Source organism: Gossypium arboreum, chromosome 11 (assembly GCF_025698485.1).
Source record: "Gossypium arboreum isolate Shixiya-1 chromosome 11, ASM2569848v2, whole genome shotgun sequence".
NCBI classification, from domain to species: domain Eukaryota; kingdom Viridiplantae; phylum Streptophyta; class Magnoliopsida; order Malvales; family Malvaceae; genus Gossypium; species Gossypium arboreum.
Genome location: NC_069080.1, coordinates 92,373,340 through 92,517,518, shown reverse-complemented (window position 1 = coordinate 92,517,518; position 144,179 = coordinate 92,373,340).

Genomic DNA, 144,179 nt, shown 5'->3' with positions numbered 1-144,179 from the left:
ACTCGTTCCCTTTGTGGAGCTATCAATACCCTGAGGCTATCTCTTAGTCCATCCTCAAACCTAATGTAATGCTCATAGTCCATAGCCACCATAACTCTGGCATACCTACTAAGGTGCAGGAATTCCGCCTCATACTCTGCTACAGATCTGTTTCCCGGGGTCAAGTTTAGGAACTCCTTCCTTCTAGCATCCACATAGCTTGCACCCACATACTTCCATTGGAATGCAACTTTGAAGAACTCCTAAGTGACCTGCTCAGGTTGAGTGCCCTCTATCACTGTCAGCCACCACTGGTAAGCTTCTTCCCTTAGCAGTGACACTGCCCCTTTCAACTTTTGTTCAGGTGAATAGTCCAGATCCTCCATTATCCTTTCTGTGGCCTCCAACCAATATTCAGCCACGTTAGGAGCCACACCAGTCACGCCCTTAAAAATCTCAGCCCCATTTGATCCAAGTAGCTCCGGAATGGACCCCCCGATTTCCCGTGCCATTATTGGGCCCAGTGACCCTCTCCAAAATCCTTAGCATTGCCTGTAACAATGCATCTTCTCCCACGGCCCGATCATACGGCCCAGTCCTAGCTACGGGTGAAGCTGGAGCCTCTTCTACTCCAACATTAAGAACATGGCCCGATGCTGACAATTCAGCCCTCACACTTTTGCGGCCTCGGCCACGGCCTCTCGCACCTCTTCTAGTAGTCATCGCCGGTTCACATATTTTCTAGATTAAAAATTTTATGAAGTTTTAGTTAGTTTCAATAATTAACCTGATGTTTTATGAAAGCATTTAAAGAGAGAGTTGTTTTCGTAAATCCTCTATAGTTTCAAGATCCTACGGGCTTCAGTTCCATTCTAACATAATCGTCTAAAGTAGCCCTCTAACTATCTATTGTCTAACAATTTAAACATGTTTAAGAATAGAAGAACTTACTTGGTTCGATGTCGGAGACTCAGTGTGCCGCTCAGCAGGACTACCCATTTTTCAAAACATTGTAATTTAATCAAATATATATATTAAAAAGAAATCAAGTAATAAGGCCCACTTCACAGCCCGCGTTTTGCAACCTGGGTTCTAATACCATTAAATGTAACACCCTAAACCCGGTCTGGACGTTATGGTCGAATCTGGCGTGTCACATTAAAGTGTTTTAGTGAAAATCGTGTTTTCATTGAAAACCCTTCTTATAATAAAAGAAAATCTTAATTATAAAAAAAAAAAAAACCTCATTCCAATCACTTGTTCAAAACATATGATTTGATGAAAATAAGTCACTTTAAAAATTTTGTTGCGGAAACGTAGAAAAGACATACTATAGTTTAAGAAACCATGTTCAACTTCTTATAATTACATTACATAAAAATAATAATCCAAATAATAACAAAATGGAAGGCCTTATTACAATCTAGTCTAGAATCACTTAATAATAAGAAATTTATATGCTTTAAAATGAAAAAAAGTCTAAATTGTCTTGCTAGCTGGCCACTCAGAGTCCCTCGAAACATCGAACTTCCTACTGAGCATCACCTAAAAATAAAATAAAAGAGGTGGTGAGTTTTTGCAAACTCAGTGTGTACAACCCTCGACGAAAATCAAGTATTCAAAAATCATCATACATCACACATGCAATGCAATCCCAGCCCAATAATCCATCCGCTACACACCAGCTCCGTCCCCCGTCACATCATATGGGGATATAAATATCGACCCACTCAACCGACACATCGATGGTAGCCCGGTTGCGGAACTACTTTCATTTACATACTGGGCTTAAAAGCCGTCGGTGGATCCACGATTATCAAGCAACCATGCGATCTTCATATACTTCCTCCGTTCCATAATTCCCAACCCATATGCAACCTAAGCAGAATATCATATGTATGCAGCAGATATACGTGTCACATCCATGAAATTTAAATTCAACACCTAGGGGTATTTTGGTTATTTTTGCCCTAAGGGGCATTTCGGTAATTTTCTCTTTAATACGATTTCCACTTACCTTGGCCCGTTAACAAATCCCGTGAGCTAAGATGAACGAATACTATGCACCAGGTAGGATTCCAGAGAAGAGGAGGTGAGTCATTAAGACAGCTTAAGTACTAAGCTTTCCCTAGATTCAATCCTAGACATGCATATACCCGTTGCCACACCTTAACCCTATGACTTGATCACGGTCGCAATATATTAATTTAGTTTTATGTAGTTATCATTTACTAGGCCCAAAACCCCTACATACAGGCATATGGCCCACTTGGTCAAATCTGATTTATATGGCCTATCAGGCCCAATTCACATTCATATGGTCCATTAGGGCCAATTAATATGCATATGCACCATTAGGCCCAAATCACCTTTATATTCATGCTCACACACAAATTTTCTATCACATAGCATCAATTATCAAAATTTTCCTATTATGGGCCCAACAGCCCATTGGGTCCATTAAGCCCATTCTGGCCTGGTTAGCTAGATCACGGCCCAAGCCCATGGAATTTCCCATGGGCCTTAGACAACCTATCAGTTTCCTCCTCCTGAGTGTTCACGCACTCGCAAGACTACCGCAGCCAAACTTTCAGCTTTTCGGTATTTCGGGTTTTTGGCATTTCGGCTTTTGTCGATCTACTTGTGTGTGCAGTGTATGTACACACTCGGTAAGCAAGCGTGCTGCGATTCCCCTTAGTCACCTACCTGCAAACGATATCACCCTTCAATTAATCGCATGCTTAATACATATCTTTATTAAAACCGAAACCTCACCTTAACCTTACCTTGCACGATAAGCATAACAGCCCCTTCTTAAATTACTAACCGCGGTCAACTCCTAGATCTGCAACAATCTTAACTATTAAAACCAGAATAATAGGTGACTCGTATCCAGCACAAGTCCCCTTACCTTAACTATGAACATTCGGCCACCTTAGCCAATAGGAGAGGAATACTTACCAAAACCGCAAACACCTAAAGAGCAATTTTGGCAGAGAGCTAAGAATTGAGATCCGATACTAATTCCCTACCATAGTTGATTAGGAAGAATGAGTAAAGAACAACGTAATAGATTCTTAGCAAAACGGATTGGAAGAACAAACATTTACACTAGATTCGGTTGAAGAGTATTTGGCCCTTAGAAGATTCGGCTTTTTGGCTTTTAAACTTAGTATGGTTAATAAGGTTTATTTGGTACAGATTAAAGAAGAAGAGTAGAAGAAGGAATCGCTAAGTTAAACAAAGGAAATTGTGTAGAGAAAGAATAGAAATCGGCACAAAGAAAAGAGAGTAAAACAACAGGGTTTTCGACTTTTAGGGAAAAGGTTTTTCGGCAACAGGGTGAAGGAAATTCGGCATTAGCCTGGCAACCCTGCATTCGGCACTTATTTATAGCCCCTATAGCTGAATTGCCTGGCCCTCAACTCCCCATTCAGCTCCATCACTTCTCCTTTCTTATCTCCTCGTTTTTCTCCCTAATAACCCATTGATCTTTTCCTTAATTTTCTTTTCTGAACACTCCCCTTGGAGTCCATCTTTACGCCACTTCCAACCTTCTAGAAGGCCAAAATTAAACTTCTAAAAGCACTAAGCTAGGATTCAAACCTTGGATCTCCTTACTAGCTACTAACGCCACCTCCTTACACTCTAAGTGGCGTCACTTAGTCACTCTTCCAAAAGGCTTTTTGATACCATTTTCCCTTATCTTCATTCAAAAGCCCAACTACTTGCCAACAAGGCCCTTTTAATTATTAAACTATAATTTCTTCTACCCCTAGATTCGAACTCAAATCTTGACCAAGACCTACTATCGCGTAATTAACACTTAACCGAAATTGCTAAGCACAAAAAGAAAAAAAAATTCAAGATTTCGAGATTTTTCGATTTCGGGATTTTTGGGGCATTACATATATCGAGTTTATTTCATACAACCTTACTAAGCTTTGTAGCTTACATCATTTATTTTTCTTTGGTTTATAGTGAATTCAAAGCTAGCTCAGATTCGGGGATCGTCGGAGATTTCATCACACTATCCTACAAACAATTTGGTACATTTAAGCTTATGTTTTAAGTATATGGCATGTATAGGGACTTTGGTCATGCTGGTTATGTTTTGGTAAATATTTTTTCCATTTGAAATGGCTTGTAAATGCATATGTCTTGGTTTGTATATAATAGCCATGAGAGTTGGCTTGTTTTGAGTTAATTTGCTTATGTATATGTGTATGTGCATATAGTTTATGATATGTAAGTTGGGGTTGGTTTTGGTGATGCTTATTAATAGTTGGTATTATGGAAGTTGAATGCTGATATTGATGATGTTATTTGTTTATGAATCAAGGTAAAGAATGTATGTTTTAAGTAGCCATATTGATGATCTAAGTTTATGAGATTTTGGGTATAAATAGATTGGTCTATTTTGCAACTTATGTGTATTGAGAAATGTGGTATAGAATATGCATAAATCAGGTTTGAATTGGCTGGTTTAAATGCCTATCTATGCTATATAATGGTGCAAATTGATGTGTTGTAGGTACATTCAAAATTCGGTAGCAAATTGGCTTGGTAAATAGCCTATTTTTGTCCAAACAGCCAAAGACACGGGTGTCTGTCTTAGCTGTGTGTCACACACAGCTATGTTACACGGCCGTGTTTCCCCTAGTATTGAAAGTGAAATCAAGTCAATATGCTCCACACGGCCTCACACACGGGCGTGTGACTTGGCCGTGTGGCGTAAGTCAGTATACCCTACAGGATTGGCACGGCCTAGCACACAGCTTGGCACACGGGCATGTATGGCCATATTTAGGGCACACAGGCTAGCCATACGGGCTTGTGTGTTGGCTGTGTGTCCCAAGTCAGAGAGTAATACAGGGTCAGACACGGGCTGGGGCACAACCATGTGCTCCCATGTCAAATGTCCACATAGCCTGTGACATGGGCGTGTCTTTGGCCGTGTGAGGGACACGGCCGGGCCACACTGGCGTGTGTCACTTGTTTTGAGAAAAATTTTCTAACTATTCAAAAAGTTTCCAAAGTTATCATTTTAGTCCCGAACCACTCCCAAAACATGTTTAGAGCCTCGTAAGCTCGTATTAGGGATATTATGATTGAGATTGAATGGTGATTGCTTGAATTGTGAAAATGCAAACGAATTGTATAATTTTTTTATAAGTCCAATAATGCTCGTAGCCCTATTCTGGTGTTGAATACGGGTGAGGGGTGTTACATCTTATTCTCAATTATATGTGCTCCACTCTTGGTTTAAAATTTCTAGATTATTGATCCATGTTTGATGTACTTAAATCAGAGGAGGAATACACACTTTTTAGGAGTATCTCTTGTTTAATTGAGTGGAGTTGCATGCAATCCTAGAAATAGGATGACATAAATGAACCAGATTAGAGTCAAATCTAATAGGAGAATCCATAGCACAAGTTAATGCGATAATAGAGGTTTTAATTAGAAAGAAATTTCAATTAATCAACCTAGAGTCAATTGCTCTTACTCTTGAAAGAGATATTAACATAATTTAGAGATTTCTGCGGATCAAGATACTAAGTAAAGAAATTGCATAATTTAGATTGATTGTGACAAATTAAATCTAGGTGAATTCTTTCTTAGGTATTGTTTTGCTTCTTGGTTATTACTCGATTATTTTTGTGATTTATTCTTTATCTTGTTCGTTAATTAATTAAATTAGTTAATTTTAGTTTTTAACTAATCACTCTAATTATTTGGTTAAATAATAGAAAGAAAATAATTACTAGTATTTTTAGTCTTTGTGGGAATGATATCTTTATTCACGATAGCTATACTATTAATTGATAGGTACACTTGCCTTAATTAGGTTTTTAATTAGTTTAAGACATATTAGTGCTATAAAGGGAAGGCTTGAAAAGTGGAAGGGTTGGAATGACTTTGTGATAGAGTTTAGGGTCTAATATTTCAATTATTTTAATCAGCTTTGGGAGTTTATTTAGGCAAGGGCTGGGCACTTTTGGGTTGCTTCGTCAGCTCGTCCTTCTTCCTTCCTCAATTGGACCTTTTAAGCCCTTCTTTCCGCATTCAGCTGTTCGAATTTATCGACCCAATTTTACATTGGATTAAGTTTATTTTTGGAGAGTCTGAGAATATTAATTTGGGACATCCATAACTATTAAATTATCAACTAATTCTTCAAATATGCTTCAACAATTAAATCCTCCCACGATGACTTCAAGGCTGATTTTGCTTCCATTGCAAAAACTTGCTTGAAATTGGTAGAATTGTATAAATTTAATATAAAAATAGCTAAAAATTAATATGTGTATTAAATCATGTCCAATTTAGTTATCTTATAATGAAAGCACAAAATCCGATAGAAAATATTTAGAATTTGAATGAATTAATGATTAGAAGGTGCTGAAAATGTCTATATATTTCAGTGTTTCCAGAGGTCCATCGCCAAGTTAAGAGATCTAAACCAGCATTCCTTGATAGTACTTTACAAGCCAAAATACGGTCCACAATTCCTCAAGGAAGAACCGAATATAGCCACTAAACTTTTCATGATCCATCCGTGTTCACTATGTCACAAACATAGATCGAATCATCAAGTGAGTTGTGGATGACATAATGTTGTTTTAAAGGGCCCAAATCATTTAACTAGTCATCATTCCAGAAATTAACTAGGCTTCCATCACGAACATAAAAAATGAGACCCTTTTTTACATCGTCCCAAATAGTCGCTTTTTAGTCCTTAAAATGTAAGAGTAGTTACTTCGGTGAATGTCAAACGGTAGCAACCCATGTATGTTGTACTTATTTTGCAACACCTGAACCCATAATGCCTCAGTATTAGAAACCAAATTGTAACCCAATTTCATAAGAAAAAGCTTGTTTTTATCTTGCAATCACCTGGTCCCTAGCCCCCTTTTAACCATGGGCATGCAACAGTCCTCCTAGTTAACAAGGAACAACTTCTTCCCTGATGAAGATGACCCCCACAAGAACATGCGGCCATCTTCTAAATTTCATTACAAATTGATATAAGGATGTGGGATGTCACCATAAAGTAGTTTGGAATAGTTAACAACACTAACTTAACCAGTGTCAGGCGACCAACTAGAGATAGTTTCTGTGCATCTAAACCATTAAGCCGACTACGTACTCTACCTAACAAGAATTGAAAAGTGTTGTCCCAACTCTACTGTGAAATAAAGGTACTCCAAGGTACCTTCCCAGATCACTTACTTTAATAAATCCCATTTTGTTGCACAGTCCAGATGCTGCCTCTTTAAACATGTTGCGAGAGAAGAAAACCTAAGTCTTCTGTTTTTCACTCGATGGCCAGAAAAATGATAGGAAGTATTTAAGACTTGCTTTAGACAATATGCTCCCTTCACATCCTTTTTACAAAAGAGAACTAGACCATCAGCAAAGAGCAGACGAGAAATGGCTAGTCCTCTGCGAGAGAGCATTAATGGTTCCCATGATCCCTCTTCAATAGCAGCTTCAATCAGATGACCCAATTGTTCCATACCCAGTAAGAAATGATAAATAGAAAAGGGATCCCCTCGTCTTACACCTCTGGTCGAAATAAAAATTCAGAGAGAGACCCGTTCCATAAAACATTCATTGACGAAGACGATGCATAGTTCATGATAGTGTGAATAAGAGATTTTGGAAACCGGTATCATACAAGGTATCATGTAAAAAAATCCTAGCAAACCTGGTCATAAGCTTTTTTTAAGTCCACCTTTATTGCCATCCAACCCTTTTTGCTTTTCATTTGATTCATTATATGTATCACCTCTTAAGAAGTTATAATGTTATAAAAAATGTTACATGTGGCTATAAAGCTAGACTAATTTTTGTTTAACCAAAGTCAGCATCACGTGTCGAAGCTGGATAACAATCGTTTTAGTGGTGATCTTATATAAAACAGTACATAAGTTGATGGGTCTAAATTGTTGGATGGAATCTACATTGATGCTTTTAGGAATAATAACCAGGATCATCTTGTTAAGACTTGGATCTAAATGCCCTTCCATGTAGATATGTCGAACCAACTTGTAAACACTATTCTCCATAATGTCCTAGTTTGTTTGATAAAATTTTGCATGGAATCCATCAACTCCATCCATCGTGATCTAGACATTTAGTGCCCTAAGAAAAGAGTCCCACAATTTCGGGAAACGTCCCTTGATAGGCAAATTTCCAATCGCGTAAGGTTCTACAGTATACAGATTTGAGAAATACTCAATGACATGCCTTTTTACAGTTTCCTCATCATAGAACCATTCATTTTCATTTATTCTCAACGCCTCAATTTTGTTTTGTTTGCACCTCTTTAAAGTAAAACTATGGAAAAATCTCATATTCTTGTCACCATTAGAAAGTCGTTCACTTCTTGACTTTCGAAACCACAACAATTATTCTTAAGAGTATTTTCAATTTCATCGTTCCAACGCCTTTTGAATGCGCTCCAACTCCCGCATGGCTCTCCGTTTCTAAATGAAAATGTTTCTAAAAACGGTATGTTCCATTCTTGGATTGTTTGGGACAAATTCTCCAGATTCATAGCAATATCAACTTTTGATTTTCGAGTCTATTTAACATCCCTAAACTTAGGATGCGCTAACCAACTAGCTAAAAAGCGAAAAGGTCTCTCCTCTCCCTTTGTTCTAGATAAATTAGTTGAAGCTAGAATAGGGAAATGGTCAGACTTCAATTTATGTAAATGGCAAAACTGTGGTGTTTTGTGTGAATGATTGACAAATATCGTTGTACAGGGATCGATCAAGTCTTTAGAAAAGACTGCGCCTACTCGATGTGAACAACAACCCCTGAAAACCCAAAGCATGAATGTCATTGACAACCTTTTCGCCGCCCTCGGGACCGACGAAAGGAAATCAATAAAAAAGGTAGCAAACAAATAATTAGAATATACTAACACACGATGTTTGCAAGTGTGACAGGTCAGTTGTAATACAATTGTACAGTAGAGTACAGAGTACTCCGAGGATTGAACACAAGAAAGTCGGTGATTGAGCAACTTATAGCTACGAGCATGCAAAATAAAGAGTCTAACTAACTAATCACTAGACACTTTAGTACGACAAGCCATAAAATCAAGAATAATTACACTAATTTTGTAACACCCTTACTCGTATTCGACCCGGAACAGGGTACGAGGCATTCTCGGACTTAAACACAAGCAAGCATACAATTCCAAGTCATAAATTTGTGTCCAAATTAAAACCATTTGCATTTAATCATAAAGTCCCTAATATGAGCCTACGAGGCCCAAAACGTGCTTTGGAAGCAATTCGGGACTAAACTGATAACATTAGAAAATTTTACAACACTTAGAAAATTTTTGCCTAAACAGGGGTCACACGCCCGTGTGGCTTGGGACACACCCTTGTGGGCAGGCCGTGTGGTCACACACGCCCTTGTCCCTAACCCATGTAACTCTCTATTTGTCACCTAAGAACAAATTGAAGTCACACGGCCAAGACATACGCCCGTGTCCTAAGGCCGTGTCCATCACACTACTGAGACACACGGCCGTGTCTCATACCTATGTGCTCGGTACTGAGCATTCTGTTTTGCAACAATTTAGGTGCAAGGGACACACGGCCGGATCACACGCCTATGGGGCTAACTGTGTGTCACACACGGCCTAGACACACGCCCGTGTGTCTACCCGTGCAGACAAGAACAAGGCTATTTACCAAGCCATTTTGCCACCCTCTCTTATACACATCTACACAACATCTCATGACACAAATTCAAGCATGTAAGAGCAACCAAACCATTGAAAATTATGACCATCACATACCAGTACCATATCAACATCTATCATACACACAACATTTATCATGCCCTAAATCATTCATGTCAATTTCATCGTTGTCGAAACCATTTTTGAAAACGAGAATTGACTTTACTTAAAAATGAAAATTAAAATGGGAGTCGCCACCGATCTTTATTAGGTGTGATCGGACCACTTTTGTTTTAATAAAATGTTTTAGTTTATGAAAACGGTGTTTTTGGTCCACGAAACTCGAGAGAATGGGTTCGAGAGTCGGTTATGTGCGAGGAAGGATTAGCACCCTCGTCACGCCCAAAATTAGTACCGAATTAATTTGTTATTGTCCTAGAGTAGAAAGTTAAAAATCAAGAATGGATTTAAAATACGATCCCTTTTTATTGACGTCGATTAAAAAACACTTGAATTAGCTCAAAACGATCGTTAAAGACTTCCTCGTCTCGAGATATCGGAGTATCACATCCCATAAGTTAGGACACAATATCATGAATTCCCGAGCGTAAGTTTGTCTTTAATTTAAATTGGAATTCCGTGTATTTTAAAACTCAAAAGGATATTTAGCTATTTAGAACCAACGAGAAAACCGAAACCCCGTAAGTTAGGGCACAATTTCTCGATGTTCCAAAACGCAAAACATTGCCTCATTTAGAAAATTTTCTTTTTGAAATATAGCAAGTATAATGTTTAATAAAGTGCGTTATTCATTTGGATTACAACAATTTATTGGATGAATGTAACGAGACTTCATTCATGGGCGATGATATGAAAATATAGTAATGAATATAAGACAAATATACATGGACACTACATTATACAAATGAATAACAGTAATGCAAACTTACGAAATAAACAAATCAAAATTCACATAATGGCAATAATCACACAAGGTACATCATTTAGATATTAACATTAACAATTAAAGACAAACGAATTTAATAATAATTTAAAAAGTGTAAAACAAATAAAAATGAATAAGATGTAAAACAATTTTAAAATGATAATGAGGTTAAAATAATGTGAAAAGGAGATTTAAAATTGACAATATGTAAAACAATTTAAAATAGAGGATATATATATGTTAGAATTAAGTGACCCAAATTCTTATTTAAATAAAATACGATGGAAAATAAAATAAAAGTAAAATCCATATAGAACTAGACTTCTTTTATTTTATTTTAGAATAAGGTTTTTAAACCTTATTAAACTCCATCTATTTTATATTGATTAGGATAAGGTGTTTCAATCCTACTAGAATATGGCTTTGCAAGCCTATAAATAGACATAGTCTATTCCTCTTGTATTTGAGTAAAAAAATTTTTCGACATAGTGAATTTTCTTCTCCTCTGCCCGTGGTTTTTTTTCGAAAGGGTTTCACGTAAAATTTATGTGTTCTTTATTTTATTTATTTTATTCTATTTTATTTTTCACAAATTGGTATCTGAGCTTAGGGTTATTCATCTCGATCACGGTAATGGCGTCTTTGAAGTATGAAATTCATTGTTGGATCGCAACACCAGATTTGCGTTGTGGCAAATTAAGATGCAAGCGATTCTTGCAGATGGATCTAGAGGATGCCCCGCTAGGATAGATAAGATGCCTTGACATTAACGAGATGAAGAGAAGAAGCGTAAGGATCGAAAGGCATTAACACAATTACATCGCATTTGTCCAACGAAATTTTGCAGGATGTGATGAAAGAGAAAAGCGCCATTGCATTATGGAAGAGGCTAGAACAAATATGTATGTCGAAAACTCTAACAAGCAAGTTGCATATGAAGCGGCGTCTTTATGCTCATCGTTTGGAGGAAGGTGCGTCGTATACGAACACTTAACAAGTGTTTAAAGAAATTCTCTCAAACTTGGAGGCCATGGAGGTTCAAGATGATAAGGAAGATCTAGGGTTGATTCTACTTTGTTCGTTGCCCGTCTTATTCAACCTTTAGAGACACGATTTTATATAGCCGCGAGTCTCTCACAGTTGATGAGGTTTATGATTCTTTAACCTCGTATGATAAGATGAAGCATCTTGTGGTTAAACCCAACTCTCGGGAGAGGGTCTCATTGTTCGTGGGAGACAAGATGGAATGTTGATGATGATCGTGGTAGAACACGAGAACGGAATCCTCGTGGTAAATCTAAGGGTAGATCGAAATCTTCAAGCAGAGGTAAAACTTGCAACTTCGCAAGAAGAAAGGGCACATTAAATCTGAGTGCTATAAGCTACAAAATAAGATTAAAAGGGAGGCTGCGAATCAAAAGGAAAACAAACGGAAAATTCGGTGAAGGCGATGTTGTAGAAGACTACAGCGATGGTGAACTTCTAGTTGCTTCATCAATGATTCTAAAGTGGCGAGAGTGGATACTTGATTCAAGCTGCACCTTCCACATGAGTCCCAATCGGGATTGGTTTACAACTTATGAAACGATGTCTGAAGGTGTTGTTTTGATGGGAAATAATGCTTCATGTAAAATCGCGGTGTTGGAACAATTAAAGTTAAGATGTTTGATGGAGTTGTCGAACACTTAGTGACGTGCGGCATGTTCGAATTGAAAAGAAATTTAATTTCGTTGAGTACTCTTGATTCAAAAAGTGCAGATACACATTTGAAAGTGGGGTTTTAAAGATTTCAAAGGGTCCTTGTTGTGATGAAAGGGCAAAGAAAGATTGCCAAGTTATATGTTTCTGAGGTTCTATTATTCTTGGTGATGCATTGTCGCTTCCTCTTCCTTGTCGATGATGATATTACTAAACTTTGGCATATCGCCTAGGGCATATGAGTGAGAATGGCATGGCGAATTAAGCAAAGAGGACTTCTTAATGGGCAAGGAATTTGCAAACTGAATTTCGTGAGCCTTTGTGTTTTGGGAAGCAAAGAGAGTTCGATTCACTAGAGGAATCCATAACACGAAGGAAGCGTTGGAGTATATCCATTACGATCTGTGGGGGCCGTCGAGTGCCTTGAGAGGTGGAGCTAATTATATGCTAACCTTTATTGATGATTTTTCCGAGAAAAGTTTGGGCGTTCTTCCGAAGCGAAGCGATGTGTTTTCCACATTTAAGTCTTGGAAAATTATGATTGAAAAGCAGAGCGGAAAAGCAGATAAAATACCTCCGCATGAGACAATGGCTTAGAGTTACATTACGATGAGTTTAATAGATTGTGCAAGTCGAAGGATCATGAGACACTTGACGATTCGTCATACTCCACAACAAAAGCGGCGTTGCGAGCGAATGAACGAGCGATCATGGAGAAGGTTCGATGTATGTTGTCAAATGCCAACTTACCGAAGTCATTTTGGCGAAGCGACCTCTCTCGCATGTTTTTGATCAACCGATCTCCATCCGTTGCCATTGAGAAAAGACTCCACAAGAGGTATGGTGCCGTAATCCCGCTAATTATTACGATTTAAAGATTTTTGGGTGTCTGCGTATGCTCATGTTGATAATGGAAAATTGGAACCGAGATCCATTAAATGCGTTTTCTTGGTTATAAAGTGGTGTAAAAGGCTATAAGTTATGGTGTCCGAAAATAAAAAGTTGTGATTAGCAGAGATGTTGTTTTTGATGAAGCGCTATGCTACCTAACTTATCTCTTAAAGACTCTTCCAATAAAGAAAACCAAAAGTAGGTGGAGCATCGATTAATACGAATCAACTCCTCAAGCCGGTACAAAAATTGAGAATAGAGTTGCTTCTTCACCGCAATACTCTATCGCCAAAAAAGGACAAGAAGAGAAATTAAACCTCCAAAGAAGTATGCCGAGGTTGATCTAGTTGCTTATGCTTTAAATGTGGCTGAAGATATAGATGTGAATCAAGAGCCATTTAATTATTCGAGGCGATTAGTGTGAAGACTCGAGAAAAGTGGATGTTTGCTATGCAAGAGGAGATGGAATCACTCCACAAAAAAGAACATGGGATCTTGTAAAACTTCCTAAAGGTAAAAAGGCTGTTCATTGTAAATGGGTGTTTAAAAAGAAAGAAGGGACTCGGAGTTGAAGAACCGGATATAAAGCAAGGCTTGTTGCAAAGGGTTCTGATCAAATTCGAGTGGACTTCACAGATGTGTTCTCTCCGGTTGTTAAGCATAGTTCGATTCGAGCTTTGCTTGGTATTGTGGCCATGCATGATTTGGAGCTTGAGCGGTTAGATGTAAAAACGCATTTTGCATGGAGAACTTGAGGAAGATATTTACATGCAACAACAGAGGGTTTTATAGTCTCGAAAAAGAGGACTATGTTTGCTTCTGAAAAAGTCCCTTTACGGTTTGAAACAGATCACCAAGACAAATGGTACAAGAGGTTTGATTCCTTTATGACTTCTCATGATTTCAAAAGAAGTAGTTTTGACAGTTGTGTCTACTTTAAGAAAAATAGTGATGGTTCTTTTGTGTATCTACTTCTTTATGTTGATGACATGTTGATAGCGACAAAAGATAAAGAGAGATAAGAAAGGTTAAAGCCCAACTAAGTGAAGAATTTGAGATGAAAGATTTAGGACCAGCAAAGAAGATACTTGGTATGGAGATTCTCGAGATAGAAAAGCAAGTAAATTGTACCTAAGTCGGAAGGGGTACATTGAGAAAGTTCTTTGCGGAGTTCAATATGCGAGTGCTAAGCTGTTAGTACTCCTTTAGCGACCATTTCGGACTTTCATCGGCCTTATCTCCTCAATCGATAATGAGATTGAGTACATGTCACATGTTCCATACTCTAGTGCGAGAGGATCTCTCATGTATGCTATGGTTTGTTCACGTCGGATTTATCATATGCGATCGGTCGATTAGCGAGATACATGGCGAATCTGGTAAAGAACAACGGAAAGCGATTCGATGGATTTTAAGATACTTACGAGGCACTACTAATGTTTGCTTACAGTTTGGAAGAACTAAAGATGGAGTTATAGGGTATGTTGATGCTGATTTTCTTGGAGACCTTGATAGAAGAAGATCTCTCACGAGTTACGTCTTTACAATCGGAGGTTGTGCAATTAGTTGGAAAGCCACTTTGCAAACTACGATCGCTTTGTCTACCACTGAAGCCGAGTACATGGCGATTCATGAGGCTTGTAAAGAAGCTATTTGGTTGAAGGGACTATTTAGTGAACTCAATGAAGACCTTCAAATCAGCACAAGATTTTGTGACGATCAGAGTGCCATCTTTCTTACAAAAGATCAAATGTTTCATGAGAGAACAAAACACATTGATATTCGGTATCATTTTGTTCGTGATATTATTGCTCGTGGTGATATTGTTGTGAGCAAAATTAGCACTCATGAAAATCCTGCAGATATGATGACTAAGTCACTTCCTATAACCAAGTTTGAGCATTGCTTAGACTTGGTTGGTGTTCATTGTTGAAGTTAAACCCTTAAGGGTTTTTGGAAGAGGTGAAGAACTTGTTTATTGAAAGTTCGCGATGAAGAACTTGTTCATTGAGAATTTGTGTCAAGGTGGAGATTGTTAGAATTAAGTGACCCAAATTCTTATTTAAATAAAATACGATGGAAAATAAAATAAAAGTAAAATCCATATAGAACTAGACTTCTTTTATTTTATTTTAGAATAAGGTTTTAAACCTTATTAAACTCCATCTATTTTATATTGATTAGGATAAGGTGTTTCAATCCTACTAGAATATGGCTTTGCAAGCCTATAAATAGACATAGTCTATTCCTCTTGTATTTGAGTAAAAAAATTTTCGACATAGTGAATTTTCTTCTCCTCTCCCGTGGTTTTTTTCGAAAGGGTTTCACGTAAAATTTATGTGTTCTTTATTTTTATTTATTTTATTCTATTTTATTTTTCACATATATATATATATATATATATAATAAATACTATATGAAAAAACACTGAAATGAACAATAATAAAACAATTTAAAACAAATAAGGAGTTTAAAATAAGTTGTACAAGACAAATTTAAATAAGAGCAAGACAAGTTTAAAATAATATATATAAAGAAATTTAAAATAAATATTAAGAGGCTCAAAGTAACAATATGTAAAAGAAATTTAAAATAAATAATGTATAAGAAATTTTTAAAGTAAATAACATATAAAATAATTTAAACCAAGTAATGCATATAAAACTTTAAAATGGATAGTACACAAAGATTTAAAATAAATCATATCTGGAAAAAATTTTAAAATAATTAATATGTAAAAATAATTTTAAAATACATAATATATATATATATATATATATATATATATATATATATAAGAAGTGTGTAAAACAGTTTAATATAAGTAATATATACGAAATCTTAAGGTAAATAATGATAAAAAGTTTTGCAATGAATAATAAAAGAATTTAAAATCGTTCACATATAAAATAGCATAACAAAGTAACATATAAAATTTAAAGTATATAAGATGGTTTAACATAAATAATGTATAAAATATTTAGAAATGAGGTGAAAAGAGGAATTTGAGATAAAACAATGTATAAAAATCGTTTCAATAAAAGTATGTGCATATATATATATATATATATATATATATATATATATAGATATTAATTTAGGGTACAAAGATACATATATAGAAAAATTTAAAATGAATACTACATATGACGATTTAGAAGAGATAATATATGTGAGATATTTAAAATAGATGATAGTTTAAAGCACATGATATGTTCAAAAATAGTGACAATAATAATAGTAATAATAAAATAAATAATATAACATTTGAAGGTATAGAAGATATACACAAACATATGATAAAAAGATAATAATGAGGGTAGAAATAAAAATAAATCCAATCCATAAAAATAATAATGAGTAAATGAATAAACAAACAAATAGATATTAAATATTAACTAAATTAGATTAATAGTATAATCATAATAACATTAATAAAATAAATAATCGACCACCAACAATAATGAAAAATATAAATAGAACGAGTAATTCATGAAATAAAATGATATAGAATATAAAATAATAAAATAAAATAAAAATAAAAGAATGATGAATGAATAAATAAATTAGGACTTAAGTTGAAATTTAAATAAATTTAAGATGCAAATTATAAAATATAAAATATAGGTCACTAAGGACTGAGGCGAAACGCGCATAAAGAACGAGGGGCTGATTGGGAAAATATTCCCAGCCCTCTTTGCGCAGTGTTTCGTCAATCTAGGCCAAGGACCAAATCAAAAATAAAATAAAACAAAAGGGTTAAATTTAAAAAAAAAGATATAAAGCTATATAGGATTAAAATGAAGAGGACAGTAAATGCGGAGGGACTAAAGCAAGTATTCCCCTTTTTAAAGAAACGCACGGACCCCCTTTGGAGCGGGTCGGGTCGTGCACAGGCGTGGTCCAAACGACGCCGTTTGGGCGTTGGTACTCCAGGTGCAAAACGACACCGTTTCGCTTTATTACTTAAGTAAAAAAAATTCATTTTTGCTTCATTTTCTTTCAAAAATTTTAGAACACCCCCTTTGTCTCCCCATATTCCTTCTCTGCTAGGGTTACAAAATAACCCATCATTACCGCCGTTTGACCACCGCGCCACCATCACATTCGGTGGCTGGCGATGCACCATAATGGGCTCTTTTAGCCCTCTTTTTTATACTTGTTGGAGGCTTGCTCCCAAAAGCTGAAAGACAAGGATTTAACCCCCCTTTTTTGAACTCAACGACGTCGAATGGAGAGGAAAAGCTCTGACAATGCGGCCACGGAGTGGATCTGGTAAGATTCCTTTCTCCTCTTTTCTCTTATTCGTCTTATGCCCCCTTTGTTTAACAGATTCGTATTGAAATAAAGAGAAAAATTAAAGAAATAAAAATGAAATGAAAAATAAAGAAAATAAAATCGGAGATTAACCTTTTTTTATGTTTTCTTTGCCTTTTTGATTGCTATTGTTCTGTGTGTACCAAAAAAATTATTTGTTCGAGGCTTTCTTATAGCCTAATACAAAGATTTTTTTGTCTACTATTTGTTACTATTTTATTTTGCTTCTATTGCTTTGTTCTCTTATTGCTTCTGTTGTGCAGGTCTAGAGGGTCAACGGGGCAAAGGCTTGCCATTTTGGTGCAAGCGGTGTCAGGGGAACCGAGCCTCAGGCGTTGGACGTGCCGACGAGGCACATGGGGTGCGCGACGCTGGAAAAAAACTAGGGTTTCTTGGTCTACTGAAATTGGCTTGGGTTTTGGGCCTATTGGGCTACCTGGGTTTTGGGCTAGGGGTTTAAAATTTTTGTTTAGGTCATTTGTAGATTGGGTTTTTTGTTGTTATTGGTTTCTAATGGGCCGGGAAAAACAGGGCTCTTACAGCTACCCCTCTTTGCTCATTGTCATGCAACGAGAATAGACCAAAGACCATAAAAGGGCTAATTTTTTTCGAACCAGCTGAGTCCCGACTTCTCTTGACGCTTCTTTTCTTCGAATATCCTTAATGTACTCCACTGCAACTCCAAAGAGTTAAGAATCGTAATCTCAACTTGCCCCACTGCAACTTCAGGAGGATAAGGTTTGTGACTTCAACCTACTCCACTGCAACTTCAGTGAGATAAGGCTGATGGCTCCAATCTGCTTCGCTACAACTTCAAGATGATAAGATTCACCATGGTAAATTTGATCCGACCTGCTGCAACTTCAGAGGTATAGGGTTTATAGCTTTAGTCTACTTTACTGCAACTTCAGAGAGATAAGATCTATTGCAACTTCAAGGAGATAAGACTTGTTTTGATCTATTCTACTGCAACTTCAGAGAAATAAGATCGGCTATTTTTGACCTGCTCCATTGCAACTTCAAGGAGATAAGACTTGTTTTGATCTATTTTGCTGCAACTTCAGAGAAATAAGATCTATAATTTATAGCTTCAATCTGTTCCAGTACTCCACTACGACCTTAGGAAGATAAGATTGATGGCTTTAATCTACTTCACTGCAACTTCAGGAAGATAAAATTCGTCATCTTCAATTTGATCCACTACTCCACTGCGACCTTAGGGAGATAAGATTGATGGCTTTAATCTACTTCACTGCAACTTCAGGAAGATAAAATTCGCCATCTTCAATCTGCTCCACTGCAACTTCAAAGAGGTAAGACTTGTAACTTCAACCTACTCCACTGCATCTTCAGGGAGATAAGGATAGTGATTTGTAGCTTCAATCTGCCCCATTGCAACTTCAGAGAAATAAGATTAGCTATCTTCGACCTACTCTACTGCATCTTCAGGGAGATAAGGTTAGTGGCTTTGATCCACCTCACTGCAACTTCAGGAAGATAAGATTCGCCATCTTCGTAGTTATAATCGATCTTGTCACATCGTCCTCTGAGGGACATGACCTGTATAATCGATTTCTTGAGCCTATGCATATGCCAAATGATCGGAATGAATCAGATGCTCCTGACTAGATGTGTATGGATGATGTTAGCATGAATGCAAAATGTTATTTTTCTTTTAATGCATAATTTGAAAATTACTCGTTGTTCATCGAGGTTTTATCATTGATGTATTATTCAATCCTTCTCTTCGGTTGGTATCTCTTAAAGAATAATCAATATTTGGGCTATACTTTTCCAATGTTTCATTAAATTTAGGTGATTCAAACTGATTAGTCCTGTTTCAGGTCCTTGTATCATTCAAAATCATCTCAGAGTAATATGCAGAACTCTTTTTTTGAATGTTATTAGTCCATTAATTGTTATTTCAATGGAAAATGCTTGAAAAAGATTATCACAATAGACAAGATGAAATTTTATTGAGAGTAATGCTTGAAATGAATGTAGTAATCAAAATAGCAAATTTTGCTAAGATACAAAATGAATAAGATGAAAATAGGTGCCCCAGGTATCGTAGCATGAGCTTCTCTGCACAAAACTTCTTGAGGGCCCTTTGAACTCGGTATGTGTTTGGAAAACCAAGAACTTTGTTGATGCCCCAAGATGTAGCATCTCTCCTTCTTTTTAATTCAAAGAAGACAAGACCACCGTATGCCCCAATTTTGATTAAAATTTGAATCACCCATTCTTGGGATTTCAACTCAAAACCCCTTTGGTCTTAAAGAGCCCTTTTGCGGGTTTTCGCTTTGGCCTTTTTTTTTTAAGGTCAAGTACCTCTTAACCGAATCTGAATTCACTGGGTTAGGTAAGCTTTTGCCATCCATCTCTGTTAAGACCAGAGCTCCTCCAGAGAAAGCTTTCTTCACCACATAAGGTCCCTCCCAATTTGGCATCCATTTTCCTCTGAAGTCTTTTTGTATGGGGAGAATCTTTTTCAAAACAAGGTCTCCTTCATAAAATTCTCTAAGACAAACCTTCTTGTTATAAGCCCACATCATTCGCTTTTGGTACATTTGACCATGGCGAATAGCTTTCATCCTCTTTTCTTCAATTAAATTCAGCTAATCATATCGAGACTGGATCCATTCTGCTTCATCTAACTTTAGCTTTGATAATACTCGAAGGGACGGGATCTCAACTTCGATTGGCAAAACTGCTTCCATTCCAGAGACTAAAGAGAAAGGCGTTGCCCCAATAGAGGTTCTGACTGACGTTCGGTAGGCATAAAGGGCAAACGGTAATTTCTCATGGCAATCTTTATAAGTCTCAGTCATTTTTTCCATGATTTTCTTCATATTCTTATTGGCTGCTTCCACCGCACCATTCATCTTTAGGTGATACAGTGATGAGTTATGGTGTTTGATCTTGAATTGGCTACAGACCTCTACTATCGTGCTATTGTTCAAGTTCAGTGCATTGTTGGTTATGATCCTCTCAGGCATCCCATATTGACATATAATCTCCTTTTTTAAGAACTTGCTGACTGTCGATTTCGTGACGTTGGCATAAGAAGTGGCCTCTACCCACTTGGTGAAGTAATCGATGACCACAAAGATGAACCGATGCCCATTAGATGCTTTCGGTGAGATTGGCCCGATGACGTCCATGCCCCACATGGAGAAAGGCCATGGAGAAGTCATGACATGAAGAGGTGAAGGAGGTACATGAATCTTATCTTCGTATATTTGGCACTTATGGCACTTTTTTGCATAGTTGATACAATCCCCTTCCATAGTGGACCAATAATATCTGAATCTCATGATTTGTCTGGCCATTGTGAAACCATTGGCGTGTGTTCTGTAGACACCCTCATGGACCTCTTCCAAGATCTGCTTAGCCTCGACCGCGTCCACGCATCTTAAGAGCACCTGATCCTTTCTCCTTTTATATAGGATCTCCCCGTCCAAGACATAGTCACTGGCTAGCCTTCTCAATGTCCTCTTATCATTTTCTGTTGCTTGGTCAGGGTATTCACGATTTCTCACATACCGCAATATATCCTGATACCAAGGGTGATCGTCTTTTTCCTCTTCTTCGTTAATGTTGTAGCAATGAGCCGGAGCCTCGTAGATACTCATCTGGATAGGCTTCGCATCCTCTTGCTTGTTTACTTTGATCATAGAAGCTAAAGTTGCCAAGGCGTCAGCCATCTGGTTTTCATCTCGTAGGAGATAGCAAAAAGTGATATCGTCAAATTCCTCAATTAACTCCAGAATCAGCTTTTGGTAATTGATTAATTTAGGGTCGACTCTCGTCTCCCATTCACCTTTGAGCTGATAGATTACTAATGCAGAATCTCCATATACTTCTAGCACCTTGATTTTGCGTTCAATAGCCGCATGGATACCCATAATGCATGCTTCATACTCCGCCATGTTATTCGTGTAATCAAAATCCAATTTACTAGTAAAGTGCTAATGGTCTCGATTTGGGGATACCAGAACTGCCCCGATTCCATTACCCACAACATTTGAGGCTCCGTCAAAATTCAGTCTCCAAGGATGATCTTCTTGAGAGTCTTCTTCCGTGGTCACAACGTACATTAAGTCTTCATTTGGGAAATCAAAACTCAAAGGTTCTTAATCTTCTAGAGCCCTACTGGCCAAAAAATTTGATATTACACTCCCTTTTATAGCCTTCTGGTTCACGTAGACTATGTCAAATTTAGAAAGCAGAATTTGCCAACGAGCCATTCTTCCGTTCAAAGCATTTGACTCCATCATGTACTTCAGAGGGTCTAGTTTTGAGATGAGCCAAGTTGTATGGCACAACATGTACTGTCTCAGTCTTCGGGTTGTCCAAATCAAAGCACAACACAATTTCTCGATCGACAAATATCTTGTCTCACACTCAGTGAATTTCTTGCTAAGATAGTATATCGCCTTTTTTTTTCTTCCTGACTCATCATGTTGGCCTAACACACATCCCATGGAGTTCTTGAACACTGCCAAATACAGTATCACTAGTTTATCTGGGCAAGGTGGCATTAGCACCCGGGCATTAGACAGGTAATGCTTGACTTTATCGAAAGTTCTTTGGCACTCCTTATCTCATACACCTGGGTTGTGTTTCCTAAGAATACGAAATATCGGGTCACATTTCTCCGTTAGCTGCGAAATGAACCGAGCGATGTAATTTAGCCTTTCTAAGAAACCTCGAACTTCTTTTTGAGTGCGTGGCGGAGGTAATTCTTGTATGGCTTTGACTTTATCTGGGTCGATTTTGATCCCCTTTTCACTGACTACGAATCCTAATAGCTTTCCTGACCTGGCGACAAAGGTACATTTTGTGGGATTGAGCTTTAGCTGGAACTTTCTTAATCTTAAGAATAGTTTCCTCAAGACTTGTACGTACTACTTTTCTGTCTTGGATTTCGTGATCATATCATCGACGTAAACTTTGATCTCCTTATGCATCATACCATGGAACAAAGTTACCATGGCTCTCTGATATGTTGCTCTTGCGTTCTTTAGTCCAAATGGCATCACCTTATAATAGAACGTTCCCCACATGGTCACAAATATGGTCTTTCCATATCTACAGAATGCATCTTTATCTGGTTGTATCCCGAGAATCCATCCATAAAGGAGAAAAGTGAGTAACCTGCCGTGTTATCCACTAATGTATCAATGTGAGGCAATGGGAAATTGTCTTTCGGGCTGGCTTTGTTAGGATCTCGATAGTCCACGCACATTTGTACTTTTCCATCTTTTTTAGGAGCTGAGACTATATTGGCTACCCATTCTGAGTATTTAACCACTTGTAAGAAGCCGGCATTGCTTCTTGACCTCTTCTTTTATCTTCAACAAAACACCAGGTCTCATTCTTCGAAGTTTCTGTTGAACTGGCTTGCACTCTTCCTTTATGGGGAGTCGGTGTACCACGATGTCAGTATTCAAATCGGGCATGTCTTGATATGACCATGCAAAGACATCCTTGAATACTTGTAGTAACTTAATGAGGTCTCGCCTTGTTTCTGTGGCGATACAAACTCCAATCTTCACCTCTTTTCCTTCTCCTAAGCTCACAATTTCCACTGACTCCTTGTGAGGTAGGATTTGTTTCTCATCTTGTTCTACCATCCTTAACAAATACAGAGATAGGTTACAGCTTTGGTCATCTTCAAAATACTGAGAATCCTCCGTACAAATATCTTGCTCAAAAGGAGACTCTGAGTCAGTAGCAGCGTTACTCATATCATTGATATCTGGATACCTGTTATAGAGATGAAGAAAAATCCAAAGAACAAAAGAATCTAAGAATATTTATTGGTGGTATGATTATGAATGAAATGGAAAAATAAAAGAATATTTGCTCAAGATGATACGTAAAGATGCATTTTTATTGAAATAACGATATTGGATAAGAGCCTATTTCACAAAAGGATACTTATTGCCCCTAGGCTTAGAGCAATAAGCTTGTTTTGGACATTACTCTGAATTATTTTTAAAGGTTACAAGTGTGACACCCCGAATGTGACCCTAGTCGGAGAGTGGTTTCGGGACCACGAAACCGAGTCACAAGAATAATTAAGTGTTATATTCCGTACTTATTGTATGTGGAATTGGTATGCGTAAATATTTTGTGTCTCGATTTTTATTAATTAGGTGCTAATTTATAAGAAAGGACTTAGTAGTGAACTTTGAAAGTACGATAGGGAAATAGGTGATGACTAATTAAAGCATGCATGCAAAATAATGGACTTGCATGTCAAATTCCCCTTTTACAAGTAATGGCCGCCATGACAAAGAAATATGGGTTAAACATGTCATGAAACATGTTTTGTTGGGCATTAGGGAGAAATAGTAAACAAATAAGCATGGGTAAGAAAAGAATGAAAAAAAAATGTGTGTGAGAGAGTGGCATACCCCATTCTTGGTGCAACCAAGAAGAGAAAAACAAAAAATTTGTTCATGCTTGCTCTCTCCTTTTGGCCGAAAATACTAAGAGGAAGAAGGGATTTTTGCTTCATTTCCTTTGTTTAGAAGAGATCTAGAAGGTGATTTGGCTAAATTTGCATCAAGATTAAGGTATGTATGAGGTTGTGTTGGGAGTTTCATGCATGTTTTGGTTGCTAACTTGATGTGCATGTTAGCCATGGCTCAAATCTTTGGTATGCCATGGAAATGGTATTTGGCCAAAGTTGTTATAGTGATAAAGCCATTGCATGCTAAGTGTGAAGCTTGATGATGATGCATGCAATGATGGATTTTCTACTCATGAGTAAGATTTTGAGTTATCTCTTTGTTTTATCATGATTAAAGTTGAAAAGGAGCATGATTGTCATACTTGGCCATGATGCATTCTTGAGCATGATTCATGCTTCTTGCATGTTAGTTAAAAGTTTGTGTTTTGGATGGCTATGGACACCTTGAAAATTCGGCCATGCTCATATATGCATATATATGATTGCACATTATGTTTGGTTATGAACTAAGTGATGAATATATTGATTTAAAGAAGAAAATGTGGAAGAATGCTTGTGAAATTGCAAGCACAATTCGCCTAACACACATATAAGTGCTTGATGCTATATTATAAGTTTTGGGCCACAATGTGCAAAGCATAAATTAGTAGATTGCATGCTGTTTTGTGAGGTATTAAGTGCAAAATTGACCTCAACATGTACATGAATATTGGCCTTGGGTAGCCTATTGAAGGCCTTAGCATTTCCTTGATGCTCAAATAAATTGTATTGAATTGCTTGATGTAGTATAAAATGTGCATGACCATTGTGTATTCAAGCTAAAGAGTGGCCATATGACCATTTAAAATCCTTGTCATATTCGGCCATAAGCAAGCACAATGAGGTTTTAATAAATTGAATTTGTTTGAATTAGCTCAAGAGCTAAGAGGGCCACAATTGGACAAGGGAAGGAAAAGGTGATCGAATAGCCGAAAAAGCCGTTCGACAACATCCGAGGTAAGTCCTCAAGAAGTGACCTTACTTGAATTATGTGAGATGAAATATGGATGTGTATGATTATTGATTATGTGTGTATGAGTATTTGAATTCCACCGGGCTAAGTCCCGGCGAATATGCTAATGATATTAATTGTGTTTGAGCCTTAGTAACGAAAATGAAATATGTATGTCCAATGATTATTGATGTATGTGTGCATGAGAAATTGAATGATATCGGGCTAAGCCGAAGACAATTATGCTGGAAATTATATCCGGGTTAAGACCGAAGGCAATTGTGCTAGCGGCTATATCAGGGCTAAGGCCAAGGCATTCGTATGAGTTATTCTATCGGGCTAAGACCGAAGGCATTTGTGCACGTGATTATATCCGGTTATATTCGAAGAATCTTGGGCTGGAGGTGAGTGTTGGTTGCTGAAATGAATTTAATTAGTACACTCGGACAGCCCAAAGGATAAGGTATGTTATATGTGCATTGGAAAGTCGGCGTGTTTGAGCAACATTCGCTCAATCGACTAATGAATTTCAGTTATTGAATTGATTGATGCTTTGCGAACTTATATAATGATGAAGTATGAAGTAAGAATGTGTATTAATGAAATGATGCATTTGGCTATGTGAATGTATTGCTGTAAATTATAGTTCATTATATTCCTTGAGACTTACTAAGCATAAAAATGCTTACCCGTTGCTTTGGCTCTTAGTTTTCTAGATTTCGCTCGAGGCAATCGGTTTGGGATCGTTGAAGTCGAAGTCATCCACACTATCAAGCCTCCATTTTGGTATAAATTTTGGTTGAACTTGAGATGGCATGTATAGGACTACCCTTGTTTGTTAAATATGTTGTAATGTAAGTATATACTACGTGCGAAAATGGCTCAAAAGGAAGCATGAACTTAGACTAATTGTGGGTTGTATGTATATATTTTGTGTCATGATGTGGCTATGGCTTGGAAATGGGAATGTTGGTCATATGATCAGCCATTGGCATGGTTAAAATGATCATACATGAACCTATGTATGGTAAGGCTAGTTGAATCATGGAGACCACCAAATAGGTAAGTCCTATCTTAAAACAGATGCTGCCAGCTGCAGTGGCATGAATGTGAAAAATCACCAAAATTCATAGGAATGGAATTAGATAGTGAATAAGCTATGTAAATGAACCTTGATGAGTCTATTTTCATATGGAAGAAACGAAACGGTCATAGGAGTTACAGGTTAAGAGATATTAAAGCTATTGTGAGACAGGGCCAGAATGGTTTCTGGGTTCCCTGTCGCAACTTTAAAAATTCACTATAAATTATCCAAAAGAATTAGGAGATATACCTTATATGTACAGATTCCATTTTGAGTCTAGTTTCATTAGAAACAAACGACACCAGCATTAAAGCCCTGTGGAGAGAGATATTCAAGTTATACCGAGCGAAGGTCAGAGCAGTCGATCCCTGTAACAGGGGTAACTTTAACTAATAAACTGTACCAATTGGCCCGACCAAAATCCTAGAAATAAATCCATGGATGTATATATGAGACTAAATTCAGGAAAATTTACGAAACCAGTTTCGAGTTTTGAAACTCGAGATATGATTTTTAAGGCGACAGTGACGCAGTTTTCCAGCCTGACTGGAAATGTCAAATTGGTGGGCAAAAACATGTGAACTTGGTTTGTTAACCCTCGGGTCCGACACCGCGATGGTCTCGGGTTTGGGGTGTTACAATTTTATTGGTATCGAGCCACGGTTTAGTCGATTCTAGGACTACCGTGATGTGTTTGGGGTCTAGCTATACATGCCATTAAATGATGAATCGATAGTGTGATGAATTCGACAATTTGACTTCATGTTTGTTTATAGTAATGGATCCGATCCCAACCGAAGCGATAGCTGATGATGTGGAGAGTGTGGCGCTGCTCGCGCAAGGGACAGCCGGCCGTGGACTCTCAACCTATGGCCAGTAATCCTAATGATGAGGCTAGGCAAGCCTTTTATAGTGTGATGAGCGAATGGTTTAATCAATACATTCGAACCAACACTACTGTTCCACCACCTCCATTCCCGGCGAATGCAACCCCGCACCTACAATATCTCCGTTGGTGACCCAATAAGGTCGGGTAAGCCCCAGTCGATAGGATTCGAAAACATGGGGCCCTTGAATTTAAGGCTACGGATGATGATGATGCCGAAAGCGAGCTGAATTATGGTTAGATAACACTATCCGGTGCTTGATGAGCTATCTGTACACCGATGAGTGCTTAAAGTGTACCATCTCCTTGCTGCGAGTCCGCCTACTATTGGTGGAGTACTCGACTTGTGGTGCCTAGAGAGCAAGTGACTTGGGAATTCTTTCTAACCGAGTTCAAAAAGTATATCGATCGAGATTCATCGACCAAAAGCGGAGGGAGTTCCTTGATCTTAAGCAAGGTTCTATGTCCGATTCTGATCACTGAACGAAAGTTTGTGAGGCTTAGCCGATGCTGCGAGAATGCATTTCGTCCGAAGCTATTATGTGCAAGCGCTTCGAGGATGGGCTGAATGATGATATAAGGATGTTTGTTGGCATTCTCGAGATCGAGAGTTCGTAGTACTTGTTGAGCGAGCTTGTAAAGTAGAAGAGCTTAGAAAGGAGAAACAAAAGCGATGTGGGATTGGAGAATTCGAAAGAGGTCCTCGGAAAGTCTCTTCAACAAGCATCGAAGAGATTTCGAGATGATGCGAGCCGGTCTAGAGGCGTTTGGGCTTTTCTAGACGAGGACGCGATCGACCCCTGTGACCACACGAGTCACCTCGATCGCGGTGGCGGAAATGATCGCCGAGAGAGGCGGAGTGTCCACATTGTGGCAAATGGCATTCGGGAGCTGTTGGTTTCGTGATCGCTCTGCTATAAGTGTGGATCGGCCGACCACTTTATGAAGGATTGCCCGAGGATGCATGAGCAGAATGCAAGTCGAGTGCAAACCGGGTGCTACCATCGCTCGAGGTAGACCACCTAGAAATATGGGCAATGTCGATGGCGGTCGAGAGGATCTAGAGATGCTACCATCGGATCGAGGCTCGTGCTCTGCTAGGACTTATGCCATACGCGCACGCCGAGGATCTTGCCTCTCCGGATGTTATTACAGGTACTTTCACTCTTTTCAATACAAATGTAATTGCTTTGATTGACCCCTGGTTCTACTCATTCATATATATGTGAAACCTTAGCATCGATAAGACTTTGCCCATTGAGTCTCTCGAGTTTGTAATTCGGTGTCAAACCCTTGGGTCATTACGTGCTTGTTAACAAAGTGTGCAAGAAAAGTCCCCTAGTGTTCGAGGTTCTTGTTTTCCGGCGGACTTGATGCTTTTGCCGTTCGATGAGTTCGATGTTATTCTTGGTTTGGATTGGTTGACCATGCGATGCGGTTGTAAATTGCAAGAGCAAGACTATCGATTTGAGGTCGCGAATAATGAAATAATTGGGTTGAGTCCACGGACTTAAAGGGTTGCCGGTGTAATATCGGCGATGTTGGCCCGAAATATGTAAGAAAAGGGTGCGGCGTACCTTGCGTCGTGCTTTCGATGACAAGGAATCGAGAAGAAACCCGAATCTGTGCCGTGGTTTGTGAATACCGGATGTTTTCCCAGAAGAATTGCGGGTTTACCACTGTTCGGAAATAGAATTTGGCATCGAATTGGTGCTGGTACCACTCAATTTCGATAGCTCCGTATCGTATGGCACCAACGGAATTAAAGGAGTTGAAAGCTTCGTTGCAAGAATTGGTGGATAGAGGTTTTGCTCGCTCGAGTTTTTCTCCTTGGGGTGCGCGGTGTTGTTCGTGAAGAAGAAGGATGGAACCATGCGATTGTGCATCGACTATCGTCGACTTAACAAAGCGACGATAAAGAACAAATATCCGTTGCCACGTATTGATGACTTGTTCGATCAAGCTGAAGGGAGCCTCGGTGTTCTCGAAAATAGATTTGAGATCGGGCTACTATCAATTGCGAATCCGAGATTGAGACGTGCCCAAGGCGCCTTGAGCGAGATATGGTCACTATGAGTTCCTAGTGATGCCGTTTGGGCTCACTAATGCCCTACGGTATTTATGGATTTAATGAATCGGATCTTTAGACCATATTTGGATCGATTAGTAGTCGTGTTCATTGATGACATCTTGGTCTATTCAAGAAATGAGACCGAACATCTTTGAACACTGCGGTTAGTCTTTGCAAATTTTACGGGACAAGCAATTATATGCTAAGTTCACAAGTGTGAGTTACGGTTAGAGAGGTTAGCTTCTTGGGTCATGTGGTATCTGCATCGGGTATTCGAGTCGACCGAATAAAATCTCAACCATACTTAATTGGAAGCCTCAGAAATATTCGAGGTTCGAGCTTTTTGGGGCTTCTTAGGTTATTACCGACGATTTGTAAAGGCTTCTCAACGATAGCCACGCCGATGATGGCTTCTCCAAAAGGATGTTAAGTTGAATGGACGGAGAAATGCCAAAAAGCTTCGATCAACTGAAAACTTATTTGATGAAGCCCCAATTCTAGTGCAACCCGAGTCCGCAAGGAGTTTGTTATCTATAGCGACGCCTCTCTACTTGGGTTAGGTTGCGTATTAATGCAAGAAGGTCGAGTTGTGGCCTATCGTCGAGGCAATTAAAGCCACATGAGAAAAATTATCCGACTCATGATCTCGAGTTGGCCGCCATCTTATTCGCCTTAAAGATTTGGCGACATTACTTATTTGGTGAAAGGTGCCATGTGTACTCGGATCACAAAAGTCTCAAATATTTGATGACCCAAAGAGACTTAAATCTGCGACAAAGGCGTTGGCTTGAGTGTTAAAGGATTATGAGTGATCATTGACTATCACCGGGAAAGGCGAATGTGGTTGCGGATGCCTTGAGTCGTAAATCGTTATTCACTTCTGAGCGATGAATGTGCACTGTCTGTCCGATCCGAGCGGTGTGTTAGTGGCTGAATTGAAAGCCAAACCACTATTGACACACCAAATTCGAGAAGCTCGAGAAAGTCGACGACGAGTTGGTTGCAAAGCGGCTGCGTGTGTTCGAACAAGGACTCGGAGTTTCAAATCGACGATGACGATTGTTTGAGGTTCAAAAGTCGTCTGTGTGTCCCAAGGAATTGAACTCATTTCGATAATTCGAATGAAGCCCATTGTAGCCAAATGGCAATCCACCGAAGTCGAAGATGTACAATGATTTGAAACGTCGATTTTGGTGGCATGGTATGAAGCGAGCCATCTCGACTTTGTTTCAAGATGTTTAATATGTCAACAAGTGAAAGCGGAACATCGGTGCCTTGAGATTACTTGACCAATCACGATACCGAGTGGAAATGGGATCGAGTCACAATGGACTTTGTATCCGGACCGCCATTGTCGACAAGTAAGAAGGATGCGGTTTGGGTCGTGGTAGATCGATTGACTAAGTCGGCCCACTTTGTCCCCGTCGACGCACGGATTTTCAATGGACAAATTAGCGGAATTGTCGTTTCTCAGTTGTGAAATTACACGGGTGCCTATTTCTATCGTGTGGGATAGAGATCCGAGATTTACCTCGCGGTTTTGGAAAAAGTTGCAAGAAGCTTTGGGTACCAAGTTGCATTTCAAGACCGCCTTTCACCCCCAAACCGATGGTCAATCCGGCGGGTAATTCGAGATACTTGAGGATATGTTAAGATGTTGCGTCCTCGAGTTTAGTGGTTCATGGGAGCGGTATTTGCCGTTGATTGAATTAAACACAACAACGACTTTCAATCGAGTATTAAGATGGCACCCTACGAGGCTTTGTGCAGGCGTAAATGCCGTACACCATTGTTTTGGTGAGCTTGGTGAAAGCAAGATTTTGGGTGGATTTGATTAGGGATCTTTGAGCAGAAAGTGAAAGTAATCCGTGAAAGTTTGAAGATAGCCTTCGATCGTCGGAAGTAAATGCAGCGGATATGAAGCGTAAGGATATCGAGTATTAGGTGGGTGATAAAGTGTTCCTCAAGGTATCGCCTTGGAAAAAGATACTCGAGTTGGCCGTAAGGGCAAGTTGAGCCCGAGGTTCATTGGGCCATATGAGATATCGAGCGAGTCGGTCGGTGGCATATCATTTGATTTTGCCCCCGAACTCAAAAAGGTTCACGATGTCTTCCACGTTCGATGCTTGACGTTATAGATCCGATCCATCGCACGTGATTAGTCCATCGAAATTGAAATTCAAGCTAATATGAGTTATGAGGAAGAACCAATTCGTATCCTATCACGAAGTGAAAGAGTTGCGAAACAAGCGGGTTCCGCTAGTGAAAGTGTTATGGCTCAAGCACGGGATAGAAGAAGCTACTTGGGAGACCGAGAACTCTATGAGAGAGCGATATCCGAACCTATTTACCGGTAAGCTTTTGGGGACGAAAATCTCTTGAGTGGGGAGAGTTGTGACACCCGAATGTGACCCTAGTCGGAGAGTGGTTTGGGACCACGAAACCGAGTCACAAGAATAATTAAGTGTTATATTCCGTACTTATTGTATGTGGAATTGGTATGCGTAAATATTTCGTGTCTCGATTTTTATTAATTAGGTGCTAATTTATAAGAAAGGACTTAGTAGTGAACTTTGAAAGTACGATAGGGAAATAGGTGATGACTAATTAAAACATGCATGCAAAATAATGGACTTGCATGTCAAATTCCCCTTTTACAAGTAATGGCCGCCATGACAAAGAATATGGGTTAAACATGTCATGAAACATGTTTTGTTGGGCATTAGGGAGAAATAGTAAACAAATAAGCATGGGTAAGAAAAGAATGAAAAAAAATGTGTGTGAGAGAGTGGCATACCCCATTGCAGTGCAACCAAGAAGAGAAAAACAAAAAATTTGTTCATGCTTGCTCTCTCCTTTTGGCCGAAAATACTAAGAGGAAGAAGGATTTTGCTTCATTTCCTTTGTTTAGAAGAGATCTAGAAGGTGATTTGGCTAAATTTGCATCAAGATTAAGGTATGTATGAGGTTGTGTTGGGAGTTTCATGCATGTTTTGGTTGCTAACTTGATGTGCATGTTAGCCATGGCTCAAATCTTTGGTATGCCATGGAAATGGTATTTGGCCAAAGTTGTTATAGTGATAAAGCCATTGCATGCTAAGTGTGAAGCTTGATGATGATGCATGCAATGATGGATTTTCTACTCATGAGTAAGATTTTGAGTTATCTCTTTGTTTTATCATGATTAAAGTTGAAAAGGAGCATGATTGTCATACTTGGCCATGATGCATTCTTGAGCATGATTCATGCTTCTTGCATGTTAGTTAAAAGTTTGTGTTTTGGATGGCTATGGACACCTTGAAAATTCGCCATGCTCATATATGCATATATATGATTGCACATTATGTTTGGTTATGAACTAAGTGATGAATATATTGATTTAAAGAAGAAAATGTGGAAGAATGCTTGTGAAATTGCAAGCACAATTCGCCTAGCACACATATAAGTGCTTGATGCTATATTATAAGTTTTGGGCCACAATGTGCAAAGCATAAATTAGTAGATTGCATGCTGTTTTTGTGAGGTATTAAGTGCAAAATTGACCTCAACATGTACATGAATATTCGGCCTTGGGTAGCCTATTGAAGGCCTTAGCATTTCCTTGATGCTCAAATAAATTGTATTGAATTGCTTGATGTAGTATAAAATGTGCATGACCATTGTGTATTCAAGCTAAAGAGTGGCCATATGACCATTTAAAATCCTTGTCATATTCGCCATAAGCAAGCACAATGAGGTTTTAATAAATTGAATTTGTTTGAATTAGCTCAAGAGCTAAGAGGGCCACAATTGGACAAGGGAAGGAAAAGGTGATCGAATAGCCGAAAAAGCCGTTCGACAACATCCGAGGTAAGTCCTCAAGAAGTGACCTTACTTGAATTATGTGAGATGAAATATGGATGTGTATGATTATTGATTATGTGTGTATGAGTATTTGAATTCCACGGGCTAAGTCCCGAAGGCGAATATGCTAATGATATTAATTGTGTTTGAGCCTTAGTAACGAAAATGAAATATGTATGTCCAATGATTATTGATGTATGTGTGCATGAGAAATTGAATGATATCGGGCTAAGCCGAAGACAATTATGCTGGAAATTATATCCGGTTAAGACCGAAGGCAATTGTGCTAGCGGCTATATCAGGGCTAAGGCAGAAGGCATTCGTATGAAGTTATTCTATCCGGGCTAAGACCGAAGGCATTTGTGCGTGATTATATCCAGTTATATTCGAAGAATCTTGGGCTGGAGGTGAGTGTTGGTTGCTGAAATGAATTTAATTAGTACACTCGGACAGCCCAAAGGATAAGGTACGTTATATGTGCATTGGAAAGTCGGCGTGTTTGAGCAACATTCGCTCAATCGACTAATGAATTTCAGTTATTGAATTGATTGATGCTTTGCGAACTTATATAATGATGAAGTATGAAGTAAGAATGTGTATTAATGAAATGATGCATTTGGCTATGTGAATGTATTGCTGTAAATTATAGTTCATTATATTCCTTGAGACTTACTAAGCATAAAAATGCTTACCCGTTGCTTTGGCTCTTAGTTTTCTAGATTTCGCTCGAGGCAATCGGATTTGGGATCGTTGAAGTCGAAGTCATCCACACTATCAAGCCTCCATTTTGGTATAAATTTTGGTTGAACTTGAGATGGCATGTATAGGACTACCCTTGTTTGTTAAATATGTTGTAATGTAAGTATGTACGGCCGTGCGAAAATGGCTCAAAAGGGAAGCATGAACTTAGACTAATTGTGGGTTGTATGTATATATTTTGTGTCATGATGTGGCTATGGCTTGGAAATGGGAATGTTGGTCATATGATCAGCCATTGGCATGGTTAAAATGATCATACATGAACCTATGTATGGTAAGGCTAGTTGAATCATGGAGACCACCAAATAGGTAAGTCCTATCTTAAAACAGATGCTGCCAGCTGCAGTGGCATGAATGTGAAAAATCACCAAAATTCATAGGAATGGAATTAGATAGTGAATAAGCTATGTAAATGAACCTTGATGAGTCTATTTTCATATGGAAGAAACGAAACGGTCATAGGAGTTACAGGTTAAGAGATATTAAAGCTATTGTGAGACAGGGCCAGAATGGTTTCTGGGTTCCCTGTCGCAACTTTAAAATTCACTATAAATTATCCAAAAAGAATTAGGAGATATACCTTATATGTACAGATTCCATTTTGAGTCTAGTTTCATTAGAAACAAACGACACCAGTATTAAAGCCCTGTGCAGAGAGATATTCAAGTTATACCGCGCGAAGGTCAGAGCAGTCGATCCCTGTAACAGGGGTAACTTTAACTAATAAACTGTACCAATTGGCCCGACCAAAAATCCTAGAAATAAATACATGGATGTATATATGAGACTAAATTCAGGTAAAATTTACGAAACCAGTTTCCGAGTTTTGAAACTCGAGATATGATTTTTAAGGCGACAGTGACGCAGTTTTCCAGCCTGACTGGAAATGTCAAATTGGTGGGCAAAAACATGTGAACTTGGTTTGTTAACCCTCGGGTCCGACACCGGCGATGGTCTCGGGTTTGGGGTGTTACAACAAGGATCTCCTCCACGGTCCAATTGTTTAAAATGCTCCCAGGCGCGTACGGGCATATGCCTACTTGATCCTTTTCTCTTGTTTTTCATCAGATATGGCGTTAATGCTCAAAGCAGCCCCTTTCCTTGTCAATTTTCCTTCAGAGCAAATAGTCCCTCCTGACACGAATGTTCTAGATATGTGGGGAAACGTCATTGGCTCCCATTTGACCTCTTCTCCATTTAAACGTGCTATTCTCCTCTCTTGTTTCTTCTCTATCTCCCATTTCTTCTGCTTGCATCTGGCTTGTACCCTAAACCAAAATGGTCTCATTTGTCTTTGAGCATGGGTGCCTCGATCCTTCCTTGTAAGCTCCTTCCAAGCCCCTTTCTGGGCAAAGCTCCTTTCCCAACTATCAATCGCAAGCCCATCTTGGTAGTTTTGGAGATTTTGGGCACCGAGACCTTGTTCCCTTCAACAATAAAGGTTGCGTTCACAAATTCTAATGATCGGAAAGAGCATTCTATTGCTTCATCATCTGTCCCCACATATGGTGCCTCGCTGGTAACAGACGCAATGATATCCTCTTTTGCGTTTACGATCACCAATCGACCCTCCGTTATAAATTTGAGCTTTTGATGTAGCGATGGCGGCACTGCCCCTACTAAGTGAATCTATGGCCTCCCCAATAAGCAATTGTAAGATGGCTTAATATCCATTACTAAGAAATCTATCTTGTATGTGCTTGGACCAGTTAAAAGGGGTATTTCGATCCTCCCCATTACCTTCCTTTCAGTGCCATCAAATGCCCTTACTATATTTTGGCATGTCTTCATGTGGGAACTGTCCACTGGCAACCTATTCAACATAGATAGGGGTAGGACATTTAGCGCAGACCCATTGTCAATCAACACTCCCGGTAGTGTATATCCTTTACAACGGGTGGTAATGTGTAGCGCTTTTGTTGACCCCATTTCCCTCGGCGGTGTTTCATCGTCATTGAAAAATATGAAATTATCGGCGTTTATATTATTGACGAGACGGTCCAACTTGTTGACAGAGATATCATCCGCGACGTACGTTTCATTTAGTACCTTCATTAACGTACTTCGATGTGTCTTCGAACTCAAGAGCAAAGCTAGCACTGAGATGCAAGCCGGTTGCTTGTGTAACTATTCAACCACACTGTACTCACTATGCTTTAAGAATTTCAAGAATTCTCTAGCTTCATTCTCAGTTACTGGCTTGTTGATTGGCGACTCGAGCTTGACCATCTTTTCTTTCCTTTACTCGACTATTGGGGTCTTTCCTTTAATAGTTTCAGTTTCTGTACTCGCAGGATCATAACGTCTTCCGCTGTGTGTATAGAAACCTATATCTTGGCTCTCCTTTGAAGCACTAGTCGGGTTCTCTTCGCCCGGGATCGTCACGTTGCAGTCGTAATTATAGGGAACCCTTTTACTATCCTTGTAAGGAAAGGATATCGGCTTCTGAATTATGACTCTCGGCGCCATTTGTGCTCCTGCTTCATTGTTCTTTGGTCGCGGAATTATCACTAAAGGATGATTAACTCTTTGGACCCCTTTTGTTGTTCCTTCCTCTGAGGCGTAAACCTCTCCTTCTTCTGATCCCTCGCTTTCCTCGTAAAATTCCATCTCCTTATTGTCCATTAGATTTTATACTATGGATCTGAACTTATTACACTCTTGGATGTTATGGCCTTCATCGGCATGAAACTCATAGTATCTTCATGCTTCTCTAGGCCTTTCCCTTGAATCTTGTGTGATTAAACCTCCTTCCACCATCTTCTTCCAAAACCATTTCAACGGGGTTTTTACCTCTGATACATCCATCTTGGTTCTTCCCTTTCCATTTTCAATTATCGCACTTTACTCCTTTGTCTAAATGACTAGGTAACGGATTCCCTGCCACATTAGGTCCTGTGGGCTCATCGAATTTCACAACGCCCATGCCTATGAGCCTCTCGACTACCTTTTTGAAGGCAATGCAGTTCTCAATCGTATGTCCCGAGATCCCTGCATAGTATTTACATTGAGCGTTTGTGTCATACCATTTAGGGAATGGAGGCTGCAAGGGTTTCAAGTAGTAAGGTGACATGATATGGGCATTGAATAAACTCTGATACAACTCCCTGTATGACATTAGGATAGGTGTAAACTGGACTTTTTCTGTGTTAGGCCTCGGGTTTGAATCTTGTCTTGCAGAGCCCTGATGGCTGGTAGTCACTGTCTTCGGTTGGCTCACAGTGACTGGCTTGGAATAACTCTTATTGTATACACTCGCATTGTTCACTTCATTTTCTTTCCTTCTTGGAGCTGATTTCTTGGCATTTTCCCCTGTTTCGATCTTCCCACATCTTATCACGTTGTCTATCATCTCTCCTAACATTACTATGTCTAAGAAGCTCTTAGTAGTGCTTCCCAAAATGTGGTTGATAAATGGAGCTTTCAGAGTGTTGACAAAGAGCATAGTCGTTTCTTTCTCCAGTAGAGGTGGTTGGACTTGTGCCGCCACCTCTTTCCATCTTTGGGCATACTGCCTGAAGCCCTCAGTTTGATTCTTTTCCATGTTTTGTAACATGATTTGATCAGGTGCTATGTCTGTCACATGGCCGTATTGCTTCATGAAAGCTTGTGCCAAGTCTTTCCATGAATGGATTTGCGCGCGACTTAGTTGGTTGTACCATTTGGTACAGACCCGACCAAACTGTCTTGGAAGCAATGGATCAATATTTGATCGTTATGGACATACCCTGCCATTTTTCGACAAAACATAGTGATGTGAGCCTCTGGACAACTGGTTCCATTGTATTTCTCAAAGTCTGGAATTTTGAACTTAGGAGGGAGGACTAGGTCTGGGGCCAAGCTCAAATCTTTGGCGTCGATCCCACAATGATAGTCAGCACTTTCCATCACTCTAAACTTTTCCTTTAACCACTTGCATCCGTTTTCCAATTCTTTCGAGAGCCCCATTCTCACCCTTTCTTCTTCTACTATATTATCCAAGTCAGGGATTGTAGGATTAATAGGGTTATCTCTGGGATTAGAACCTGAACCCATTTGATAATTGATTGGCATTGAGGTATCAGCCTGAAATTGCTGAGGCCTAATCATAACGGATGGTCTTCGCATGTGTAGCTCGGGTTGCATTTAAGCATTCGTCAGGGTGAATCCAGGGGGTAGAGGGGATCTTCAGTAATGGATGGCCTCTGCGTGTGTGTCTCATGTTACGCTTGAGCATTTGCTGGGGTAAAGCTAGGGGGTAAAGGGGATCTACGTTGTTATTGCCCATATCGGCTATAGGGCCCTTTCCTTTGTCCGACCTACTAGTCAGTAGTCGGGTTAGCTCATCGATCATATTTCTTTGGGATTCCAGCATCTGGTCCTTCATTTCCTGCTGGATTTTTGCTAACTATTCTTGCACTTGTGTTTGCATCTACTCTTGTATCTCTTTCTGCATTTGCTCCAGTCTCTCTAGTTTTTTATCCATTACTTCAATTTTCCTTCTTGTACCATAGTGTGACAGCCCAAAATTGACCCTAGTTGGGAAGTGGTTTCGGGACCGCTAAACCGAGTCACCGAAATGTTTGAATGTAATATTTATTGTCTAGAATATGTAATAATGAATGTCTGAAAATTTGAAGCTTCGATTTAGTCGATTGCATGTGAATTCAGTTAGTAGGACTTGTGTGACACTTTTGAAATGTGATAGGCTAATCTATAAGGACCTAATAGTGCATGTAATCAAAAGGGAGGACTTGCATGTCAAATTTCCCCCCCTAATTGCTAGTGGCCGGCCATGACAAAGAGTGATGGGCAAAACATGTCATAAAACATGTTGTGACAATGGTGTATGTTAGGAAAAAAATAAAATAAGGAGTATGGGTAATAAAGAAATGGGAAAAAAAAAGAATGGTGTGAGTGTTCCCCTCCATTGCCGTGAGTTGAAGAAAAGAGAAAAAAAAATTTGTTCATCCTTTTTCATTTCTTTTGGCCAAAAATTCTAAGGAAGAAGGAAGGAGTTCTTGCTCATGTTTGGTTTGGAAGAGGATTAGGAAGAGGTTTGGCCATACTTGTATCTAGATTAAGGTATGTTTGAGGTTGTGCCATGAGATTCATGCATGTTTTTAGTTGCTAGCTTGAGTTCTAATTAGCCCATGGTTCAAATCTTTGCTATGTCATAGGGATGATATTCGGCCAAGGTGGATTTTGTATTAATGCCATTGCATGCTAAATATGAAGCTTGATAATGATACATGTGATGGTGGATTGATGACTCTTGGATTTTCTTTTTAGCATTTTTGAGTGAGACATTAAGTTCTTTGTTTAACCATGACCAAAATTGAAGTGGTATGGTGTTGTGATGTATTCGACCATGGTATATCCATAAGTATGATTTATGTTTTGGATTTATGTTCATGTTTAGTTATAATCAACTTTGAGATTCGGCTCTTGCACATATATATATATATATGTTTGCACATGACGTATTGGTATGACATATACAATATCTCAAGGTATATACTTACATATGATGGTGTTTCGGTTATGGAGTATATGATGGATGCGTATTGAGTTATAATATGTAATGCATTAGTTAGTAAAAGGTATGCCATTTGTGTGTGGTATTGAGTATATAATTGGCCTCAACATAGACATGCATAATCGGCCACATGAATGAGTACATAGGTTGATGTGTTGTTGACCATAGGTAAGCATGTTGAAGGCTTTATCTTGACTTAGAAAATTTGCTAAGGAGAGTACTAACTAATGTGTTGAGTTTGATTCATGATTCCGTACATATGTGACTTTAATGTCTAATGAATATATGTGGGCTAAGTACCTTGAGTTCCTCTTTTCGATGCTCAAATGATTAAATCAATTTATTTGTTAAATTAAGCTCAAGAGTAAAGGGGAACTAAATCCAATAAAGGGAAGGAAAAAGTGGTCGAATAGCCATCGGAATCGTTCGACAACATCCGAGGTAAGTTTTGAGTAATGGAACTTAAATTATGATTCGATTAGATTATGTCTTAAGTAAATCAAAATCATGCTCTTTGTATGTGGCTATTGAGCGAAATTGTAAATATGATAAGTGTCTTGTGTTGAGCTTTGGTAATGAAAATGAAATATGGAAGTGTCGTGATTTATTGATATATGTGTGCATCGTTCTTCGAATGATGTCCGGGCTAAGTCCCGAAGGCTTTGTGCTAAGTGACTATATCCGGACTAAGATCCGAAGGCATTTGTGCGAGTTACTAAATCCGGACTAAGATTCAAGGCATTTGTGCGAGTTACTAAATCCGGGTTAAGTCCGAAGGCATTTGTGCGAGCTACTATAACCGGGCTATGTCCGAAGGTATTTGAACGAGTAGCTATATCCGGTTAAACTCAGAAGATGCGTGATTAGGGAATGAATGAACTTGCTGTAAAAATTTCAGTTAATACGCTTGTGAAATCCTAACAATGAGGTATGTTTCAGATTTGCTTTGAATTAGTTGAGCCCTTACAAATAAGTATTCGCTCGGTTGATAAGCGAGCTACTAGGCCTTTAGCTAAGTTGATCTTTTGTGTATGAACATAAGGGTTGGTAATGCGAAGTAAGTATGATATTGAGAATTTGTCCATATGAAATTATCCGTTTAGCTATATGAATGCTATGCTTTTGTTGTCTGGAATCCTTGCTCAAAACTTACTAAGCATAAATTTTCTTACTCCGTTTCTTTGTTTCTCTATTTTATAGATTTTGGCTCGTCACCATCGGACTCGGGATTTTTGGAAGTCGAAGTCTCCCACACTATCAAAGCCCCTTTTGGTACAATTTTGGTTGAACTTTGAAATGGCATGTATAGGACTACCCTTTTTGTTGTTGGTCATGTACCCATGGATTTTGTGTAAATTTGGATAGCCATGCGAAAATGGCTTATATCGTTTTAGCATAGTACTATAATCGTTTTGTATGTTGATCACTAAGAGGTATGGAAATGTTTGGAAACGATTAGCCATTGGAATGGTTAATCATGATTATACTTTGTGCTATGTATGCAAAAAGGGCTAATTGAATCATGGAAGCTATGAAATAGGTAAAGTCTACCTTAAAGGCGGAATCTTGACAGACAGCGATGTGGATGTGAAAAATCACTAAAAATAGTAAGAATGGAATTAAATAGTGAATAAATTATGTAAATGAACCTTGATGAATATACTTTCATATGGAAGAAACGAAAGCGGTCATATGAGTTGTATGTTAAGAGATATTTAGGTTTTAAGTGAAGCAGGGCGAACAGTTTCTAGATTCCCTGTTCCGACTTTGGAAATTCATTATAAATTAACCAGAGATAATTAAGAGTCATTCCATATATGTATAGATTTCTCTTTGAGTCTAGTTTCTATAGAAACAAACGGAATCAGCATTGAAGCCCTGTACAGGGAGATATCCAAGTCGTAATGCGTGAAGGTCAGTGTAGTCAATCCCTGTAACATGGGAGACTTTAACTAATAAACTGTACTAATTGGCCAAACCAAAAATTCTAGAAAACAATTTGTAGATGCATATATGAGTCTAGTTTCAGGGAACACGAAACTGATTTTCGAGTTGTGGAACTCAAGATATGATTTTTAAGGTGGCGGTGACACGATTAGCACCGTCTGGAATTTTTAAATGGATTGTGAAAATAAATATATTATGTACATTAGCACCTCGTGTTCGACTCCGCCACGGTCTCGAGTGCGGGTGTTACAATTAAATTGGTATCGAGCTACGGTTTAGTCGATTCTAGGTCTACCGTAAAGCGTTGGGTTTAGCTATACATGCCATTTTATGTGATTATTTGATAGTGTGGTGATTTCGACATTAAGTAAATGTGCTTATTTATAGTAATGGATCCGATCCCGACCGAAGCGGTAGTGATGATCTTGAGAGTGTAGCACTCGCGTACACAAGGACAGCTCCGCGGACTCTCAACCTATTGCTAGTAATCCGAATGATGAAGCTAGACAAGCTTTCTATAAGCGTAATGAATGATTGGTTCAACCAATACATTCGAACTAATCTGGTTGTTCCACAACCTCCATTCCCAACTAATACCACCCAAGCACCTACAATACCTCCGATGGCGACCAAATAAGATCAAATAAGCCCCAGTTGATGAATCCGAAAACACGGACTCTGAATTTAAAGCTACGGACAGCGATGATGCCGAGCAAGCTGAATTTTGGTTGGACAACACTATCCGAGTACTCGACGAGCTATCTTGCACACCGATGAGTGCCTAAAGTGTACTATCTCCTTGCTACGTGATTACGCCTACTATTGGTGGAATCGTTGACTTCTGTTGTGCCTAGAGAGCAAGTAACTTGGGAGTTTTTCCAAACCGAGTTTGAAAAAGTATATCGATCAGAGATTCATTGACCAAAATGGAAGGAATTTCTTGAACTCAAACAAGGTTCCATGTCGGTTCTGACTATGAACAAAAATTTGTGAGGCTTAGCGATGCAGCGAGAATGCATTTCTTGAAGGCTGTGATGTGTAAACGCGAAGATGGACTGAATGATGATATAAAGTTGTATGTTGGCATTTTAGAAATCCAGAATTTGTGGTGCTTGTCGGCGAGCTTGCAAAGTCGAGGAGCTCGAAGGAGAAAAGGAAAGGCGATGTGGGGGCAAAGGAGTTTCAGAAGAGATCATCGGAAAGCCCTTTCAACAGTCATCGAAGAAATTTAGAGATGATCTAGGCCGATCTAGAGACACTTGGGCTTTTCTAGACGAGATCGTGATCGACCCCTGTGAGCACACGAGTCACTTCGATCGCTAGTGTTGGAAATGATCGTCGAGACAGGCGGAGTGCCGTATTGTGGTAAGTGGCATTCGGGAGTTGTAGATTCCATGACCGTTCTGTTACAAGTGCGGATCGGTTGACCACTTCATTAAAGATTGCCCGAGGTTATGCGAGCAGAATGTAAATCGAGTGGGAAACCGGGTGCTACCACCGCCGAGGTAGACCATCTAGAAATACGGGCAATGCTAGTGGTGGTTAGAGAGGATCTAGAGATGCTACGACCAGATCCGAGGCTCGGCGCTCTGCTAGGGCTTATGCCATATCGCGCGCGAGGATGCTTCCTCGCCAGATGTTATTACCGGTACTTTCACTCTCTTTGATACTAATGTGATTGCTTTGATTGACCCTGGTTCTACTCATTCTTATATATGCGAAACCTTAACATCCAGTAAGACTCTACCTATTGAGTCTACTGAGTTTGTAATTCGGGTGTCAAGTCCCTTGGGTCGTTACGTGCTTGTCGACAAAGTGTGTAAGAAATGTCCCCTAGTAATTCGAGGTTCCTATTTTCCGGCGGACTTGATGCTTTTGCCGTTTGATGAATTTGATGTTATTCTTGGTTTGGATTGGTTGACCGTGCATGATGCGGTTGTGAATTGCAAAAGCAAGACTATTGATTTGAAGTGCGTAAATAACGAGATAATCCGAGTTGAGTCTACGGACTTAAAGAGGTTGCCAGGTCTAATATCAGCAATGTTGGCCCAGAAATATGTAAGAAAGAGGTGCGAAGCATACCTTGCGTATGTACTTGATGATAAAGAATTAGAAAAGAAACCGAATCATGCGGTGGTTTGTGAATACCGGATGTTTTTCTGAAGAATTGCGGGTTTACCACTGTTCGGGAAGTAGAGTTTGGTATTGAGCTTGTACCTGGGACTACGCCAATTTCGATTGCTCCGTATCGTATGGCACCAACCGAGTTAAAAGAGTTGAAAGCTCAATTGCAAGAGTTGACAGATAGAGGTTTCACTCGACCAAGTTTCTCACCTTGGGGTGCACCAGTATTGTTTGTGAAAAAGAAGGACGGAACCATGAGGTTGTGCATTGACTATCGTCAGCTGAATAAAGTGACGATAAAGAATAAATATCCGTTACTGCGTATTGATGATTTGTTTGATCAACTAAAGGGAGCCTCAGTGTTTTCAAAGATAGAATTGAGATCGGGTTATTATCGCCATGGATTCGAGATTCGGATGTACCCAAAAGCGCTTTCGAATGAGGTACGGTCACTACGAGTTCTTAGTGATGCCGTTCGGGCTCACTAATGCCCTACGGTATTTATGGATTTGATGAATCGGATCTTCGACGATATTTGGACCGGTTCGTAGTTGTGTTCATTGATGACATCTTGGTCTATTCAAGAGATGAGACCGAACATCTTGAACACCGAGATTAGTGTTGCAAATTTTACGGGATAAGCGGTTATATGCTAAGTTCAGCAAGTGTGAGTTACGGTTAGAGAGGTTAGCTTCTTGGGTCATGTAGTATCGCGACGGTATTCGAGTCGACCGAGCAAAATTTCAACCATACTTAGCTGGAAGCCTCAGAAATATTCGAGGTTCGGAGCTTGTTGGGACTTGCCGATTACTCTTGACGGTTTGTAAAAGGTTTCTCGATGATAGCCACACCCATGACGAAGCTACTTCAAAAGGTGTTAAGTTCGAATGGACGGAAAAATGTCGAAAAGTTTTGATCAATCGAAAACTTATTTGTGAAGCTCAATTTTAATGCACGAATCGGGCAAAGAGTTTGTCATCTATAGTGACGCCTCCCTACTTGGGTTAGGTTGCGTATTGATGCAAGAAGGTCGAGTTGTGGCCTATCGTCGAGACAATTAAAGCCACATGAGAAAAATTATCCGACCCATGATCTCGAATTAGTCGCCATCGTATTTGCCTTGAAAATATGGCGACATTACTTATTTGGTGAGAAGTGCCATGTATTTTCGGATCACAAAAGTCTCAAATATTTGATGACTCAAAGAGACTTGAATCTGCGACAAAGGCGTTGGCTCGAGTTGTTAAAAGATTATGAGCTTGTCATTGATTATCACGGGAAAGGCTAATGTGGTTGCGGACGCCTTAAGCGAAATCCTTTGTTTGCTTTACGAGCGATGAATGTACACTTGTCTATTCTACCCGACAATGTGTTAGTAGCCGAATTAAAGGCCAAACCATTATTGATTCATCAAATTCGTGAAGCTCAGAAGGTCGACGATGAGTTGGTTGCAAGACGAGCTGAATGTGTTCTGAATGTGGAATCGGAGTTTCAAATTGATGATGACGATTGTTTGAGGTACAGAAATCAGTTGTGTGTTCCAAGAAATTTAGAACTCATTTCTATGATTCTGAACGAAGCTTATTGTAGTCGAATGTCAATTCACCCGGGGAGTACGAAAATGTGCAACGATCTGAGACGTCAGTTTTGGTGGCATGGTATGAAACGAGATATTTCTGATTTTGTTTCGAAGTGTTTAATATGTCAGCAAGTAAAGGCGGAACATCAAGTGCCTCTGAGCTTACTTGACCGATCATGATACCGAATGGAAATGGGAGCGAGTCACGATGGATTTTGTATCCGGGTTGCCGATTGTCGGCAAGTAAGAAAGATGCGATTTGGGTCGTTGTTGATAGGCCGACTAAGTCGGCTCACTTTATCCCGTCGCACGGATTTTTCATTGGATAAACTAGCTGAATTGTATGTTTCTCAGTTGTGAGATTACACGGGTACCTATTTCTATTGTGTCGGATAGAGATCCGAGATTCACCTCACGATTTTGGAAGAGATTGCAAGAAGCTTTGGGCACCAAGTTGCATTTTAACACCGCTTTTCACCCCCAAACCGATGGTCAATCCGAGCGGATAATTCAAATACTTGAGGATATGTTGAGATGTTGCATCCTCGAGTTCAGCGGTTCGTGGGAGTGGTATTTACCTTTGATTGAATTCACTTACAACAATAGTTTTCAATCAAGTATTAAGATGGCACTTTACGAGGCCTTGTACGGGCGTAAATGCCGTACACCATTGTTTTGGACCTAGCTCGGTGAAAGTAAAATTTTCGAGTTGTTTTGATTAAAGATCTTTGAACGGAAAGTAAAAGTAATCCGTGAGAGTCGAAGGCGACCACAGATCGCCAGAAGTCATACGCGGATTTGAAACGAAAAGACATTGAGTATCGTGGGAGACAAAGTGTTTCTTAAAGTTTCACCTTGGAAAAAGATACTCGATTTGGGCGTAAGGGCAAATTGAGTCCGAGGTTCATCGGGCCATATGAAATATCCGAACAAGTCGGTCCGATTCGCGATCGATTGATTTTGCCCCGAACTTGAAAAGATTCACGACGTCTTTCATGTTTCGATGCTTGACGCTATAGATCGATCCATCGCACATAATTAGTCCATCGAGGTCGAAATTCAAGCCGATATGAGTTATGAAGAAGAACCGATTCGTATCCTAGCTCGTGAAGTGAAGGAGTTGCGAAACAAAAGGGTTCTGTTAGTAAAAGTGTTATGGCTCAAACACGGGATGGAAAAAGCTACTTGGGAACCCGAGAACTCTATGAAAGAGCGATACCCAAACCTATTTACCGGTAAGATTTTCGGGGACGAAAATTTCTTAAGAGGGGGAGAGTTGTGACAGCCCAAAATTGACCCTAGTCGGGAAGTGGTTTCGGGACCGCTAAACCAAGTCACCGAAATGTTTGAACGTAATATTTATTGTCTAGAATATGTAATTATGAATGTGTGAAAATTTTAAGCTTCGATTTAGTCGATTGCATGTGAATTCAGTTAGTAGGACTTGTGTGACACTTTTGAAATGTGATAGGCTAATCTATAAGGACCTAATAGTGCATGTAATCAAAAGGGAGGACTTGCATGTCAAATTTCCCCCCTAATTGCTAGTGGCCGGCCATGACAAAGAGTGATGGGCAAAACATGTCATAAAACATGTTGTGACAATGGTGTATGTTAGGAAAAAATAAAATAAGGAGTATGGGTAATAAAGAAATGGGAAAAAAAAGAATGGTGTGAGTGTTCCCCCCATTGCCGTGAGTTGAAGAAAAGAGAAAAAAATTTGTTCATCCTTTTCATTTCTTTTGGCGAAAATTCTAAGGAAGAAGGAAGGAGTTCTTGCTCATGTTTGGTTTGGAAGAGGATTAGGAAGAGGTTTGGCCATACTTGTATCTAGATTAAGGTATGTTTGAGGTTGTGCCATGAGATTCATGCATGTTTTTAGTTGCTAGCTTCAGTTCTAATTAGCCCATGGTTCAAATCTTTGCTATGTCATGGGGATGATATTTGGCCAAGGTGGATTTTGTGTTAATGCCATTGCATGCTAAATATGAAGCTTGATAATGATACATGTGATGGTGGATTGATGACTCTTGGATTTTCTTTTTAGCATTTTTGAGTGAGACATTAAGTTCTTTATTTAACCATGACCAAAATTGAAGTGGTATGGTGTTGTGATGTATTCGGCCATGGTATATCCATAAGTATGATTTATGTTTTGGATTTATGTTCATGTTTAGTTATAATCAACTTTGAGATTCGGCTCTTGCACATATATATATATATATGTTTGCACATGACGTATTGGTATGACATATACAATATCTCAAGGTATATACTTACATATGATGGTGTTTCGGTTATGGAGTACATGATGGATGCGTATTGAGTTATAATATGTAATGCATTAGTTAGTAAAAGGTATGCCATTTGTGTGTGGTATTGAGTATATAATTGGCCTCAACATAGACATGCATAATCGGCCACATGAATGAGTACATAGGTTGATGTGTTGTTCGCCATAGGTAAGCATGTTGAAGGCTTTATCTTGACTTAGAAAATTCGCTAAGGAGAGTACTAACTAATGTGTTGAGTTTGATTCATGATTCCGTACATATGTGACTTTAATGTCTAATGAATATATGTGGGCTAAGTACCTTGAGTTCCTCTTTTCGATGCTCAAATGATTAAATCAATTTATTTGTTAAATTAAGCTCAAGAGCAAAGGGGAACTAAATCCAATAAAGGGAAGGAAAAAGTGGTCGAATAGCCATCGAATCGTTCGACAACATCCGAGGTAAGTTTTCGAGTAATGGAACTTAAATTATGATTCGATTAGATTATGTCTTAAGTAAATCAAAATCATGCTCTTTGTATGTGGCTATTGAGCCGAAATTGTAAATATGATAAGTGTCTTGTGTTGAGCTTTGGTAATGAAAATGAAATATGGAAGTGTCGTGATTTATTGATATAAGTGTGCATGGTTCTTGAATGATGTCGGGCTAAGTCCAGAAGGCTTTGTGCTAAGTGACTATATCCGGACTAAGATCCAAGGCATTTGTGCGAGTTACTAAATCGGACTAAGATCCGAAGGCATTTGTGCGAGTTACTAAATCCGGGTTAAGTCCGAAGGCATTTGTGCGAGCTACTATAACCGGGCTATGTCCGAAGGTATTTGAACGAGTAGCTATATCCGGTTAAACTCAGAAGGTACGTGATTCGGGAATGAATGAACTTGCTGTAAAAATTTCAGTTAATACGCTTGTGAAATCCCAACAATGAGGCATGTTTCAGTATGTGCTTTGAATTAGTTGAGCCCTTACAAATAAGTATTCGCTCGGTTGATAAACGAGCTACCGGCCTTTAGCTAAGTTGATCTTTGTGTATGAACATAAGGGTTGGTAATCTGAAGTAAGTATGATATTGAGAATTTGTGCATATGAAATTATCCGTTTAGCTATATGAATGCTATGCTTTTGTTGTCTTGGAATCCTTGCTCAAAACTTACTAAGCATAAATTTGCTTACTCCGTTTCTTTGTTTCTCTGTTTTATAGATTTTGGCTCGTCACTATCGGACTCGGGATTTTTGGAAGTTGAAGTCTCCCACACTATCAAAGCCCCTTCGGTACAATTTTGGTTGAACTTTGAAATGGCATGTATAGGACTACCCTTTTGTTGTTGGTCATGTACCCATGGATTTTGTGTAAATTTGGATAGCCATGCGAAAATGGCTATATATCGTTTTAGCATAGTACTATAATCGTTTTGTATGTTGATCACTAAGAGGTATGGAAATGTTTGGAAACGATTAGCCATTGGAATGGTTAATCATGATTATACTTTGTGCTATGTATGCAAAAAGGGCTAATTGAATCATGGAAGCTATGAAATAGGTAAAGTCTACCTTAAAGGCAGATGCTGACAACAGCAGCGATGTGGATGTGAAAAATCACTAAAAATAGTAGGAATGGAATTAAATAGTGAATAAATTATTTAAATGAACCTTGATGAATCTACTTTCATATGGAAGAAACGAAACGGTCATATGAGTTGTATGTTAAGAGATATTTAGGTTTTCGTGAAACAGGGCCAGAACGGTTTCTGGATTCCCTTTTCTGACTTTGGAAATTCATTACAAATTAACCAGAGATAATTAGGAGTCATGCCATATATGTATAGATTCCTCGTTGAGTCTAGTTTCTATAGAAACAAACAGTATCAGCATTGAAGCCATGTACAGGGAGATATCCAAGTCGTAATGCGTGAAGGTCAGTGTAGTCGATCCCTGTAACATGGGAGACTTTAACTAATAAACTGTACTAATTGGCCCGACTAAAAATTCTAGAAAAAAATTTTTAGATGCATATATGAGTCTAGTTTCAGGGAAAAATCACGAAACTGATTTTCAAGTTGTGGAACTCAAGATATGATTTTTAAGGTGACAGTGACACAGTTAGCCAGCTGTCTGGAATTTTTTAAATGGACTGTGAAAATAAATATATTATGTCTGTTAGCACCTCGTGTTCGACTCCGGCCACGGTCTCGGGTACGGGGTGTTACACGTAGGGATGTGTATTTGGTAGATTTTCGTCGGTTTCCAGGTTACTGAAACATTTTTAATTAATTAGAATCTTTTTATGGCCTTTAATGCATATGATGTAATGTAATGCATATGCATGAATGCAAAAAAAAAAGGCGTTGATTTTAATTCAATTTCATTAGAAGAACTTTACTAGAAGAAAATTTTCTTTACATAGAACAGATGATTACATAGACGACTTTTCCCTAATGCCCAAAGCCTTAACTTTCCTAAGAAGCTAGGCTAAGTTCTCGATCTGATTCTGACTCGTATTTTAGGCTTAATACGTCAGCCTGAACTGCCATGGTTTGCAAATGATTAGCTACCTCTCTAACTTGAGCCACAACTTCACCCATGACATAATCTCTATTTCTAATCTGATCTTGAGATTGGTAAAGTTGTGTTTTGTAATGTTCATTGTTTGCCTCAAGGAATTCCACTCGAATTTTGCTATCTTATAGTGTCATCTCGAGTTCCTCTATTTTCCTTTTCATCTCCTCGATCTTGCTTAGGCTGGCCTTCAACTCAGTTACAGAGTTACGGCTACAATGCAGATGTAGCGATTTTTCCAATTCGGCTATTCGAGCTTTTAACCTCTCTTTTTCGCTCTGGCTATCCGACAAACTCTTTTTCAAAACATCTTCCTACACTCGAACATCTTGGAACTTCTTCTCCCAGTGATCGGCTCTAGCCTCTTCTTTTTCAATTTCTTGACGCCACTGATCTGACGTCTTACCCAAACTGACAGTTTTTATTGACACACGCAGCTTCTTATAATCAGTCTTCAGACTATCCAAGTCCTCTTCAGCTTTATTCTTCCCTTTCCTTAGCTTCTCAGCCTCTAGCTTGTGGATGTCGACATCCAATCCTAGCCATATCTTTTCCTCCTCTAATTGCTCTATCTTCTTTCCCAATTCCGAGCTCCTTTTCTCAAAGTCTTACTTGATAATTTCTAACTCGGATGGGACCACTTGTAAATGTTCTTCTATTGGTCGGGCATTTTCCTGACTTGGCATTGGGATGTTGTCGTTGACTCTTTTACCCGACCACTATTCATACCCGGGGGTCATCATCGGACCCGTGGTGAATCCTTTCATTCTTTGAGTTCGGTTCCAAGCATCTAATATCTCACGAACCTTCCTCTTATAATTGTTATCTTTATAGGGGAACTCACATTGTGCCAACCCTTGTGTCACCGGTATAAATTGCCTCGATCGATACTGCCTTAACACCATTAGTGGAGCGTATCCCACAGCTCCCCATATTCCAGCCAGAGGGATCCAATCAAAATCACCGCACCGATATAAGATTTCGTCAGGGATCAACCACAGAGCCCTCCATTCAACATCTTCGACTCACAAATTCTGGAGAATAGTTATCCATTTCTCTTCTGAGATGTCTTCTCACTTCGATGTAGCCACTAATTCCCTTAATGGGGAATAGTTTTTGGAGAAAACCTGATAGGATACCTTATCCACCTTCTAAAAATGGCTATGGAACCAAGCTAATGGAAGCTGTGCCCAACCATCGCCCGCTTTTCGACATGCATTCAAGGATCTAAAAGTTTCTGCTAGGATTATTGGGACGGGTGTGGTATCTTTATCAAGTCGATCGAATAAATCTGAGACGGCTTTATCTATGTGTCCTAGTGCCTTAGGAAAGATGATCAAATCGTAGAGGCTCAAGGTGAAAACATCAACCCTCTTCTTCATATCCGGGTGTACTAGGATTAAGTCCCTGAAATTCCTCCAAGGAATACACTTACTATCCCCTTTCTGTTTGATACGGGCTGAAACCCATTATTCGCTCATCCCCGTGGTACTCATCAATTTCTTTAAAAATGTCGAGACATTAACAGGTCTTGAATAGGCCCTGTCAGCTTGAATCTTTGGGCAATTAAGTAACGCCATGTATTCCTCCACAGTGGGTACTAAATCGACTCCTCTAAAGGTGAAGTAGCTGTAAGCGGGGTTCCAAAACTGCGTGAGGGCCCGGAACAAGTACTTGTCCACCTTTACGTCGAGCAAATAGGGTAGGTCGCCTTAGTTACAGTAAAAGAGTTGCTTGACCTTGCTATTCCAACTATTCCATATATCCCTTAATTCTTGCAGGTTGTTCTGAGTTACACTGGTGCAAGTGAAATCCCACAACTCCGATTCATATCCCTCGGTCAAACTATCTCCTTTCTCTTGTTGCGTTCTCTCGGACCATACTCGGACATCCGCATTATCCTCCACTCTATCAAGTAATCCTTTTTCCATGCTAAACTCTCCTATCAAGTAACCGAACGTGAATCAACACCCTTTTATGATGAGATTTCATGTAATAACAATAAAACACAACAAGTCAGTATTAAAACAAAGAATAGAACTCAAAGAGAATAGGAAATAATTAAGCACCCATTCAGGTAACCACTAGGGTTTGGTGTGGCTCTACCTAGGGTAGGCTCTTAGGTCTCTCTACATGTGGCTTGGTTTTAGAATAAGGGTACCTGAACCAGCAGATTCCTCGATCCTCACCCATTATAGGCTCATATGGACCGAGTTCGATTCAGGGGAATACATTTCGCTACGGCTATACGGAGATGAAAATCTCACGAAGACGTAGGTACGGATGTATCCCGAAAGCAATCCACTATCCTATACGGAGGTGAAGACCTCATGAAGGAGTAGTTTCTCACTTCCACTTAAGGGTGTGACCACAACGGTCGTGCAATGAAATGTGCGAGAATACATGCATAAGGAAAACTTGAGACAATAAACATAATGAAAACCGTAAGAAAAATGAATGAGATGCAATGAAGGGATCATAAGTTTAAAATGAGTTTTCAATTTTCGAAAAAGGACAAAAATCAATCAATTTATGGCTCGACTCTCAAAGTCCCCAGCGGAGTCGCCAAGCTGTCGAAACCATTTTTGAAAACAAGAATTGACTTTATTTAAAAATGAAAATTAAAACGGGAATCGCCACCGATCTTTATTAGGTGTGATCGGACCACCTTTGTTTTAATAAAATGTTTTAGTTTATGAAAACGGTGTTTTTGGTCCACGAAACTCGAGAGAATGGGTTCGGGAGTCGGTTACGTGCGAGGAAGGATTAGCACCCTTGTCACACCCAAAATTGGTACCGAATTAATTAGTTATTGTCCTAGATTCGAAAGTTAAAAATCAAGAATGGATTTAAAATACGATCCCTTTTTATTAACGTCGATTAAAAAACACTTGAATTAGCTCAAAATGATCGTTAAAGACTTCCTCGTCTCGAGATATCAGAGTATTACATCCCGTAAGTTAGGATACGATATCATGAATTCTCGAGCGCAAGTTTGTCTTTAATTTAAATTGGAATTCCGTGTATTTTAAAACTCAAAAGGATATTTGGCTATTTAGAACCAATGAGAAAACCGAAACCCCGTAAGTTAGGGCACAATTTCTCGATGTTCCAAAACGCAAAACATTGCCTCATTTAGAAAATTTTCTTTTTGAAATATAGCGAGTATAATGTTTAATAAAGTGCGTTATTCATTTGGATTACAACAATTTATTGGATGAATGTAACGAGACTTCATTCATGGGCGATGATATGAAAATATAGTAATGAATATAAGACAAATATACATGGACACTACATTATACAAATGAATAACAGATAATGCAAACTTACAAAATAAACAAATTAAAATTCACATAATGGAAATAATCACACAAGGTACATCATTTAGATATTAACATTAACAATTAAAGACAAACGAATTTAATAATAATTTAAAAGGTGTAAAACAAATAAAAATGAATAAGATGTAAAACAATTTTAAAATGATAATGAGGTTAAAATAATGTGAAAAAGGAGATTTAAAATTGACAATATGTAAAACAATTTAAAATAGAGGATATATATATATAGAAAATATTAAAATAGGTAATATATATAAAATACTATATGAAAAAACACGAAATGAACAATAATAAAACGATTTAAAACAAATAAGGGAGTTTAAAATAAGTTGTATAAGACAAATTTAAATAAGAGCAAGAAAAGTTTAAAATAATATATATAAAGAAATTTAAAATAAATATTAAGAGGCTCAAAATAACAATATGTAAAAGAAATTTAAAATAAATAATGTACAAGAAAATTTTAAAGTAAATAACATATAAAATAATTTAAACCAAGTAATGCATATAAAACTTTAAAATAGATAGTACACAAAGATTTAAAATAAATCATATGTGGAAAAAATTTTAAAATAATTAATATGTAAAAAAATTTAAAAATACATAATATATATATATATAAGAAGTGTGTAAAACAGTTTAATATAAGTAATATATACGAATCTTAAAGTAAATAATGATAAAAAGTTTTGCAATGAATAATAAAAGAATTTAAAATCGTTCACATATAAAATAGCATAACAAAGTAACATATAAAATTTAAAGTATATAAGATGGTTTAACATAAATAATGTATAAAATATTTAGAATAAATGAGGTGAAAAGAGGAATTTGAGATAAAACAATGTATAAAAATCGTTTAAATAAAAGTATGTGCATATATATATATATATATATATATATATAAATATATATATATATATATATATTAATTTAGGTACAAAGATACATATATAGAAAAATTTAAAATGAATACTACATATGACGATTTAGAAGAGATAATATATGTGAAATATTTAAAATAGATGATAGTTTAAAGCACATGATATGTTCAAAAATAGTGACAATAATAATAGTAATAATAAAATAAATAATATAACATTTGAAGGTATAGAAGATATACACAAACATATGATAAAAAGATAATAATGAGGGTAGAAATAAAAATAAATCCAATCCATAAAAATAATAATGAGTAAATGAATAAACAAACAAATAGATATTAAATATTAACTAAATTAGATTAATAGTATAATCATAATAACATTAATAAAATAAATAATCGACCACCAACAATAATGAAAAATATAAATAGAACGAGTAATTCATGAAATAAAATGATATAGAATATAAAAATAATAAAATAAAATAAAAATAAAAGAATGATGAATGAATAAATAAATTAGGACTTAAGTTGAAATTTAAATAAATTTAAGATGCAAATTATAAAATATAAAATATAGGTCACTAAGGACCGAGGCGAAACGCGGATAAAGAACGAGGGGCTGATTGGGAAAATATTCCACCCTCTTGCTTGATGTTTCAGTCAATCTAGGCCAAGGAACAAATCAAAATAAAATAAAACAAAAGGGTTAAATTTTAAAAAAAAAGATATAAAGCTATATAGGATTAAAATGAAGAGGACAGTAAATGCGGAGGGACTAAAGCAAGTATTTCCCTTTTAAAAAAGCATACGGACCCCCTTGGGCGGGTCGGTCGGCGACAGGCGTGGTCCAAACGACGCCGTTTGGGCGTTGGTACTCCAAGTGCAAAACGGCACCGTTTCGCTTTATTACTTAAGTAAAAAAAATTCATTTTTGCTTCATTTTCTTTCAAAAATTTCAGAACACCCCCTTTGTCTCCCCATATTCCTTCTCTGCTAGGGTTAGAAAATAACCCATCATTACCGCCGTCTGACCACCACGCCACCATCGCATTCCGTGGCCGGCGATGTACCATAATGGGCTCTTTTAGCCCCCTTTTTTATACTTGTTGGAGGCTTGCTCCCAAAAGCTGAAAGACAAGGATTCAACCCCCTTTTTTTGAACTCGACGACGCCGAACGGAGAGGAAAAGCTCCGACGACGAGGCCACGGGGTGGATCTGGTAAGATTCCTTTCTCCTCTTTTCTCTTATTCGTCTTATGCCCCCTTTGTTTAACAGATTCGTATTGAAATAAAGAGAAATATTAAAGAAATAAAATGAAATGAAAAATAAAGAAAATAAAATCGAAGATTAACCTTTTTGTATGTTTTCTTTGCTTTTTTGATTGCTATTGTTCTGTGTGTACCAAAAAAATTGTTTGTTCGAGGCTTTCTTATAGCCTAATACAAAGATTTTTTGTCTACTGTTCATTACTATTTTATTTTGCTTCTACTACTTTGTTCTATTCTTGCTTCTGTTTTGCAGGTCTAGAGGGTCAACGGGGCAGAGGCTTGCCATTTTGGTGCAAGCAGTGTCAGGGGAGCCAAGCCTCGGGCGTTGGACGTGCCAACGAGGCACGTAGGGTGCATGGCGCTGGAAAGAAACTAGGGTTTCTAGGTCTGCCAAAATTGGCTTGGGTTTTGGGCCTATCGGGCTACCTGGGTTTTGGGCTAGGGATTTAAAATTTTTGTTTAGGTCATTTGTAGATTGGGTTTTTTGTTGTTATTGGTTTCTAATGGGCCGGGCAAAATAGGGCTCTTACAATCGTCATTAGGCTTCATTTAACTACTTTTAGTTACCTTATTGTACATACCAATTTATCATCTCATCAATAGACCACATTACCAAACATTTCACATTTATGCCTTAAATCACATTTCTAAACAATTCACATTCACCAGGCATACCATGATCATATCACCAAAGACATTGACATATATCTATAAATGTACCTAGGCTTACAACCATGTTAGCTAATTAAGCCAATTTACATGGCCAAATATCAAATCAAGCCTTTGACCCTTACAAGCCAATACATTGGCTAAAGTCATAATGACACATATGACCAAAAAGGCCAAGTCCCTATACATGCCATAAACTCAAAGTACTTAAATTCATCAATACCCAAAATGATAGCTTGATAGTGTGATAGGATCCCCGACGATCTGTAACTCGAGCTAGCTTGACGGCACTATAAAACATGGGAAAGGAAGGGGGGTAAGCTATATAGCTTAGTAAGTCAGTATGAACATAATAAGCAACTCTTACCAATCATTTACCAAATCCAATGATATAAACACGAGATGATATAAATTGCATTAAAAGTCACAGTTATAACTTATTCAGTCACATTGTTTGTTCTATCAATTTGCAAGCATAATTTAACATGTCTTGACATTAGCCTAATTATAACACCCCTAACCCATATCCGTCACTGAATCAGGGTTATGAGACATTACCGATCATAATACAGTTCTTACAAGTATGCATGACATATGACAATTCGAAATTTTTAATTACGTCAATGTTCATAACTAAATCAGAGATTCAATTTTAAAATCTTATTATTATTAACCTGACATAATTTAAAACATAATCTACGTCTATTAAACAATTTAGCTATATACTGAACATGTAACAAATTAATAACTTGATTAACTGAATGTCAAACCAACTTATATAAGTAATGCGTATGTACAAAATTAAACATCATTTGAAACAAATTTCAATACCTTTCTTTTATTTATTTATGTGACATTACTTTATTAATTTATATATAGTTCATAAGTCATACATTAAGGTTACCTAATACACCCATTTAATAAATATAAACACATAAGTAGAGGTAACTAAACATAATTGAATAAAGCTTTAAGGCAAGCATAATTTCAGTTTGATAAATAACCATCACATAAGAGATGCAACATGTCTCATCGAACTCAAACACATTTCATCATTTTATCTTAAATCAATTTCAGCCACAAATAACAATTCAATACCAAAAACATACATAATTCGTTATAAACTCAATTTCTGCACAAGCTTTAAATATAACCATTAAAAATATATTACATAATTTAATAGTCAATCACGTATGCTTCTTTATTACAATACAACATGGCTGAACATGCTTCTTACACATATACACATTGTGCATATTTACCCTAAATTTGAAAACCACGGTTAACATTTAATTGCATACAAAACAATTGACTAAAATATTCATGGGGCATTTTTAATACCTATTTCATTTCATAACCGAATTTCATTACTAAAAACCTTGGACACATCCAAAAGATTTCATCACCGAATTACCAAAACTAAGTTCATTAGACATTACAACTAAAAACATATAAGACTAAGACTAAACATGATGATCAAATGCATATATACACTAAATATATTAGCATAAAACACATCCAAAGCAACCAAACATACTTATGGCGGATTTCTTCATACCTCATCCAAAATCATTAACTAACTTCAATATACAAACACATAACACGAATTATAATCATTCATGGCACATAGCATAATAATCAAAATGGACTTGAACCATAATTGTGCCAAAACCGAATTCAAGCATAGAAAATAAGCCATTTTTGCATGGCTTTTATACAAAACCAAAGTTCGTCGTTTCACATTCCAGCCTATACATGCTATAATTTGATTTAGATTATTTAGATACCGAAACTGTAGATAGTGTGATGAACTTTGCTGATGATCCCTGAGCTCGTAACTTGATCCAAAAATCTATAAAATAGAGGTAAACATAAATACACAAAGTAAGCTAACTTAGCTTAGTAAGTCATAAGCAAATTAACCATTCAAAGGTATAATCAAAACATTTAAAACAAACTAAATTATAACATTATTATTATACTTGGTCTCAAACATATCATTTCATTTATTTATAACTTATGCTTTTACACAAATAAGTTACCTTGGTCGAATGCTCATGTATCTCATTTAGCATAACATCATCCAACATTCAAATCCAAAATGACATAATACCAAGTATACTTACATTCATATACACAAACTCAACATCATATATATATATATATATATATATATATATATATATATATATATATATATATATATATAGAACATACTTTTCATATCTACTCACATTCTTCACATATATCTTACATAACTTGTAATAACTATCAAGAAACTTACTTAACTTGTTCAATTAAGCAATAAGCTAAATTCATACCTGGTTGTTTTAACTCATTTTACACATCTTTACATGATTTACCTTTGCCCGATGAACCATTCAGAATTGGGTAGGACACTCGGATAATCACACATATATCGTACAATGCCAGCGTCCCAAACGTGGTCTTACATGTAATCACATATCGATGTGACTATCCCAGACAGGGTCTTACTTGCACACATATATCGGAGTCATATATCGATGCCACAGTCTTACTCGCACAGTACATATCAGAATCCTATGTCATGACATATGTATCCTAACTATTCTTAAGGTTCATACGGGGCTTTCGGACGTTGTAACTTGGTCTAAACAAACTCGAAAATGTCATAGCCCAACTTATTCATATTCATCCATAGCATGTATAATTTCATACATTTCATACCAGCATATATATATTTAACATTTAACTACAGTTTAACACGTCTATTTGCTTATAAACTTCCCTCGGACGTTGTAAAATGGAACAGGGCAGCTAGTCGACGACTTTCGTTTTCCACTAATCCAAATTCGATTTCTTTGGTTCTTAATCTAAAAATATTCAAATTAAGCTCATTCAAATACATTTTCATTCAATTTGGTCCAAAAACACATAAATGGGCAAATTACCATTTTACCCCTGACATTTACAATTTTTACAATTTAGTCCCTATTGCACAAAACACAAAATATGCAAAATTTCCCTATACCCATGTTGTGCCTAATTTTATCCATGCTTTTACAAGTCCATATATTTCATTTACTTCACATTTTAGTCCCTCAAATATTATGTTTGCAATTTAGTCCTAATTACTCAAAATCATAAAAAAAACTCCAATACAAAACATGTTAATCTAAAACATATATTCCATATTTCATCATCAAAAAACAAAAATTACAAGCTCTCAACAATGGCATAACTCAAAATATTCATCAAAATAAAAAATTCAAGCATGGGTTTTGTAGTACTCGAAGCAACGATCTTAAAAACGTAAAAATTATCAAAAACCGAGCTAAACTCATACCTTGATTGAGCTTTAAATTGGTCGAACCCTAGCTCTTGTTATTTCTTTTTCTTTTGTTTATATTCGGCAAAGTGATGAAGTATGAAAAGATTATTTTAGTTATCATATAATATAACATATATACTAACATATTATTATTACATATTTTACTTTTTTAACCTTTTATAATTAATAACTAAAACACATTTAACAAGGGCACAACCAGCCAACCTATGTTCCAATTGTTTATTTTCAACATAAATACTCCAACTTAAAAAGCCATTAACAATTTTTCCCTTATGCTTTAGACTATCAAGTTTTCAATTTTCGCGATTAAGTCCTTTTATTTAATCGGATACCCAAACAACAAAATTAAATCACAGAAATTTCATAGATATAAATTCACACAAAATAAACACAGAGAATAATTTTTAAAAAATTTTCTGACTCAGATTCGTGGACTCGAAACCACCGTTCCGATTAGGGTCTAAATCGGGCTGTTACAACTCTCACCCTTAGGGATTTTCATGCCCGAAAATCTTACCGGTGAATAGGTTTGGATAGCGCTCTCTCATTGCATCTTCTGGCTCCCACGTTGCTTCCTCAACCCCGTGTTTACACCATAGTACTTTAACTAATGAAATCTTCTTATTTCATAACTCTTTAATCTCGTGAGCTAGAATACGAATTGGTTCCTCTTCGTACATCATATCGGGCTTAATCTCAATCTCAGACAGACTAATCACAAGTGAAGGGTCAGATCAATATCTACGAAGCATCGAAACATGGAATACATTATGGATCTTTTCTAACTCAGGTGGCAACAATAGTCTGTAAGCAACCGGCCCGATATGCTCTATAATCTCATACGACTCAATGAATCTCAAACTCAATTTGCCTTTATGACCAAATCTGAGTATTTTCTTCCATGGTGAGACTTTTAAGAAAACTTTGTCTACGATCTGAAACTCTATATCCTTTCGTTTCAAGTCCGTATAGGATTTCTGACTATCTGGCACTGCTTTCAGACTTTTACGGATCACTTTCACTTTTTGTTCAGTTTCTCTGATCAAATCGACCCCGTGTATCTTATTTTCACTCAGCTCAGTCCAGTACAATGGCATACAACATTTATGACCAAACAAAGCCTCATAAGGTGCCATTTTGATACTCGATTGGAAGTTGTTATTATACACATATTCAATCAGAGATAAGTATTATTCCCATGTACCTTCAAACTCGAGAATGCAACATCTCAACATATCCTCAAGTATCTGAATAATTCACTCAAACTGACCATCTGTTTGTGGATGAAAAGTAGTGCTGAAATGCAACTTTGTACCTAGTGCAACTTGCAGTTTCTTCCAAAACCGTGATGTAAACCTCAGATCTCTATCCGAAACAATAGATATAGGCACACCATGTAATATCACAATTTGAGAAATGTATAATTCAGCCAGCTTATCAAGCGAGTAGTCTGTACATATCGGGACAAAATGAGCTGACTTAGTTAATCTATCCACAATAACCCAAATTGCATCTTTCTTGCTCAGTTTCAATGGTAAACCAGATACAAAATCCATAGTAACTCTGTCCCATTTCCACTTAGGTATCATAATCGGCTGAAGTAATCTGGAAGGTACCTGATGCTCAGCTTTTACTTGTTGACAGACTAAACTTCTTGCAACAAAGTTAGAAATGTCTCGTTTCATACCATGCCACCAATAAAGCTGTTTCAAATCATTATACATCTTTGTACTACCTGGGTGAACAGATAACCGACTGCTATGAGCTTCATTTATAATCATCTGAATTAACTCTATATTTCTCGTGACATATATCCGATTTTTGAATCTCAAACAACCATCAGCATCAACTTTGAATTCTGAATCAGCATTTGTATCACACTGAGCTCGTTTTGCTAATAATTGATTATCAACCTTCTGGGCATCACAAATTTGTTGAACAAATAACAGTCTTGCCTTTTATTCAGCTATTATCGAATCATTATCAGACATAACCACATGCGCATTCATCGCACGCAAAGTAAATAGTGATTTTTAGCTTAAAGCATCAGCAACAATATTAGCTCTTCCCGGGTGATAGTCAATTACAAGCTCATAGTCTTTTAAAATTTCTAACCATTGACGTTGTCTTAAATTCAGATCTTTCTGAGTCATCAAGTATTTTAGGCTTTTATGATCAGAATAAACATGACATTTCTCACCGAACAGATAGAGGCACCATATTTTCAATGCGAATACAATAGCTGCTAATTCTAAGTCATGTGTCGGGTAGTTCCTTTCATGTGGCTTCAACTGTCTCGAGGCATAAGCTTTAACTCTACCTTCCTGCATCAAAAAATAGCCCAAACTATTTAAAGATGCATCACTATAGATAACAAATTCGTTACCCAATTCTAGTTGAACTAGCACTAGAACTTCGGTTAAAAGGGTTTTCAACTGATCAAAACTTTTCTGGCACTTCTCTGACCACTCGAACTTAACATCTTTCTGTAATAGCTTCGTCATTGGAGCTGCAATCATAGAGAAACCCTTCACGAATCGTCTATAATAATTAGCAAGTCCTAGAAAACTTCGGGCTTCAGAAACATTCCTTGGAGGTTTTCAATCAAGTATAGCTGAATTTTTGCTCAAATCAACCCAAATACCTGATGCTGATACAACATGGCCTAGAAAATTGACTTTGCCTAGAAAATTAACTTTGCTTAACTAGAACTCACATTTACTGAACTTTGCATACAACTGCTTATCTCGTAAAGTCTGTAATACTAGTATCAAATGTTTAGCATGTTCAGTTTCATCACGAGAGTAGATCAAAATGTCATCTATAAACACGACTACAAATCAATCCAAATACTGCCTAAAGATTCGATTCATCAAACCCATAAAAATAGCAGGTGCATGAGTAAGTTCGAATGGCATAACCAGAAACTCATAGTGCCCGTACCTCGTTTGGAAAGCAGTCTTTAGCATATTGGAGTCTTTAGCTCGCAACTGATAGTAGCCTGATCTTAAATCTATCTTTGAAAACACTGTAGCCCCTTTCAGTTGGTCAAACAGATCATCAATCCATGGCAACGGATACTTATTATTTATAGTCACCTTATTAAGCTGTCTATAATTGATGCACATTCTCATAGTTCCATCTTTCTTTTTCACAAACAACATAGGTGCACCCCACGGAGAGAAACTCAGTCGCGCGAAACCTCTATCTGTCAATTCTTGCAACTGAGCTTTCAATTCTTTTAATTCTGTAGGTGCCATTCTGTATGGAGGTATGGATATCAGAGTCGTCCCAGGCATTAACTCAATACCAAACTCTACCTCCCGAATAGGTGGCAAACCTGGTAATTCTTCAGGAAACACATTCGGATACTCGCACACAACAAGTACTGATTCAATGTTTCTTTTGGCCACTTTACTATCAAGTACATATGCAAAGTAAGTTTCGCAGCCCTTTCTTACATATTTCTGAGCTAACATCGAAGAAATCACTGCTGGTAACCCTTTCAAATAACTAGATTCAATCTGAACAATCTCATCATTCTGGCTTCGTAAATCAATAATCTTTCTCTTGCAATTTACAACAACATCATGCAAAATTAACCAGTCCATACCCAAAATTATGTCGAACTCGTCAAATGGAAACAACATCAAATCAGCCGGAAAGCACAAATCTCGAACCATCAAAGGGCAATTCTTACATACTTTGTCAATCATAACACACCGGCCTAAGGAGTTTGACACTCTAATCACAAACTCAGTAGACTCAACATGTAGAGTCTTGCTGAATACTAAAGTCTCACAGACATAAGAATGAGTCGAACCAGGATCAATCAATGCATTTACATTAGTATCATAGAGAGTGAATGTACTAGTAATGACATCTGGGGATGAAGTATCCTCACGTGCTCGTATAGCATAGGCTCTAGCAAGTGCACGAGCCTCAGATCTATTTGCTATATCTTCAATTCCTCTCTGACTTCCACTCGCATTACCCAAATTTTTGGGTGGTCTCCCCCGAGCTGCAGTACTACCCGATCTCGTGTTCTGCACTAGATTCTCTTCAGCTAACCCTGGGCAATCTCGAATATAGTGATCCACCAATCCGTATTTAAAACAGGCCCGATCATGCAATCTGCAATTGCCAGGATGTCGTTTACCACAATGCTTACACTCAGGTTGATTAGATCTGACATTACCCACACTGGCTACTGAGGTAGCTCTCGAACTCATAGGTGGTCTATTTTGATCTCGTCGAGAATAACCCGAAATGGATTTTGAACGGTTGAAATCATCTTAGAACTTCTTTGGTGTTGATTGAACTGACTTACTGAATGATCTCTTACGTGAGTCTCTAGCTTCAAAATCAGCTTTTCTCTTCTATTTCCCGAGCTCTTCAGCTTTGCAGGCTCGCTTAACAAGTACCACAAACTCTTTTATCTCAAGTATGCCAACTAACAGTTTAATATCTTCATTCAGCCCATCTGCAAACCTTTTACACATTATAGCTTCGGTAGAAACACACTCTTGGGCATACTAACTAAGTCTCACAAATTTTCGCTCACATTCTGTCACGGTCATCCGATCCTGTTTCAGCTCTAGAAATTCTTTACGCTTCTGATCGATAAATCTCTAGCTGATATATTTCTTATGGAACTATGTCTAAAAGAATTCCTAGGTCACCCGCTCTCTCGGAACCACTGATATGCTGTGTCTTGAAACAAAGATATGGCACACTTCAAACATTCATCTGGGGTACAGGACAGCTCATCAAACACACGGATAGTATTATCAAGCCAAAACTCAGCCCGCTTAACATCATCATCATCTGTAGCTTTAAACTCTTCTGCCACGTGTTTTCTGATTTTATCAACAGGTGGCATATACAATCTCAACGAATCACTTACTTGAGGTACAGCAGGCATCGAAGATGGATTAGTCGGGGGTGGAGGTTGTTGTGCAGTCGGGTTAGTTCGAATATACTGAGTAAACCATTCATTCATCATTTGGTAAAAGGCTTATCTAGCCTCTCCTTCCTGGTTACTCGAAAGCGGTCGAGAATCAGCCGGCGCTGTCCCTTGCGCGGGAGCAGGCGCTACACTCTCGACATCATCAGCTACAGCTCTGTCGGGATCTATTTACTATATGAAAACACATTTTCAAATGTCAGAAGTCATCACATTATCGCGGTATATAATATGGCATGTATAGCTAGACTCACACACGCTACATTAGTCCCAGAACCGACTAAATCGTAGCTCTGATAACAATAAAATCTTACACCCTAACCTGTATCTGTCACCGGATGAGGGTTATGAGACATTACCGATCATAATACAGTTCTTACAAGTATGCATGACATATGACAATTTGAAATTTTTAATTACGTCAATGTTCATAACGAAATCAGAGATTCAATTTTAAAATCTTATTATTATTAACCTGACATAATTTAAAACATAATCTAAGTCTATTAAACAATTTAGCTATATACTGAACATGTAACAAATTAATAACTTGATTAACTGAATGTCAAACCAACTTATATAAGTCATGCGTATGTACATAATTAAACATCATTTGAAACAAATTTCAATACCTTTCTTTTTATTTATTTATGTGACATTACTTTATTAATTTATATATAGTTCATAAGTCATACATTAAGGTTATCTAATACACCCATTTAATAAATATAAACACATAAGTAGAGGTAACTAAACATAATCGAATAAAGCTTTAAGGCAAGTCATAATTTCGTGAAAAATAAATAGAATAAAATAAATAAAAATAAAGAACACATAAATTTTACGTGGAAACCCTTTCGGGAAAAAAACCACGGGCAGAGGAGAAGAAAATTCACTATGTCGAAAAATTTTTACTCAAATACAAGAGGAATAGACTATGTCTATTTATAGGCTTGCAAAGCCATATTCTAGTAGGATTGAAACACCTTATCCTAATCAATATAAAATAGATGGAGTTTAATAAGGTTTAAAACCTTATTCTAAAATAAAATAAAAGAAGTCTAGTTCTATATGGATTTTACTTTTATTTTATTTTCCATCGTATTTTATTTAAATAAGAATTTTGGGTCACTTAATTCTAACAATCTCCACCTTGACACAAATTCTCAATGAACAAGTTCTTCATCGCGAACTTTCAATAAACAAGTTCTTCACCTCTTCCAAAAACCCCTTAAGGGTTTAACTTCAACAATGAACACCAACCAAGTCTAAGCAATGCTCAAACTTGGTTATAGGAAGTGACTTAGTCATCATATCTGCAGGATTTTCATGAGTGCTAATTTTGCTCACAACAATATCACCACGAGCAATAATATCACGAACAAAATGATACCGAATATCAATGTGTTTTGTTCTCTCATGAAACATTTGATCTTTTGTAAGAAAGATGGCACTCTGTTGTCACCCTTTGCAACAAGCCTTGCTTTATATCCGGGTTTCAACTCACGAGTCCCTTCTTTCTTTTAAACACCCATTTACAACGAATAGCCTTTTTACCTTTAGGAAGTTTTACAAGATCCCATGTTCTTTTTTGTGGAGTGATTCCATCTCCTCTTGCATAGCAAACATCCACTTTTACGAGTCTTCACACTAATCGCCTCGAATAATTAAATGGCTCTTGATTCGCATCTATATCTTCACCACATTTAAAGCATAAGCAACTAGATCAACCTCGGCATACTTCTTTGGAGGTTTAATTTCTCTTCTTGTCCTGTTTTTGGCGATAGAGTATTGCGGTGAAGAAGCAAATCTATTCTCAATTTTGTCTTGGCTTGAGGAGTTGATTACGTATTAATCGATGCTCCACCGCTTTTGGTTTTCTTTATTGGAAGAGTCTTTAAGAGATAAGTTAGGTAGCATAGCGGTTTCATCAAAAACAACATCTCTGCTAATCACAACTTTTCTATTTTCGGACACCATAACTTATAGCCTTTTACACCACTTTATAACCAAGAAAAATGCATTTAATGGATCTTGGTTCCAATTTTCCATTATCAACATGAGCATACGCAGGACACCCAAAATCTTTAAATCGAATAATTAGCGGGATTACCGGACCATACCTCTTGTGGAGTCTTTTCTCAATGGCAACGGATGGAGATCGGTTGATCAAAAACATGCGAGAGAGGTCGCTTCGCCCAAAATGACTTGGTAAGTTGGCATTTGACAACATACATCGAACCTTCTCTATGATCGTTCTGTTCATTCGTTCGCAACACCGTTTTCTTTGTGGAGTATGATGAATCGTCAAGTGTCTCATGATCCCTTCCGACTTGCACAATCTATTAAACTCATCGAGCGAACTCTAAGCCATTGTGCATGCGGAGGTATTTTATCATTTTTCCGTCGTTTTTCAATCATAATTTTCCAAGACTTAAATGTGGAAAACACATCGCTTTTCGCTTGGGAAGAACGCCCAAACTTTTCTCGAAAAATCATCAATAAAGGTTAGCATATAATTAGCTCCACCTCTCGAAGGCACTCTGGACGGCCCCACGGATCGAATGGATATACTCCAACGTTTCCTTCGTGTTATGGATTCCTCTAGTGAATCGAACTCTCTTTTGCTTCCCAAAAACACAGTGCTCACGAAATTCGGTTTGCAAATTCCTTGCCCATTAAGAAGTCCTCTTTTGCTTAATTCTGCCATGCCATTCTCACTCATATGCCCTAGGCGCATATGCCAAAGTTTAGTAATATCATCATCGACAAGGAAGAGGAAGCGGCAATTGCATCACCGATATGATAGAACCACATAAAACATATAACTTGGCAATCTTTCTTTGCCCTTTCATCACAACAAGGACCCTTTGAAATCTTTAAAACCCCACTTTCAATTTGTGTATCTGCCCTTTTGAATCAAGAGTACTCAACGAAATTAAATTTCTTTTCAATTCGGAACATGCCGCACGTCACTAAGTGTTCGACAACTCCATCAAACATCTTAACTTTAATTGTTCCAACACTGCGATTTTACATGAAGCATTATTTCCCATCAAAACAACACCTTGAATCTTTGTTTCATAAGTTGTAAACCAATCCCGATTGGGACTCATGTGGAAGGTGCAACTGAATCAAGTATCCACTCTCGCTTACTTTAGAATCATTGTGAAGCAACTAGAAGTTCACCATCATTGTAGTCTTCTACAACATCGACTTCACCGGAATTTTCGTCTGTTTTCCTTTTGATTCGCAGCCTCCTTTTAATCTTATTTTGTAGCTTATAGCACTTTCAGATTTAATGTGCCCTTTCTTCTTGCGAAGTTGCAAGTTTTACCTCTGTTTGAAGATTTGATCTACCTTAGATTTACCACGAGGATTCCGTTCTGTGTTCTACCACGATTATCATCAACATTCGGTCTTGTCTCCCACGAACAATGAGACCCTCTCCCGAGAGTTGGGTTTAACCACAAGATGCTTCATCTTATCATACGAGGTTAAAGAATCATAAACCTCATCAACTGTGAGAGACTCGCGGCTATATAAAATCGTGTCTCTAAAGGTTGAATAAGGCGGGCAACGAACAAAGTAGAATCAACCTAGATCTTCCTTATCATCTTGAACCTCCATGGCCTCCAAGTTTGAGAGAATTTCTTTAAACAACTGTTAAGTGTTCGTGTCTGACGCACCTTCCTCCAAACGATGAGCATAAAGACGCCGCTTCATATGCAACTTGCTTGTTAGAGTTTTCGACATACATATTTTTCTAGCCTCTTCCATAATGCATGGCGGTTTTCTCTTTCATCACATCCTGCAAAATTTCGTTGGACAAATGCAGATGTAATTGTGTTAATGCCTTCGATCCTTACGCTTCTTCTCTTCATCATTAATGTCGAAGGCATCTTATCTATCCTAGCGGGGCATCCTCTAGATCCATCGTGCAAGAAGCGCTTGCATCTTAATTTGCCACAACGTAAATCGGTGTTGCGATCCAACAGTGAATTTCATACTTCAAAGACGCCATTACCGTGATCGAGATGAATAACCGGAAGCTCGATACCAATTTGTGAAAAATAAATAGAATAAAATAAATAAAAATAAAGAACACATAAATTTTACGTGAAACCCTTTCGGAAAAAAACCACGAGGAGAGGAGAAGAAAATTCACTATGTCGAAAAATTTTTACTCAAATACAAGAGGAATAGACTATGTCTATTTATAGGCTTGCAAAGCCATATTCTAGTAGGATTGAAACACCTTATCCTAATCAATATAAAATAGATGGAGTTTAATAAGGTTTAAAACCTTATTCTAAAATAAAATAAAAGAAGTCTAGTTCTATATGGATTTTACTTTTATTTTATTTTCCATCGTATTTTATTTAAATAAGAATTTTGGGTCACTTAATTCTAACAAGTTCTATTTGATAAATAACCATCACATAAGAGATGCAACATGTCTCATCGAACTCAAACATATTTCATCATTTTATCTTAAATCAATTTTAGCCACAAATAACAAATCAATACCAAAAACATACATAATTCGTTATAAACTCAATTTCTGCACAAGCTTTAAATATAACCGATTAAAAATATATTACATAATTTAATAGTCAATCACGTATGCATCTTTATTACAATACAAAATGGTTGAACATGCTTCTTACTCATATACGCATTGTGCATATTTACCCTAAATTTGAAAACCACAATTAACATTTAATTGCATACAAAACAATTGACTAAAATATTCATGGGACATTTTTAATACCTATTACATTTCATAATCAAATTTCATTACTAAAAACCTTGGACACATCCAAAAGATTTCATCACCGAATTACCAGAACTAAGTTCATTAGACATTACAACTAAAAACATATAAGACTAAGACTAAACATGATGATCACATGCACATATACACTAAATATATTAGCATAGAACACATCCAAAAAAACCAAACATACTTAGGATGGATTTCTTCATACCTCATCCAAAATCATTAACTAACTTCAATATACAAACACATAACACAAATTATAATCATTCATGGTACATAGCATAATAACCAAAATGGACTTAAACCACAATTGTGCCAAAACCGGATTCAAGCATAGAAAATAAGCCATTTTCGCATGGCTTTTATACAAAACCAAAGTTCGTTGTTTCACATTCCAGCCTATACATGCCATAATTTGATTTCGATTATTTAAATACCGAAGCTGTAGATAGTGTGATGAACTTTGCTGATGATCCCCGAGCTCGTAACTTGATCCAAAAATCTATAAAACAGAGGTAAACATAAATACACAAAGTAAGCCAACTTAGCTTAGTAAGTCATAAGCAAATTAACCATTCAAAGGTATAATCAAAACATTTAAAACAAACTAAATTATAACATTATTATTATACTTGGTCTCAAACATATCATTTCATTTATTTATAACTTATGCTTTTACACAAATAAGTTACCTTTAGCATAACATCATCCAACTTTCAAATCCAAAATGACATAGTACCAAGTATACTTAAATTCATATACACAAACTCATGAATTAAAACTCAACATCATATATATATACTTATATATATATATAGTCGAACATACTTTTCATATCTACTCATATTCTTCACTGATATCTTACATAACTTGTAATAACTATCAAGAAACTTACTTAACTTGTTCGATTACGCAATAAGCTAAATTCATACCTGGTTGTTTTAACTCATTTTACACATCCTTACACAATTTACCTTTGCTCGATGAACCATTCAGAATTGGGTAGGACACTCGGATAATCATACATATATCGTACAATGCCAGCGTCCCAAACGTGGTCTTTCATGTAATCACATATCGATGCTACTATCCCAGATAGGGTCTTACTCACACACATATATCGGAGTCACATATTGATGCCATGGTCTTACTCGCACAGCACATATCGGAATCATATGTCATGACATATGTATCCTAACTATTCTGAAGGTTCATATGGGGCTTTCAGATGTCATAACTCGGTCTAAACAAACTCGAAAATGTCATAGCCCAGCTTATTCATATTCGGCCATAGCATGTATAATTTCATACATTTCATACCAACATATATATATTTAACATTTAATTACAATTTAGCACATCTATTTGCTTATAAACTTACCTCGGACGTTATAAAACGAAACAAGGCAGCTAGTCGACGACTTTTGTTTTCCCCCGATCCAAATTCGATTTCTTTGGTTCTTGATCTAAACATATTCAAATTAAGCTCATTCAAATATATTTTCATTCAATTTGGTCCAAAAACACATAAATGGTCAAATTACCATTTTACCCCTGACATTTACAATTTTTACAATTTAGTCCTTATTGCACAAAATATGCAAAATTTCCCTATACCCATGTTAGGCTGAATTTTACCAATGCTTATACAAGTCCATATAATTCATTTATTTCACATTTTAGTCCCTCAAATTATTATTTTTGCAATTTAGTCCTAATTAGTCAATCATCAAAAACTTCAATACAAAACATGTTAATCTAAAACATATATTCCGTATTTCATCATTAAACAACAAAAATCACAAGCTCTCAACAATGGCATAACTCAAAATATTCATCAAAATCAAAAATTCAAGTATGGATTTTGTAGTACTCGAAGCAACGATCTCAAAAATGTAAAAATTATCAAAAATCGAGCTAAACTCATACCTTGATTGAGCTTTAAAATTGGCCGAACCCTAGCTCTTGTTTTTTTCTTTTTCTTTTGTTTATATTAAGCAAAGTGATGAAGTATGAAAAGATTATTTTAGTTATCATATAATATAACATATATAGTAATATATTATTATTACATATTTTACTTTTTTAACCTTTTATAATTAATAACTAAAATACATTTAACAAGGGTACAACCGGCCAACCTATGTTCCAATGGTTTATTTTCAACATAAATACTCCAACTTAAAAAGCCACTAACAATTTTTCCCTTATGCTTTAGATTATCAAGTTTTCAATTTACGCGATTAAGTCCTTTTATTTAATCGGATACCCAAACGACAAAATTAAATCACGAAATTTTCACAGATATAAATTCACACAAAATAAACACAGAGAATAATTTTTTAAAATTTTTCTGACTCGGATTCATGGTCCCGAAATCACCGTTCCAATTAGGGTCTAAATTGGGTTGTTACACCAATAATCGAAAACTCTCCATTATGACCGTTTACCACAATCAGCTAATCATTTCAAACCTCATAATAAACATGCACATTAATTATGAGTGTTCACTTTTCAAGCACATATTCTAACATCTTTTAATCGTTTAAAGCCCATATCTTCTCATAATCATTTTAATAGGCAATTATGCCAATCTTTCCTTTTTCTCATATCCAATAAATCACAATTTATGTGAATCAAACATGCTAGATCATAACTCAATTTTTCCCGAAAGCACATTACACGATCGCCAACCAAATTACCAGTATTGATCAATAATCACAAGGCTTTCACAAAAACATTCTCATGGAAACCATGAACTCAAAGTATCATGACGTCAATGCTTATAAACTTTATTTACATACTTGTAAAAATTTGTAATACTTACGTGCTCTTTCTCTTCCTTGACATACCCATTAAATTACCTGTTGAACCACTTGGAATACTAAAGGATACCTGGGAATCTCGTACTCACAGTATTGTACCAATGCCATATCCTAAATATGGTCTTACATATAATCTCCTATCGATGCCAATAGCCCAGCTATAGTCTTAGACGAAGTCTCGTATCGATGCCATATCCCAAATATGGTCTTACACGTAATCTTAGTAACCTTAATGTCACGACATTTGAATCCTATCTATTCCTAAAGTTCAACCAGGACTTTCTCGGTATCGAATCTCTGTCGGTCATTTCTGTAGTATCGTACTCAATAGCATTCACATTTCATTTCAATAATACAACATTTACCACAATTATATCAATTAAGCATTTATGCATATATAATTTAATGCTTCTTAAACATACGTACTTACCTCGGTATAAAAATGGCGAAAAGGGCCTAACCGTCAAATACTTATTTTTCCCTCGTTCTATTTCTGAACCTTGTTTGCCTTGATCTATATTATCACATTTAACATATTTAATCATTATACTATTCAAATTAGCCCAAAATCACATCATGGCAAAAATTAAAATTTTGCCCTTAAAGTTTCATATTTTTACATTTTAGTCCCTAAGCTCGTAAAATTAAATGTACTTAGTTTCTTCAATAACAAAAACCTTATACATGCTTATAGCAGCCCACAATTTTCTTCTATTCACATTTTAACACCCATTTCACAACTTTTTACAAATAGGTTCTTTTTAGGCATTTTCATCAAAAATCACTTAGCAAAAGTCGTTTATTAAACAAAAAACATACATTTCCTACCATTAGACATCAAAATACAAAAATATCCATCATGGGTAAAATTTTAGACATTAATTATTTCTTAAATTAGTGGTAGAAATTGTAATAGCCCGATTTTAGGGCTAGTTGGAATAGTGGTTTGGGGACCACAGATCTGACATAGAAAAAAATATTTTTATTATATTTTTATGGTCTACAGTTTAAAAGAATGATTTCTTCAAAAATTTTGATGTTTGGGCACTCAATTTAGTAAGAAGGACTAAATTGTAGAAAAGTACAAAAGTTGAGTTCTACTTGTTAAAGGTGTCCAATTGCTTTGAGATTTTAAATTTGAGGTCCTTATATGATAATTAGACCATTTTATATTTTTTGGACAAAAATGGGTATGGATAGGTGAATTTTGAAAGAAAGGTGTTAAGGGCATTTTGGTTATTTACTAAATAAAAGAATAAAAAGGGAAAATAAAGCCAAAATTGTGTCCATCTTTATTCTTCCTTGGCTAAATCTCATAAGGGCTCCGTAGGTAGATTTTGGCCGCTTTCAAGCTTTATTGTAAGTACATCCTAGTCCCGTTTTTAATGTTCTTTACGTTTTTGAAGTTGTATTCACCCGATCTTTCCATTTCTACCATTGTTTTGAAGTAGGGTTCATGTTTAAAAATTTACCCATGTATGAAATTCATGTGTTTTGATGTTTAATGGTAGAAAATGAAAGCTTGATGTGTAATAAACAACTTTTACTAAGTGATTTTTCATGAAAATGCCTAAAAGGGACCTATTTGTAAAAAGTTATAAAATGAGCAGTAAAAATATGATTTGATGAAAAATGTGGGATGATATGAGCATGTTTATGGTTCAGATAGGCTAGGGTAACAAAGAAATTGAGTGTATTTCATTTTACAAGCCTAAGGACTAATTTGTAAATATGTGAAACTTTAGGGGTAAAAGGTAATTTTTCCATAATGTGATGTTCGGAATAATTTGAGTAATTTGAATATTAAATAAGCTAAATTTTCTATTATAGATGAAGAAAAATGAAGTTTCGACCTTGATCGGGGAAATAATAAGGTGTTTGATGATTAAATCCTTATTTATTATTTTTGGTGCGGAGGTAAGTTCGTATGTAAATAATGCATTATTATTTATGCCTTAATTTTGTTAATATTGTATGAATTATGATTTACTCTTTGAATGAATTCGAAAAAGTTTGACAAGCGAGAAAATCTCGGTTGAACCTTAGGAATAGTTAGGATACGAATGTCATGACATTAGGGTTAGTTGAGATTACGTGTAAGACCATATCTGGGATATGGCATCGATATGAGATTTTGTGTAAGACCATAGTTGGGCTATTGGCATTGACATGAGATCCCATGCAAGACCATATATGGGATATGGCATTAGTATGGTACTATGTGTGTGAGATATCCCAAGTATCCTTTAGCATTCCAAATGGTTCAACGGGAAACTTAACAGTAGTATGTTGTGAACAATTTTGGTGAGTTGCAAGTTGGTACAGGTATGTACACAAAACTCATGCTTGATGAGTTCGATATGTGATGAAACATCGGATTGGTTTGATCATGTAAGTTATGATGTTAAGATTTTAAATACATCTATGCTAAGCTTGATTATGAATTCACAATGACATTGTTGTTAATTTACTTTATGTTAAATCTATGTTAAAGTATGTTTATGATGCCTATTATTTGCATAGGAACTTACTAAGCTATAAAGCTTACTCCCCTTTCTTTTTCCCTTGTCTTATAGTGTCGTCAAGCCAGCTCGGGGGTCGAAGACGGTCGGAGTTCCATCCACACAATCAAATTATTATTTTGGGTACTTATGATTTCATATATATACATATAATGATGCCCTTCATGGATGTAGATATTGCATGGCTTAAGATGATAAGTATGAGATGTTGTATGTGATAGAAAATAGCATGTAACTGATGTGTGAATGACTTGGTTATGGCTAACTGATGTGTGAATGACTTGGTTGTGTCTGATTTAGTTGTATGTATATGCTTGGATTGGTGTTGCTTGTTGGTTTTGTAGGTTGGTGCAAGTAAGGGTGGCAAAATGGCTTGGTAAATATCCTTATTTTTGTCCACACGGGTAGACACATGGGCGTATGTCTAGGTCGTGTGTGACACACAGCTTACCCTATGGGTGTGTGATCCAGCTGTGTATCCCTTGCATATTGAATTTTAGCTTCAAATAGGCCACACGAGCAGAGACACAGTCATGTGTCTCAGCCATGTGAAGGACATGGCCTAGGGATATGGGCGTGTGCCCAAAGCATGTAAAGTCTGCACCTATTTTATGAAAAATCATGAAAATTAAATCACCAACATGGCCTAAGCACACGGGCGTGTGACTTGGCCGTATCACTTCAATTTGTTGATGACGTCATAGATAGAGAGTTACACGGGTTAGGGACACAGGCGTTTGTGACCACACGGCCTACCCACACGGGCATGTCCCAAGTCACACGGGCGTGTGACCCCTGTTTGGATGAAAAATTTTCTAAGTGTTGGGAAGTTTTCTAAAGTTCTCGGTTTAGTCTGAAACCACTTTTAATGCATGATTTGGGCCTTGTAGGCTCGTTTAAGGGACAATATGAATGTTTCCAAAAAGTTTTAAATTTAAGTGAAAATTCATGTCTTGATTTTGAATGTTTGTTTGAGTTTAAGTCTGGTAATGCCTCATACCCTGTTCCAGTGTCGAATACGGGTTGTTACAGAAATAGATAGATCATGTTACAAGGATTTCAAAAACATGAAAATCATTAAAAACGGGGCTAGAACGGACTTACAATCGGGCTTGGAATGTAACACCCCTAACCCGTATCCAACACTGGGACAGGGCTCGAGGCATTACCGGAACTTTACACTTTCAGTATACTAACTTGGGTCACAAAATTTCATTTGAATTTAAAACTTTTCAATCATGAACATCTCGTCCCTTGTATAGGCCTTCGAGACCTATAATGTAACAACCCGATTTAGACCCTAATCGGAACGGTAGTTTCGGGACCACGAATCCAAGTCAGAAAAATATTTAAAAATTATTTTCTCTGTTTATTTTGTATGAATTTATATCTGTGAAATTTTCATGATTTAATTTTGTCGTTTGAGTGTCTGATTTAATAAAAAGACTTAATCGCGTAAATAGAAAATTTGATAGTTTAAAGTATAAGGATCAAAAAGTTAGTGGCTTTTTAAATTGGGGCATTCATGTTGCAAATAGCCCATAGTTTTTTAGTGGACGGTAATGGGTTATAGTATAATGTTTTGGTATGAATTAATTAAGGTTATTTTTGTAAACTAATATTATAAACTATTATAATAAAACATAAAATAAAGTTTACATACTAGTTTTATTTGTTCTTCATTTGCCAAAAATAAACAAAAATAAAAAGAAAGAACAAAAGGCTAGGGTTCGGCCAATTTGGAGCTTAATTAATGTATGAGTTTAGCTCGGTTTTTAATAATTTCTACGTTTTTGAGATCGTTGCTTAGAAATCTTCAAGACCCATACTTTAATTTTTGATTTTGAAGTATTTTGAGTTGTGCCATTGTTGATAACTTGTGATTTTTGTTGTTTGATGATGAAAAATGAAAGATATGTTTTAGATTAACATATTTTGTATTGGAGTTTTTGATGATTTTGAGTAATTAGGACTTAATTACAAAAGATAAAAATTTGAGGGACTAGAATGTGAAATAAATTGAATCTATGGACTTGTTTGAGAGTGGGTAAAATACAACCCAACATAAGTATAGAGAAATTTGGTGTATTTTGTGTTTTGTGCAATAGGGATTAAATTGTAAAAATTGTAAATGTTAGGGGTAAAATGGTAATTTACCTATTTATGTGTTTTTGGACTAAATTGAATGAAAATGTTTTTGAATGAGCTTAGTTGGAATATGTTTAGATCAAGAACTAAAGAAATCAGACTTGGACAGGGGAAAGTCAAAAGTTTTCGACTAGTCAATTCGTATCGGTTTTTCGTTGTCCGAGGTAAGTTAGTAAGCAAATAAATATCGTAAATTTTAAATATATGTGAAAGTATAATGCTGATTTTGAATTTTATGAATTTGTATAAGTAATAGCCGAATGTGAAAATGTTTGGGAACTATGTTTACGAATATGATTCGACCGAGATACGACGTCCGGAAGCCTCGTATGAACCTTAGGAATAGTTAGGATACATATGTCATGACATAGGATTTCGATATATACGCGCAAGTAAGACCATGGCACCGATATGTGATTACAATATGTGTTTACGAGTAAGACCCGGTCTGGGACAATGGCATCGATTTGTGGCTACATGTAAGACCACATCTAGAACGTTGGCATTGTACGATTTTTTTTGGATATCCAAGTGTCCTATCCAATTCCGAACGGTTCAACGAGCAAAGATAAGTTATGTATACAGGTATGTATTAGCTTTTTAATAATTAAAATGAGGTAAGTGTATTCGATCTTGTGAATATTATTGGATGAGTTACAATTATATGCATGGGAGATTTTACTCATTCGGCTACATAATTAAAGTGTACATATGAAATCATATTGTGATACATGGGCTTATGTGTTTTTAGATTGTGAACTAGGTTAGTGATGATTATTCGGTGGTGGAAATTAAATGATATTAATGATAATCTAGTTACATGAGCATTCGGCCAAGTGGTATCTACGAATGAATGTTATTGAAATATGAACTTTACATATATGAATTTAAAGGTGTTATAATTATATAAGTGGTTTTGGTTTAATCCAATTGATATAGTTATCGTGATGAATATTTGCTTATGAATTACTAAGCTATAATAGCTTACTTTGTGTATACATGTTACCTTGTTTTATAGATTTTGAATTCAAGTTACAAGCTCGGGGATCGTCAGCAAAGTCTATCACACTATCTACAGCTTCGGTATTTAAATAAATCAAACCCGTATTATGGCATGTATAGGCTGGAACAAATTTTTGAAATGTTGGATTTTAGTTATGTAACTAAGGCCATGCGAAAATGGCTTGCTATTTATGTTTAAATTTGTTTTTATGTGTGCTTAGCTATAATGTTTTATGATATTGATTTTGAAATATGCAGATATGTTTGATTATGGTTTGATTTGTGGTAAATATATTATGTATTGGAGATGGCTTTATTTTTAAGTTCGAATTTAATTATATTAGGTATGGTTAAACCTATTTTGATTAAAATGCTATATGTTTGGAATTATAAGTTATATGTGTTAGGTATTGTATGTATTAAATCGGTTTAGTTGTGGTGATGGATATAAGGAGTAAACGGTTTTGAAATTAGTACTATTTGGAGTTTTTTTTTTTGTATATAAATGTGGGTGGTGAGTTTGGTTAAATAAATCAGCTTGAATAATCTAGTTGGTGTATGTGAATTTGCTGTATAAATGTGTGTATAATTGAGTGATACATATTATTATAACCCAGTTAAGACTTGAAAAGATGGTAGTAGTTTATTTCGATTGGTGAGTAGTTTTGATGAGATTTTGAATTTAATTAATATATATGTTGATTGATGTATTGACCTTTACATTTATATATCTATGTATATGATGTCTTGAATTAATATAAATATGCACTTGTAATTTAAAATTTGTTTGAAAGATTGATTTAATGATGAATCATAATTAATTTAATGACTGAATCATAATTAATTAGTTTGGTTGCTTTTGTGCATTTTAGACAGGATAATTAATGTGAGATTTAAGAGTATTTTAAATCATTATTTGTGTCTTGAATGGTAATTGTTTGCATGTAGATGATTCGGCTCTTTTATATTAGTATGTGAATTAACTTAGATAAATTTAGCCAATGATGGTTCAGCAATAATCCAAATTTGATGTAGTTCGATATGCATGATGTGATTATTGGTCATGAAATGTATGCATATTTATATATAATAATATTCGGTGAATTTGTCAATGACATTTAAGTTAAGGAACAAATTACTATGTGAATTCTTTTAATTGGTTTAAGATGTGCATGTAAAGAATTAAAAGTTAAATCTTGATATTAATTAGATATTCGATTACCAGTGGAGTGTTGAACATGATGTGTACCTATGTAATATGATTTGTTTTTAATGAATTTTAATATTTAATTAATTCTATGCTTATATTTATATGATTATAATTTGAGTTATTATGAATATATTCATAATTGTGCTTTGGTTCAGTAATGCCTCACAACCCCATTTTGGCGACGGATACGGGTTAGGGGTGTTACATATAACATATCGGAGGGCAATGTGGGACAAATACGAGCACGTTCGATTAGCCTTGGGCTCCTCAAAAAATTTTCCTTAACTAAAAGGGACACACGCCCGTGTAGGTGGATCGTGTGGACTCACACGCTCGTGTATCTTGGGGCACACCCATGGCCTTCAACCGTGGGCAACACTGACTTATCAACACGGCCATGGAACACGCTCGTGCTACCTGCCCGTAGAGGAAACTGTCATTTTAACACGGCCATGATGCACGCCCGTGTGGCCTACCCGTGTACAGCTTTGAGCTAAAGTTTTAAGTATAGGAGACACACGGCCATAGCACACGCCCATGGGAGGGAACCGTGTGTCACACAAGACCTAGACACACGCCCGTGTGTCCAACCATTTGGACTTTATTAGGCTATTTTTCAAGCCTTTAGCCACCCCTTTATACTGCTTGTGCCTAATGGTTGCCAAGTTTGAGAAGAAGCATGATTATATACTTGTAAATAATCTTAATGAAAATAGTTGTATGGAAACCTCATATCATTGGTTTCATACATAAATGGTTATTTCCTATTTAGTGTCATGGGCTCCCATATTACTTTAATCCATCTGAAATTGGCTCATTCATGTGATTCATTGCCAATTGATAGCAACCCATCCTTTGTAATTAAAACCATGCATAAAATCGTAGGCCATAACCTACTTAAATTAAGCCAATTTTCATGGCCATATACAAAGAGATAAGCATATTTTTACATGCCTTTACTGGGCAAATCAAATGACACATAACAAAATACTAAAAAGTACTATACATGCCATTGAACAAAATAAATTGAGTCTTTATACCAAAGCTTGTTTAGTTGATTGTATGTTCACTCCCCAATTGTATGAGTCCTTGAGCTCTGTGAGCTAAGGAAAAAGAGAGGGGTAAGCAATTTCATTCTTAGAAGCTCGAATAACCAGAAAGTAAACTTACCGAGTAATTAGCAAACATCCATACTTATTTCATGAAATCATCCATTATGAAATGATTTCCTACACATGCACTCAATCAATGAGTTAGTCACATAATCATGTATTATGTAATTTAACTAGATGAGCTCATCATTCAACATTTCATTCATATATGTATATCCCATGTTAATCTCGTTGAGTTTCTAGGAAACCTCGATGGAATACCCATTATCCGTCAATTCATACGAATGATTATTCTTTCTATGCACTCCTGCGAACCTCACATCATATGGCAGGATTACCAGTCCAAGCTAAATCTCCCATTATATGAACTCATAAGGTGATGTCGGGATTACCAGTCCAGGCTAAATCCCTTATAGCGACAAACACCCTTAATGAGCTCGGATTGTGACAGCCTTAAAACGACCCTAGTCGAAATGTGGTTTCGGGACCACAAAACCAAGGCATAAAAATAATTTAATATTTATTTTATTGCCTATAATGTGTGTTAACTCATGTGTGATATTTTTATGCTTTGATTTAGAATTATAGATGTGAATTTCACTAGAAAGGACCTAGTAATAAACTTTGAAAGTATGAGGGGAAATGTGTGATGACTAATTAAAGGATGCATGCAAAACAATGGACTTGCATGTCAAATTTCCCCCCCCATAGCTAGTGGCCGGCCATGACAAGGATTTATGGGCAAAAATCATGTCATGAAACATGTTTGGTAAATGGGTTATGATGGAAAGAATAAAATAAGGGTATGGAATAAACAATTAATGTTAGTAGATGAGAAACAAAAAAAAAAGTGTCCATCTTCCTCCATAGCTTGGCGAATGTCCTAAAGGAAGAAAGAAAAAATTTTGTTCATCTCTTTTCACTCTCTTGTTGGCCGAAAATACTAAGGTTAAGGAAGGAGTTTTGCTTCATACTTGGTTTGGAAGAGGATTAGGAAGAGGTTGGCTAAACTTGCATCAAGATTAAGGTATGTTTGAGGTTCATGCATGTTTTTAGTTGCTAGCTTAATGTTCTTGTTAGCCCATGGTTCAAATCCTTGTTATGTCATGGGAATGAAATTCGCCAAAGTGAATGTGGTGTTAATGCCATTGCATGTTAAATGACAAGCTTGAAAGTGATACATGTGATGGAGGATTGAAGATTCTTAGATTTTCTTTTAGCATTTTTTTTTGAATGAGATACTAAGTTCTTTGTTTCACCATGACCAAATTGAAATGGTGTGGTGTTGTGGTATTCGCCATGATATATCCATAAGTATAATTCATGCATGTTGCATGGTAAGTAAGATTTAAGCTTTGGAAATGTGTATATATTTGGATATAAGCCATTTGAGAATTGGCCCTTGCACCTACATGAATATATGTTTGCACATGATGGATTGGTACGACATATATACTAATTCAAAGTGTATATTTGCTTGTGATGATGTGTTGATTATGAAGTAAATAAGAGATGTGCAATGAATTACGATATGTAATGTGTTAGTAGTAAAATGTATGCTGTTTTTTTTGTGTGGTATTAAGTGTATATTCGCCACATGAGGGGTAATTAGTGTGCATGCATTCGGTTTGAGGCAAGCATATTGATGCCTATTCTTGGCTTAGAAAATTCGCTAAGAGGAATATTAACTAATGTGTTGAGTTCGATTTATGATTTCGTACATATGCAACTTTGATGCCTAATGTATATAAGGGCCAAGTACTTTGAACTTCACGTTGATGTTTGAATGTATTGAATTGCTTGTTGTGATGTAAAATGTGCATGACCATTGTGTATTTGAGCTAAAGGATGGCCATATGACCATTTACACTCCTTGTCATATTCGCCATAAGCTATCATGATGAGATTTTAATAAGTTAAATTTGTGTGAATTAGCTCAAGAGCAAAGGGAGCTAAATCCGATAAAGGGAAGGAAAAAGTAGTTGAATAGCCGTCGAAATCGCTTCGACAACATCCAAGGTAAGTCTTGAGTGATGACCCTACTTGAATTATATCAAAATTATGCTCCTTGTTTGTGTGGCCATTGAGCGAAATAGTAAAGGTTGATAAATATTTTGTGTTAGAGCTTTAATGTGAAAATGAACTATGGACGTGTCTTGAATATTGATATATGTGTAAGTGAACATTGAAAATATATCCGGGCTAAGACCGAAGGCATTCGTGCGAGTTGATATATCCGGGCTAAGACCGAAGGCATTCGATGCGAGTTGATATATCCGGGCTAAGACCGAAGGCATTCGTATGCGAGTTGATATATCCGGGCTAAGACCGAAGGCCTTTGTGCAAGTCACCAAATCCGGTTATGACCGAAGGCAATCGTCTTGAGTCGCTATATCCGGTTAAATCCGAAAGTATGTGATTCGGAAGTGAGCAATCTTGCTGTGAAAATTTCAGCTTATACACTTGTGAAAATTCCAGCAATGAGGTATGTTTGTATGTACTTGTACTAATTGAATTCTTACAAGTAAGTATCGCTAAGTTGATAAACGAGCTACCGGCCTTGGGCTAAGTTGTTCTTTGTGTATGAACATAAGGGTCGGTGATGTGAAATAAGTATGAGTATGGGAATGTGAATTAGTAAAGTGGTTTAATTAGCCATGTGAATAAAATACCTTAGTCAAAGCTGATTTCATTGCTTGAGACTTACTAAGCATTAAAATGCTTACCCGTTGCTTTGGCTCTCTGTTTTATAGGTTTCGCTCGTTAGCTATCGGATTCGGGATCAAAGAAGTCGAAGTCATCCACACTATCGAAGCCCCATTTTGGTACAAATTTTGGTTGAACTTTGAAATGGCATGTATAGGACCATCCTTTGTTGAAGGTCATGTACCTTCCGGTTTGTGTAAACTTGGATAGCCATGCGAAAATGGCTTATATCGTTTTAGCATAGAACTATAATCGTTTGTATGTTGACCCTTATGAGGTATGGAATTATTTTGAAACGATTAGCCATTGGAATGGTTAATCATGATCACGCTTTGTGCTATGTATGTAAAAGGGCCAATTGAATCATGGAAAGTATGAAATAGGTAAAGCCTACTAAAGGCAGATGCTGACAGCAGCAGTGACGTGGATGTGAAAAATCACTAAAAATAGTAGGAATGGTATTAAATAGCAAATAAATTATGTAAGTGTACCTTGATGAATCTACTTTCATATGGAAGAAACGAAATGGTCATATGAGTTATAAGCTAACAGATTTTAAAGTTCTTGTGAAATAGGGCCAGAACGGTTTCTGGATCCCCTGTTCCAACTTTGGAAAATCATTGTAAATTAACCAGAGATAATTAGGAGTCATTCCATATATGTAGATTCCTCTCTGAGTCTAGTTTCTATAGAAACAAACGGCATTAGTATTGAAGCCCTGTACAGGAGATATCCAATTCGTAACGCACAAAGGTCAGTGTAGTCGATCCCTACAACAGGCGAGACTTTAACTAATAAACTGTACTAATTGGCTCAACCAAAATTCTAGAAAAAATATGTAGATGGACATATGAGTCTAGTTTCAGGAAAAATTTACGGAACTGATTTTCGAGTTGTAAAACTCAAGTTATGAATTTTGGAGCGACTAGTACTCAGATTGGCAGCTTGTCTGAAAATTGTCAATAAGTGGGTTGAAGTGCGTTAACACCTCGCGTTCGACTCGTGACGGTCTCGGGTTGGGTGTTACAATTTTATTGGTATCAGAGCTACGGTTTAGTCGATTCTAGGACTACCGTAATGCGTTTGGGTCTAGCTATACATGCCATTTTATGTGATTATATGATAGTGTGGTGATTTCGACGTTTGAACTTGTGTTTATTTATAGTAATGGATCCCGATCCCAACCGAAGCGATAGCTGATGATGTGGAGAGTGTGGCGCTGCTCCGCACAAGGGACAGCGCCGGCGGACTCTCAACCTGTTGCTAGCAATCCGAATGACGAGGCTAGACAAGCCTTTTATAGCGTGATGAATGATTGGTTCAACCAATACATTCGAACTAATACTACTGTTCCACAACCTCCATTCCCAACAAACACAACCCCGCACCTACAATGCCTCCGTAATTGACCAAATAAGGTCGAATAAGCCCCAGTTGATAGAATCCGAAAACATGGGGCTCTGAATTTAAAGCTACGGATAGTGATGATGCCGAGCAAGCCGAATTTTGGTTGGACAACACGATCCGGTACTCGATGAGCTATCTTGTACACCGATGAATGCCTAAAGTGTACCATCTCCTTGCTACGTGATTACGCCTACTATTGGTGGAGTACTCGACTTGTTGTGCCCATGAACAAGTAACTTGGGAGTTCTTCCAAACCGAGTTTGGAAAAAGTATATCGATCGAGATTTATGGACCAAAAGCGAAAGGAATTTCTCGAACTTAAACAAGGTTCCATGTCGGTTACCGACTATGAGCGAAAATTCGTGAGGCTTAGCCGATGCAGCGAGAATGCATTTCTTGAAGTCGTGATGTGTAAACGCGAAGATGGGTGAATGATGAGATAAAGGCGTATGTTGGCATTTTGGAAATCAGAGTTTGTGACTCTCGTCGAGCGATGCAAAGCCGAGGAGTTTAGTATGGAGAAAAGGAAAGCGAAGCGGGAGCAAGGGAGTTTCAGTAAGAGGTATTCGGGAAGCCCTTCCAACAGTCATCAAAGAAACTTAGAGATGGCTTAGGCCGATCTAGAGACACCGGGCTTTTCTAGGCGAGATCGCGATCGACCCCGTGACCACGAATCACTTCGATCGCCGATGAGTGGGAATGATCGACGAGAGAGGACAGAGTGCGATGATTGTGGCAAATGGCATTTTGGAAGCTGTAGATTCCGTGACCGCTCTGTTACAAGTGTGGATCAGTTGACCACTTCATTAAAGATTGCCCGAGGTTGTGCGAGCAGAATGTAGATCGGAGTGGGAAGCGGGTACTACCAACTTTCGAGGTAGACTATCCGGAAATACGGGCAAGGCTAGTGGTGGTCGAGAGGATCTAGAGATCTTGCGACCAGATCCGAGGCTCGCGCTCCAGCTAGGACTTATGCTATCTGGCGCGCGAGGATGCCTCCTCGCCGGATGTTATTCTGGTACTTTCACTCTCTTTGATACTAATGTGATTGCTTTGATTGACCTGGTTCTACTCATTCTTATATATCGAAACCTTAGCATCCAAAGAAGACTTTGCCTATTGAGTCTCTTGAGTTCGTAATTCGGTGTCAAATCCTTTGGGTCGTTATGTGCTGGTCGACAAAGTGTGTAAGAAATGCCCCTAGTAATTCGAGGTACACATTTTCCGCGGACTTGATGCTTTTGCCGTTCGATGAATTTGATGTTATTCTTGGGTTGGATTGGTTGACCGTGCATGATGCGGTTGTGAATTGCAAAAGCAAGACTATTGATTTGAGATGCATAAACAACGAGATGATCCGAGTTGAGTCTACGAACTTGAAGGGGTTGCCGGTTGTAATATCATCAATGTTGGCCCGAAATATGTAAGAAAAGGGTGTGAAGCATACCTTGCGTATGTACTTGATGATAAGGAGTTAGGAATAGAACCCAAATGCATGCGGTGGTTTGTGAATACCGGACGTTTTTTCGAAGAATTGCGGGTTTGCCACTGTTCGGAGATAGAGTTTGGCATTGAGCTTGTACAGGACCACACCGATTTCGATAGCTCCATATCGTATGGCACCAACGGAATTAAAGGAGTTGAAAGCTTCGTTGCAAGAGTTGATGGATAGAGGTTTTGCTGCCTTGAGTTTTTCACCTTGGGGTGCACCGGTGTTGTTTGTGAAAAGAAGGACGGAACCATGAGGTTGTGCATCGACTATCGTCGACAATAAAGTGACAATAAAGAACAAGTATCCGTTACCACGTATCGATGATTTGTTCGATCAACTGAAGGACCTCGGTGTTCTCAAAAATAGATTTGAGATCGGGCTATTATCGATTCATGAATCCGAGATTCGGACATACCCAAAACCGCCTTGAGCGAGATATGGTCACTACGAGTTCTTAGTGATGCCGTTTGGGCTCACTAATGCCCTGCGGTATTTATGGATTTGATGAATCGGATCTTGGATCATATTTGGATCGGTTCGTAGTTGTGTTCATCGGCGACATCTTGGTCTATTCAAGAGATGAGACCGAACATGCGAGCACACGAGATTAGTGTTGCAAATTTTACGGGATAAGCGGTTATATGCTAAGTTTAGCAAGTGTGAGTTACGGTTAGAGAGGTTAGCTTCTTGGGTCACGTGGTATCTGCGCCGGGTATTGAGTCGACCCAAGCAAAATTTCAGCCATACTTAGCTGGAAACCTCCAAGAAATATTCGAGGTTCGAGCTTTTGGGACTTGCGGTTACTACCGACGGTTTGTAAAAGGATTCTCGATGATAGCCACACCCATGACTTGGCGCTTGAAAGATGTCAAGTTTGAATGGACGGAAAAGTGTCGAAAAGTTTTGACCAATTGAAAACTCATTTGACGGAAGCTCGATTACTAATACAGCCGAATCGGCAAAGAGTTTGTCATCTATAGTGACGCCTCCCTACTTGGGTTAGGTTGCGTATTGATGCAAGAAGGTCGAGTTGTGGCCTATCGTCGAGACAATTAAAGCCACATGAGAAAAATTATCCGACCCATGATCTCGAATTGGCTGCCATCGTATTCGCCTTAAAGATATGGCGACATTACTTATTTGGTGAGAAGTGCCATGTGTATTCGGATCACAAAAGTCTCAAATATTTGATGACTCAAAGAGACTTAAATCTGCGACAAAGGCGTTGGCTCGATTTGTTAAAGGATTATGAGCTGGTCATTGACTATCACCGGGAAAGGCTAATGTGGTTGCGGATGCCTTAAGCCGAAATCCTTTGTTTGCTTTTCTGACGATGAATGTACACTTGTCTATCCTACCCGACAATGTGTTAGTAGCGAATTAAAGGCCAAACCATTGTTGACTCATCAAATTCGTGAAGCTCGAGAAAGTTGATGAGGAGTTGCGTGCAAAGCGAAATTTGAGTGTGTTACGAACAAGGAATCGGAGTTTCAAATTGATGATGACGATTGTTTGAGGTTCGAAGTCGTTTGTGTGTTCCAAAGAATTGAACTTATTTCGATAATTCGAGCGAAGCTCATTGTAGCCGAATGGCAATCCACCGGGAGTACGAAGATGTACAATGAGTTGAAACGTCGGTTTTGGTGGCATGGTATGAAACGAGACATCTCCGACTTTGTTGCAAGATGTTTAATATGTCAACAAGTGAAAGCGGAGCATCAAGTGCCTTCAGGGTTACTTCAGCCGATCACGATACCCGAGTGGAAATGGGATCGAGTCACAATGGACTTTGTGTCCGGACTGCCGTTGTCAGCAAGTAAGAAGGATGCAATTTGGGTTATTATTGATAGACTAACTAAGTCGGCTCACTTTATCCCTGTGCGTATGGATTTTTCATTGGATAAACTAGCTGAATTATGCGTTTCTTAGATTGTGAGATTACACGGTACCGATTTACATTGTGTGGGATAGAGATCCGAGGTTCACCTCGCGATTTTGGAAGAAATTACAAGAAGCATTGGGCACCAAGTTGCATTTCAGCACCGCCTTTCACCCCAAACCGATGGTCAATCCGAGCGTATAATTCGAGATACTTGAGGATATGTTGAGATGTTGCATCCTCGAGTTCGATGGTTCGTGGGAGCGGTACCTACCTTTGATTGAATTCGCTTACAACAATAGTTTTCAATCAAGTATTAAGATGGCGCCTTACGAGGCTTTGTGCAGGCGTAAATGCCGTACACCATTGTTTTGGACCGAGCTCGGTGAGAACAAAATTTTTGGAGTGGATTTGATTAAAGATCTGAGCAGAAAGTAAAAGTAATCCGTGAAAATCGAAGATAGCCTCCGATCGTCGAAATCGTATGCGGATTTGAAACGAAAGGACATTGAGTATCGGTGGGAGATAAAGTGTTTCTTAAAGTTTCGCCGTGGAAAAGATACTCGATTCGGCCGTAAGGGCAAGTTGAGCCGAGATTCATTGGGCGTCTGAAATCTCCGAACGAGTTGGCCCGATTGCGTATCGTTTGATCTTGCCCCGAACTTGAAAAGATTCTAGCGTCTTCCATGTTTCAATGCTTGACGCTATAGATCTGATCCGTCGCACGTAATTAGTCCATCGAGGTTGAAATTCAAGCCGATATGAGTTATGAAGAAGAACCGATTCGTATCCTAGCTCGTGAAATGAAAGAGTTGCGAAACAAAAGGGTTCCGCTAGTGAAAGTGTTATGGCTCAAACACGGGATAGAACAAGCTACTTGGGAACCCGAGAACTCTATGAAAGAGCAATATCCAAACCTATTTACGGTAAGATTTTTGGGACGAAAATTTCTAAAGTGGGGAGAGTTGTGTGACCTTAAAACGACCCTAGTCGAAATGTGGTTTCGGGACCACAAAACCAAGGCATAAAAATAATTTAATATTTATTTTATTGCCTATAATGTGTGTTAACTCATGTGTGATATTTTTATGCTTTGATTTAGAATTATAGATGTGAATTTCACTAGAAAGGACCTAGTAATAAACTTTGAAAGTATGAGGGGAAATGTGTGATGACTAATTAAAGGATGCATGCAAAACAATGGACTTGCATGTCAAATTTCCCCCCCCATAGCTAGTGGCCGGCCATGACAAGGATTTATGGGCAAAAATCATGTCATGAAACATGTTTGGTAAATGGGTTATGATGGAAAGAATAAAATAAGGGTTATGGAATAAACAATTAATGTTAGTAGATGAGAAACAAAAAAAAAAGTGTCCATCTTCCTCCATAGCTTGGCCGAATGTCCTAAAGGAAGAAAGAAAAAATTTTGTTCATCTCTTTTCACTCTCTTGTTGGCCGAAAATACTAAGGTTAAGGAAGGAGTTTTGCTTCATACTTGGTTTGGAAGAGGATTAGGAAGAGGTTGGCTAAACTTGCATCAAGATTAAGGTATGTTTGAGGTTCATGCATGTTTTTAGTTGCTAGCTTAATGTTCTTGTTAGCCCATGGTTCAAATCCTTGTTATGTCATGGGAATGAAATTCGGCCAAAGTGAATGTGGTGTTAATGCCATTGCATGTTAAATGACAAGCTTGAAAGTGATACATGTGATGGAGGATTGAAGATTCTTAGATTTTCTTTTAGCATTTTTTTTGAATGAGATACTAAGTTCTTTGTTTCACCATGACCAAATTGAAATGGTGTGGTGTTGTGGTATTCGGCCATGATATATCCATAAGTATAATTCATGCATGTTGCATGGTAAGTAAGATTTAAGCTTTGGAAATGTGTATATATTTGGATATAAGCCATTTGAGAATTCGCCCTTGCACCTACATGAATATATGTTTGCACATGATGGATTGGTACGACATATATACTAATTCAAAGTGTATATTTGCTTGTGATGATGTGTTGATTATGAAGTAAATAAGAGATGTGCAATGAATTACGATATGTAATGTGTTAGTAGTAAAATGTATGCTGTTTTTTTTTGTGTGGTATTAAGTGTATATTCGCCACATGAGGGGTAATTAGTGTGCATGCATTCGGTTTGAGGCAAGCATATTGATGCCTATTCTTGGCTTAGAAAATTCGCTAAGAGGAATATTAACTAATGTGTTGAGTTCGATTTATGATTTCGTACATATGCAACTTTGATGCCTAATGTATATAAGGGCCAAGTACTTTGAACTTCACGTTGATGTTTGAATGTATTGAATTGCTTGTTGTGATGTAAAAATGTGCATGACCATTGTGTATTTGAGCTAAAGGATGGCCATATGACCATTTACACTCCTTGTCATATTCGCCATAAGCTATCATGATGAGATTTTAATAAGTTAAATTTGTGTGAATTAGCTCAAGAGCAAAGGGAGCTAAATCCGATAAAGGGAAGGAAAAAGTAGTTGAATAGCCGTCGAAATCGCTCGACAACATCCAAGGTAAGTCTTGAGTGATGACCCTACTTGAATTATATCAAAATTATGCTCCTTGTTTGTGTGGCCATTGAGCGAAATAGTAAAGGTTGATAAATATTTTGTGTTAGAGCTTTAGTAACGAAAATGAACTATGGACGTGTCTTGAATATTGATATATGTGTAAGTGAACATTGAAAATATATCCGGGCTAAGACCCGAAGGCATTCGTGCGAGTTGATATATCCGGGCTAAGACCCGAAGGCATTCGTGCGAGTTGATATATCCGGGCTAAGACCCGAAGGCATTCGTGCGAGTTGATATATCCGGGCTAAGACCCGAAGGCCTTTGTGCAAGTCACCAAATCCGGGTTATGACCCGAAGGCAATCGTGCGAGTCGCTATATCCGGTTAAATCCCGAAAGTATGTGATTCGGAAGTGAGCAATCTTGCTGTGAAAATTTCAGCTTATACACTTGTGAAAATTCCAGCAATGAGGTATGTTTGTATGTACTTGTACTAATTGAATTCTTACAAGTAAGTATCGCTAAGTTGATAAACGAGCTACCGGCCTTGGGCTAAGTTGTTCTTTTGTGTATGAACATAAGGGTCGGTGATGTGAAATAAGTATGAGTATGGGAATGTGAATTAGTAAAGTGGTTTAATTAGCCATGTGAATAAAATACCTTAGTCAAAGCTGATTTCATTGCTTGAGACTTACTAAGCATTAAAATGCTTACCCCGTTGCTTTGGCTCTCTGTTTTATAGGTTTCGCTCGTTAGCTATCGGATTCGGGATCAAAGAAGTGAAGTCATCCACACTATCGAAGCCCCATTTTGGTACAAATTTTGGTTGAACTTTGAAATGGCATGTATAGGACCATCCTTTGTTGAAGGTCATGTACCTTCCGGTTTGTGTAAACTTGGATAGCCATGCGAAAATGGCTTATATACGTTTTAGCATAGAACTATAATCGTTTGTATGTTGACCCTTATGAGGTATGGAATTATTTTGAAACGATTAGCCATTGGAATGGTTAATCATGATCACGCTTTGTGCTATGTATGTAAAAGGGCCAATTGAATCATGGAAAGTATGAAATAGGTAAAGCCTACTAAAGGCAGATGCTGACAGCAGCAGTGACGTGGATGTGAAAAATCACTAAAAATAGTAGGAATGGTATTAAATAGCAAATAAATTATGTAAGTGTACCTTGATGAATCTACTTTCATATGGAAGAAACGAAATGGTCATATGAGTTATAAGCTAACAGATTTTAAAGTTCTTGTGAAATAGGGCCAGAACGGTTTCTGGATCCCCTGTTCCAACTTTGGAAAATCATTGTAAATTAACCAGAGATAATTAGGAGTCATTCCATATATGTGTAGATTCCTCTCTGAGTCTAGTTTCTATAGAAACAAACGGCATTAGTATTGAAGCCCTGTACAGGAGATATCCAATTCGTAACGCACAAAGGTCAGTGTAGTCGATCCCTACAACAGGCGAGAATTTAACTAATAAACTGTACTAATTGGCTCGACCAAAATTCTAGAAAAAATATGTAGATGGACATATGAGTCTAGTTTCAGGAAAAATTTACGGAACTGATTTTCGAGTTGTAAAACTCAAGTTATGAATTTTGGAGCGACTAGTACTCAGATTGGCAGCTTGTCTGAAAATTGTCAATAAGTGGGTTGAAGTCTGTTAACACCTCGCGTTCGACTCCGGCGACGGTCTCGGGTTCGGGGTGTTACACGGATCTGAATTACCAATCCAGGCTAAATTCAGACTCTAATTGGATTACCCGTCCGGGCTGAATCCATCATGCCCACATATTCTTTAGGAGGTTTAGTCATTCAAGGAACACCCTTCTGGGCTAGATTCCTTTTCATACCTGAGATATCAGATTACCCGTCTGGGCTAAATCCTTACTGCAACACATGCAGGATCTCAGTTTACCTTTTTAATGAGGGTTTATCCATCGAATTCCCTTTGTCAACCTCAACCGAGATATTTTTCACATGTTATCATCAATATGCATTTCTATGATATTTCATACCAATAACAAATACAATCATCAAGCATTCATAACTCATACAATTATGCATATCAAGGGTTTACTTTAAGTTATCCGAACTTACCTGGTACTCTTTTCGGAGTTATGTTTCGGTTATTTTGAAACCTTGCGATACCATGATTGACTTCCGGAATTTGTTCCTCGAGGTCTATAATAGGAAAATTAATTCATTAATACCTCACATTATATATTTCAAGTTTAATAGCTACCCCAGTCCAAATGACCGTTTTGCCCCTAACATTTCGCATCTTTCGATTTAGTCCCTAGGCTCGTATAATGAAACACATGCAATTTCTATCTTACCCAAGCCTAACTGAACATTTTTCTCTCTTATGGCAACCCACATTTTTCATTATTTTCCTGATTTCTACCACACATTTACATCTTTTGAAAAATAGTCCCTATAAGGGTTTCTCATGAAAACCAGCTTGGAAAAGATATTTAACACACATTTAACTTTCATAATCTTCCATAATCCATCAAAATACCAATAACTCATGCATGGGTAAATTTTTGAACATGAACCCTAGCATGATATATGGGTAGAAATGGAGAGAGTAAACTACTGGGATTTCAAAAATACAAAGAACATGAAAAACAAGGCTTGGGAGCACTTACTGTTGAGCTTGAAAATTGAAGAAACCCTAGCTATGGTGTCCTCCGAATTTCAGCAGCTATGGGAAGAAGATGAGCATATTTTTGCTTTATTTTTCCTTTTTTATTTCATGAAAATGCCTAATGACCAAAATGCCCTCATGCCCTTTCTTTAAAATTTCATCCATGCAAGCCCATTTTTGTCCAAATATTTAGAATTTGGACAAATTGATCTCCAAGACCTTCTAATTCATAATCTATAGCAATTTCATACAAAGTGCTTCTGGAATCCAAGTTTTACAATTTATTCAATTTAGTCCTTAATTTCCAATTAGACATCTTATACTTAGAATTTCTTCATGAAACTTTAACACATGCATATACTCATATTCTAGGCCTCACAATAATCGTAAAATAAATATTTTGATGTCAAATTTGTGGTCCCAAAACCACTATTCTGACTAGGCCCTAGTTCAGGATGTTACATTTCTCCCCCCTTAGAGACTTTCGTCCTCGAAAGTCTTACCAAAAAACAGATTCGGATATTGGCTTCTCATGGTTTCTTTCGGCTCCCATGAAGCTTCTTCAACACCATGTCGATGCCATAAGACTTTTACAAGAGCCATATCTTTATTTCTCAACTGTTTAACTTCGCGAGCCAATATCTTAATTGGTTCTTCTCCATAGGTCATGTCCGGTCGAATTTCGATCTCAGTCGGCGAAATTACATAAGAGGGGTCTGATCGGTATCTCCTTAACATGGATACATGGAACACGTCATGAATCTTTTCCAATTCAGGTGGAAACGCCAAACGGTAGGCTAACGGTCCAACTCTTTCAGTGACCTCGTATGGTCCGATAAATCGTGGACTCAGTTTACCTTTCCGACCAAATCTCAATACCTTTTTCCATGGAGATAATTTCAAGAATACTTTATCTCCAACTTGCAACTCAACTTCCTTTCTTTTCAGATCAGCATAAGACTTTTGTCTATCTGATACCGCTTTTAAACAATCCCATATCAGATTAACTTTTTCTTCAGTTTCTTTAATCAGATCAACTCCATGAATTTGATTTTCCTTAAGTTCTGTCCAGTACAATGGAGTTTGAAATTTCCTACCATACAAGGCCTCATAAGGCGCCATTTTCAAACTTGTTTGGAAACTATTGTTGTAGGCAAACTCTACCAATGGCAGGTATTTTTCCTAACTACCCTAAAATTCAAGGATGCAACAACGCAACATGTCCTCGAGAATCTGAATCATCCGCTCAGACTGACCATCGGTCTGAGGGTTAAAAGTTGTGCTAAAATTTAACTTCGTACCTAAAGCTTCTTGTAACCTCGTTCAGAATCTCAAATTGAACCTCCGGTCTCTGTCTGAAATAATCGATAGTGGTACTTTGTGCAATCTTACTATCTCAAAAATGTACAAATCAGCCAATCTATCAAGGGAATAATCCGTCCTTACCGAGATAAAATGAGCTGACTTTGTCAGTTTGTCCACTATAACCCATATGGCATCTTTCTTTTTCAGAGTCAAAGGTAATCCTGTCACGAAATCCATGGTAACTTTGTCCCACTTCCATTTGGGAACTGTTACAAGCTGTAACAAACCTGAAGGCACTTGATGTTCAGCTTTAACTTGCTGACATACTAGGCATTTCAATACAAATTCAGAAACATCTCTTTTCATGACATTCCACCAGTACATCTTCTTTAAATCGTTGTACATCTTGGTACTTCCCGGGTGAACTGAAAAACAACTGTTATGTGCTTCTTGCATTCATTGTCTTTGGGTACACAAACCCTATCTCTAAACATTAAACATCCATTAGGATTAATTCAGAAATCTGACTCAACACTAGACTCATATTGAGCCCTTTTTGCTTGCAAGTCATCATTATTAAGCTGAGTATCATGAATTTCCTGCAGAAATGTTGGCCTAGCCTTCAACTCGGCCAAAACTGAACCATTATCAAGCAATGTCAAACGAGTATCCATGGCTCTCAGGGCATACAAGGATTTTCTACTCAATGCATTGTCGACCACATTCGCCTTTCCCGGGTTATAGTCGATAATCAAATCATAATCTTTAATTAATTCTAACCATCTCCGCTGTCTCAAATTTAATTCTTTCTGAGTCATCAAGTATTTCAAACTCTTGTGGTCCGTGAATATACGGGAAGTCTCGCCATACAAATAATGCCTCCAAATTTTTAAGGCAAAAATAATGGCAGCAAGCTCTAGGTCGTGGGTTGGGTAATTCTTCTCGTGAGGCTTCAATTGCCGTGAAGCATAGGCTATAACCTTGCCATCTTGCATAAGTACACAACCAAATCCATTTAAGGATGCATCACTGTAAACTCTTTTTTCGGTTCAGGTAGCACTAAAACAGGAGCTTCGATCAGCAATGTCTTTAATTTTTCAAAACTTTGCTGACACTTCTCCGTCCATTCAAACTTAATGTCTTTCTGTAGCAGCTTCGTCATCGGAGTCGCTATCATGAAAAATCCTTTTACAAACCTTCAATAGTAACCAGCTAAGCCTAAAAAGCTTCCAACCTCGGTTACATTCTTAGGTGATTTCTATTCAACAATTGCAGAAATTTTACTTGGATCAACTCGGATGCCTTCACCCAAAACTATACGACCCAAAAATCCAACTTCCTAGAGCCAAAATTCACTCTTGCTAAACTTAGCATACAGTTGCTTTTCCAGCAAGGTCTGCAACACAATTTTCAGATGCTTCGCATGCTCTGTCTCATCTTTAGAGTAGATCAAAATATCGTCAATAAACACAACGACAAACTTATCCAAATATGGCTGAAAGATCCTATTCATTAGATCTGTAAACACGGCCGGTGCATTCGTCATCCCAAATGGCATGACAAGAAATTCATAATGTCCATACCTCATTCTGAAAGCTGTCTTGGGTACATTCGAGTCTTTAACTCGCAGCTGATAATAGCAAGACCTCAAGTCTATCTTGGAGAATACGGTGGCTCCTCTCAATTGGTCAAACAAATCATCGATCCTTGGCAAAGGATACTTATTCTTGATAGTCACCTTGTTTAGTTGCTGATAATTGATACAAAACCTCATCGACCCATCTTTCTTCTTCACGAACAACATGAGGGCACCCCAAGGTGAAAAACTTGGCCTTGCGAATCCTTTATCCGTCAGCTCTTGCAACTATGCCTTCAACTCTTTCAACTCAGGTGGTGCCATTCTGTACGGAGCATTAGAAATGGGAGTCGTCCCTGGCATCAACTCAATACCAAACTCTATCTCCCTTTCAGGAGGTAGTTCGGGTAATTCTTCTGGAAACACATCTAGATACTCACATACTATCGGCACAGACTCAATCTCTAATGCAATTTCCTTAGTGTTCATGACAAACGCAAGGTAGGCTCATATCCTTTCCTCATATATCTCTGGGCAACCATTGCAGTGATTACAACCGGCGGAAAACCCAATTCTCTTGATTCAACCAGTAGAATCTTATCATCTGGGCATTTCAACTTAATATACTTACTACCACAATTCACAATTACATCATGAAGGGCTAACCAATCCATACCAAGTATTACATCAAATTCATCAAATGGTAACAACATAAGGTAAGCCGGGAAATAACAACCTTGAATCGTTAAAGGACAATTCTTATAGACTTTACCAACTAGAACCGACTTGCTCTAGTCGGTTCGACACTCTAATAATGAATTTGGTAGGTTCCACAGGTATGTTCATACTAGACGCCAATCTCATGCAGATATATGAATGCGTTGACCCCGGGTCAATTAAAGTAACAACACTTGTATTAAAAAGAGAGAAAGTACTCGTAATAACATCAGAAGCAGAGGCTTCCTCTTGAGCACGTATCACATACGTTCTTGCCGGGGCTCGAACTTCTGATTTTGCAGCGTCTTCAGTCATGACTCGACTGCCACTAGCCCTTCCAGGGTATCTCGAAGGTCTACCTCGTGGAATAGGAGCACTCGACTTCGGAGCTAATTCTTCATCTTTTTCAGCTCGTTCCGGGCAGTCTCTGAGAAAATAATCAAGAGAACCAAATCTGAAACATGCGCCGCTTTTCATTCCGCACTCTTCGAAGTGAAATTTGTTGCAGCTCTTACACTTCAGTTTTTGATCATCTACACTCCCCACACTAGTTACCATCGGGGAGGAAGACTTTTGACCTTGTCGCTTAGAGCTTCTTGATCTACCCGAATATCCCACTGACGAAGTGAAGCGTTCATGCAGGCTCCTGGCTTTTTTCGTGGAGAACGAGAGTGTTTTACCGCTAGACCTTTTGCTCGCAACCCTAGCCTCTCTCTTAGCTTGTTTTCTTTCATTATTAAGTTCTTCGGCCTTCTTGGCTCGATCGGCCAATGCGGCGAACTCCCGTATTTCCAAGATCCCAATCAACAACTTGATGTCCTCATTCAGACCTTCTTCGAAGCATTTACACATTTTCGATTCAGTTTGGACCCATTCAGTTGCATACTGACTTAGTCGTACGAACTCTTTCTCGTATTCCGCTACAATCTTGTTACCTTGTTTGAGTTCCAGGAACTCCTTTCACTTCGAGTCCAAAAACCATTGGATAATGTATTTTTTCCTAAACTCTGCTTGTTAAAAATCCCAAGTAATATTTTCTTTTGGCACTACTGAGGATATGGTCTTCCACCAATTGTATGCAATGTCCTTCAAAAGGGACACAACACACTTCAAACATTCCTCGGGTGTGTATGACAAATCATCTAACACCCACGTAGTGTTCTTAAGCCAGAACTCGGCTCTTTCAACATTATGATCAACTTTTGCTCTAAACTCCTCAGCCCCATACTTTCTAAGCTTATCTACCGAGGCTTTACCAATTCTTATTGGTGCCATACCTCGTGGCACATCCTCTTCAGGTTGGTTAGGGGGTGGGGGTGGTCTTGGTATATTGGGGTGATTTCTTAGATAATCCCCAAACCGTTCATCCATCATATCGAAGAAGGCAAGTCGGGCCTCTTCTCGACCTTCTGACATCAGCCTTCTACTACTACTAGATACAGATCGTTGTACGGAAGCTGGAGCATGGCTCTCGACTCCCTCGGACTCATCTTGTGCTTGATTAAAAGACATTCACTATATTCAAAACAATTTAAACAATTAGGACACATCACACTATCAACATTCAAATAATGGCATGTATAGTGAACCTTAACATCCTCTACGGTAGTCCTAGAACCGACTAAACCGTATCTCTGATACCAATAAATGTAACACCCCTAACCCGTATCCAACACCGGGACAGGGCTTGAGGTATTACCGAAACTTTACACTTTCAGTATACTAACTCGGGTTACAAAATTTTATTTGAATTTAAAACTTTTCAATCATGAACATCTCATTCCTTGTATAAGCCTATGAGACCTATAACAAATCGGAAGGCAATGCAAGACAAATACGAGCACGTTCGATTAGCCTTGGGCTCCTCAGAAAATTTTCCTTAACTAAAAAGGACACACGCCTGTGTAGGTGGATCGTGTGGACTCACACACCCGTGTATCTTGGGGCACGCCCATGCCTTTCAACCGTGGCCAACACTGACTTATCAACACGGCCATGGAACACGCCCGTGCTACCTACCCGTGGACGAAACTGTCATTTTAACACGGTCATGATGCACGCCCGTGTGGCCTACCCGTGTACAGCTTTGAGCTAAAGTTTTAAGTATAGGAGACACACGGCCATAGCACACGCCCATAGGAGCGAACCCTGTGTCACACACGGCCTAGACACACGCTCGTGTGTCCAACCATGTGGACTTTATTAGGCTATTTTCCAAGCCTTTAGTCACCCCTTTATACTACTTGTGCCTAATGGTTACCAAGTTTGAGAAGAAGCATGATTATATACTTGTAAATAATCTTAATGAAAATAGTTGTATCGAAACCTCATATCATTGGTTTCATACATAAATGGTTATTTCTTATTTAGTGTCATGGGTTCCTATATTACTTTAATCCATTTGAAATTGGCTCATTCATGTGATTCATTGCCAATAGATAGCAACACATCCTTCGTAATTAAAACCATGCATAAAATCGTAGGTCATAGCTTACTTAAATTAAGCCAATTTTCATGGCCATATACAAAGAGATAAACATATTTTTACATGCCTTTACTGGGCAAATCAAATGACACATATAACAAAATACTCAAAAATACTATACATGCCATTGAACAACATAAACTGAGTCTTTATACCAAAGCTTGTTTAATTGATAGTGTGTCCACTCCCCAATTATCTTCCAATCCTTATGAGTCCTTGAGCTCTATGAGATAGGGAAAAAGATAGGGGTAAGCATTTTCATGCTTAGTAAGCTCAAATAACTAGAAAGTAAACTTACCAAGTAATTAGCAAACATCCATACTTTTTTCATGAAATCATCCATTATGAAATGATTTCCTATCACATGCACTCAATCAATGAGTTAGTCACATAATCATGTATTATGTAATTTAACTAGATGAGCTCATCATTCAACATTTCATTCATAAATGTATATCCCATGTTAATCTCGTTGAGTTTCTAGGAAACCTTGATGGAATACCCATTATCCGTCAATTCATACGAATGATTATTCCATCTATGCACTCCCGCAAACCTCACATCATATGGCAGGATTACCAGTCCAGGCTAAATCCTCAATTATATGAACTCATAAGATGATGTCGGGATTACCAATCCAGGCTAAATCCCTTATAGCAACAAACACCCTTAATGAGCTTAGATCTGAATTACCAATCCAGGCTAAATTCAGACCCTAATCGGGTTACCCGTACGGACTAAATCCATCATGCACACATATTCTTCGGGAGGCTTGATCATTCAAGGAACACCCGTCCGGGCTAGATTCCTTTTCATACTTGAGATCTCGAATTACCCATCCAGGCTAAATCCTTACTGCAACACATGCAGGATCTCAGTTTACCTTTTCAATGAGGGTTTATCCATCGAATTCCCTTTGTCAACCTCGATCGAGATATTTTTCACATGTTATCATCAATATGCATTTCTATGATATTTCATACCAATAACAAATACAATCATCAAGCATTCATAACTCATACAATTATGCATATCAAGGGTTTACTTTAAGTTATCCGAACTTACCTGGTACTCTTTTCGGAGTTGCGTTTTGGTTATTCTGAAACCTTGCGTTTACCACGATTGACCTCCGAAATTTGTTCCTCGGGGTCTATAACAGAAAAATTAATTCATTAATACCCCACATTATATATTTCAAGTTTAATACCTACCCCCGGTCCAAATGACCGTTTTTCCCCTAACCTTTCACATCTTTACGATTTAGTCCCTAGGCTCGTATAATGAAACACATGCAATTTTTATCTTACCCAAGCATAATCGAACATTTTTCTCTCTTATGGCAACCCATGTAACACCCCGTACCCGAGACTGTCGCCGGAGTCGGACACGAGGGGTTAACGGGCTTAATCCATTTACTTACACAGTCCACTTTTTAAAAATTTCCAGGCAGTTGGCTAACTGCGTCACTGTCACCTTAAAAATCATATCTTGAGTTCCACAACTCGAAAATCAGTTTCGTGATTTTTCCCTGAAACTAGACTCATATATGCATCTACAAATTTTTTTCTAGAATTTTCGGTTGGGCCAATTAGTACATTTTATTAGTTAAAGTCTCCCCTGTTATAGGGTTCGACTACACTGACCTTCCTGCAATGCGACTTAGATAACTCCTTGTACAGGGCTTCAATACTTATGCCGCTTGCTTCTAAGGAAACTAGACTCAAAAAGGATTCTGTACATATATGGAATGACTTCTAATTATCTCTGGTTAATTTATAATGAATTTCCAAAGTTGGAACAGGGAATCCAGAAACTGTTCTGGCCCTGTCTCACGAAAACTTAAATATCTCTTAACATACTGTTTATATGATCGTTTCGTTACTCTCCTATGAAAATAAACTTGTCAAGGTTCGTTTACATAATTTATTCACTACTTAATTCCATTCCTACTATTTTTAGTGATTTTTCACATCCACGTCACTGCAGCTGTCAGCATCTGTCTTTAAGGTAGGCTTTACCTATTTCATTGTTTCCATGATTCAACTAGCCCTTAAACATAAATAGCACAAAATATGATCATGATTAACCATCCCAATGGCTAATCGTTTCCAAACATTTCCATACTTCTTAATGAACAACATACAATGATTATAATACCATGCCCAAAGTGTACTTAAGCCATTTTCGCATGGCTATCCAAACTTACACAAAACCGAAAGGTACATGACCTACAACAAAAGGGTAGTCCTATACATTAACCAAAATATCCTCTCACTACTAGTCTATTCTATACATGCCATAAGATATTCCAAAACGTAGCAGTACCAAACAGTGGATAGTGATAGTGTGACTAGTTGCTGACGATCCCCGAGCCTGTAGCTTCCAAATGAGATCTATAAAACAGAGGAAACAAAGTAAACGGAGTAAGCATTACAATGCTTAGTAAGTTTTAAGCAATGTCAACAGATAACAACCAAATTATAACATAGTTGTTCGTATTTTTATTTCACTCTTCCTTCGGGCATACCATACCCTTTTGCGAATATGCACGTCTCATCATATGTAATAGGCAGATAAATTCTCACTTGATGGTGACCTCTTATGATCATAGGTACATTACATATTTTTACCTGACTTCCCACATTGACCAAATGCACAATAATCATAGAACAGTCTTATTGCTTTACTCACATGTGCATCACCTACCGACCTTGTGATTTAGTCTAAATCAAACTTAAATATAATCTCAAATACATACCTGACCAACTTAACGCATTGAACGTATTTATTACTAATTGTCACCTTTGTGAAGTCGCATAATCTTACGCTTCACTTGAATCTTCAGCAAAACCTTTAGTTCGGGCTTACCGGACAAAATCTCCACACGTAGTCATCGGGTCATTAGAGCTCGGATATAGTACGAGCACGAAACCTCTGATCATTAATCGCTGATAATATTCTCGCATAAAGCCTACGGGTTTTAACCCGGATATAGTATCGACACAAATGCCCTTCGGGACTTATCACATTTATACACTTTCACATCCATCACGTTGGCCACTCTACCTATCACATATATACACTTTCACATTCATCACATTGGCCATTAGGCCTTATCACATATATACACTTTCACATTCATCACATCGGCCATTAGGCCTTATCACATATGTATACGCTTTCACATTCATCACAGCGGCCATTAGGCCTTATCACATATATATACACTTTCACCTTCATCACATCGGCCATTAGGCCTTATCACATATATATACACTTTCACATTCATCACATCGGCCATTAGGCCTTATCTCATATTTATACACATTCACATTCATCGCGTAGAATCTTAAATCAAAATATAAATTTTCATGTATTCACATCACAATTATTCAAATATACTTCACATACCACATATACTATCATGTACAGACTTGGTCTTGGCCGAATCTACATCAATCATTTTCCAATGAATAATTCAATTTCACGCCATACTATCATTTCATATTCAATACTCATAAACTTACAATCTCACAAATTTTAATATCAAAGGTCCATCCAACACTCATATATCATTTTACAATATCACGAATTAGAATTCAAGTATGGGTTTAATCAATAGCTTATGAGCAGCTAAAACAAGTTTTATCCATGTTTACAACAAAATCACATATTCGCTACGAGCTGTTTTCCTGAGCAATGGTCACTAAATTATTTATAACCGGAGCTACAAGGCTCCAAATCACTTGCCGTTAATTTTCCCTGAATATAGACTTGTATATCTTCCATCCATAAATTTTTCAGAATTTTAGGTTTGGCCAATCAATACCAGATATTTCTTAAAGTTTCCCCTATTTCACTGTTTGACTAACCTGACCAGTCTTCACTACGAATCAAAATTCTCATTGTACAGAATTCGAAGTATGTTCTATTTGATTTCATTTGAAACTAGACTCATTAAGGAGTCTAAGCATATAAATTTTATCTTGTAACCATTTTTGTACAAATTATAGTGATTTTCTTAAAACAGAATAGGGGATTTCGGAGTCATTCTGACCCTATCCCACACAACTTTAAATATCTCTTTATAGGAAATTTCTTCGCTTCCACGGTCTCTTTTATAGGAAACTAGACCAACTAAGCTTTGATTACATATTTTATTCAGCCTATAATTCCACACCAACAATTTATAGTGATTTTCTAAAATCACATTAATGCTGCTGTCCAAGCAAATTATTACAATTTGCTCTTAAATTTCCAAGTCCAAACACATATGAACTTACCATTTGAGTTTAAGACATATCATGGCCACATCATATCTTATTAAATCAACTCATTATGTCCTATTATGATTGAATTTACTCAATGTTTAATCACTTAAAACTTACCTCGGATGTGGTCGAGCGATCTCGTGGCTATTCGATCACTTTTTCCCTTTCCTTATCCAACTTTGGTCCTCTAAGCTCTTGAGCTAATTCAAACAAATTTAACTTATTAAAGTCTCATTATGCTAGCTTATGGCCGAATATGACAAGGAGTTTGATAGGTCATATGGCCACCTTTAGCTCAAACACAAAATGGTCATACGCATTTTTAATCACATTGAGCAATTTAATACAATTAATCTAACATTTCCTCATGTGCACCTTATTTAAGCATGTATATCCACAATCGAATTCATCATATAAATATCTATGATTTCACTCAAAAAAAATCTCATTACAACACATGGTGCTCCAACCATTATTTAAATTCAAAGCTCGGCTAGTACACATATATACACTAGCAATCAAATACTAACATTTGCACTTCATCTTAATAGCTAGCTTAGCAAAACTTAATTTAACACATAATTCATACATATCACATTCCAAGCATTCACTCCATTCTACCACTTAAAACACACACATTACTCAATAACTTCATAGTTCAAATTCGGCAACTACACCACTAACATTCAAAATCATATTCGGCCTTAGTACTCCCTTGTTAGCCGATTTTTTTCTTCATTTAGCAACTAGTGCACATATGTGTTCATTTGCTAGACTCTACTTCACCCAACTACCCTTTCTCATCCAATTAACATGAATAGCATTTTCTCATGACATCAAGCATTCTTTAATTCGGCTATTACTAGTATGAGCTTTAACCATTCATATTTTTAGAAAGACCAAGTTCTTTCCTCAATACATTCATCATCAAGATTCAAGTAAAGCAATCAAAATTTCTTCCCTTATAACCTTAGCCGAAGGCTCTATTCACCCATCTTTAGTGGAAATTTTTGCATGGGCTAAGCAAGAACCATGATAATTTACCTAAAACAAGTAATTATTTCACAATTTCAACACAATGTACTAACCTTCCTAAGGATTCAAGTGACCGAAATTTCTTCCCCTCCTTTGCTTCTTCTATTCGGCCAAGTTGATCAACAAAGAAAGAACTTTGTTTTTCTCCTCTTTCACTAGTCACGGCAATGGGGAGTAAGGGGGAGACAACTTTGGTTTCTCCTCCCACTCACCTCATGTTTTTTTCATTCTTAATTCATTCTTTTATTTTCTAAACTCATGGTGCTAATAAAAGAAATCATATTATCATCAATGACCCATCCATGGCCGGCCACTACTCATTAATAATGGATATTTGACATGCAAACCCTTTATTCATATGACATACATTAATTGATCCTTATAGATTAACTATCACATTTTAAAAGTGTCATACATAAGTCCTATTAACTAAATTCACATGTAATTAACTAAATCGAAGCTTAAAACTTTCACACATTCATATTCACATATTTTAGACAATAAATATCATATTCAAATAATTTGGTGACTCGGTTTAGCGGTCCCGAAACCGCTTTCTAACTAGGGTCAATTTAGGGGTGTCACAACCCACATTTTTCATTATTTTCTTGATTTATACCACACATTTACATCTTTTGCAAAATAGTCCCTATAAGGGTTTCTCATGAAAACTAACTTGCAAAAGATGTTTAACACACATTTAACTTTCATATTCTTCCATAATCCATCAAAATACCAATAACTCATGCATGGGTAAATTTTTGAACATGAATCCTAGCATGAAATATGGGTAGAAATGGAGAGAGCAAACTACCGAGATTTCAAAAATACAAAGAACATGAAAAACAGGGCTTGGGAACACTTACTATTGAGCTTGAAAATTGAAGAAACCCTAGCTATTGTGTCCTCCGAATTTCGGCAGCTATGGGAAGAAGATGAGCATATTTTTGCTCCATTTTTTCCCTTTTTATTTCATTAAAATGCCTAATGACCAAAATGCCCTCATGCCCTTTCTTTAAAATTTCATCCATGCAAGCGCATTTTTGTCCAAAAATTTAGAATTTTGGAAAATTGATCTCCAAGACCTTCTAATTCATAGTCTATAGCAATTTCATACAAATTGCTTCTAGAAACCAAGTTTTGCAATTTATTCAATTTAGTCCCTAATTTCCAATTGGACATCTTAGACTTTGAATTTCTTCATGAAACTTTAACACATGCCTATACTCATATTTTAGGCCTCATAATAACCATAAAATAAATTTTTTGACGTCGGATTTGTGGTCCCGAAACCACTATTCTGACTAGGCCCTATTTCGAGATGTTACAGGGAGCATATCGTCAAAGATCTAAATTACTCTCTCAGGCTTACCGTCAATCTATAGATGAATTACATTGTCAAGATGCAACTGTGTACTCAGATTATATTCCCGATCATCAGGACATCTTCTTCAAATAACTGCATATTTATTACTCCTTGAATGAACAAATGAACTACTACTGGGTTTTGTACAACATTTTCTGCATAAGGTCTGGATAATTCATTGCACAAATTCTATCTCAGAGTAATAATAATAGAAATCAAAATCAAAAGTCGTCTCACGCTGTACTCGTTTAGTTTACCACTCACTATTACATTCCTGATGTTCTCAATCTCTCAAAGAAATCATTGCTTTAGCTTTTTAATTTAGCTAAATTAATACTTCCATCAAATAAGATTAATCATGAAACCAACACCCACAAAATGAACAAAGGCTTTCCATTCAAGCATCTGCAACTATATTTACTTCCCCAAAGGTTAATCGTTAACTATTCAAAATCTATCAATTGTTCAAAATGTTGTCTTAATTTTAGATTTTTCCATAAAATTAGATACTTTAAACTCTTGTAATCAAGAAGCATATGATGTTTTTCATCGAACAAATGATGTCATCAACTCTCAACACAAACATAATAGTGGACGACTCTAAATCACCCATCGGACAATTTTTTTAATGAGATTTTAATCATCAGAAAGCATAAACTGTCACTTCAAATTCTTGTATTAAAACACATTCCAATCCGTTCAATAGTGCATTACTGAAAAAAATTCATGAATTCTTTACTCAATTCAAACAGAACCCAGAACCAGTGCTTCTGTTAATAACACCTTCAACTGTTTTCAACTTTATTAACATGCAACGGACAATTCAAACTTTCAAAAATGTGATAACTTTATCAATCAGAACAACCTTAACTCATAACAACATCATTCAATTAGAACAAATCTAAAAAGTATACCTCTATATCATACTTTCTAGAATATGAACTCTTCCTTCAAACTATCTGTCTATTCACCCATAAATGTACAAGATTTTATTTTCTTACCTAAGGATAAAGTTAAATGCATATAACTCAAATTACTTTTCAACTGACCAGCTCGCTCAGATAAAACAACTGAGTCGATCTCAGCTATCAAATAATAACATATCAAAATACTCATTTCTTCGTGCTGTTAAACAACTTAAACATACAATCTTTCATAATTCCCTAAACATGCTAATCAAAAATCTTTACAACTGTATTAGCTCAAGGAAACAAAATATCCTGATTGAACTCATTAACCTTAATCAAACTTACCTAAGAAAAGAAAACCATCATATAATTTGAGCTTGAGCCTTCCACGATCTATACCTTTGCCGATGTCGATTCCTTTCACGAAAATTAGAGAAATCCTGATACCAGAATTACCGCGTTCCTATGATAGAACCAGAAATACACCCATAATAGGCATAGTTATCACAAGCCAAAGAACACACTTTAAAGATGAGCCATGATTGATAATTTATGAAATAAGGATGATAAGAAAACTGAGATAAAGAAATCCAAGATGCGATACCATACTGGAAGTCCGAGAACATAACTCATGTGAAAATAACAAAGATCTTGATGATTCCTCAGAGAAAACCATAAGAAAAACAATGCTTACACACTCTGGAATAAATTGTAATAGAGATAATATATTTTCCAAATATATATATATATATATATAACAAAACAACATCCAGTAGAAACAGAAGAATAGCCTCACATAAATTTTCACAATCAACTTTTATTCCAAACATAATAGAATAGAACCCCAAAGAGAGAGAGATAAGATATGCTGATCATCAACCAACCAGACCAACAGTGCTTTCATCTAACATTATAATTAGCCAGTATTCTCAAACAATAAGAATTTCATCAGAAAATGAGTGATCACATATATCTCTGAGGATAAATGAATATATAAAATACCCAGGAGAGATCATCATAATCTATTCAATTACAACTATCACACTCAGACATCTTTACGATTCAAATATCATTTCTCTGACTAATTTTTTCATCACTAATCCCGTATTATTCCATTCACTAATGAAAATTAGTCTAGAAGAAATTCCAACAAATACATACTTTAAACATCATACTTGAATGGGTCGATTAGCCGAGATTAACTTTTTCTTTAACCGTGACATTGCGAAATTCGAATGATCTTTAGAATAACCTGACATCTTTTCCAAACTATATTCACTTGCCAAACTATTCTCAACTCTGACCAGATTATTAATTATTCCACTACTAAACTCTTTAGTCTCTCACTTGTGAGCTCATTCAACATAAATCTCGTGAAATTTCATTATAAAATACCACATTAGTAAGGCGGTGAGGTCGTAAAGCCTCTAACTCGACTCTCATATATACACACATGTAACTTAACATTCATCTTCATCATAATACCATCACAATTATACAATTTACTACAAGCAAATTAACATGCACATTTATATCACACGAATTTTCCAATTATCTTATTCAAACAAGTGCATTTATACATACATTCCATAAATTTTGAGTAAATTTTCTCATCGCATTCACTTAATCAAACAAGTAAAGCACATAACATCATATGAATGCCAAACAAACAAGGATGAGTTTATCGCAATATAAACTGTCATTTCATTTCATAAAATCACCGTAATCCATCGAAACACATCATTCAACATGAACAATGACATTTTACCCATATTTCTCAACTTATGGTTATTTTATTTTGTACATCATCACATACATATCATGTGTAACACCCCTTACCCGTATCCGTCGCCGGAACAGGGTATGAGGTATTACTGAATAATAGTAGATACCATTAAATAAAACCAAGACAAAAATATGGCATAGAATTAGATCATGAATCATTATAACATATGCCTTTAATAATATTAGCCAATTTCAAAGGCTTCGTACAAAATAATCGGTCAAATACTATACTTAATATTTTAAAACCTAGACAATTATGACACGTAACAAAATAACTAAGTCTTCTATACATGCCATAATTCAAAATGTTTAGTTCAAATACCCAAAAATATTGATAGTGCAGGCAGATCTTCGACGATCCTTGACTCCTGTGCAAGCTGGACGACACTATAAGACAAAAGAGAGAAAAGAGGGTAAGCTTATAGCTTAGTAAGCAAGTATGTAAATAATGAATAAAGAATCTAATATGTTTACATCATAACTCAAGTGTATCTACTTTTAAATTCACCATTTACTCCACTTTGGTCAAGCTGTCTCTACTGCATCATACACTCTAAATAAATCATAACTTGAGTTACAAAACTCGAAATTCAAATCCGTAAAATTTTCCTGAAACTAGACTCATATTAATTTTTACTAATTTTTTTCTATAATTTTTTGTCCAGTCAATTAGTACATTTTATTATTTAAAGTTTCCCCTATTATACAGCTCGACTGATCTGACGTCTGTTCACTACGAGTTGAATTTCTCCCAGTACACAACTCAAATAGCCATGAAATCTGTTTCATTTAAAATTATACTCAATAAGGAATCTATACATATAAACTATATTTCTTAATTAGTTTTGTACAATTTTTAATGATTTTTCAAAGTTAGAACAGGGGATCACATAGTCATTCTGAGCAAGTCACACACAAATATAAATATCTCAAATTATAGAGTTCCTTTACTTGCTTTATTTCTCTTACATGAAAATAGACTCATTAAGATTTAAATGCATATCTCATTCAGCCTCTAATTAAATTCATACTATTTTTGGTGATTTTTCAAATTCACACCACTGCAATTGTCCAAAACAGTATTATTGCTAATTCACTCTTTCACACTTTCTTTGTATTTACCTCATTTAGCCTACATATCACAATTCACTTTCACCACATTTCATACATCACAAGTGTAGGTTCATGATTACAATGTCACTATAAAATCATCCCGTTGAACAATTCAGATCAATCCTCGATACTTAGTGGTTTCAGCACACAACTCCACCATCATATTTCATATAATTCGGCTCTCTTGTACACATGGTGAACACTTAGTCCCACCCATGTGACCTAGCCAATTTATCTCGTAGCTCTCTTGTCTACATGGTATCCTTCACTTGGAATCATACATGCGACCTAGCTACATTTGTCCTCTCCCATAGCTCTCTTGTCTACATGGGATACATCCCGTATCACACATGTGACCTAGCTACTACATAGTATCTCGTAGCTCTCTTGTACACATGATGTGCACTCAGCACCATACATGTGACCTAGCTACATTTCATCTATATTATTCAATCTTTCCGAAAGTTCAACCAGGATTTCTCTCACTATTACTTATTTTCATTCTTCCAATAGTCGATTTATGATTCAAAATCAACTAAAATATATAAAATAGGCTGAAATACAAAAATGTAAATGAAGTTAATGTATTATTTACATACAAACTTACCTCAGTGAAAATATGGAAATTTTGCAATTTAGTCCAAAACCTTTTCCTTCCCCCGTTCGAGGTCGATTCCACGCCTTTCTTGATCTATAACAACACATTTTGCTCATTTAACACTCATACTATTTATTTCAATCCAAAAATCACATTATGTGAAGATTACATTTTTGCCCCCTAACTTTTACAAAATTATGATTTTGCCCCTAGGCTCGAAAATTTAATTTCAGCCCTTATTCTTATGTTTTATGACATGCTGAACATTTTTCTCTTCTATAACAACATCAAATTCTCACTCTAACATGTACTTATGAGCATTAGGTATTTTTACCGATTATACCGTTTTGCTCGTTTTCGCTAAAAATCGCTTAGAAAAGATCGATCTCCTAACCTCAAACATTCATATTCTACCATCAAACATCAAAATATATGCATATCATTCATGGGTAAATTTTTAAACATAAACCCTAACTCGAAATAATGGTAGAAATAGGTAAACTGAGCTACGAGGATTTCAAAAATGTAAAGAACATTAAAAACAGGGCTTGAATGCACTTACTATTGAGCTTGAAAGCTTGAAACAAACCCTAGCTATGGAGAACATGCAAGTTTCGGCCAAGTTAAATGAGGATGAACACATTTTTGTGTTATTTTTCCCATTTTATTTCATTTATTATGCAAATGACCAAAATGCCCTTACTACTAAACTTTCTAAAAATTCCATCCATGTCCAAATTTTTGTCCATATAAAGTATAATGGTCTAATTTCCATTTAAGGACCTCTAATTAAAACCCCCATTTCAATCAAGTACTTTATGAACTAGAATGCGCACATTTTTCACCTATTTCAATTTAGTCCTAAACGTCAAATTAAACACCCAATCAATAAAATTTCACAACGAAATTTTCACACGATTATGCAATCATAATATAAACACTAAAAATTAATCAAAATAATAATTTTTTTAACCTCAAATTTGTGGTTTCAAAACCACTGTTCCGTTTCGACCCTAAATCGGGTTGTTACAACTCTCCCCCCTTTAGGGATTTTCGTCCCTGAAAATCTTACCGGTAAAAGGGTTTGGGTACTGTTTTCTCATGGCTTCCTCCGGTTCCCACGTAGCTTCTTCTACTCCATGTCTTTTCCATAACACTTTCACTAAAGCTATACTTTTCTTTCTCAACTGTTTTACTTCTCGAGCCAAAATCTTAATCGGTTCCTCATCATAGGTCAAGTCCGAACGAATCTCAATTTCTGTTGGAGAAATCACATGTGAAGGATCAGAACGATAATGTCGCAGTATAGATACATGAAACACGTTATGAATTCTTTCTAATTCTACCGGTAATGCCAACCGATATGCCACTGGTCCAATCCTCTCAAATCTCGTATGACCCAATAAAACGTGGACTCAACTTACCTTTTCGGCCAAATCTCAGAAGCTTTTTCCATGGTGACACCTTCAAGAACACTTTATCACCCACCTGAAATTCAATCTCTTTTCTTTTTAAATCTGCATATGACTTTTGTCGATCTGAAGCAGCTTTCAAGCAATCCCGAATTACTTTTACTTTCTCTTCAGTTTCTTTAACTAGATCAACTCCGTGAATCTGTTTCTCACTAAGGTCGGTCCAATATAAAGGAGTCCGACACTTGCGACCATACAGGGCTTCGTATGTTGCCATTTGTATACTCGACTGAAAGCTGTTAGTGTAGGCAAATTCAACCAAAGGTAGATATTTCTCCCAACTGCCTTCAAATTCTAAAACACAGCATCTAAGCATATCTTCGAGTACTTGGATTACTCTTTTCGACTGACCATTTGTTTGTCGATGAAACGCGGTACTAAAGTTCAATTTTGTGCCAAAAGCTTCTTGTAACTTTTTCCAGAATCTCAAGGTAAACCTCAGATCTCTATCTGATATTATAGACATAGGTACCTCGTGCAACCTCACAATTTCAAAGAATATATAATTCACTAATTTATCAAGTGAGTAATCAGTGCGTCTTGGTATAAAGTGAGTGACTTTGTTAACCTATCAACTACTACCCAGACAACATCCTTCTTTCTAGGAGTCAGTGGCAAACCGGTTACAAAATCCATGGTAATCCTATCCCATTTCCACTCAGGCACCATTACCGATTGGAGTAATCCTGAAGGCACTTGATGCTCAGCTTTTACTTGTTGACAGATCAAACACTTAGTTACAAATTCAGAAATGCCCCTTTTCATGCCTGGCCACCAATATAACTTCTTTAAATCATTATACATTTTTGTGCTACGAGGGTGAACTGACAAACAGCCACTATGCGCCTCATGTAATATTTTCTGAATCAATTCATCATTTTTCGATACACATATCCTGTCTCGAAACATCAAACATTGATCTGGTCCAACTCGAAAATTTGAGTCGTAACCTGATTCGCACTGAGTTCTCTTGGTTCGCAACTCACTATCGTTCTTTTGAGCATCACAAATCAGCTGGAGAAATAACGGTTTAGCCCTCATCTCTACTAAGATTGACCCATCATCAGACAATGCTATCCCTGTATTCATGGCTCTCAAAGTAAAAAGAGATTTCATGCTCAAGGCGTCAACAACTACATTTGCTTTTCCCGGATGATAATCAATCACTAGCTCATAATCCTTCAATAATTCAAGCCATCTCCGTTGTCGCAGATTCAAATCCTTTTGATTCATCAAATACTTCAAACTTTTGTGATCAGTAAAAATTCAGCATTTTTCACCATACAAATAATGTCGCTAGATCTTCAAGGCAAAGACAATAACGGCCAATTCCAAATCATGTGTAGGATAGTTCTTCTCATGCGGCTTTAACTGTCTCGAGGCATAAGCTACCACTTTACCCTTTTGCATCAGTACACATCCAAGGCCTGTCAATGATGCATCACTATAAATTACGAACTCCTTTCCTAGCTCGGGCTGTACTAAAATTGGTGCTTCAGTCAATCGTGTTTTCAGCTTTTCAAAACTCTGCTGACATTTATCAGTCCATTCAAACTTAACATTCTTTTGCAGCAATTTAGTCATAGGAGAGGCAATCATCGAAAATCCCTCGAAAAAACGTCTATAATACCCGGCTAAGCCTAAAAAGCTTCTAACCTCGGATACATTCTTTGGCGGTTTCCAGTCAACGATCGCGAAAATTTTACTCGAATCCACCCGAATACCATCACCTGAGACTATATGCCCCAAGAATCCAACTTCACGAAGCCATAACTCACTTTTACTAAACTTAGCAAACAGTTTCTTTTCTCTCAAGATCTGCAATATGGTTCTCAAGTGTTCGGCATGCTCAGACTTGTCCCGAGAATAAATTAGAATGTCATCTATGAACACTACTACAAACTTATCCAAATATGGCCGAAAGATTCGATTCATCAAGTCCATAAATATAGCTGGACCATTTGTTAAGCCAAAAGGTATCACAAGAAACTCATAATGTCCATTCCTTGTCCTAAAGGCAGTTGTCGGCACATCCGACTCCTTAACTCTCAACTGGTAGTAACCGGACCTCAAATCGATCTTTGAAAACACTATGGCCCCCTTGTCTATTAACTCTTGCAACTGAGCCTTCAATTCTTTTAATTCAGTCGGAGCCATTCTATATGGAGTAATCGAGATGGGTACAGTCCCCGGCAATAAACCAATGGCAAACTCTATCTCTCTGTCTAGAGGCAACCCTGGCAATTCCTCTGGGAATACATCTGGAAATTCACAAACTATCAGCACTGATTCAAGCTTCAATTCAGACATCTCAGTATTCATTACATTGGCAAGATAAGCTTCACACCCTTTCCTCATGTATTTCTGAGCAGACATGCAAGAAATCACCATAGGCAATTTATTTGTAACACCCCGAACCCGAGACCATTGCCGGTGTCGGACACGAGGGATTAACAAGCCAAGTTCACATGGTTTGCCCACCAATTTGACATTTCCAGTCAGGCTGGAAGACTGCATCACCGTCGCCTTAAAAATCATATCTCGAGTTTCAAAACTCGGAAACTGGTTTCGTAAATTTTCCCTGAATTTAGACTCATATATCCAACCATGGATTTATTTCTAGAATTTTTGGATGGGCCAATTGGTACAGTTTATTAGTTAAAGTCACCCATGTTACAGGGATCGACTGCTCTGACCTTCGCGCGGTATAACTTGAATATCTCTCTGTACAGGGCTTTAATACTGGTGTCGTTTGTTTCTAATGAAACTAGACTCAAAATTGAATCTGTACATATAAGGTATGTCGCCTAATTCTTTCTGGATAATTTATAGTAAATTTTTAAAGTTGCGACAGGGAACCCAGAAACCGTTCTGGCCCTGTCTCACAATAGCATTAATATCTCTTAACATGTAACTCCTATGACCATTTCGTTTCTTCCATATGAAAATAGACTCATCAAGGTTCATTTACATAGCTTATTCACTATTTAATTCCATTTCTACTAATTTTGGTGATTTTTCACATTCACGTCACTGCAGCTGGCAGCATCTGTTTTTAAGGTAGGTCTTACCTATTTGGTAGTCTCCATGAACCAACTAGTCTTTGCCATACATAGGTTCATATATGATCATTTTAACCATGCCAATGGCTGATCATATGACCAACATTCCCATTTCCAAGCCATAGCCACATCATGACACCAAATATATACATACAAACCACAATTATTCGAGTTCATGTTCCTTTTCGAGCCATTTTCGCATGGCCGTACATACTTACATCACCACATATTTAACAAACAAGGGTAGTCCTATACATGCCATTTCAAGTTCAACCAAGAATTTATACCAAAATGGGGGCTTGATAGTGTGGATGACTTCGACTTCAACGATCCCGAATCCGATTGCTATCGAGCGAAATCTAGAAAACTGAGAGCCAAAGCAGCGGAGTAAGCATTTTTATGCTTAGTAAGTCTCAAGGAATATAATCAACTCTAATTACAGCAATACATTCACATAGTTAAATGCATCATTTCATTAATGCGCATTCACATAATCATACTTACTTTACCATCCCAACTCTTATGTTCATACACAAATAACGGCTTCATTAAGGCCGATAACTCGCTCCATCATAGGAGCGGATATTCATACGCTCTTACTCCTAGCGCGCAAAGCACACACCGCACTTACCTTATCATTGGGAAATTTCACAAGTGCATTAGCTGAAATTTTCCAGCAAGCTCATAATTTTCAAATCACATACCTTCGAGTTTATCCGGATGTCGGTATTTCGTTCAATCGCCTTGGGACATAGCCGGTTATGGTAACCCGCACCAAGGCCTCACGGACTTAACCCGGATATCACGATTTGCACAAATGCCTTGGTCTTAGCCCGGATTTAACAACTTGCACGAATGCCTTCGGTCTTAGCCCGGATATAGCTACTAGCACAATTGCCTTCGGTCTTAACCGGATATAATTTTCAGCATAATTGTCTTGGGCTTAGCCGGATATCATTCAATTTCTCATGCACACATACATCAATAATCATTGGACATACATATTTCATTTTCCTTACTAAGGCTCAAACACAATTATAATCATTAGCATATTCGCCGGGACTTAGCCCGGTGGAATTCAAATACTCATACACACATAATCAATAATCATACACATCCATATTTCATCTCACATAATTCAAGTAAGGTCACTTCTTGAGGACTTACCTCGGATGTTGTCGAACGGCTTTTTCGGCTATTCGATCACCTTTTCCTTCCCTTGTCCAATTGTGGCCCTCTTAGCTCTTGAGCTAATTCAAACAAATTCAATTTATTAAAACCTCATTGTGCTTGCTTATGGCGAATATGACAAGGATTTTAAATGGTCATATGGCCACTCTTTAGCTTGAATACACAATGGTCATGCACATTTTATACTACATCAAGCAATTCAATACAATTTATTTGAGCATCAAGGAAATGCTAAGGCCTTCAATAGGCTACCCAAGGCCGAATATTCATGTACATGTTGAGGCCAATTATGCACTTAATACCTCACAAAAACAGCATGCATTTTACTAGTTAATGCTTTGCATATTGTGGCTCAAAACTTATAATATAGCATCAAGCACTTATATGTGTGCTAGGCGAATTGTGCTTGAAATTTCACAATTATTCTTCAACATCTTCTTCTTTAAACCAACTTATTCATCACTTACTTCATAGCCAAAACATCATGTGCAAACATATATATACAATATGAGCATGGCGAATTTTCAAGGTGTCCATAGCCATCCAAAATACAAATTTTAACTAACATGCAAGAAGCATGAACCATGCTCATGAATGGCGAATATGACAATCATGCTCCTTTTCAACTTCAATCATGATAAATCAAAAGAAGGCTCAAAATCTTGCTCAAGAGTAGACAATCCATCATTGCATGCATCATCATCAAGCTTCACACTTAGCATGCAATGGCTTTATCACCATAACAACTTTGGCCAAATACCATTTCCATGGCTTAACAAAGATTTGAGCCATGGCTAACATGCACATCAAGTTAGCAACCAAAACATGCATGAAACTCCTAACACAACCTCATACATACCTTAATCTTGATGCAAACTTGGCCAAATCTCCTTCTAGATCTCTTCCAAACCAAGCATGAAGCAAAAATCCTCCTTCTTCCTTAGTTTTGGCTCAAAGAAAGGATGAACAAAATTTTTTCTTTCCTTCTCTACAACTCACGGCAATGGGGGGATTACCACACTCACACACATTTTTTTTTTTCATTTTTTATCACCCATACACCTTTGTTTATTATTTCACCCTAATGCACCAACAAAACATGTTTCATGACATGTTTAGCCCATCCTCCTTGTCATGGCCGGCCACCACCTATAAAGGGGAATTTGACATGCAAGTCCATTATTTTGCATGCATGCTTTAATTAGTCATCACACATTTCCTATCATACTTTCAAAGTTCATTACTAAGTCCTTTCTTGTGGAATTCACCCTTATAACACTAAATCAATCATCATAAAATGTCATACATGAGCACACACATGTTATAGGCATCAAAATAAATTTTAATTATTTTTATGCCTCGGTTTTGTGGTCCCGAGACCACCTTCCGACTAGGGTCAATTTTGGTGTCACAACTCTCCCCACTTAAGAAATTTTCGTCCCGAAAATCTTACCGTAAATAGGTTTGGATATCGCTCTTTCATAGAGTTCTCGGTCTCCCAAGTAGCTTCTTCTATCCCGTGCTTGAGCCATAACACTTTTACTAGCGGAACCCGCTTGTTTCACAACTCTTTCACTTCTCGTGATAGGATACGAATCGGTTCTTCCTCATAACTCATATTAGCTTGAATTTCAATTTCGATGGACTAATCACGTGCGATGGATCGGATCTATAGCGTCAAGCATCGAAACGTGAAAGACATCGTGAACCTTTTCGAGTTCGGGGCAAAGTCAAACGATATGCCTTTGGATCGACTCGCTTCGGATATCTCATATGGCCCAACGAACCTCGGGCTCAACTTGCCCTTACTACCGAATCGAGTATCTTTTTCCAAGGCGATACCTTGAGGAACACTTTATCACCCACGATACTCGATATCCTTACGCTTCAGATCCGCGTGACGACTTCTAACGATCGGAGGTTATCTTGAGACTTTCACGGATTACTTTCACTTCTGCTCAGCATCCCTAATCAAATCCACCGAAAATCTTGCTTTCACCGAGCTCGGTCCAAAACAATGGTGTACGGCATTTTTGTCGTACAAGGCCTCGTAGGGTGCCATCTTAATACTTGATTGAAAGTTTGTTGTTGTGGCGAATTCAATCAAAGGCAAATACCGTTCCCATAAACCACTAAACTCGAGGACGCAACATCTTAACATATCCTCAAGTATCTGAATTATCCGCTCGGATTGACCATCGGTTTAGGGTGAAAGGCGGTCTGAAATGCAACTTGGTACCCAAAGCTTCTTGCAACTTTTTCCAAAATCGCGAGGTAAATCTCGGATCTCTATCCGACACGATGGAAATAGGCACCCGTGTAATCTCACAATCGAGAAACGTACAATTCAGCTAATTTGTCAATTGAAAAATCCGTGCGTCGGGGACAAAGTGGGCCGACTTAGTCAATCGATCTACCACGACCCAAACCGCATCCTTCTTACTTGCGACAATGGCGGTCCGGATACAAAGTCCATTGTGACTCGATCCCATTTCCACTCGGGTATCGTGATTGGTGAAGTAATCACGAAGACACACGATGTTCCGCTTTCACTTGTTGACATATTAAACATCTCGAAACAAAGTCGGAGATGTCTCGCTTCATACCATGCCACCAAAACCGACGTTTCAAATCATTGTACATCTTCGTACTCCCGGGTGGATTGCCATTCGGCTACAATGGGCTTCATTCAGAATTATCGAAATGAGTTCCGAATTCTTTGGAACACACAGACGACTTTTGAACCTCAAACAATCGTCATCATCGATTTGAAACTCGAATCCTTGTTCGAACACACTCGGCCCGTTTTGCGGCCAACTCGTCGTCGACTTTCTGAGCTTCTCGAATTTGATGTATCAATAGTGGTTTGGCTTTCAATTCAGCTACTAACACACTATCGGATCGAACAGACAAGTGCACGTTCATCGCTCGTAAAGCAAATAATGATTTACGACTCAAGGCATCCGCAACCACATTCGCCTTTCCCGGGTGATAGTCAATGACCAGCTCGTAATCCTTTAATGTACTCGAGCCAACGTCTTTGTCGCAGATTTAAGTCTCTTTGGATCATCAAATATTTGAGACTTTTGAGATCCGAGTATACATGGCACCTTTCACCAAATAAGTAATGTCGCCAAATCTTTAAGGCGAATACGATGGCGGCCAATTCGAGATCATGAGTCGGATAATTTTTCTCATGTGGCTTTAATTGCCTCGCGCGCAGGCCACAACTCGACCTTCTTGCATTAATCGCAACCTAACCCAAGTAGAGAGGCGTCGCTATAGATGAAAAACTCTTTGCCGGACTCGGGTTGCACTAGAATTGGGGCTTCATCAAATAAGTTTTCGTTGATCGAAACTTTTTGGCATTTCTCCGTCCATTCGAACTTAACGTCCTTTTGGAGTAACCGTCATCGGCGTGGCTATCGTTGAGAAGCCTTTTACAAATCGTCGGTAATAATAAAGCAAGCCCCAAAAAGCTCGAACCTCATTAATATTTCTGAGGCTTCCAATTAAGTATGGCTGAAATTTTATTGAATCGACTCGAATACCCGATCACGAATACCACATGACCCAAGAAGCTAACCTCTCTTAACCGAACTCACACTTGCTTGAACTTAGCATATAATTGCTTGTCCCGTAAAATTTGCAAAGACTAACCGCAGTGTTCAAGATGTTCGGTCTCATTTCTTGAATAGACCAAGATGTCATCAATGAACACGACTACGAATCGATCCAAATATGGTCTAAAGATCCGATTCATTAAATCCATAAATACCCATAGGGCATTAGTGAGCCCAAACGGCATCACTAGGAACTCATAGTGACCATATCTCGCTCAAGGCGGTCTTGGGCACGTCCGAATCTCGGATTCGCAATTGATAGTAGCCCGATCTTAAATCTATTTTCGAGAACACCAAGGCTCCCTTGGTTGATCGAACAAGTCGTCAATACGTGGCAGCGGATATTTGTTCTTTATCGTCGCTTTATTAAGTCGACGATAGTCGATCTGCAACCGCATGGTTCCATCCTTCTTTTCACGAACAACACCGGCGCACCCTAAGGCGAAAAACTCGGGCGAGCAAAACCTCTATCCACCAATTCTTGCAACCGAGCTTCCAACTCCTTTAATTCCGTTGGTGCCATACGATACGGAGCTATCGAAATTGGAGTGGTACCGGTACCAATTCGATGCCAAATTCTATTTCCGAACAGTGGTAAACCCGGCAATTCTTGAGGAAAACATCGGTATTCACAAACCACGGGCACGATTCGGGTTTCTTTTCGATTCCTTGTCATCGAAAGCACGCGCAAGGTACGCCGCACTCTTTTCTTACATATTTTCGGGCCAACATTGCTGATATTACAGCTGGCAACACCTTTAAGTCCGTAGACTTAACCCGAATTATCTCGTTATTCGCACACCTCAAATCGATAGTCTTGCTTTTGCAATTTACGACCGCATCGTGCATGGTCAACCCATCCAAACCAAGAATAACGTCGAATTCATCGAACGGAAAAAGCATCAAGTCTGCCGGGAAACAAGAACCTCAGAACACTAGGGCACTTTTCTTGCACACTTTGTTGACAAGCACGTAATGACCCAAGGGGTTTGACACCCGAATTACAAACTCAGTAGACTCAATAGGCAAAGTCTTACTGGATGCTAAGGTTTCACATATATAAGATTGAGTAGAACCAGGGTCAATCAACGTAATCACTTTAGTATTGAAAAGGGTGAAAGCACCGTAATGACATCCGGAGGCAAGCATCCTCGCAGGCGCGTATGGCATAAGTCCTCGCAGAGCACGAGCCTCGGATCGATGGTAGCATCTCTAGATCCTCTCGACCGCCACGACATTGCCCATATTTCTAGGTGGCCTACCTCGGCGATGGTAGCACCCGAGTTTCCACTCGACTCACATTCTGCTCAAGCTTCCTCGGGCAATCCTTCCTAAAGTGGTCGGCCGATCCACACTTATAGCGGAGTGATCACGAAACCAACAGCTCCCGAATGCCATTTGCCACAATGTTGACACTCCGCCTCTCTCGGCGATCATTTCCACCATGGCGATCGAAGTGACTCGTGTGGTCACAGGGGTCGATCGCGTCCTCGTCTAAAAAGCCCAAAGCGCCTCTAGACCGGTTCACATCATCTCAAATCTCTTGGTGCTGTTGAAGAGACTTTCCGAGGACCTCTTCGAATTCTCCGGTTCCCACATCACTTTTTGTTTCTCCTTTCTAAGCTCTTCGACTTTACAAGCTCGCTCAACAAGTACTACGATCTCTCGTATTTCGAGAATGCCAACGAACATCCTTATATCATCATTCAGCCCATCCTCAAGAATTTACACATAATAGCTTCGGACGAAATGCATTCTCGCGTGTATCGGCTAAGCCTCACAAATTTTCGTTCATAGTCGGTAACCGACATAGAACCTTGCTTAAGATCAAGAAATTCCCAAGTCACTTGCTCTCTTGGTACCACAAGAAGAGTACTCCACCAATAGTAGGTGGAATCACGTAGCAAGGAGATGGTACACTTTAAGCATTCATCGGTGTACAAGATAGCTCATCGAGCACCGGATAGTGTTGTCCAACCGAAATTCAGCTCGTTCGGCATCATCATCATCCGTAGCTTTAAATTCAGTGGCCCCATGTTTTGAATCCTATCGATTGGGGCTTACTTGACCTTATTTGGTCGATTCTCGGAGGTATTGTAGGTGCGGGGTTGCATTTGTCGGGAATGGAGGTTGTGGGACAGCCGTGTTAGTTCGAATGTATTGATTAAACCATTCGTTCATCACACTATAAAAGGCTTGCCTAGCCTCATCATTCGGATTGCTGGCCATAGGTTGAGAGTCCCGGTGCTGTCCCTTGTGCGGAGCAGGCGCCACACTCTCCACATCATCAGCTATTGCTCGGTTGGGATCGGGATCCATTGCTATAAACAAACTCAAAGTCAAAAATTGTCAGAAATCACCACACTATCGATTCATCATTTAATGGCATGTATAGCTAGACCCCAAACACCTCACGGTAGTCCTAGAATCGACTAAACCGTGGCTCTGATACCAATAAAATTGTAACACCCCGAACCCGAGACCATTGCCGGTGTCGGACACGAGGGATTAACAAGCCAAGTTCACATGGTTTGCCCACCAATTTGACATTTCCAGTCAGGCTGGAAGACTGCATCACCGTCGCTTTAAAATCATATCTCGAGTTTCAAAACTCGGAAACTGGTTTCGTAAATTTTCCTGAATTTAGACTCATATATCCAACCATGGATTTATTTCTAGAATTTTGGATGGGCCAATTGGTACAGTTTATTAGTTAAAGTCACCCATGTTACAGGGATCGACTGCTCTGACCTTCGCGCGGTATAACTTGAATATCTCTCTGTACAGGGCTTTAATACTGGTGTCGTTTGTTTCTAATGAAACTAGACTCAAAATTGAATCTGTACATATAAGGTATGTCGCCTAATTCTTTCTGGATAATTTATAGTAAATTTTAAAGTTGCGACAGGGAACCCAGAAACCGTTCTGGCCCTGTCTCACAATAGCATTAATATCTCTTAACATGTAACTCCTATGACCATTTCGTTTCTTCCATATGAAAATAGACTCATCAAGGTTCATTTACATAGCTTATTCACTATTTAATTCCATTTCTACTAATTTTGGTGATTTTCACATTCACGTCACTGCAGCTGGCAGCATCTGTTTTAAGGTAGGTCTTACCTATTTGGTAGTCTCCATGAACCAACTAGTCTTTGCCATACATAGGTTCATATATGATCATTTTAACCATGCCAATGGCTGATCATATGACCAACATTCCCATTTCCAAGCCATAGCCACATCATGACACCAAATATATACATACAAACCACAATTATTCTAAGTTCATGTTCCCTTTTCGAGCCATTTTCGCATGGCCGTACATACTTACATCACCACATATTTAACAAACAAGGGGTAGTCCTATACATGCCATTTCAAGTTCAACCAAGAATTTATACCAAAATGGGGGCTTGATAGTGTGGATGACTTCGACTTCAACGATCCCGAATCCGATTGCTATCGGCGAAATCTAGAAAAGCGAGAGCCAAAGCGGCGGAGTAAGCATTTTTATGCTTAGTAAGTCTCAAGGAATATAATCAACTCTAATTACAGCAATACATTCACATAGTTAAATGCATCATTTCATTAATGCGCATTCACATAATCATACTTACTTTACCATCCCAACTCTTATGTTCATACACAAATAACGGCTTCATTAAGGCCGATAACTCGCTCCATCATAGGAGCGGATATTCATACGCTCTTACTCCTAGCGCGCAAAGCACACACCGCACTTACCTTATCATTGGGAAATTTCACAAGTGCATTAGCTGAAATTTTCCAGCAAGCTCATAATTTTCAAATCACATACCTTCGAGTTTATCCGGATGTCGGTATTCGTTCAATCGCCGGGACATAGCCCGGTTATGGTAACCCGCACCAAGGCCTACGGGACTTAACCCGGATATCACGATTTGCACAAATGCCTTGGTCTTAGCCCGGATTTAACAACTTGCACGAATGCCTTGGTCTTAGCCGGATATAGCTACTAGCACAATTGCCTTGGTCTTAACCGGATATAATTTTCAGCATAATTGTCTTCGGGCTTAGCCCGGATATCATTCAATTTCTCATGCACACATACATCAATAATCATTGGACATACATATTTCATTTTCCTTACTAAGGCTCAAACACAATTATAATCATTAGCATATTCGCCTTGGGACTTAGCCGGGTGGAATTCAAATACTCATACACACATAATCAATAATCATACACATCCATATTTCATCTCACATAATTCAAGTAAGGTCACTTCTTGAGGACTTACCTCGGATGTTGTCGAACGGCTTTTTCGGCTATTCGATCACCTTTTCCTTCCCTTGTCCAATTGTGGCCCTCTTAGCTCTTGAGCTAATTCAAACAAATTCAATTTATTAAAACCTCATTGTGCTTGCTTATGGCGAATATGACAAGGATTTTAAATGGTCATATGGCCACTCTTTAGCTTGAATACACAATGGTCATGCACATTTTATACTACATCAAGCAATTCAATACAATTTATTTGAGCATCAAGGAAATGCTAAGGCCTTCAATAGGCTACCCAAGGCCGAATATTCATGTACATGTTGAGGCCAATTATGCACTTAATACCTCACAAAAACAGCATGCATTTTACTAGTTAATGCTTTGCATATTGTGGCTCAAAACTTATAATATAGCATCAAGCACTTATATGTGTGCTAGGCGAATTGTGCTTGAAATTTCACAATTATTCTTCAACATCTTCTTCTTTAAACCAACTTATTCATCACTTACTTCATAGCCAAAACATCATGTGCAAACATATATATACAATATGAGCATGGCGAATTTTCAAGGTGTCCATAGCCATCCAAAATACAAATTTTAACTAACATGCAAGAAGCATGAACCATGCTCATGAATGGCCGAATATGACAATCATGCTCCTTTTCAACTTCAATCATGATAAATCAAAAGAAGGCTCAAAATCTTGCTCAAGAGTAGACAATCCATCATTGCATGCATCATCATCAAGCTTCACACTTAGCATGCAATGGCTTTATCACCATAACAACTTTGGCCAAATACCATTTCCATGGCTTAACAAAGATTTGAGCCATGGCTAACATGCACATCAAGTTAGCAACCAAAACATGCATGAAACTCCTAACACAACCTCATACATACCTTAATCTTGATGCAAACTTGGCCAAATCTCCTTCTAGATCTCTTCCAAACCAAGCATGAAGCAAAATCCTCCTTCTTCCTTAGTTTTGGCTCAAAGAAAGGATGAACAAAATTTTTTCTTTCCTTCTCTACAACTCACGGCAATGGGGGGATTACCACACTCACACACATTTTTTTTTCATTTTTTATCACCCATACACCTTTGTTTATTATTTCACCCTAATGCACCAACAAAACATGTTTCATGACATGTTTAGCCCATCCTCCCTTGTCATGGCGCCACCACCTATAAAAGGGGAATTTGACATGCAAGTCCATTATTTTGCATGCATGCTTTAATTAGTCATCACACATTTCCTATCATACTTTCAAAGTTCATTACTAAGTCCTTTCTTGTGGAATTCACCCTTATAACACTAAATCAATCATCATAAAATGTCATACATGAGCACACACATGTTATAGGCATCAAAATAAATTTTTAATTATTTTTATGCCTCGGTTTTGTGGTCCCGAGACCACCTTCCGACTAGGGTCAATTTTGGGCTGTCACATTATTTGATTCATCTGTTTCAACCCACAGAATTTCACCATTTTCACATTTCAACTCTAGTGTTTTCTGTTTACAATTTACCTTGGCATCATACAATGTCAACCGGTCCATTCCCAAGATAACGTCAAACTCATCAAATGGTAATGAGATCGATTAGCGGAAAAGCAGTGACCTTGAATCATTAATGGGCAATTCTTGCAAACCTTATCAACTAGCATATATTGGCCTAAGGGGTTCGACACTTTAATCGTAAACTTAGTATATTCAGCAGCAACTTCTTATTAGATATTAAATTCACACAAATATAGGAATGAGTAGACCTGGGATCAATCAATGCAATAACAATAGTATCATAGAGAGAAAATGTACCAGTAATGACATCGGGAGATGATGCATCCTCTCGGGCACATATGGCATAAGCTCTAGCAGGCGCTCTAGCTTCTGACCTCGCTGCTGAATCTTTCATTCCATTTTTACTGCTAGCTCCACTTCTAGTATTTCTCGGTGGTCTACCTCTGCTAGCAGTAGTACTCTATCTAGCACTCTGAAATTTTTCTTCTTTACCTTTCTCCAGACAGTCTCTGATAAAATGCTCGCGAGAACCGCACCTAAAACAAGCTCGCTCGTTTCCCCAACACTCACCATAATGTTGCCTACCACATTGCTGACATTCGGGCTTTCTAGGCCGCACATTACCCACACTTGCCACTGAAGTAGCTTGAGCTTTAGACCCCGAATATGCCCTGCCACGATGTCTATGTGAATCCCCAGCTGAAACTGTCATTCGAGGGTTTGTCTTTTTAGACCTCTTTGATTGAGATTGAAATGACTTGCTTATCGGCCTCTTTTTGGCATCTCGAGCCCCAATAGCAGCTTTTCTTCTTTCTTTGTTCAATTGTTCAGCTTTAAGAGCTCGGTCAACCAATACTACAAATTCTTTCAGCTCCAAAATTCCCACAAGCACTTTAATGTCCTCATTTAGCCCATCCTCAAATCTCTTGCACATAATAGCTTCGGTGGACACATATTCCTGGGCATACTTGCTGAGTCTTACAAATTCGCGTTCATACTCTACCACAGACATCTTGCCCTGCTTCAATTCAAGGAACTCCTTCCGCTTTTGATCAATAAATCGTTGACTTATGTATTTCTTTCTGAATTCTTCCTGGAAGAAATCCCAAGTAACCTTTTCTTTTGGCACCATTGCTACCAAAGTCTTCCACCAATGGTAGGTCAATCTCTCAAAAGTGATCTGACACTTTAAGCACTCCTCGGTGTACATGAAAGCTCATCAAATACACGGATAGAATTTTCAAGCCATAACTCCGCCTTTCTGGATCATCATCAATCTTTGCTCTAAACTCTTGGCCCTTATTTTGAATCTTGTCAACCAGAGGCTTGTTCATTCTTACCAAATCTATGCCTTGAGCAGCCTCTGAGAACCCGTCGAGGTATGGGAGGGTGGAGGAGGTTGAGCATTTGGGTTTGCTCAAATAAACTCAAGATACCAATTGTTCATCATTTGGAGAAAGGCATCCCAGCCTCATCTCCTGTCTCAATGTCTCAGTCTACTTTCTATAGGCGCGGTCCCTTGTGAGGAGCGGCGCATTACTAGCAAAACACCATCGCAGCAGTTCGTCCAGGATCCATTACTATTTTAAAACAAAACACAGTTTAGAATAATCAGGAGTCACCACACTATCATAGTATATTTATGGCATGTATAGCTAGACTTTTACACACACTTTATTAGTTTGAGAACTGACTAAACCATAGCTCTGATACCACTAAATGTAACACCCCTTACCCGTATCCATCGCTGAAACAGGGTACGAGGTATTACCGAATCATAGTACATACCATTAAATAAAACCAAGACAAAAATATGGCATACAATTAGATCATGAATCATTATAACATATGACTTTAATAATATTAGCCAATTTCAAAGGTTTCGTACAAAATAATCGGTCAAATACTATACTTAATATTTTAAAACCTAGACAATTATGACACGTAACAAAATAACTAAGTCTACTATACATGCCATAATTCAAAATGTTTAGTTCAAATACCCAAAAATATTGATAGTGCAGGCAGATCTTCGACGATCCTTGACTCCTGTGCAAGCTGGACGACACTATAAGACAAAAGAGAGAAAAGAGGGTAAGCTTATAGCTTAGTAAGCAAGTATGTAAATAATGAATAAAGAATCTAATATGTTTACACCATAACTCAGTGTATCTACTTTTAATTTCACCATTTACTCCACTTTGGTTAAGCTGTCTATACTGCATCATACTTACTAAATAAATCATAACTCGAGTTAAAAAACTTGAAATTCAAATCTGTAAAATTTTCCTGAAACTATACTCATATTAATTTTTACTAATTTTTGTCTAGAATTTTTGGTCCATCCAATTAGTATAGTTTATTAGTTAAAGTTTCGCCTCTTATACAGCTCAACTGATCTGACCTCTGTTCACTTCGAATTGAATTTCTCCCTGTACATAGTTCAAATAGCCATGAAATCTATTTCATTTAAAACTATACTCAATAAGGAATCTAGATATATAAATTATATTTCTTAATTAGTTTTGTACAATTTTTAATGATTTTTCAAAGTTAGAATAGGGGATCACATAGTCATTCTGAGCAAGTCACACACAAATATAAATATCTCAAATTATAGAGTTCTGTTACTTTTTCTGTTTCTCTTACATGAAAATAGACTCATTAAGATTTAAATGCATATCTCATTTAGCCTCTAATTAAATTCCTACTATTTTTGGTGATTTTTCAAATTCATGTCACTGCAACTGTCCAAAACAGTATTATTGCTAATTCACTCTTTCACACTTTCTTTGTATTTACCTCATTTAGCCAACATATCACAATTCACTTTCACCACATTTCATACATCACAAGTGTAGGTTCATGATTACAATGTCACTATAAAATCATCCCGTTCAACAATTCGGATCAATCCTCGATACTTAGTGGTTTCAGCACACAGCTCCACCATTATATTTCATATAATTCGGCTCTCTTGTACACATGGTGAACACTTAGTTCCACCCATGTGACCTAGCCAATTTATCTCGTAGCTTTCTTGTCTACATGGTGTCCTTCACTTGGAATCACACATGCGACCTAGCTACATTTATCCTCTCCCGTAGCTCTCTTGTCTACATGGGATACATCCCGTATCACACATGTGACCTAGCTACTACATAGTATCTCATAGCTCTCTTGTACACATGATGTGCACTCAGCACCATACATGTGACCTAGCTACATTTCATCTATATTATTCAATCTTTTCGAAAGTTCAACCGGGATTTCTCTCACTATTACTTATTTCTATTCTTCCAATAGTCGATTTATGATTCAAAATCAACTAAAATATATAAAATAGGCTAAAATAAAAAAATGTAAATGAAGTTAATGTATTATTTACATACAAATTACCTTGGTGAAAATATGGAAATTTTGCAATTTAGTCTAAAACATTTTCCTTCCCCCGTTCGAGGTCGATTCCTTGTCTTTCTTGATCTATAACAACACATTTAGCTCATTTAACACTCATACTATTTATTTCAATCCAAAAATCACATTATGTAAAAGTTACATTTTTGCCCCCTAACTTTTACAAAATTATGATTTTGCCCCTAGGCTCAAAAATTTAATTTCAGCCCTTATTCTTATGTTTTATGACATGCTGAATATTTTTCTCTTCTATAACAACATCAAATTCTCACTCTAACATGTACTTATGAGCATTAGGTATTTTTACCGATTATACCGTTTTGCTCGTTTTCGCTAAAAATCACTTAGAAAAGATCGTTCTCCTAAACTCAAAAATTCATATTCTACCATCAAACATCAAAATACATGCATATCATTCATGGGAAAATTTTTAAACATAAACCCTAACTCGAAATAATGGTAGAAATAGGTAAATCGAGCTACGAGGATTTCAAAAATGTAAAGAACATTAAAAACGGGGCTTGAATGCACTTACTATTGAGCTTGAAAGCTTGAAACAAACCCTAGCTATGGAGAACATGCAAGTTTCGGCCAAGTTAAATGAGGATGAACACATTTTTGTGTTATTTTTCCCATTTTATTTCATTTATTATGCAAATGACCAAAATGCCCTTACTACTAAACTTTCTAAAAATTCCATCCATGTCAAAATTTTTGTCCATATAAAGTATAATGGTCTAATTTCCATTTAAGGACCTCTAATTAAAACCCCCATTTCAATCAAGTACTTTATGAACTAGAATGCGCACATTTTTCACCTATTTCAATTTAGTCCTAAACGTCAAATTAAACACCCAATCGATAAAATTTCACAACGAAATTTTCACACGATTATGCAATCATAATATAAACACTAAAAATTAATCAAAATAATAATTTTTTTTAACCTCAGATTCGTGGTTTCGAAACCACTGTTCCGTTTCGGCCCTAAATAGGGTTGTTACATCATGAACTCTTATTCATACCTTTCCAAGTTTCAACTCATCACAAACACATTTTCAAATATCTTAGTATCACTTTCAACGTTTTCAAAAGTAGCTCAGTTAGAAAGCATCTCTATCTGAACAAAACAATTTCATCAGAGTCGGGAGATATCACACCATCATAGGTTATATATGGCATGTATAGCTAGACTCTCACACATGATAGGTTAGTCTGAGAATCGACTAAATCATAGCTCAGATAACACTAAATGTAACACCCCTTACCTATATTCGATGCCAAAACAGGGTACGAGGCATTGCTGGACTTAAACACAAGCAAACATACAATTCCAAGTCATAAATTTGTGTCCAAATTAAAACCATTTGCATTTAATCAAAAAGTCCCTAATACGAGCCCACGAGCCTAAAAAATGCTTTGAAAATGGCTCGGGACTAAACTGAGAACTTTAGAAAATTTTACAACACTTAAAAATTTTGGCCTAAACAGCGGTCACACGCTCGTGTGGCTTGGGACACGCCCGTGTGGGCAAGCCGTGTGGACACACACACCTGTGTCCCTAATCTGTGTAGCTCTCTGTTTATTACCTAAGAATAAATTGAAGTCACACAGCCAAGACATACGCCTGTGTCCCGAGGCCGTGTTCGTCACACGGCTGAGACAGACGACTGTGTCTGTAACACCCCGAACCCGAGACCATCGCCGGTGTCGGACACGAGGGGTTAACAAGCCAAATCCACATATTTCACCCACCAATTTGACATTTCCAGACAGGCTGGAAATCTGCGTCACTGTCACCTTAAAATCATATCTCGAGTTTCAAAACTCGAAACTGATTCCGTAAATTTTCCTGAATTTAGACTCATATATCCATCCATGGATTTATTTCTAGAATTTTTGGTCGGGCCAATTGGTACAGTTTATTAGTTAAAGTCACCCATGTTACAGGGATCGACTGCTCTGACCTTCGCGCATTACAACTTGAATATCTCTCTGTACAGGGCTTTAATACTGGTGTCGTTTGTTTCTAATGAAACTAGACTCAAAATGGAATCTGTACATATAAGGCATGACTCCTAATTCTTTCTGGATAATTTATAATAAATTTTTAAAGTTGCGACAGGGGACCCAGAAACCATTCTGGCCCTATCTCACAATAGCTTTAATATCTCTTAACATGTAACTCCTATGACCGTTTCGTTTATTCCACATGAAAGTAGACTCATTAAGGTTAATTTACATAATTCATTCACTATTTAATACCATTCCTACAAATTTTGGTGATTTTTCAAAACCACACCACTGCTGCTGCCAGCATCTGTTTTCAAAGTAACCATTACCTATTTCATGATTTCCACGATTCAAATGGCCCTTTTGCACACATAGCACAAAGTGTGATTATGATTAACCATTCCAATGGCTAATCCTTTCAAACAATTTCATACCCGTAATGATTATCATACAAACTATTATAGAATCATACTAAAATTATATAAGCCATTTTCGCATGGCTATCCAAGCTTACACAAAACCAAAAGGTACATGACCTTCAACATTAGGGTAGTCCTATACATGGCATTTCAAAGTTCAACCAAAATTATACCAAAATGGAGGCTTTGATAGTGTAGATGACTTCGACTTTAATGATCCCGAATCCGATTGCTACCGAGCAAAATCTATAAAACAGAGAGCCAAAGCAACGGAGTAAGCATTTTTATGCTTAGTAAGTCTCAAGCAATAAAATCAGCTTTTAACCAAAGCATTATATTCACATAGCCAAATGAATCATTTCATTAATACACATTCACATAATCATACTTACTTCACCATCCCAACTCTTATGTTCATACACAAATAACGGCTTCGTTAAGGCCGATAACTCGTTCCATCATAGGAGCGAATATTCATACGCTCTTACTCCTAGCGCCAAAGCACACACAACACATACCTTGTTATTGGGAAGTTTCACAAGTGCATTAGCTAAAAATTTTCCAGCAAGCTTATAATTTTCAAATCACATACCTTTGAGTTTAACCGGATATAGCTACTCGTTCAAACGCCGGGACATAGCCGGTTATGGTAACCCGCACAAAGGCCTTCGGGACTTAACCGGATTTCACAATTTGCACAAATGCCTTGGTCTTAGCCCGGATGTAGTCACTAGCACAATTGCCTTGGTCTTAACCGGATGTAATTACCAGCATAAATGTCTTGGGACTTAGCCGGATATCATTCAATTGCTCATGCACACATATACATCAATAATCATTTCCCATTCATATTTCATTTTCGTTACTAAGGCTCAAACACAAACATATCACTAGCATAATCGCCTTGAACTTAGCAGGGTATCATTCAAATACTCATACACACATAAATCAATAGTCATTACACATCAATTTTTCATTTCACATAATTGAGTAAGGTCATTTCTTGAGGACTTACCTCGGATGTTGTCGAACGGCTTTGACGGCTATTCGATCACTTTTTCCTTCCCTTATCCAATTGTGGCCCTCTAAGCTCTTGAGCTAATTCAAACAAATTCAATTTATTAAAGTCTCGCTTGCTAGCCTTGGCGAATACACATATCATTGATTCAACATCACATAACTAAGCACTTTAGTCAATTTTCTTTAATTACGCACACATTCGGCCTTAGCTCACAACAAGGTAGCCGATTACCTAAGTCAAGAATAGGCATCATTAAGCTTGCCTCTAACCGAATGCATGCACAATAATTCCCCTCATGTGGCCGATTATGCTTAGTCATTCTTGCATAAAATCAAAAATAAATTGCAAGATTTTCACATCATATGTGCACTAGGCGAATGTACATGCAAATTTCACAACATTCTTCAACAAACTTCTTCTTTAAACAACATATTCATCACTTTCTTCATAATCAAAATATCATGTGCAATCATATATACACATATAAGTGCAAGGTCAATTTCAAGGTGTCCATAGCCATCCAAAACACAAATTTTAACTAACATGCAAGAAGCATGAACCATGCTCATGAATGCATCATGGCCGAATACATCACAATCATGCCCTTTCAACTTCAATCATGGTTAAACAAAAAAACTCAATGTCTTACTTAAAATTGGTACAAAGAAGTTTCAAGAGTAGTCAATCCATCATTGCATGCATCATTAGCAAGCTTCACATTTAGCATGCAATGGCTTTAACACAATAACAACTTTGGCCAAATGCCATTTCCATGGCATAACAAGGATTTGAACCATGGCTAACATGCACATCAAGTTAGCAACCAAAACATGCATGAAACTCCTAACACAACCTCATACATACCTTAATCTTGATGCAAATTTAGCCAAATCTCCTTCTAGATCTCTTCTAAACCAAGCATGAAGTAAAAATCCTATCTCCTCCCTTAGTATTTTCGGCCAAAAGGAAAGAACAAGGATGAACAATTTTTTCTTGTTTTTCTTTCACTTGCACGGCAATGGGGAAAGGATGAGCTATTTTTTGATTTTTTTTGTTTCTCATCCAACATCATTAATTATTTTATCATTTAATTCATCATGCATTAACAAAACATGTTTCAACATGTTTTCTTTGCCCATAAACCATGTCATGGCCGGCCACTAGCTTGTTTTGGGGAAATTTGACATGCAAGTCCATAGTTTTGCATGCATGCTTTAATTAGTCATCACACATTTCCTATCGTACTTTCAAAGTTCACTACTAAGTCCTTCTAGTGAAATTCACCTTTATAACACTAAATCAATCATCAAAATGTCACACATGAGCACACACATATTATAGGCATCAAAATAAATTTTAAATTATTTTTATGCCTCGGTTTTGTGGTCCCGAAACCACATCCCGACTAGGGTCAATTTTGGGCTGTCACAGTGTCTCATACCTGTGTGCTCGATACTGAGCATTCTGTTTTGCAACAATTTAAGTGCAGGGGACACACTGCCAGATCACACGCCCATAGGGCTAACCGTGTGTCACACACGGCCTAGACACACGCCCTTGTGTCTACTCGTGTGGACAAGAACAAGGCAATTTACCAAGCCATTTTGCCACCCTCTCTTGCACACATCGACACAACATCTCATGACACAAATTCAAGCATGTAAGAGCAACCAAACCATGCACAATTATGACCATCATATACCAGTACCGTTTCAACATCTATCATATACACAACATTTATCATGGCATAAACCATTCATGTCAATTACCTTCATTAAGCTTTATTTAACTACTTTTAGTTACCTTATTATACACACAAATTTATCATCTCATCAATAGACCACATTACCAAACATTTCACATTCATGCCTTAAATCACATTTCCAAACAATTCACATTCACCAGGCATACCATGATCATATCACCAAAGACATTGACATATATATATGAATGTACTTAGGCTTACAACCATGTTAGCCAATTATGCCAATTTACATGGCCAAATACCAAAACAAGCCTTTGACCCTTACAAGCCAATACATTGGCTAAAGTCATAATGACACATATGGCCAAAAGACCATGTCCGTATACATGCCATAAACTCAAAGTACTTGAATTCATCAATACCCAAAATGATTACTTGATAGTGTGATAGGATCCTCGGTGATCTCCAACTCGAGCTAGCTTCACGGCACTATAAAACATGCAATTTATATAGCTTAGTAAGTTAGTATGAACATAATAAGCAGCTCTTACCAATCATTTACCAAATCCAATGATATAAACACAAGATAATATAAATTGCATTAGAACTCACAGTTATAACTTATTCAGTCACATTGTTTGTTCTATCAATTTGCAAGCATAATTTAACATGTCTTGATGTTGCTTAATAATCGAAATCTCTCCATTATAATCGTTTACCACAAACAACCAATCATTTCAAACCTCATAATAAACATGCACATTAATTATGAGTGTTCACTTTTCAAGCATATATTCAAACATCTTTTGTAACGCCCCTTACTCGTATCCAACATCGGGACAGGGTTTAAGGAATTACCAGACTTAAACATAAACAAACATACAAAACCAAGCCATAAAATTTCATCCAAATCTAAAAATTTTCAATCACATGCAAATTGTCCCTTAAAAGGGCTTACGAGGCCCAAAACATACGTTGGGAGTGGTTTGGGACTAAACCAAAAACTTTTGGAACTTTTACTACACTTAGAAAATTTTCATACTTTGGAGAGTCATACACTCGTGTGGGTAGCCCTTGTGGTAACACACGCCCGTATGGCTTGGGACATGCCCGTGTCCTCAGCCTGTGTAACTCTCTGACTATGACATCATTAGCAAAATAAGGTCACATGCCCGTGTGCTTAAGGTCGTGTCACAAATTAAATTCTCAAATTTAAGTGCAGACTTCACACGACCTGGGTACACGCCCATGCCCTAAGGTTGTGTCCTCCACACGACCGAGTCTCTACTGTGTGTTTACTACTGGACATTTTGTTTTGCATTAATTAGGGTGCAAGGGACACACGGCCAGATCACACGCCTACGGGGCAGACACACGGTCTAGATACATGCCTGTGTGTCTAACCGTGTGGACAATTTCTAGCTATTTTCCAAGCCATTTGCCATCCTTGAACACTTACCTACCTACACTATCTTCATGGCATGCAACATGGCACCTTTAGTTACTCAAGCATTCAAATACATGGGTAATTTATAGCTTGCTAGTGTCAACATATCACATACTTAAACCATTAGGTTTTCATATGGCATTCCACACCAATATCATATCTATTCATCATTATACCATATTTATTGCCATAGTCATTAATCATATTTCATATATTAAATATACATGCCATCCATCACACTCATTAACATAATCAACCATAAGCAACCACATCAAGCATAACACATTTGTATTCATGAACAAATGATTCGGGTTACAACCCAAATAATCAATATAAGCCACCTCTCATGTAACAACCCCTAGTCGGAACAGTGGTTTCGGGACCAAAAATTTGACATTAAAATATTTATTTTATGATTATTATGAGGTCTAGAATATGATTATATGCATGTGTTAAAGTTTCATGAAGAAATTTTATGAGTAAGGTGTCCAATTGGAAATTAAGGACTAAATTGAATAAAGTGCTAAACTTGGATTCTAGAAGAAATTTGTATGAATTGCTTTAGATTATTAATTAGAAGTACTTAAATATCAATTCTCCCAATTTCTAAGTTTTTGGACAAAAATGGGCATGTATTGATAAAATTTGAAAGAAAGGGCTTAAGGGCATTTTGGTCATTTGGCTAATTAATGAAATAAAATGGGCAAATAAGCCAAAACTCAGCTCATCTTCTCCACCTTGCTGCTGAAATTTGAGATCCACCATAGCTAGGTTTTTTTCACTTTTCAAGCTCCATAGTAAGTGCTCTCAAGCCCCGTTTTTAATGTTCTTCGTATTTTTGAAATCCCGGTGACTTACTCTCTCTATTTCTACCCATATTTTGAGTTAGGGTTTATGTATGTAAAGTGAACCATGTGTGACATGTTTATTTTTTGATGATTTATGGAGGAGTATGAATGTTGGATGTGTGTTAAACATTTTTTTTTCTAGATGATTTTCATGAAAAACCCCTAAAAGGACCTTTTTACAAAAGGTTTAAAATATGTGATACAAATGTGAAATAATGGAAAAATATGAGCTGCCATAAGAGGAAATAACATTTGGCTAGGCTTGGTTAATGTATAAAATTCATGCATTTCATCATACGAGCCTAGGGACTAAATCGTAAATAATGTGAAAGGTTAGGGGCAAAAAATCATTTTGTCTGGGGTGAAATTTAGACTCAAAAAGAATAATGGGAGGTATTAATGATTCATTTTTATTGTAATAGACCCCGAGGAACAAATTTCGGAGGCTGATCGAGGAAAACGAAAGGTTTCAGAATAACCGAAATGCAAAACCGAAACGGATACCAGGTAAGTTCGAATAACTTTAAGTAAATTATTAATATGCCTAGTTACATGTGTTATGAATATATGATAATTGGTTATAATGATGGCATGAAAATCCATAAAGTATGTTAATAATAATGAAATGATAATAAATGTCCTGGTTGAAGTCAAAAAGGGAAATTCGATGGATAAACCATGGCTTACATGACTTTAGATCCTACATGTGTTGCAGAAAAGGATTTAGCTCGGACGGATAATCCGTTGATCTCAAATATAGGAAGGATCTAGCTCGGATGGGTGTTCCTTGAGCGATCGAGCCTCTCAAAGAATATGTGTGCACTATGGATTTAGCTCGGACGGGTAATTCGACTAGGGTCTGAATTTAGCCTGGACTGGTAATTCAAATGCTAGCTCATTATGGGTGTTTGTCGCTGCAAGGGATTTAGCCTGGACTGGTAATCCCGACATCACCCTATGAGTTTACAGTGCGGGGGTTTTAGCCTGGAGTGATAATCCAGTCGTATGATGTGAGGTTTGCGAAAGTGCATACTTGAGATTATCGCTCTTATGACTTGACGGTAAATGGATAATCCATCGAGACTTCTGCGAAACTTAACGGGATTAACATGAGATATAAAAATGAAAATGTTGAATGATGAGCTCATCTAAGACAAATTACATGGTGCATTGTTATGAGACTAACTTGTTGATTGAGTGCATGTGATAGGGAAACTATTTCATGTTTGTTGGTTTTGTTTCCTAATATGGATGCATGCTAATTAATCGATAAGTTTACTCTCTAGTTATTCGGGCTTATTAAGCATGTAAATGCTTATCCCTCTCTTTTCCCTGTCTTACAGAGCTCGTGGACTCACGAAGATTTGGAGACGGTTGGAGAGTCAATACAGTATCATCTTGTCTAGCTTTGGTATATAGATTGTAACATCCTGATTTTGGGCTTAGTCGGAACAGTGGTTTCAGGACCACAAATCCAATGAGGAAAATTTCATTTTTATTATATTTTTATGGTCTACAATTTCAAGAAATGATTTCATGAAAATTTCGTTCGAAAATTTTGACGTTTGGGCACTAAATTTAGTAAAAAGGACTAAATTGTAAAAAAAGCAAAAGTTGAGTTCTACATGTTAGAGGTATCAAATTGTTATGAAATTTTAAATTGGAGGTCCTTAAATGATAATTAAACCATTGTATAACTTGTTCGACAAAAATGGCCTTGATTGGGTAAATTTTGAAAGAATAGTAAAAAGGGCATTTTGGTCATTTAGGGGTAAAATGAATTAAAAGACAAATTTTAAACTCCAAATGTGTCCCTTTCTCCTTGCTACAGCAGAATGTACCAAGAGCAGCCATGGTTAGGGTTTGGCCAAGCTTCCAAGCTTAATAGTAAGTGATTCCGAGTCTGCTTTTAATGTTCTATGTATTTTGAAATCCCAAGAACATGATCTGCTCATTTCTACCATTATTTTGAGCTAGGATTTATGTTTAAAAATTTACCCATGAATGATATGAATGTATTTTGATGTTTAATGGTAGAATATGAAGCTTGAAATTGTGTTAAACAACTTTTGCTAAGCGATTTTACGTGAAAACGAGTAAAACGGTATAATCAATAAAAATACCTAATGTTCATAAGTACATGTTAAAGTGAGAATTTGATGTTGCCATAGAAGGGGAAAATGATCAGCATGTCATAAAACAAAAGAAAATAGGAAGAAGTTTAATTTCCGAACCTTAGGGCAAAAGTTTAAATATGCAAAAGTTTAGAGGTCAAAATACAAATTTGTAAAAATATGATTTTTAGACCTATATGAATAGTATGACTAATTAGTAGGCTAAATGTGATATTATAGATCAAGGAAATCGAGATTTGGGCTTAAATCGGGAAAATACAAGGTTATTGACTAGAATGGTAAATTTTCATTTCTGGATCCGAGGTAAGTTTGTACGTAAATAATTTATCTATTCTTTTTATTTTATTATATTTTGTTATCATATGAAATGTGGTTGCCTATAGAATGATTATTTGTTGTAAATTGCAAATTGAAAAAGGACTATGAATAAATTGTAACATGTTGGAAAGTGAAGAATTTCTGATTGAGCCTTCGGAATAGAAATGGTACGAATGATCTATTGTGAGGTCACGTGTGTAGTACTAAGTGCAGGCGACTACGTGTACCGGATAATTGGTCGCATGTGTATTACTAAGTGCAAGCTACTATGCGTACCCAATAACTTCGATCACGTGTGTAGTATTAAGTGCAGGCTACTACGTGTATCAGATGGTTAGGTCATGTGTGTAGTACTAAGTGCAGGCTACTACGTGTACCAGGTAATTGGTCGCATGTGTAGTACTAAGTGCAGGCTACTATGCGTACCAGATAGCTTTGGCTACAAGTGTGAAAATATGTGCAGGCAACTGAGTATCAGTTATTTTTTCGAAGAGTTCAACGGGAAAATCGATTGTTCTAAGTTCAACTGAGCAAAAGAGTTTTACATTATGTGATATTCTAAGTTTTGTGAGACAGTATCAGAATGAATTTGAGATCCCTTGTTCTGACTTGGAAAAATTGTTAAAAATTGTAGAAAAATAATTATGGGTTATAATTTATATACTAAGAATCTTTGATGAGTACACTTTTAATAGAAATAAACAAGAACATTATCTGAGTCTCGTACTACGAGATAAATAAATTTTAGTGAAGAAAGGTCGAAGCTGTCAAACAGCAAAATAGGGGGACTTTAAATAATAAACTGTACTTATTGGCTGAACTAAAAATTCTGAAAATTTTATGGTGGAAATATATATGAGCCTAATTTCTGGGAAAATTTACGGATCTTAATTTGGAGTTCAGTAACTCCAGATATAAATGATTTAGTGACTGTGACTCAAGAAAGCAGCTTAACCAGAACATGTGTAAATGTACAATTGGGTTAGTTTTACTATGGAAAGCATGTTAGTAAATTGCTTATTATTATTTCATGCGAGCTTACTAAGCATAAAGCTTACCCCCTCCTTTCCATTTCTTTTAGTGTTGTTTGGTTAGCTAAGGGTTGGAGATCGTCGGAGGCAGCATCACACTATCAAGCCAACACCTTGACAGTATAAATGCATATGATATAATTATCAAGTGAGTGGCATGTATAGGAACCTAGTTTTATAACATGTGTTATTATAATTTGGCCAAATATATTGGTCTTTAGTGAGCTAATGATTCTAACTTATAAATCTAGCTATTTATGTTATGTTTGATATTGGTGATGTGCATATGTTTGTTTCCCATGCATGGTTGGTAATATGTTATGTGTTGTTGTAACATCTCGAAATAGGGCCTAAATGGAATAGTGATTGCGAAACCATAAATCTGAGATAGAAAAGTTTATTTCGATTAATTTTTATGATTTACCGAGTGATTAGATGCATGTGTTAGAGCATTGATAAGAAATTTTATAGATTGCATGTTTAATTTGCCGATTAGGGCTTATTTGCAGAAGTTGATGTAACAGCCCGATTTAGGGCCTAAACAGAACGATGGTTTTAGAACCACGAATTTGAATTCGAAAAATTTATTCCAATTAAGTTTTAAGGTTTATTTATTGATTAAAATATTGTGTAAAAATATCGTTAAGTAATTTTACTGATAAAGTGCTTAATTGGACTTTTAGGACTAAATTGCAAAAGTTGCAAAATATGTGTTCTAATTCATAAGTACTTGATTGAAATGGGGGTTTAAAGAGGAGGTCCTTAAATGGAATTAGACCATTATATTTCGTTTGGACAAAAATGGGCATGAATAGGACAAAATTTTAAAGAAAGGCCTTAAGGGTATTTTAGTCATTTGGTAATTAAAAGAAATAAAAAGGGAAAATAAAGCCAAAATTGACTCATCTTTTTCATGGAGGCCGAAATTAGCATGGGGGAAGCCATGGCTAGGGTTTTCAAGGTTTCTAAGCTCAATAGTAAGTCCGTTCTAGCCCCGTTTTTCAAGTTCTTTACGTTTTTGGAATCCCGGTAACTTGATTAAGCATATTCTAGCAATAATTTAAGCTAGGGTTCATATTTGGAAAAATACCCATAGGTGAAATGTGTTTATTTTGATGTTTTATGGTAGAATATGAAGGCTAAAATTATGTTAAACAACTTTTGCTAAGCGGTTTTAAGCAAAAATGAGTAAAACGACTTAATCGGTAAAAGTTGTTATTGTTCATAACTATGTGTTAGAGTGAGAATTTGATGTTGCCATAGAAGGGAAAAATTATCAGCATGTCATAAAACATAAGAATAAGGGATGAAGTTTAATTCTCAAGCCTAGGGGAAAAAGTGTAAATATGCAAAAGTTTAGGGGCAAAATTGTAATTGTGCCAAAGTTTGAGTTAAGGACTATTTTGAATAGTACATTAATTAAATAAGTAAAATATGATGTTTTAGATCCCGGAAAACGAGATTTGAACCTAGAATGGGAGAAAAATCGAAAATCAGGAAAGTTGGTAAACTGGCTGTTTTAGTATCGAGGGAAGTTCATATGTATAATAAGCATTAATTTATGCATGTTTCAATTTAAAATTGATATATTTACTATGATTGCCGAGGTGTTGAAAGTAAGTATAATTATGATGATTTAAATGTTCAATATTAATTCGACATGGAAATGAGAAAGTATGCAAGTTTGTATGTAAATAATACATTATCTTTATTATGTTTTTCTATTTCAGCATATTTTATGTATTGTAGCTGATTTTTGAATCATAGTTGACTATTGGAAGTATGGAATCAAGTATTAGAAAGGGAGAGAATTCCCGGTTGAACCTTCGGAAAGATTGGATGATACAGATGGTATGTAGCTAGGTCACATGTATGGTGCTGAGTGCACATCATGTGTACAAGAGAGCTATGAGACATTATGATGTAGCTAGGTCGCATGGGTGATACTATGTTTACACCATGTAGACAAGAGAGCTACGGGATATATGTAGGTAGGTCGCATGCGTGGTTCCAGGTGAAGGACACCATGTAGACAAGAGAGCTACGAGATAAACTGGCTAGGTCACATGGGTGGTACTAAGTGTTCACCATGTGTACAAGAGAGCCAAAATTATGTGTACAATCGAGCTAGGTCACATGAGTGGTGCTAAGTGAAGGCCACTATGTGTACAAGAGAGCTTCGATTTTAAAGGTGGGTTGTGTGCGATACCATCGCGTATTTGTTATTATTCCAAAGTGTTCAACTGGGAAATTGATTAAATGAAATTGTGTATGACTTTGTGATGATAAGTGTAAGAATATACGTGTGTAACTTATGATCAATATGCTCGATATATGATTGGAAATTGGAAAGATTGTTATGAGTAAGTGATGAATACAATTGAAGTGTGAAAGATCAAAATTGACAATAAAACTGTTCTGGATAGTTGCAGTGACTTGAATCTAAAATTTACCAAAAATAGTAGAAATTGAATCAGAGAGTGAATGAGACATCAAATTAGAGCTTAATGAGTTTATTTTCATATAACAGAAACAAAGCAAGCAAAGGAATTCTATTATTATGAGATATTTAAGTTTTTGAGAGACTGGTTCAGAATGACTACGTGATCCCCTGTTCTGACTTGGAAAAGTCATTAAAAATTTTTAAAAATATAATTATGGGATATAATTTATATGCTTGAAATCCTTAATGAGTCTTGTTTCAAATGAAATAAACGAGAACATCCTTTGAATTCTGTACTAGAAGAAAATTGATTCGTAGTGAAGAGTGGTCAGAACAGTTCAGCAGTGAAACAGGGGTAACTTCAATGAATAAACTGTACTAATTGGCTAGACCAAAAATTTTGAAAATTTTATGGTAAGAATATATGTGAATCTAGTTTCAAGTAAAATTAACAATTTGTAATTTAGAGTTCTGTAGCTCTAGAAATAAATAATTTAGTTTCTGGTACTCTACTAGACAACTTATTTTGAACCTATTTATGATTGTAATAGTGAAAGTATGTGTGTTTGTGATGGTAATATTCCGGGAACATATTGTGACTTTGTTTAAAGTATGATAATGTATTGTTTATTAATATTTACATACTTACTTACTAAGCTATAATGCTTACTCCCTTCCTTTCCTTTTTCCTATAGTTTCGCAAATGTTAGCTCGAGTTGGAGGTCGCTGGAGGTTAAATCACACTATCAAACTATTGATCGATATATAAAGGTTTTAAAGTATTTTTAAGTCTTTGGCATGTATGGAGACTCGTTTAATTGTTATTAAGTTGCTAAGAATTGACCTAAAATACTGACCTATGTTAATTGAAGGTCTCTATTGTATAAAGTCATTTAAGGTAGATAGTCTTGATTATGTTATTAATTAAATGATGCAATTTATGAATGTGCATGCTTGTCTATGTGTGTGGTTGAATTAAAGCATGATATGGGCCTTGTAAGCTCTTTTTAAGGGACAGCTTGAATGTGTTTGAAAAAGTTTTAAATTAGAGTGAAATTATGAATCGATTTTTATACGATGATTAGTGATTAAGTCCGGTAATGCCTCGTACCCTGTTCCTGTAACGCCCCCACGCCCAAAACCGTCACCGGAGTCGAGCTTGAGGAGTTACCGAACATAATTTATCAAATTAAGAACTTCAAATCTTTTGTTTCTACATTCACAGCTTTCTAGCTACTCGTGTCACAGTTACAAGAAAAATCATATCTCGAGTTATGAAACTTGAAATCAAGATCCGTAAATTTTCCCTAAATCTAGACTCATATATCTATTTACTAATTTTTTTCTAGAATTTTTTGTTGGGCCAATTAGTACAGTTTATTAGTTAAAGTCTCCCCTGTTTCAGGGTTCGACTGCTCTGACATCTGTATATTACGAATCAGATATCTCTCTATACAGAATTTCAATGACTATGAGGTTTGTTTCTCTTAAAAATAAACTTGATAAGAAATCTGTAAATATAAATAATGACTTCTAATTATTTTTTACAATTTATTATGAATTTTAAAGTCGAACAGAGGATCCAGAAATCACTCGCCCTGTTTCACAAGGTTTCAAATATCTCATAAAGTATAATTTATATGCCTGTTTTTTTTATCCATATGAAAATAGACTCATTAAGCTTCAATTTTATAACTTGCTCATCATTTAATTCCATTTATACTATTTTTAGTGAATTTTCAAATTCATGTCATTGCTGCAGTAATATTCTATTTTAAGGCAAATTTCATCTAAATTTAAACTAGATAACCTATTAAACTTCCATGATATCAAACATGATCTAAATTTAACCATCACCTTGACTTATCAATATCAAACATTTTCTCAACCAATCATGGCCATATCATAAAATTATTTACACAAAATAAATATATTGCTAAACATGCCACACTTAAGTTTTACAAGCCATTTACCCGGATGAAAGTCCTTTGGATAGTGTGATCGAACCTTGACCCGTCCGATTCTGAGTGGCTTGTTCAAAACTACAGTAAATAAAGAGGAGGGAGTAAGCATAAATGCTTAGTAAGTTCACATGCAAATAGCAAGTAACATAACCATATAAGCAAACATAAAACATCATTTGCATAATCATCACCAAGACATTCATATCACATTTTCATTTATCATCTTACCATAATGTTGTTATATCGAGTTTTCAACCCGAGGGTTAAGTACATACCTGTTCAAAGTATCCATTTCAAAACACTTACCAATACGTCCCTTTCATCTTGAGTATTCCCCCATTTGAGTAGAACTTTACCCGTTGAACACATGAATATAATTGGATACATGGAAAGTTTGCACATAAGTGCCACATATGTAGCCAAGCTACCATGTAACCCGCCCATAAGTGAACTCGGACTCAACTCAACGAGCTCGGGCGTTCGCATCCATAATTGAACTCAGACTCAACTCAACGAGCTCGGATGCATAGTTACATCTCTCGAACTCAGACTCAACTCAACGAGTTCGGACATTCGCATCCATAAGTGAACTCGGACTCAACTCAACGAGTTCGGATGCTCAACCATCCTAGTGACATATCACTTGTATCCTAATCTATTCCTAAGGTTCAACGGGCTT